Here is a 144,179-nt window from a genome sequence, read left to right as displayed (position 1 = left end):
TTTGGAATTACTGGCCAAACAGCATTCTCAAATGAGGGCGTTTGTGTATCAAAATTGGTTGGCCTTCGATTACTTATTAGCAGAAGAAGGGGGAATATGTGGGAAATTCAATGAATCAGAATGTTGTATTGAAATTGATGATTATGGAGAAACAATAAGAGGATTGGCAGCTGAAATTAAAAAGGTAGCCCATGTGCCTGTCCAGAAATGGAATTCTATACTTCAGGCCTCATAGTGGGACCAGCTGTTTGGGCAAGGTATCTGGTAGAAAAAGGTAGTAATTTTTATCTTATGCTCAATAACCTGAATCATATTTCTACCTGTTAGGATAGGGTTAATAATTTCGGTTACCAGAGAAGCTGGGAATAGAGTCTCCGCTTCACTGCAACCAGGTGTTGCTTTCATTGTTTTAACCAAATCAAGTATAACTCTGCTTGGGTAATCGGGATGGGGGGAGAAGGAGAAGATTGGGACGACTTGTATTTGGAAACTAGGTCGGGTGAAACTGTACCTAATCATCATAACACAGATGATCGAATTGTAATGATTTTTGGTAGCTGAACATGATTATTATTTCAAACTAGAATTGTAAAAGAAGATATTTACAAAATTCATGCTTGGATGTATACAATAGAACAATGTAGGTTTAATGATTAACATGGAGTTATGTAACGGAGGGGTATAATATTGGGGCCTTCTTGGACCCTCGTTGGAGTTGGATTTGGGTTTGTACCCCGACTCCCAGAGCTCTTCAATAAAGCACCTCATAATCATTCCGGTGGTTATGCGTTTTCCTCGCTAACATACCTTGTCTCATCCCCTGTTTCATTCGGCTGATTCACTCAGTGGTACAAGGCATGCAAATTGCGGCTTTACCCACTGACCCTGAACTAGCTAAAGGAAAAACTGGACAACTTTCCAAAGCATCTAAGTTAATGAAATTAAAAGAGAGAAACAGAGCAGCAGAAGCCTTGGAAAATATTTAAAAATAAAGTCAAGGAAGAAAATTCATCCTTCCAGAAATACTGTAAGATAACATAGGATGAATGGGACGAATATGAGGTATCCAAGGATAACTGATAAATAGAAAACTAAGATTTGTAAAACATGAATTTATTGGGTAAATAAAAAGGTGGGGGACTGTGACAAATGTAATAGATAAATTCGTGTATATAATATTGTATCAAAAGTTTGGTCTATTAAAAAGCTACTCCAAGGCGTCTCCGAGATTCCAAGTCCTATTGTGCAAGCTGTGAAACCACAACATTTGCAACAGAAATTACACTGTCGGACTGGAGATGGCCCACTCATCAATGATGGGCCTCCACTTCACAGCTGCTCGACATCTGATATCAATCTTGGTGGAAGATCCGGAGGATGATCAAATCAGCACCCCAAAGGAGAAATCTGGGAAGACTATCAAATCATCTTTTCATACTTCTGGGAACCCCTTTCAAAACCTCTCTTGGAAATAGAGATACATGAATATTTGGACTTTCAATGGACTTAGCCTCAGGATAAATAAACTGTATAAAAACTGTACGCCAAGACCCAAGTGTGTGTGGTCGAGGTTGGATGGTACCGTTGTTACTGTCACTCTGCCCACCCAGCATTCGATCGATGTTGTCTGAATTTATTGTGGCTTTTAATTGGATTTTGGAAAATTGCTAAATAAATTCTTTTATTTTGAATTGGCTTCGAATAATTTATAGCAGTTTTTATAATCATTGTGGAATTAATTCGTTCTTTCTAGATAAATATCCTGTATAAAACATACACTGTATCAAATGACTCTGCATCCTTGAAATAAAAGTATGGTGCAACTATGAGTTGTTTCCAGGAATAGGATAACCACATCTGCAAAATAAAAGAAGGAGTCTCCTGGAGGAGATGGGCCTTCTCCTGAGATGGGATTGCTAACGACCCGGTGATCATCGCCTGATTGGAACCTTATCTACAATCAGACCAGTGGGCGTGTGTATGCCAAGTTCCCGAAAATCTAATCAGAAGTATCAGCTCTGCCCGGAATATCATTCATCAGACCAGCAGAGGGAAAGAAAAGAAATATGAATTTGAAACACTCACAGAGTAGACAATGGGGTGAGGCACCTTTTGCCTTGAGCAAGAAAAACTGTATAAATAACTGTATAAAAATTGGACTGTGTGAGGGCAGGATTTGTGAACAGGGAAGGATATGGCTCGCAGTCGCATCTGAGGTTCACTCAGCATCGATCCCGGGGTCCATGCTGTCTGATTGATTTTGGCTTTTTCCATAAAATTTTATTTCACAAAATTTTATCAATAGATTGGCATTCTTTTATGAAATTAGACTCCTTATATATAACAGTAGTGGAAGTGGAACTGTTCATACCCCCTTTTGCATTCTGTGTTCCCCCCACAATGCTGAAGAGACCCTCCCTCAGCCTCTGCACTTGTGATTTTGCCCATTCTTATCCCTCCACTGAGACTGTCCTGTTCCCAGGGATGTCTGCAAGTCCCCAGGTCTCACTCACCCAGTGGCCCCTAAACGACCCCTGGTGGTAGGTGCTGCCTGCAGGACACTCTCCTGGTACACCATAGCCTCCAGTGACCAAGGTCATGTGGGCAGAGATAAGTGACCAATTGACTGAAAGTGGTAGGTATCACCTCTATCAGAGATTCCCAACAAGGACTCTGGAAGCACCATGTTTGACATGACCTCTGGCCCCATGGAACTGTATTTTGGGGAGAGGAGGAACAGCTCTGGCTATACCCCACATCCCTGACATCACAGGTGTATTGGTTTTGCATGGCCTGGTTTTTGGTAGTGGGGGGTGGCTTCTGTGAGAAGCTGCTAGAAGCTTCCACCATGTCTGGCAGAGCCAATCCCTGATGGGTCCAAAGATGTACATGCCGCTGGCCAAGGCTGAGCCAGTTACAAATGGTGGTAATGTCTCTGTGATAATGATACCTTGGAGTGGCTACCTAAAACAAAGGCTAGACAAGATTGAGGGAATAAAGTGGGTATTTATTAAAGGCCTTCAATAGGTATACCTTGGGCAGTCAAAAGCCTCCCAGAGGCTACACCCAAGACAGATGACAGTCACGAGTTTTTCAGACAATTATAAGTTTGGTCCATTTACATATCAGGGGTTAATCCTCCAGTGGTAGCTTCAGGTAATGAAGTCATATGCCCCCAGTTTGCTCCTTTCCAACTCACTTTTGTTTATACTTTTCAGGGCCTGAGGCAGTAGTGTCCTTGAGTTACAGGCCTAGAGGGATTGTTTCGTCTGAATAAAACAGGAAAACAGCAGCTGACAAGCTATGGAGTTTTAGAGTTATTCACTAAAGCAGTACAGGATTTGAAAAATACAAAAGCTAAAATCCTAATGCATCAATAACATATTTAAGAAGAAATCAAAACAAAGGTTGTGTCCTGGTTTAGGTAAAATTTGGGAGGAAACCTCTAAATGGGGTTCCTCTGGGGAGCAAACCCAAATGGCCCCACAATCCAGCCGGTCCGGGAAAAAAAAGTTCCTCAGAGAAAAGTGGAAAAAACTATTTATTTAACAAACAAAATGCCCACGAGCATGAGGAATGGAAAAAATTAAACAACAAAACCTCTCGCTGCTCCGAAGAGGGATGGCAAACAGGAGGTTCTCGCCAGAAGTTAGTTTCAGTCTTTCTGGTGCTGGAAAATGCCAAGGTCCAGGCCCCGGTGGGCCACGGATGTCGGATCCCAGAGACTTCTCTGAGTTTTCAGTCCAGAGCAGACTTAAACAGTCCCAAGAAAAAGAGAGAAAAACAGTCCAGGAAGCTTCTTTGCCTCAGCTAGCTAAACTAACTAAAAAGAAAAAAAAAAAAAACCTCTCCCGCGTATCCGACAAACACATCGTCCCGAGGAAAAAAAAAAAGGAATGTGGAGGAGTGAACACTTTTCAAAAACAAACTGCGCGTGTCTTCTTCCCTGCTCACCCTCAGAACCACTCTTAAAGGTACAGAACACAACCTACAGCACACACAGAACAGACGATTGGGGATACAGAGGCATCATAGTCCACCCAGGACAGGTTGTTATGCAGTTTTAATTGCACCCAGAGAAGAGCAGGGTGAGCATATGGGAGATAAACAGCTATGCATACACCAAGGTCTGTGAAGAAGGAGGGGGAGGAGGTTCTTCAGGTGTCAGAGCTGAGATTCCTCTGCAGTCTCTGGTGAGGACTATGGTGAAGCAGGCTGTGCCCCTGCAGCTCATGGAGGACCATGGGGATGCAGAGATCCACCTGCAGCCCATGGAGGAGAGCCACGCTGGAGTGGGTGGATGAATGGAGGAGACTGTGATCCTGTGGGACAACTGTGGAGAGAGGGGCCCTGCTCCCAGGCTGGAGCTGCCTGTCTTTGGAGAACTGCACCCCATGGAACAGTGACCCATGTTGCAACAGTTTGAGGGGTACTGTCGCAGTTGAGATGGACACGACACAACATTCCAAGGTTCATGCAGCAATAGAGAACTTTGTTGTTCACAACTCACATTTATAAGATTTCCAAAAATCGCACATTTGATCCCAATTGGCTAGTAACTTGTTACCACCCAGTTCACTGTCCAATAGCTGCCTGTGTACGTGCTCACCAAATATTGGTCAACATCCATTCCTTGCAGTTAAGTCCTTCCACTTTCCAGTGCCTTCTTCCTTAAAGATGTTTACTTCTTTTCTTTCACGGGTATAGGCTGATGAAATTAAGGTCAGGGTTACTTGTGTCTGTGAGGCCTTGAGGAGAGCTGTTAGCTGTCACAGTTCCCCCTTTTTGTTTTTCGACTACAAAGGTGGTTTTTATTATACCCTCCAGGGCCCTTTGCAGACAGGAAAACAAACACTTATCATTTTTGGTAACAAGGTCCCGTACCAATACCTTAGGCTTGGGCAACAGAATGTCACTAGAGCACTGCAAGGACAAAAATTGATTTAAAATAACAGGGTTTTGGGAATTTAGCAATACCGTGAGATGATTCAGCATGTACAGAGCTTTGGCCAACCTACTCTGCAGGGTTTGACCACACATTCCCCCTTTTTGTTTTGTGAGGATGCACTTCAAAGTGCCATGGGAACATACAACAATGGTTTGACCCATAGGGGAATGAGGAATACCAGTGAGGTGCAACACACCCCAGAGCTGCAGAAACTGTCGAGTGTTCTGTGAGATATATGCAAGGCCATTATCAGTTTTTACAGTATGGGGAATGCCTAGGACAGCAAAGGCTAGTCGCCAATGTGCGATAGTATCACAGCTTTTTTCTCCAGCATGAACTGTGTAGGGGAGCATCCAAGGACAGCAGGGACAAGGAATTCTGCTGACCTGAGATATTCTAGAACACATGGTTTTATTGCAAGGGTCGTTGGTAAAAGGGCCTTGCCTTCAGCCACCAGCCTCGGCTGAAGAGAAGTCCCAAAGAGAGAGGGAGAAAGAACAGGAGGGTATGAGCTAAGAGAGAAGGGAGCGAGAGAGCAAGGTGGCAGGGGTCAGAGCACAGGGGGAAGAGAGCAGGGATAAGAGAGCGAGAGAGAGCAAGAGCAGAGGGAAGAGGAGCAGTAAGAGCGGTAAGATGTAAGAGAAGTAAGAGGTAAGATAGGTAAGAGCTGGGGGAAAAGTACAGGGGTAAGAGCAGAGCAGTAAGAGAGCGCGGTCCTTGTTACAATACATTATATCTCCTTTTGTGATGAATATTCTAATTTACAGTGACCAACCAATACATAACACAAAATCCTATAGAATCTACATACAGCCTATAAGAACTACTACATTACCATACTGTGTTACATTTTAAACTCTAAAAACTACTCTTTAGACTTTTCTGTTTTGCTACATAGACCTTTGGATCCCTTAGCCAGCAGAAAGGGATTGTTCAATCAAAGGGATTCTCCTTCAGCTAGCTAGACTATTGTTTTCAGGTTATATAGTAAGTAAGTCTTGGTATCCTACAACGCAAAGTAAGCTTTCATTTCTACTTCGATTATAGGTTTCATATTTTCAGATTCTTTTGCAAAGCAATCATATTTATAAGGTTTCCCTGATTCATCTTCCCCAACAAACTGAGGCCCATATAGCACATGAAAAGGTGTCTACTGAAACATGTGCATACTTTAAATGACCAAATTCAGAAATGTGTGTAACATCTGTCTGCCAAACTTGTAAGGCGAGCAGACCATGGGGGTCTTCAGTGGTGCAGCGTGGCCTTGACAATCAGAACAAGTATTAACAATATTGCATGCCATGGTATTTGTTAACAAAAATTGTCATTGTAGGACTCGAACACCTTGGTGAAAAAAGGCATGTGATGCTTTCGCTTTGTGCCAGCATGTCTGCCTGTGGCACTGTCCAGGCAGGGCTGGCTAATCAATCAGCTTGGACATTACCTTCTGCTATAAAGCCAGGCAAACTTGTATGACTCCAAACATGCAACCTATAATAGGGACAAGTTCTGGCTTGGATTGTATGCCACAAAGTTTTCAACAGTTCAAATAGTGCATCATGATTGATTTCTTTTACCAATTCTCGGTCCAATTGTGTGATGCCTGCAACATAAGCAGAATCAGTTACCATATTTAAGGGAACATGAGGGAAACGTGGCCATGGCTACAGCACATAATTCAACTAGCTGAGGTGATCCGCTATCGTGACCCTCTAATGTTTGTCATCCGTGGTCATCTTTCCAGGTCATGATGGCTTTTCCTGCATTCCCAGACCCATCAGTAAAACCAGTGAGACCTTTCAAAGGTGTGAGATTGTTTAGTGGTTTCAAAGACAGTGCAGTGGTCCTGCTCAATTGCAACAGTTTGTGACTGGGTAGGTGATCAGTAATTTGCCCCGTAAAGTTTTGTAAGGCACTTTGTAGCACTGTGCTATTTGCAAAGCAGCATTCAAAATATTCTTGTTGTACCAGAATGATAATTTTAAAACTTAAGGCATCATCGGCACCCCCCTTTTTTTTTTGTTTTAACAACTCTAATATGAACATATTTCAGGCTATTAAATTCAGGAAAATATGTAACATAACATGTACTTGACTTATTACAAACAGTTAAACAATGCATCTAATAAAACAACAAGCATACACAGAGCAAAAATAAGCAAGGCAATATCTTCAATTACCTAAATACTTTACTGTCACCCAGAGTCTGCAATCGCTGGGGAGTCCCATTTCACAGTGAGGACTTGGAGAACCTTTTCTGAACAAGGTTTCCAAGTTTACCTTAAAAGGAGGTCCAGCTTTTGTATGACCAAATCAACAAGTCAAAATTACTTGATTACACTTGTAATGCAGAACCACCTGGGTCTGATGGTATACTTCCCTAACCAGCCAGGACCAGGGCTTGGCCAGGGCCCAAGCCTTGACTAGGAGGGTTTCCCTAAAATACCTACAAGCAAAGCTTTATTAATGTAACATCAAATAATTATCTTACAGTCAAATTCTTCTATAAAAACTATGTATTAATGCTATCTTTATCCAGAAATACACTACAATTACACAGCTAGCCTTAATTTTCTCTAATAAACAGTCATGTCAAAATCTATGGCTTAGTGAAAATATAAAGTTAGTTGTAACAAGAGCAAAAAATGACTTAACAATACCTAAATTTGCCAATTTTCCTTCACAGAAGTTATATAAACCCAGGCCTGGAACATTACAATTATATTAACTCCTTAACTGGTTTCAAAAGATAACAAGCCTTGTGTCAGAAGTTGTTGCAGGATGAGAGGGTTACAGTTTTTTATTCCACTCTCACAGAGGGAACATGCTATCGGAAAGGGCTCCTCCAGCTCCAGCCACTCACCGCAACACGGCTTGAGCTGATGCTGCATGGCATGGGGTGGCGCGAGCTCTTCTGTGATACCGTCAGGGTCCCCTCCAGGATCAAATGGGTCGGGGGACCAGGGGTCATCTTCTGGTTCTCCTCCCACAGCCCTGATAGATTCATGGTCGTTCTCTGGTGGTGCAGGAGGGGTCGGCATGGCTTCCGTGATGGCGCAAGTGTCTTTCTCTGTCCGGCCTGCAGGTGCCGCATGCGCCGTAAGCGCCTCGCACACAGTCCTCTAGGACACAAATGCTCTATCAGTGCTGCCCTGCATCGCCTCACGTAACTCGGAGAGAACTTGCCATTTAAAGGGGACATGTATATTTGGCACAGTCTCACTGCTTCGCAGCACTGGGAATGCTCCAATCATCTCACCCACAGGCTCCTGGCCACCCGAGGACAGTGGGGGCATAGGTACAGAAATTCGTTCAGTGCCTTTGAGATCCCTACTCGCAATTTCCATTAATTTCATATGTTTCCAAAAGTTAACCGTGTTATAAATGAGAAGAAGCCAAGTAAAAATAACAGAATTTATTTAACAAATTAAAAAGACAATTAAAAAAACAATAAAAAAAATTAAAAAGCCACAATAAAACTGGACAACATCGATCGAATGTTGAGTGGGCAGAGTGACAGTAACAACGGTACCATCCAACCTCAACTACACACCCTATGTCCTGGTGTAAGGGTTTTTATACGGTTTATTTGTCCTGAGGCTAAGTCCATTGAAAGTCCAAATATTGATGTATCTCTTTATTTCCAAGTGAGGTCTTGTCAGAGGTTCCCGTTAAGTGTGAGAAGACTTGATAGTCTTCCCGGATCTCTCGTCTTTGGGGTGCTGATTTGGTCATCCTCCAGGATCCTCTATCAAGATTGGCATCAGATGTCAAGCAGCTGTTAAGTGGAGGCCCATCCCTGATGAATGGGCCATCTCCTGAAGCACTCCCCCGCAGCCCCCCGGGGCTAGCTCTGTTTCTTGGGAGGCTTTGGGGGAAATGCTTCGAGGGGACCAGGGCAAAAGATTCCAAAAGAGGCTCTTACCCCCAGGGTTGATCCAGGACGTTTATTCCATACGGGGAGGCGAAGGCAGGAGGGCCAAGAGGCAAGGGCCCAGAGGGTAGGAGGCAGGGGCCCCAGGAGGCAAGAGAAGGCCCCAGGAGGTAAGAGGGGACCCCAGGAAGTAAGAGAACGAGAAGAGGAAGAGCAGGACCTTATCAAGGCTCCTGCCAGGGGGATGGCTGGAACTCAGCTAATTAGGTCCAGAAAGGAAGGAAGGGTCAAACTATAGGGTTGCAAGCTCCAGGGGCTCTGGGGAAAAAACCATTCCCCAGAGAAATACAACAATCTCCAGTCCGGCCATGTCATTTCTGTTGCAAATTTTGTGGTTTCGCAGCTTGCATCACAGGTCTTGGAATCTCAGAGATGCCGTGGAGTAGCTTTTAATAAACCAAATCTTTGATACACGAATTTATACATTACATTTACCACAACCGGATCATATGCTGAGATAGTGACTGATACCAGTTGCATAGTGAAAACGTCCTCTTGAGGGCCAGAAAAAGGGTGATAACTTGGGTCCCCCCGTTACGATCTCGTAAATTTATTAATGGAGGGCATCTCTTGGGCTTTTTAGGCTTTGGTTGTGGCTGTGGTGGGATGCGGCATCCCACCTTGGGTGCTGGCAGCTCCCTGCCATAACTCTCAGTGCTGAACGCCGCTTGGTTTCTGGCTCCTATTTGCATGCCGAGGCTGTGAATGGGCATATCAAGTTGTGGCTGGGCTGTCAGCATAAGTTCAACATTATTCCAATCATCCATAGTCAGAGGAGGATAGAACGCGTTTGTGGAAATGAGGTGTAGAACAAAATGCACATGGCACAGGCATGCCCAGCACCAGAGGTGGAAGGGTTCCGGATGCGCAGCAGGGAGGTGTTGCAGGGGTAAGGAGCTTGGATGACAGTTCCTCCCCTGCTGGTTTCTCTCCCATCCTTTCTGCTTGTGAATTTGATGCGGTACCTATTCCCCCAACCACTCCCCCCTGCACTCCACCATCACTGGATGTTTTGGCTGGTGGCTCCCTCAGTGCCTCGGCTGCCACTTTTTCATTCTGCTCAGCTTTTATCAGTTTCAAGGTATCCAGCACCAGCCTCCAGGTAGTCATAATATTTTTAGCAGTCTTATTGCCTCGAGAGGCCGACTCAAAAATCAATTCACCAGCCCATTCCCAGTTTTTAATACTAAATGCAGCTTCTGTTGTGGCATCTAATCCTTGGCTCTTACACCATAGCAATAAAGTCTGCAGAGTCTATTCACTGTATTTTATCCCTCGTTTGCCCAACACAAGGGTCCATACACTCACTATAGCTTTTTCTCCAGTTGAGACTTGCGATCACATGTCCCCAGTAGCTCACCTTCTTATTTACACATCCGGACTTTTGCAGCTCTCCAGGCTGCCTGCAGCTCTTCAGGCTGCTGTTCTCCACTGGGGTCCATCTCCACCACTCTCCACGCAGCCAGCTATTACCTATCATGTTGGGGCCATCATATGTTGCAGTTGAGACAGACACTATACGACACTCCAAGGTTCATGCAGCAATAGAGGACTTTATTGTTCACAACTCACATTTATATGGTTTTCAAAAATCATGCATTTGATCCCAATTGGTTAGCAACTTGTTGCCACCCGGTTCACTGTCCAATAGCTGCCTGTGTACGTGCTCACCAAATATTGGTTGGCATCCGTTCCTTACAGTTAAGTCCTTCTGCTTTTCAGTGCCTTCTTCCTTAAAGATGTTTCCTTCTTTTTTTTCATGGGTATAGGCTGATGAAATTAAAGTCAGGGTTACTTGTGTCTGTGAGGCCTTCAGGCCAGCTGCTAGCCATCACATGGTACTGTTTCCCATGGGATGGACTCACATTGCAGCAGTTTTGGGAGGACTGCTGCTGCTGAGATGGAGCCATGTCAGAGATGTTTACAGAGAACTGTCTTCCGTGGGAGGGACCCCACAGTACAGTGTTGTGGTGCATTTTGGGTTTTACCAAGTTTCTGCATGCTTTTGTTCTTAATTTTATAATGGTTTGTTCCATGTACCCCATGTTTTACCCCATTATGGTTTACCCCAGCTATTGTTATTAATTAATCATCGTTTATGTGACATCTGGGTCCTGCCTGCCACTTTGAAGCCTCCCCCTGATCTCTAGAAAGTTCTGGTGAGGACATCGAGTGGTTGGTGGGGTCCAAGATCCCCTTCCCCTTTTGTCCCTTGATTTTTCCTATAAGTTGTCATTTATGTTCGAAGTCACTCCTTTCCCATTCTGGATTGGTTCCAAGTTGTAACCTCCCCACTCCCCCATCCCCATATTTAAGGTAAAAACCCATGAGTTTAGTCGGCTTTGGCGGGCTGACTCCTGGGTGAAAGGGAATTGTGAGAATTTAATAAAACCCAGTCGAAGTCCCCCACCGGAGTTCCATCCCTTTATTTCTCGCATTGTTCACACTTCTGCTGAGGCAAGAACCTACAGGATCAGAACTGTATTCCAGAATACAGGACCGTACCTTTTTGGGACGCCAGTGCAAGAGCTAGCCAGGAAAAGAGGGCAAAAGCCCCGAGAGAAGCACTGCACCATCGCAGTACACCAGGAGAAGGACTTCTCTTCCTGAGCAGGGAAAGAAGCTATGGGTGATGAACTGACCATAACCCCATTCCCTGTCTCCTTGCGCCACTGGGGTAGGTAGTAGGGCTGGGAAAGATTGAGGGGTGGGGGCAAGGTATTTTTAAGGTTTTATTTTACTTCTCATTATCCTGCTCTGATTTTGTTACAATACATTCACTTTAGATCTCTAATTTGAGCCTCTTTTGCCCTTGATAGTATTTAGTGAGCGATTGTCTTGGTTTGAAAGACAGGTGTCTGCCTTGGAAGGCAAGAACCTCTCTTGGAATGGAAAAATTATCCTATTGTGGGCACACAGTTTGTGGTGATTGGGAATGGGGCTGTGGCTGAGCCTCATCCCTAATGGACTACAACTGTGTAGGACAGGTGAACAGTACTGAAGGCAAAGAAACATGGAATGCTGAGGTGTACCTAACCAATCACAGAAGGGCAGAAAGCGGCACACAGGTGTAATGCATGTAAGGTGAAGGGTATAAAAGTTTGTACTGAAGAACAATAAAATGCTGATGCTTGAAGCCTTCTTTGGTGTCAGTCATACCTCTTCTGTCATCTGGTGATGCCGACATGATCCTGGAGTGATTCGGGCAGACGACCGCCGACCTAAGAGCAGTGAGATGGTGTCAGGGTCCGCAAACATATGCAGGAAACCTGATGGTTCATTTCAAGGATCTCAGAGCTCAAAAGACAACTCAGTTTACTCAATCAAAAATGCACCTTTATTTAGTGCCAACAAATGTGATAGTGGAGAGAGAAATAAAGAATAGTAAGAGAAAAGAGAGAAAGAGGGGAAGGGGATTATAGCTACCAACATGGAGGGACGAGTCCTCGAGGCTGAGATGCCTATAGACGTGATCTTCTCCAGTGGGGTGATCACAAAAGTGAATGGGGCTCTCCAGAGTTTTTATAGGATGGTCAAGGTAGGAACCAAAGCGAGGGGCACAGAGCCACAGCAGGAGCCACCTGTGTTGAGGTTGGGTGCTCAGGAACAAGCTGCACACCGTACTTCTGGTACAGACAGACCAGTTTGGACAAGCAGCCTTGGCTCAGTCCACTGTGACCAGTTCCATTGTTCTTGCACTCCATTCTCATGGAGATGCATACCAGTCCTCTGAGACTTGGCAAACATTCCACCTCAGCCAGGCCAGGGGCTCCTTTCAGAGTCTGGGGTTTCAGTCCTCAATCATTGCAGACAGTCGTGAGGCATATCACATCCTTGGACAGACTCTGACAGATGGTGGAACCCAGCCGGATGAAGCCGGGCTGACCAAAAGCCTGAAGACAAAGCCAGGCGGACAGAAAGCCTGAAGAAACAAATGCACCAACCCCAGGTGCATGGCTGGGTACATAGAGATGGGGGCTCAGATATCAGCAGAGGAGGAATACATATTGGACACTCTGCTGTGAATTCTACAAAGGAAAGGTAAAACATGTGAGAAGCGGGCACTATGCATTTTGTTTGTTTGGTGTGGATGAAATGGCGTGAGAATGAACGCACAGACTGCTGCCTTTGTTGAAACATGGGAAGAAGCAGGGCAGGGTATGCCCTGTGGAACACAACTACATTGGGAGATGAGACAGTTGCAGGGTTGCTTACGACATGGTGTTTAGTTTGGGACGCTTTATTACAAATACAAGGCGATAGAGAAACGGCAGTTGCCGCTGTCACCACCGTTCTCCCCATTCCAGTCGCAGTCGCCACTCCAGCAGCTGACTCCCCTGCTACAGCTGTGTCCCCTTTGTCTCCTCCTCCCTCCACGACTGCTCCTTCTGGGAAGGGTCCTATTCTACTGATAGCACCTGAGAATTGCCCTCTCCCTCCAGACACTGATGACGACATCCCAATGTCTCAGGGGTAAGTGCTGGCCAGGTCTGGCCTTGGCGGAGCTGCCATGGCACTTTTTGCCTGCGTGGGTTGCTGAGAAAGGGTTACCGGCTGCTGCGGCTTCCCTTGGCAAGCAGCTGCCTCTGCCACTACACAGGCTGCGCAGAGCTAACCAGGAGCCGCTTCTGGTGTGCTGCTGCCACAGACGGAGCGGGAGCTGCTGAGCCCCGAGGAGAGTTGGCAGGGCTGTACCACTAACATCAAATGGCTCCTGTCTGTGCCCTACAGCCAGTAAACCTCTGTGGCGGAGGCTGTGCAAAGGCTGTAGACAGGAAAGCACAGTCCCCACAGGCAAAAGCCAATGGCGCATCCTGTTCACAACCAGAGCATGTTTTGATAGATTAATTTGGGCCAGCAGAGTTAAAGGAGGCGAGATGTCTGCCAACCACCCCTCCACTGCAAGATATACTTACACCAGAACCAGTGGCCATTCTGGTAATAGGGGCAGATCCAAAAAGATTTTGGGCAAAATTATATGGGCAAGCATGGGAGGCAGGGGAGTTAGACTTGACAAATCAGATTCTAGCCTGTCCCGTGATCTGAAATAATGGTGACAGCCCAGATGAGTGGGAGCCTTTTCATCGGAGTGTAATGAAAGACTTAAGAAACACAGTGATGCAGCATGGGTTTACTTCTCATTTCGCTCAGTCTATGCTGCAAGGTATCTTTACTAATGAGTTAACCCCCTTTGATTGTCAGCAGATAGCACAGATTTGCCTCTCCCCGACTCAGATGTTGGTTTTTGAGTGACAGTGGAGACAGTTAGTGAATGAAGTCGCCTTAAGTAATTTAGAACATTCTCAGGATGACCCTCGCTTTGGAGCGGGTCCACCCTCACTCATGGAGTCCCTCCGACTAACACCCCACAGCTCCAAGCCAGACTGCTTAGGGCTACAGCAAGGGAAAGAGCTCACATTTCTCATGATGCAGCATGTACTGGATATAGGGGCTCCTCATCAATCATGGACGACAATTAAGCAGATCTGGTTGTGAGATAGCAGGTAATCTACTGTCTTGGGTTGCAATCCAAGATGTAACCAAAAGTATGTATTCTGTTACCATCTGTTGAAACTGGTTGGGGAGGTATTTTTCTCTTCTATGACCCATTCCTTGTGCCTCCTGGGGGGAGGAGGCGAGTGTCTTCTGTTAATGGGCCAGCTGTTAAAACCAGGTGGGGCAGTGTTCTTTATCTCTTTCAAGACCCATCCTCCCTCCCGGGGATATCTTCTGTTAATGGGCCATTAAGGCTCACTGCATGACTGATAACATTACATCATCCCATTGTGAGATGCTCCACCCAGTGGGAGAAGCCAAGCATTCCTACCTGGATAAAACCTGAGATTCAGAACACTAGGACAGCCTGTTTCCACTGGATTCCTAGAGGAAGACCAAACCCATCTCACCACCACTGGACCTTCAGAGGAAAACTACACCCTTCTACAGGATCATCTCTGCTCCAACAGAAACACATCTGTCACTCCCGGAGGACTTAATTGGACTGCTACCAACACCCTGACCAACAGGGTGTCATGTTGTATTCTGATTCTGGCAGTGTTTTCTTTTTTTGTTTGTTTGCTTTTTTTGTACTACTACATTTGTATTTTTAATATTCCTAGTAAAGAACTGCTATTCCTATTCCCATATCTTTGCCTGAAAGCCCCTTAATTTCAAAATTATAATAATTTGGAGGGAGGGGGTTTACATTCTCTATTCCAAGGGAAGCTCCAGCTTTCCCTGGCAGACACCTGTATTTTCCAAACCAAGACATTTACTTTCTCTCGTGCTTCCCAGGAATTTTCTGCAGTGTCAGGCTTTGCTGTTTCCTTTCATGGAACTTTGCTCATCCTTGCCTTCCCAGCTTGCTACTCCGAGGTTTCCCTGCTACAGTTCCTTTTGTTGTCCAGAGGAGGCACCGGGATTGGTTGCCCCTGAAGATTTGTAAAAGAAGCTGTTTCCATCCCTTCTGCCAACACCATCCGCCATTGTTCATGTGAGGAAAAGATGGCTGAAACTAGCGCCACAGGGGGAGTCATTGCATCTGCCCTGCCTGGCTGGGAGCCTACCATCACCCCTGCTGGTTGCGACAGTAACTACACCAAAAGGGAAATTGTCTGTAGTTGAGAAGGCTGCTACTGTGTTTGTGGTTTTGGTTGTTGTTATTACCATTGCTGTGGTTTGTTTGCCTTGTTATACATATGCACACTAGTAAAGAATTCTTATTCCTTTTCTCCTATCTTTGCCTGAAAGCCCTCTTAAGTTCAAAATTATAGTAATTCAGAGGCAAAGGAGACATATTTTCCATTCCAAGGGAGGCCCTGCCTTCCTTAGCAGACACCTATCTTTCAAACCGAGACAAAGGGCTTGCAGGCAAAGATATGGCAAAAGGACTAACAGTTCTTTGCTGGAATATATATCTCTAACAAGACAGACAAACAACAACAACAACAAAATCTGCAATATCAGACTTTTCCCACCGGTTAAACAATTTCCCCTTTGGTGTAGTTACGAACACAACCATTAGGGGGCACTGGTGGCACCTGGCAAGGCAGAAGGACTGTAGTGACTCCCCCATAGCTTCAGGGGGCACTGTTGGCTCAGGTGAAGCAGAGATGCTGAACTGATCTCCTGCAGCTTCAGAGGGTGCTCCAAAGTGAGCCCTAAGCCTCACCAGGGGTTAATAGTGACCTTGGAAAAAGAGAAGGTGGGGAGTCTGTTTTGCCTGGATGCTCGTGTACAGTGCAGATATCCTGGCGATGGCGGCCGCCAAGGTTCCACTCAATCAGCAGCTGGGACCCTCTCTCTGGAGAGAGGGAGGAGGCGGGGGGCCCAGTTTCCCCAAAACATCCGCACAGATGGTGAGGGTCTCCTGACAATGGCGGGTGCTAAAAAGTCCCAGGGAACCAGCAGCTCCTGCAAGCAGCAGGCTTACCAATGGGCAGCATGGAGAATTCCGCAGCAACACCAAGCCCCTGAGCATTGGAAGTCCAGCACCCAAAACCAGAAGCCTGTCCCCTCCAAGCAGGAGAAAAACTGCCTACTGCCAACTAAGAAATGCCAAAGTTCCGTCCTCCCCCCCCGCCCCCCCCCATTTCAGCAGTATGTTAAGGTAATTGGCTACTCCTTTTGTCTCTTAATCGCTGTCTATTCACCTAGAAAGCTGCCCCCAGCATCTACTGGACAACAAATGTGAAGAAATTCCCTGAGAAACCTAACCCAGAACATATTGTTATTTTAGATTTTAGTTGTTACTGTTTTGCTTTTTATTACACTGTTAGTTTTTCACTTATATCTTCTCGTATTCATCTCTCCTTATTGGTGAAAAGGGAGTGGTTAAAAATAAAGAGGAGGTAGCTCATTTTGGATTCTCCACCCTGCATAATTGTCTTAAACGAAGACATCAACTAGCTGTTTATTCTGTTTGTGGTAAATGTAATGGATAAATTCGTGTATCAAAGATTTGGTCTATTAAAAAGCTACTCCAGGGCATCTCTGAGATTTCAGAATTCAGCACGAGACCCACCACCAAAAAAGGTAAGAAAGGTGTTTAATATAATGGGGCAAGGCAAAAGCAAACACCAAAAAGCCTTGTGTGTAAGGTAAAACTTTTACCCCAAATGCATACAAATCCAGGCTCTGCCCCCGCTCCGAAACCCCCACTCCAAACGTGGCGGGTGAACCCGCCCCACCACCACCACCACCCCCACCTTCCCTCCAGCTTCAGTGTCTCTGCAGCTGCAGCTCCCCTGGGAGGAGCGGTGTGCCCATGCTCCTCCCCAGCCCCGGGGAGTCCTGTCCCCACCCAGCCCCTGGAACCTAACCCTCTCTGGCGGGGTCCCTGCCGCTGCCAACACAGACGTCCCCCCAGAGCAGGGGGGCGTCCCTTCCCGGTCCCGGCCCCGTATCAGTCCCGGATGGGGAGGTTGAAAATTGAACCAATTTCAAATAAAAGTTTCCCCGTGGTAGCCAATCCCTATTCTAAACAGGATCCCTCCGGAGAATGTGATACAGTGTGATAGGTCAAAAAGATACCTTTTAGACTTGCACTCTGGAAAATATTAGTGGAGTCTCCTAACCCTTTTGGTCTGGCCCTTTAAACAATTATTGAGTCAATTCGTGCCAGCAGAAGGAATTAAGTTACTACAATATATTGATAATTTGTTAAAAGCTGGCCCAAGGGAGGAGCAAATGAGAATATGTACAATCTCCTTGTTGAATTTTATGAAACTTAAAAGTTTCAAAATCAAAGCTACAATTTGCTGAATTAAAGATAAAGTAACTAAGACACTAGATGTTGTGGTTTGAAAACAAACCAAGTGAGAGGCTCTAAGTCAGAAATAAAATTTAATGAGAAGAAAAGGAAAATAAAATAAAATAAAATAAAATAAAATAAAATAAAATAAATGCAACAATACAAAAAGAAAAAAAAAAAAAAACCCACTGACAGAGTCAGAATACAACCTGATGAGGGTGATGGAAGCAGTCCAGAAAAGGTGGTCCTCCTGAAGCCGTGATGTCATAGAAAGGTCTGTTAGATCCGGTCCTCTTGGAATCCAGTGGGTGAGGGCTGCCTCCCAAATCCCAGCTTATATCCAGGTGAGAATGCTTGGTTCTTCCTCGTGGGCGGAGCATCTCACAATGGGATGATGAGTCATAGAGGAGGGCCTTGATGGCCCATTAAAGAGAGATAACTCCCTCCAGGAGTTATCTCCGGGTCATGCACAAGGCATTGATGGGCCATTAACTGAAGATGGTGATAGAATACATCCTAGACCACAACCCAGGACAATCCACCCCTTATTCTATTACCATCTACAACATGCCCAAATCAATGCATTCTTACAGAGGTATGAATATATACATACAGAATGAAACCTTACACACTGCTCTCACTTAAAATTAGGTCTCCCTGTGGTACACAACGGGTTTCTCCATCTTTCTGCATTACCCACCAAGTGTAACCAGGTCCTTGAGCAAAGACAATCTCATGGATGGGTTTGCCTTTGCCTGAAGTGGGATTAATCCAAACATTCTTTCCTAAAATGCCCTTCATGTGTACCACAGGTACTTTGTCTCCATCCACTGTGTGTAAGGGTTCAGACTGGGCAGGACCACCTCGATTGATAGACCCTTGGGTGTTAACCATCCATGTGGCTTTGGTTAAGTTTAGTTCCCAGTTCTTGAAGGTCCCCCCACCAAGTGCCTTCAGGGCAGTCTTTAGTAGTCTGTTGCACCGTTTAACTTTCCCGGCAGCTGGTGCATGATAAGGAATGTGGTATATCCATTCAATACTGTGTTCTTTAGCCCAAGTGTTTATAAGGCTGTTCTTGAAATGGGTTTCATTGTCCGACTCAATTCTCTTAAGGGTGCCGTGTCTCCACAGGATTTGTTTTTCAAGGCCCAGGATGGTGTTTTGGGCAGTGGCATGAGGCACAGGGTGGGTTTCCAGCCATCCAGTGGTGACTTCCACCATGGTTAGCATGTATTGCTTTTTTTGGCGTGTTTGGGGAAGGGTGATGTAGTCAATTTGCCAGGCTTCCCCATACCTGTACTTCAGCCATCGTCCACCATACCACAGAGGCTTCACTCGCTTGGCCTGTTTGATTGCAGCACAGGTTTCATAGCTGTGGATGACCTGTGAGATGCTGTCCATAGTGAGGTCCACCCCTCGGTCACGGGCCCATCGATATGTTGCATCTCTTCCCTGATGACCAGAGGCATCATGGGCCCAACGAGCTAGGAATAATACTCCCTTGTGCTGCCAATCTAGATCCACTTGTGATACTTTCACCTTGGCAGCTTTGTCTACCTGCTCGTTGTTGCGATGCTCCTCATTAGCCTGGCTTTTGGGTATATGCGCATCCACATGTCAAACCTTCACGGTCAGCCTCTCTACTCGGGCGGCGACGTCTTGCCAAATGTCAGCGGCCCAGATGGGTTTTCCTCTGTGCTGCCAATCGGCCTTTTTCCAGCGATTCAGCCATTCCCACAGAGCACTAGCTACCATCAATGAGTCAGTGTAGAGATAGAGCCTTGGCCACTTTTCTCGTTCAGCAATTTCTAAAGCCAGATGGACAGCTTTAAGCTCTGCAACTTGACTCGATCCACCTTGTCCCTCGGTAGCTTGTGCAACTTGTCGTGTGGGGCTCCATGCTGCAGCTTTCCATTTCCGGTTAGCTCTTACAATTCGGCAGGAGCCATCAGTGAACAGAGCATATCGTCTTTCAGTCTCCGGTAGCTCATTATATGGTGGGGCTTCCTCAGCACGTGTTACTTGCTTTTCTCCTTCTTCTTCTTCAGATGATAATCCAAAAGTTTCACCTTCCGGCCAGTTCATTATAACTTCCAGAATCCCAGGGCGATTTGGGTTTCCAATGCGGGCGCGCTGTGTAATGAGGGCAATCCATTTGCTCCATGTGGTATCGGTGGCATGATGTGTGGAAGGAACCTTTCCCTTGAACATCCACCCCAGCACTGGTAGTCGGGGTGCCAAAAGCAGCTGTGTTTCAGTGCCAATCACTTCTGAGGTGGCTTGAACTCCTTCATAGGCAGCCAAGATCTCCTTCTCTGTGGGAGTGTAGTTGGCCTCGGAGCCTCTGTAACTTCGGCTCCAGAATCCCAATGGTCGGCCTCGAGTCTCCCCAGGCACTTTCTGCCCAAGGCTCCAAAAAAAACCATTGTTTCCAGCTGCAGAGTAAAGCACATTCCTCACATCTGGTCCCGTCCTGACTGGGCCCAGGGCTACTGCATGAGCAATCTCTTGCTTGATCTGAACAAAAGCTTGTTGCTGTTCAGGCCCCCAGTTGAAATCGTTCTTCTTGCGGGTCACCAAGTAGAGAGGGCTCACGATCTGACTATACTCAGGAATGTGCATCCTCCAAAAGCCTATGGCACATAGGAAAGCTTGTGTTTCCTTTTTGTTGGTAGGTGCAGACATGGCAGTGATCTTGTTGATTATCTCTGTGGGGATTTGGCGACGACCATCTTGCCATTTGACCCCCAAGAACTGGATTTCTTGAGCTGGTCCCTTAACCTTGCTTCTTTTAATGGCAAAATCAGCTTTCAGCAGAATTTGGATAATTTCCTCTCCTTTCTTGAAGACCTCCTCTGGTGTATTCCCCCATATGATGATGTCATCAATGTACTGCAGATGCTCTGGAGCCTCACCCTTTTCCAGTGCAGCCTGGATCAGTCCATGGCAGATGGTGGGGCTGTGTTTCCACCCCTGGGGCAGTCGGTTCCAGATGTACTGCACGCCCCTCCAGGTGAAGGCAAACTGAGGTCTGCACTCCGCTGCCAAAGGAATGGAGAAGAAGGCATTGGCGATATCAATGGTTGCATACCACTTTGCTGCTTTGGACTCCAGCTCATACTGAAGCTCTAACATGTCTGGCACAGCAGCGCTCAGTGGTGGCGTGACTTCATTCAGACCTCGGTAATCCACCGTCAGTCTCCATTCTCCACTGGACTTACGCACCGGCCAAATTGGGCTGTTGAAAGGTGAACGGGCCTTACTGACCACCCCTTGGCTTTCCAGTTTACGGATCATCTCATGTATGGGAATCACAGAGTCTCTGTCTGTGCGGTATTGCCGACGGTGTACTGTTGCTGTGGCAATTGGTACTTGTTGTTCTTCAACTTTCAGCAGTCCCACAGCAGAGGGGTCATCTGAGAGACCAGGCAAAGTATTCAACTGTCTGATGTCTTCTTTCACTACTGCGGCTATCCCAAAAGCCCAACGATATCCTTTTGGATCTTTGAAATATCCATTCCTGAGATAGTCTATGCCGAGGATGCATGGGGCCTCTGGGCCAGTTGCGATAGGGTGTTTTTGCCACTCGTTCCCAGTTAAACTCACTTCGGCCTCTAATACAGTCAGTTCCTGGGACCCTCCTGTTACCCCTGTAATAGAAATGGATTCTGTTCCTACATACCTTGATGGCATCATGGTACATTGGGCCCCAGTGTCAACCAATGCCGTATATTTTTGTGGGTCAGATGTGCCAGGCCATCGGATCCACACAGTCCAGTAGATCCAATTGTCCCTTTCCTCTTCCTGGCTAGAGGCAGGGCCCCCCTATTCCTGGTCATTGCATACATTGTTCTCTTCCTGTAAATATGTTGCTGAGGTCCCTTCAAGAGGATCAGTCATATCATCATTCCTGTACCGGCTGGAGTTCTGTGCACGAGAGACCGGAGCAACACTGATTCTAGATGAGCTTTTTGTGGTAGGCATTTCTCTTTTCAGTTCACGTACCTGGGCTGCTAAGGAGGAGGTGGGTTTTCCATCCCACTTCTTCATATCTTCTCCATGCTCCCGAAGAAAAGACCAAAGGTTACCTCGGGGTGTGTATCCTCTCTCCCTGGCTGGGGGACGCCTGCTCCTAATCGCAGAGACTCTCGTCGGCTCTGGTGAGATATCATAAATTTCTTCCTTAAGTTCTTTTTTCAGTTTCTGATGGCCTTCTTCAATTAAGTTCCTGACTTGCTCAGCCAGTCTTGTTTCCACAGATGAGACATGGGCACGAACTGGGGCGGTGACAGTGTCTTCTTAAATCCTTAGTTTGTTAGTCAGGACACCCACCTTGTCCTCACCTTCTCTCCATTGCAGTGTTGCCAGGTAACATGAGTACATTTCTGGTCCAAGCCGTGCAAATCTCAACCACATCCGTGATGTGCACTGGACATCATCTGAGCTCTTAGGAAATCTCTCATCTTCTGCAAAAATGATCTCCAGCACAGCCAATTCCCTTAGGCATCGGATACCTTGTTCTATTGTGTTCCATTTTCCTTGGTGCACTAGGAGGTCTTCTTTACAAAGGTATCTGTCTTTCACACTTGTTAGCAGTTGCTGCCAGAGGCTGAGAGTTTCTTGGGTTTTTCCAATTCCCTGGTCAATGACCACATCCCGGGACAGTGATCCCAGTTGCCTGGCCTCAGTTCCATCCAGAATGGTGTCATTGGCTGCAGCGTCCCAGATGCGGAGCAGCCAGATGAGGATGGACTCGCTGGTCTGGTGGGTGAATTCCCTTCGCAGGTCACGCAGCTCACCCAGAGATAGAGAGCAAGTGATGATCTCTGTCTCTGTCTCTTCAGCTAAGTGCGAAGGTCCTGCTCCATCCTCGTCAGTCGCTATGCGGACTGATTTGCTCCTTGATTTCTTCTTCTGAGTGGTGGCAACTGCTACTGGTTTAGGCTGTTCCGGTTCAGTGATGGTTTGTGTGGAGATGCTGACAGCACTTTTGGTTCCTTTTTCCTCTGTGACAGTCTGTGTAGTCGTCGATGTTATTGCTTTGCTTCTTTTTACCTCTTCTACTTCTTTAAGAACATGCTCCAACACACCATGTAGTGTTTTGATTCTAAGCATGGTGCTTAGAAAACAAAGAAAACAGAGAAAACAAAGCAGGACTAACAAGAACATCAAGCTGTCCTTGGCATCCAGAGGGTACTCAATATTTTCAAAAACTGCTGCATCATTCCTGAAAAGCTGGAAAAAATCATTCTTTACTCCTCCCCACAGGGGCTGGGTGAGATTGTTGAGGCTCCAGACGTAGCATCCTAGACTAGAACAAGAATACAAAACTGGGTATATATTCTGAATGATGTTCATTGCCTCAGATTTTATCAAGCAATGGACATAATAGACCAGTAAAGCAATTTTAGTACCATATCCTGGTCTACGCAGGAGTATTAAGGCTGGCAGATAGTGCCCCACGTTCGGAAAAATATAGAGAGATAGGTATAAGACACATGTAAGCATGTTGGGCATCATAGCAGACAGGTGTCTTCTTCAATAAAATTGTAATTTCTGACTTTTCTTATTGCCTATGCCGCACGTTGGGTACCAAAAAATATGTTGTGGTTTGAAAACAAACCAAGTAAGAGGCTATAAGTCAGGAATAAAATTTAATGAGAAGAAAAGGAAAATAAAATAGAATAAAATAAAATAAATACAAAAAGAAAAACCACTGACAGAGTCAGAATACAACCTGATCAGGGTGATGGAAACAGTCCAGACAAGGTGGTCTTCCTGAAACAGAAATCTTGTAGAAAGGTCTGGTAGCTCCGGTCCTCTGGGAATCCAGTGGGTAAGGGCTGCTTCTACTGTCCCAAATCCCAGCTTATATCCAGGTGAGAATGCTTGGCTCTTCCCCATGGGCGGAGCATCTCACAATGGGATGATGAGTCATGGAAGAGAGCCTTAATGGCCCATTAAAGAGTCATGCAAAAGGCATTGATGGGCCATTAACTGAAGATGGAGATAGAATACATCCTAAACTACAACCCAGGACAAAAGGAAAGGTAAGGCCAACCTTTGCTCTCTATTGGATAAGGGAGGGAACTTAGTAACTGTAGATGAGGAGAAGGCAGAAGTGCTTAATGCCTTTTTTGCCTCAGTCTTCAGTGGGAAAACAACTTGCCTTCAGGACAACTGTCCTCCTGGGTTTGTTGATGGTGTCAGGGAACAGAATGGTCCCCCCCTTATCCAAGAGGAGGCAGTCAGAGAACTGCTGAGATCCTTGGATACTCATAAATCTATGGGCCCAGGTGGGATCCATCCCAGGGTGATGAGAGAGCTGGCAGATGAGCTTGCAAAGCCACTCTCCATCATTTACAATCAGTCCTGGCTCACTGGTGAGGTTCTGGACGACTGGAAACTGGACTATGTGACACCTATTCCCAAAAAGGGTGGGAAGAAGGATCCCAGTGATTATAGACCAGTCAGTCTGACCTCAGTACCTGGAAAGATAATGGAACAATTTATACTGAGTGTCATCACGTAGCACTTACAGGATGGCCAAGGTCTCAGGCCCAGCCAGCACAGGTTTAGGAGATGTAGGTCATGTTTGACCAACCTGATCTCCTTTTATGACCAGGTGACCCGCCTGGTGGATGCAGGAAGGGCTGTGGATGTTGTCTGTTTGGACTTCAGCAAGGCTTTTGACACTGTCTCCCACAGCATACTCCTGGATAAGCTGACAGCCCGGGGTTTGGACAGGAGCACTCTGCTGGGTTAGGAACTGGCTGGATGGCCGGGCCCAGAGTGGTGTTGAACATTCCTGCATCCAGCTGGCGGCCAGGCACCAGTGGTGTTCCTCAGAGGTCTGTGCTGGGGCCAGATATTGACTCTGTTCAATATTTTCCCTGATGATTTGGATGAGGCTATTGAATCTTTCATAAGTAAGTTTGTGGATGACACTAAGCTGGGAGCATGTGTTGACCTGTTGGAAGATAGGATGGCTCTGCAGAGAGATCTGGAACGGTTGGATGGATGGGCAGAGTCTAACAAGATGAAGTTTAATGAGTCCAAGTGTTGAGTCCTGTATTTTGGCCACAATAACCCCCTGCAGCGTTATAGGCTGGGGACGGTGTGGCTGGACAGTGCCCAGGAGGAAAGGGACCTGGGGGTTCTGGTCAGCAGCCGGCTGAACATGAGCCAGCAGTGTGCCCTGGTGGCCAAGAGGGCCAAGGGCATCCTGGCCTGTATCAGGAATGGTGTGGCCAGAAGGAGCAGGGAGGTCATTCTTCCCCTGTACTCAGCACTGGTGAGACCTCACCTTGAGTATTGTGTCCAGTTCTGGGCCCCTCAGTTTAGGAAGGACATTGAGATGCTTGAACGCGTCCAGAGGAGGGAGACAAAGCTGGTGAAGGGCTTGGAAAACAAGCCACATGAGGAATGACTGAGGGAGCTGGGGTTGTTCATCCTGGAGAAAAGGAGACTCAGAGGTGACCTTATCACTCTCTAAAACTTCCTGAAAGGTGGTTGTAGTCAGGTGGGGGTTGGTCTCTTTTTCCAGACAGCAACTGACAGAATGAGAGGACACAGTCTCAGGCTGCGTTAAGGGAAATATAGGTTGGATATTAGGAAGAAGTTTTTCACTGAAAGAGTGATTAAATACTGGAATAGTCTGCCCGGGGAGGTGGTGGAGTCACCGTCCCTGGATGTGTTTAAAAAGAGACTAGATGTGGCTCATTTTTCTGCACATGAGGACAGCCTGCTCCTGCATCTTTAGGATTTCCTTCTTGAAAAATATCCAGGCTTCCTGAACTCCTCTGCCCTATATACTTATCAGAGGAATTTTTAGAAAATTGTGAAAATATTCAAAATGTTTGCAGATTTGGGGTCTTTTCCAACAGCTAAACCCCACACTGCCACTCACTCAACCCAATCCCCACCCAAACAGGACGGGTAAGAGAATAAGAAGACCAAAAAGCGTGGGTCAGGATAAAGATACTTCTATAAGGAAAAGAAAGAAGAAAATTAAAGAAAACAAAAACACAACTGATGCAAAGACAATCGTTCACCACCTCCTACAAACAGATTGATGCCCACCCAGTCTATGAGCAGTGGCTATGTCCTCCAACCCCCTCTCTTCTGCCCAGTTTTTATTGCTGAACATTACACCGTATGGCACAGAATATTCCTTTGGCCAAATCAGGTCACCTGTCCAGGTTGTTTTCCCTCCCAGCCTTCATGCCCACCCCCCAACTACTTGCAGAGTGGGAAAAGGAGAAAGCCTGGATCCTGTGGAACCATTCTTCAGCAATAACCAAAGTACTGGTGTGTTTTTAACAGTTTTAGTTGCAAATCCAAAATACAGTGCCATGTGGGCTGCTACAAAGAAAATTAACTCCATCTCAATTATACCCAGTACACGTTGGGAAAGTGTCTCAGTGTTGATTATCTTAACCTACATTAAATTTTTAAATCTGAATTTAATTTAAAGCACTTTCATTCTGACATTTTTGGGTTTAAATTCCATTGATTTTGTGCTGTCGTTGTCTATCACACTCCCTTAAGCTGACTTAAGCAAATTTAAGTGCCTCAGGAAAGAACATAATTTAATACAGCTTTTTTGTGGACTTTTGTATTGGGTTTGCATGGCCAGATTTTGGTAGCAGGGGGGCTACAGGGGTGGGTTATGTGAAAAGCTGCTGGAAGCTTCCATTTCCAGTAGAGACAATGCTAGCTGGCTCCAAGACAGACATGCTGCTGACTGTAGTGATTTCACATTCACCGAATTCTGTTTTGCCAAATTTAATGTAGTGGTTTGAGTGTCTGCTCTTTTTTACCTCTGGGAGATAGGATTTTGGAGAAAAAGGCAAAATAAGCCCCAACTTAAGGTAAACAGATAGTTTATTAACACACACCAAGGAAAAAGAAGAAAAGGAGAGGGAATGAAAAAAATGAAACCTTCAAAACCCCCCTAGAAGTGTTCACTTTTCTACAAACAACATAGAGACAAAACCTGTGATTTTCAGTCAGTTTCACCATTTCAATAGTCTTTCATCAATTCTTTAGGAGAGGAACCTCTTAATTTACCATGGAATCTTCCCCACTGACAACCTAGAACAGTTCTCCTGTGGGTCTGAACTCTCACAGAAACAGCCGCCCAGGGAAACCTGCTTCCATGTGGTCTCCTCCCATTAGCAGTTTCCCAAGCTGCTTATGGGGCATAGGATCTCAGGCATTTGGGGTGTCACCTTTTAAAAATGAGCAACTTCAAAGGGAAAAAAATTCTTCATCTCAAGAAACAGAGATGTCTTCTCACTTCTTTCACTGGTGCAGGAGCTTCTCTTCTTTCTCTCTCTGTTCAGGCATCTCATGGGACCACAAGAATCACAGATTTTAATGCAATATTACTCATCCATCACAAACACCTTTGCTCAAAAATCCACAAAATCCTCTCCCCAAATGCATATTTTTCCCATGATTTAAAGGACAATCTACCTATAGAGCTCATTTCCATAGCTCAAATAAGAAGTCCAGCCAGCAGGCAACTCCTCCATCCTTCCTCTAAATAATCTTTTACTCACTCTCTCCATCTGACTGGTATGCTGAGTCTTCTCTATGTTTGCTCCGTCTTTTTCTCTCTCTCTGGGAAGAGCTAAGTTTTAAAAGTCTCAATCTGTGCCAGGAGAGTTAACATTCTTGCAGATGGGTCACGTGATCTCTGCTGGGCAGTAGCCTCAGGATTTTCAAAAGCTACAGGGATGGGGGAAGAAAACCCAGGCCGACAGGTTTCAGAGCAGCCGGGCTGATGGATGCCTCCTGCCCCCACCCCTCGGTCTCATCCAGGATGGCTCAGCTTGGAGCGGCTGCAGGCTCTTCTCCCCCTGCTTGGGGAAAGCGCCCAGGCCCACGGCCAGGCCTTGGGCCAGCTTCCCCCCCATAGGGGGAGCGGCAGAGTGTTTTACAGCTGCTAAAAAATCGATCCGGGATGGGGCATATGCTCATCCCCGGCCCAGGAGTCACCGGGAGTCCCAGCCCTTCCCCTCACAAGGAGAGAGCCAAGTCTGCTTTCTTACCTCCTGTGAGGGAGAAAGGAAGAGGAAGTCCCAGGCTTCCTTCTGACTTTTTAAGGCTGTGTGACCCAGAGGTATATACCTGCACCAAATTGGCTATTCTGGTTTTCAGTTCAAAGGAAATCACCAATTGGTCCTCACCATCTATGCTAAACCAGCACACTGGCCAAGGCTGGGCCAATTAGAAATGGTGGTAATGTGTCTTACAATGTAAGATGTAACCAAAAGAATGCATTCTATTACCATCTGTTGAAACCAGGTGGGGCAGTGTTCTTTATCTCTTCTGTGACCCATCCTCCCTCCAGGGGGGATATCTTCTGTTAATGGGCCATTGAGTCTCACTGCATGACTCATAAAATTCCATCCTCCCATTGTGACATGATCCACCCAGGAGGAATAGCCAAGCATTCCTACGTGGATATAATCTGAGAATTAGAACACCACACGCAGCCTTTTTCCACTGAATTCCCAGAGGAAGACCAGACCCTTCTACACCACCACTGGACCTTCAAAGAAAAATCACACCCTTCTATAGGATCACTGCTTCAACAGAACTGCATCTATCACTCCAAGAGGACTGCAGCCACCATTTAATCAGACTGCTACCAACACCTTGACTGGCAGGGTTCATGTTGTATTCTGACTCTGTCAGTGTTTTTGTACTATTGCATTTATTTCAATTTTCCTATTAAATTGTAGTTCTGACTTGGAGCCTCTCACTAGTTTACTTTCAAACTAGTACATAATGCTTCTGTGATAATATATTTACAAAGAAGAAAAAATTATTGCGCAGATGTAATTGCAGCCAGGAGAAGATTGGGATGAGAACTTGTTAGAGGAACAACTCTGAAGACACCAAGGTTAGTGGAGGAGAGGGAGGAGGTCCTCTGGGTTCTGGAGCTGGGATTCCTCTATAGCCAAGAGTGAAGACCATGGTGAAGCAGCTGTGCCCCTCCAGCCCATGGAGGAGACCCACACCAGAGCAGGTGGATGCCTGAAAGAAGACTGTGAACCCATGGGAGGCCTGTGCTAGAACAGGCTCTTGGCAGGGACCTGTGGACCTGTGGAGAGAGTAGCCCACACTGGAGCAGGTTTCCTGGTAGGACTTATGACCCCATGGGGAACTTTGGAGCAATCTGTGCCTGAAGAACTGCACTCCATGGATGAGTGACCCACTTTGCAACAGTTCATGGACAGCTGTTGCCCATGGGCTAGACTCACATTAGAGCAGTTCATGAACTATCTCACATGGGAGGAACCGCATGTTGGAGCAGGGGAAAGACTCTTCTCCCTGAGCAGAGGCAGAAAAGTGATGAACTGACCATAACCCCCATTCCCTGTCTCCCTGCACAGCTGGGGGAAAGGAGGGAAATCTGAGAAGGAGGGAGGGTTGGGGGGAAGGATTATTTCAGGTCTTATTTTACTTCTCATTATCCTGATTGACTTCTGTCTTGGGTTTTGTAGCCAAAAAAAAAATGTTTATTCTATTCCATCTGTTGAAACTCGGTTGGGGAGGTGTTTTTTCTTTATCTTTTGTAACTCCAGAAGGGAGGGGGTGACTGCTTTTTCTGATAACAAGCCAACTGTTAAAACCGGATGGGGCATTGTTTCTTATCTCTGTTCAGTCTTCCACTACCTCCATGGGGATATCTTCTGTTAATGGGCCATTAAAGCTCACCAATGACATGACACATTACATCATCCCATTGTGAGATGCTCTACCCAGGGAGGAGGAGCCAAACCATTTCCACCTAGATTAAAGGGAGCCACAAGTGTCACCAGTCATGCAGCATTCCCATAGGACTCCCAAGGGAAGACTGAACCCATCTCTGGACGCTTTTTCTCTACAGGACCATCTCTGCTTCCAACAGGACCACATCTGCCACAGCAGGAGGGCTTACTTTTAGACTGTTTCCAGTACCCTGATCAAGAGGGTGTCAGGTTGTATTCTGACTCTGAAAGTGGTCTTTTGTATCATTGCATTTATTTTATTTTACTTCTTTTTTTTCCTCTTCTTATTAAATTGTATTTCTGACTTGGAGTGTCGCACTCACTGCTTTTGCTTTCAAACCACTACAGCTTCTCATCTGATTTTGTAAGTGAATAAATTCAATTCATATCTCTAATTTCAGTCTATTTTACCTGGGACAATATTTGTTGAGTGATCTCTTGTGGTCCTGCTTTGGTTTGGATAGACAGGTATCTGCCAGGGAAGATTGGAGTCTCCCTTGGAATGTAATTATTATGAATTTGCAATTAAAATACTGTCAGGCAAAGAATTTTGGGAATAGGTATAGCAGTCCTTTACTAGGGATATAAAACAAAATACAAATGTAGTACAGAAGAATAAGTAAGCAAACAAACAAACAAGAAATCTTAGAAAATTCTGACAAAGTCAGAAATACAACTTGATGCCCGGTTGGTCAGGGTGTGGGAAGCTGTCCAAAGTAAGCCCTCCTGGAGTGGCAGATGTGGTTTTGTTGGAAGCAGAGATGGTTCCGTAGAAAAAGGGTCCAGTAATGGTGAGATGGGTCTGGTCTTCCTCCAGGAATCCGGTGGAAAACTGAATCACTGATGACACTTGTGACTCCTTTTATCTGAGCGAAGATGGTTTGGCTCCTCCTCCCTGGGTAGAGCATCTTACAATAGTATGATGTAATGTGTCATGTTATTGGTGAGCTTTAATGGTCTATTAACAGAAGATATCCCCATGGGGGTAGTGGAACAATGACCAGAGATAAGCAACACTGACTCATTTGAGCAACACTGAGCCACCCGGTTTTTAACAGCTGGCTTCTTAGCAGAGAAGGCAGTTAACCTCTCCCCAACCGGGTTTCGGCCACGTCTTTGAGTTAAGCACTCTTAAGTATCCAACACTTGATCTCCTTGGTAACTTATGGGGAAAAATTGTTTTGAGTGAAAAAGTGACAAACCTAACCCCCAACAGGTCCTTATCTCAACTCATGAGTCCTTTGTTATATGTTTCCTCCCCTGTCCAGTTGCAGAGGGGAGTGATTGAGAGGCTTTGGTTGGTGCCTGGCATCCAGCCAGCATCAACTGGCTACAGATTTGAAGCTGTTTTCTTGTATAAACATTTTCTTATGCTTTAAAAATATATTTCTAAGGGGGAAAAAGTGTATTGTCTCTGACTCCTGAGATTTTGAGCTATTTTCCTATGATACTTGAGGGATGGACTAGAGGAAGTGCCTCACCTAGCCTCTGCTACCACAATCCAAAAAGGAGATGGAATTCCTGTGTGTAACAGCTGATCCCAACAGCTGGTGAGCTGAAGGAACAGCTGCAGGAAATCCCTGCAGCCCTGCTGAGCAGGTAGCAGGTGCCTTGGCTGCACACCTTGCTCACCCTACAGGGAGCAGTCATGAGATAAACTCTAAGCAAACATCTCTGACTGACTGACTTTGACTCAGATACTGGCTTCTAGCCAACACAAATCTTCAAGTATGAACTGATTTGACAGCTAATGTAGCCACCTTGCTCTGGTATACCCACACAATGATTCTCTTCTTTCAAGCCTTTCCTTCCTTCATGAGCAAACTGTCTATTTATGTTAATTTCAACCTCTTTTATGCTTGCAGAGTGCTGAAGAAAATTCCAAGGATGGTACCATATCCTGGTCAGTAACGATCCGACAATCCTACCTAGCACGATGAAGTGTGATTACATATGTCATGGTTTAACCCCAGATGACACAGATGACACCCCCCCCCCCCCCCCGAATTGTTGGGAAAATATTTATTGTAACAGTGTTAAGTCTTGCTGATGCTGACATCTCAAGAATCAGAAATATTTAACAATTTCTTCACAGTTACAGGGAATGAGAAGGGGGTTATGAAACAAGGTCCTGTCTAATTCTTGCAAAATGTGGAATATGTAAAAATCTCTTTAAGAAAAGATGTTCTTTGATGTTTGAGCTTTGTAAACTTTGAAGCCTAATCAACAAGATGGGAGATTTAACCTGTGAAACAGAGCACCTTACAACCTCTAAGTGATGTCCAGGTGTTATAAAAACAAATTAAAGTGTAGGGCTTGAGATGCTTCAGTTGATTTATTAAAAAATATGGATATTGATCTAATACCGATATGCAACTATGATGGACAAAGACTCTCTAACAGTCTGAAGTTAGAAAGTGCATGTTTATTACGACGCCGGGCAGCGTGCGGGATAGCTCCCAAATACACACGCGCAATTTACAGATGATCACAGGGTCTTTTTATGTACAAGAGTATACCCAAAACACAAATGCATATTCATAACTCTGGTCCGTCCCACTCCCTGCTTCGTATGGCAATTAGCCAAAAAGCAATTAAGCATGCGTGTTTTGTTCTTTGAAATGAGTCGGTGGTCCTTCTTATGGGGTGGGGTCTCAAAATGATGAAGTAAGATGGGTCTTCCTCGCTTTTACTTTTTAACCTTTTAGTGTTGGTGACACCTGGATCCTGTTTTCTCAAGACTATCTGATTTATGATCACATTGTGTTCTTGGAGTTTATTGATTAAGTTGACAGGCCTCCTGATTTATCAGTTCCTTAAATCCGGCTTACGTTAAAAAAGGGAAGTTTACCTCAACAATGTCTAGTTAGTAAAAGGGAAGTCTACCTCAGCAATATCTAGTTTAACTAGTCCTTAATTCTTCAAAATTAATGTCTCACAGTGATCTCAGATGTAGGGGGGAGGCTAACAAAGACTGGGAAGAAATGCAGAATTTATGGGCTACAAAGACCTTTTGCAGAACTCCCAAGATAAAGAAGAAACTAATAAAGTCAACTCAGCAACTGTGCCAAAATCAGCTCAAACTGAGTAAAAGATAATTCCAGCAGGGGGAGATCACAACCAGCAACCCACAGGCCACCAACCCAAAAGAAGAGAGAAACTGAGCATGTGGATTAATTAGCATGAGAAGCTAGAGAATTATTAACCAGTAGAAGATAGAATGCTAATTAGTAAGAGAACTATGCAACTTATAGGAAATAAACACTAATTCTTTTTTTGCTAAAATGTATAAATAATTAAAAGTTTTGATAGTTGGTGTGTGTATGTGTTAGGAGTGATTCCCCCACACACCCAGCACTGAAATAAAGTAATGCCTGCTCTCTGATACTGAAATTACAGTTTTAGAGAGTTTTATTTTCCTGATATTTTCAGTGATAGGTTGGGGGAGAGAACTGGAAAAAATGAGAAAACTCATAGGTTGAGCTAAAGACAGTTTAATATGTAAAGCAAAAGTAGTGCACACAAGCAAAGCAAAACAAGGAATTCATTCAGTGGCAGGCAGGTGTTCATCCATCTCCAGGAAAGCAGGGCCCCATCACATGTAATGGTTACTTGGGGAAGATAGATGCCATAACTTTGAACATCCTCCCCTTCCTTCCTCCCTCAGCTTTATATACCGAACATGATGTCATATGGTCTGGAATATCCTTTTGGTCAGTTGGGGTCACCTGTCCCAGCTGTGTCTCCTCCCAACTTGTTGTGTACCCCCAGCCTACTCCCTGGTGGGGTGGTGTGAGAAGCAGAAAAGGCCTTGGCTGTGTGTAAGCACTGCTCAGCAATTAAAAAAAAAAAAAAAAATCCCTGAATTCTAAACACTATTTTCAGAACAAATGCAAAACATAGCTTCATACTAGCTACTATGAAGAAAATTACCCCAGCCAAAACCAGCACAATATGCAGGATTCCAAAGAGGACAAAGCAGGTAAATTACTTCCTCTTTCCAGCACTCTGTAATTGTGCTGTTCAGAGCCGTCTTTTACTCAGCAGCCACTGCTTTTCTTTTGCTACTCTGGGAACAAGTAGACTCTAGCAGTAGGACTCTAATTTTTTTTCCTTTTTGAACATGAGCCACCTTAAACAAACAGCTTTCTCATCAATCACTTCAAAACAACTCGAGTTAGATATCAAGAGAAAGAGTGTTCTGCCTTCAGCTGGGGGATGCTTTCCTCATGGAAGCAAGTGTTCTCTGTACAGCTGTATGCCAAGCCTTCCTAAATATGCCCTAATTCCAACTGTAACTGCATAGGAAGACTAAGAAACGCATGTGTTTGTTAGGAGGCTCTCATTTTAGACAGGAAAAACCTGAAACAAACAAAAAAATCCCGCACCGCGCTAAACAGTAACGTGCGGCTTAGGCCAGGTTCCCTGCTACATTGGGTGGGTCATGGGCGCCCCTCAGGCCAGGCTGCCCCGCGCCCTGCCCCCTCACACAGGAGCTGCAAGCGGGCACCCAGGAGCAGCACTGACCCCAGCGCCCGTTCGCTGCTGCGGCGTGCAGGCGAGCTCCTACTGCCTCCGGCCCCTGCAGTATGCAACGCAGCTGGGAAGCCGCTTGAGTTCCGCCATGCTCTCCAAGTGGCCCTTCCTGCCGCTATGTCCCGGCGGCGCTGTCCCCTCCCGGCTGTTGCTCCTCCTCCTCCCCGCTCTGTCCCAGGGCGCAGGACTGACATCACGCCCAGGGTTTCCATCCAATTAAGGGAGGAGGAGGTTGAGCGGAGTGGTAGCGTGATGGCGGTAGTCGAGAGGACGTAGGAAACAGCGACGGAGCAACAGAGCACTTATCAAGGTTCTCCTTGCCCGGTTTGGGGCCCTATTGTTCAAGCCAGTGGGGGCTGCAGGCGAGCCCACTGCGTGGGGCTGTAAGAGCCGGCAGCTCAGGCCTTGTGGTGGCCGCAGGAGCAGCTTTCGACCCTAGGTTGCAGCACAGATCTCTTTGTGAAGCGTAGCGCCGTCTCGGATCAGGGCAGACCTAGGAAAGTCAGGCCGAATGCAGACACGCAGGTAGGCAGAGGCCCGCCATGGCTCTTTTCTCTTTCCCTGGTCCGGAGTTGCGTGGTGGTTGTCGCTTTCAAAGATAGATGGAGAGGGGACTGGCGCTGAGAAGGAGTTGGATGCCTGGCGTGCCGCTGGGTCCCTGGAGTTCGTCGCTGTTTTCCGAAGAGGGAGGGAGCTGTGAGAACTGAGGTGGGCAGTCGGGGTTGAGTCTCTTTAGCTGGGTCTAGCGGGGTCTGTGACGAACTGGCTGGGAGGCCTTCGCTCTTCTCTGGCCATGGGGGGCGCTGGAAGAAGCGAACACAGAGGACAGCAGCCGCCTTGGCAATACTTCCCGGGAGCCTTGACCAGGAGCAGCGCCTGTGCAGGTCGCGCCACCAGCAGAGGGCCATTTTCGGGGGCGGGAGGTGGAACTCGCGAGAGGTAGGGAGGAAGCCCTGGCCTGGGCTCTCCTCGGGAGCTGTCGGTCACGGAAGGCCGCGACAGCGGGGTGCGGGTGGTCGGGGAGGATCGTCGCAGAGCAGGGAGTGGCCGACAAGGAGAGTTTCATGGCTATTAAAGATCTTTCCTGGGGCCCAGGGAGTACCGGTCCCAGAGGAGGCAGAGTGTTCGTAGCCTGGGTGTGGGAGGGCAGCCAGCGGCCTATTTGCGAGGAACCACCAATCTGCTTGGCTCGCCGCCGCGGGGGCCCCAGCCTAGCTTCGCGGCTTCTCTGGGGTCACAGGACTCTTTCCTATCACTTTTTTTTTTTCCGTCATTGCTTTTGTTTGCTGCCTAGAGTGGCCCTGGTGTCTGAGATACTGCCTGAGCGCAGGGTTTTTACCATCCCGGTACGAGGCGGCCTCCGCCTCCATCATGAGCTGGAGCTTGTATTAGAGAGCATCTCAAGGCAGGCAACCTGCAGGTGGGCCCCTAATCGCTTTCACTTCACTACATCTGTGAGAGGTGCTGCTCTTTAACTTATTACCAGTGATTTTATATTTGCACTCCATTTAATATAAACCTAAACTTTTTCTAGGTGCGTCTGACACGGTAGAGATCTGATTGAAGATGTTTGAAATAGTGATCACTCCATCTGTGGCATCTTGTTAGCTTGATGTAGTTGAGCCATTTTTAAAAATAGGACAGTCTATTTTCTTGACTCTACCCCCAAGAGAATGTAAACTTTGTGTTTAGATCTGCTTATGGATATGTTTGGTGCATGAAATAATTTTGCTAGTCAAATCTTAGAGCATTAATAATTATAATTTTTATTTTTGTGTTTGGGGAGGCGGTTTTCCTTTAAAAGTAACATCGAGTTCTTCTTAAGACAGGACTATGGCATACCAAAAGCTATTTTTCAGTTAAAAAGAAGATTCCAGATGTGATAGATACTCCCTTTTGGTGGTGTTATTACAAGATAAGTTATTTTCAGTATCTTTCAGTTGCAATCATCAAATATTTCAAATTATGTCAACATTTTTCTTTACTACTCTAGGCAATTTTGGAAAAATCTTGCAGAGAACAGTTGAGTCATCTGGAAAACAGAGTACCAAGAAGTAATTTCTTGGCATCTGCCTTCTAACCTGAGTGGACTTCTATTTATCTTTTAAACTTCTTAATATTTACAATGAATGGGCACAGTGATGAAGATGTAAGAAACAGTAGTGGAGAGTCAAGGTAAGCACTTTCAGTCCTTGATTACATATTCTCCTGTATTTTGTTTTTTAGAACTGGTTTACATTTTAACTTTGTGCTAAAGTTTCCTGGTGAGCAAGTGGACTGACCATGCATTTTTACAGATGCTTAATCTGCTTGTTAAAATCAGATCATATTTAATTTGATGACTGTAACAATCGTGCATATACCTTACATAATACAATTTTAATTCTATTTAAGCTCTATCAGCATTACTCTTTTTTCCTCAAAAGTTGTCTGAAGTGTCAAAAGCTGAAACAGATTAGATTGAAATGATAATGTAAAACTCTTGTCTATCTATAGAGTGCATGGCATGCATGCATAAAACATGCTGTATAAACCTTAAACTATGCTATCTCTAAAGTTGGAACAGTGGACTGTTAATTCCAGTGGAGCTTCCTTTTTATTGAGTTGTCAAAGCTGCATGACAGAAAGTGTTAACTTCATGTTTGTTTTCCTAAGTGAAAGTACAATTTTCCCAGCTGTTATCTTAATTAAAAAAAAAAAAAAATCCACTCCTCTGATGTTGATGCTGGTGTTCTAGGATGTGTAGAGGGTTCACTTTGTTTGGAAAAGCCTGGTTAGAACTTTCCTGCTGCAAGATAACAGTGAACTTGTAGGCGTGGAATTGAATTCTTGTTCAACTTAGAAGTATTCTAGAATAAATATCTATTGCACTGGGAAGTTAAGATTTCTAAAACTGGGAATATGAGGAATGCTTCAGATTTAAGATGGCAAGGTAAATTTACAAATAGAAGCTGTTGTGATCATGCTGTCAGTCTACCCATTTGTCTTGTCTGTCTCCTCTTTCTGATCACAGCCTGTTGAACCTGTAAGTTGATTTCATGAGTCAAAGGTCATAAAGAAAACTTGAGTTCTGTGGGCTTTATGAAAACAGCCAGTTGGGTAAAGGGGGCAGATCTAAATTATTGCCTCAAGTGAAAAAAATCCAAGAACATAATGGCCAGCTGATCATTCAGCACATGCTGGCCATTAGGCTTGCATGTAGCATAGTGTGAATAATGGGGTGGGAAGAAGGGGGAAGAGAAGTGTTTAGGTGATATTAGGTGTGAAACCTCAGAGTGTCCGAGCCCAAATGATTAGACCCGTTTGAGTTTCTTTGGGACTTAGCCCTGTGGCGACTTGATGGAGAGAGAGACAGCTTCGGTCCAGTTATCCAGAAAGCAATTTTAATAATACGAAAATAACAAACAATAAGGTGTCCACTATATTCGACTGAACTGGACCAAGGTAGTAACAAGGGGCAAAAGGCAAAGGGCGTGGTCTTGGGTCAGACAGGGGTACTTATGCACCTCAGTGTGAGTGGGGAGTTAAGGTGGGGTCTGAGGGAAGGGTCTAATAGGAGAGAACAATTAGGAATATTAAAATTCCTGTAGTAAAAATCAACTTATAGTAACACAAAGAACTAAGAACTTTCTAGTAACCATTTGCATAGAGAGTACGTGAATAAGCCTTTTGCTTATGGCACTGGAAATGAGGTTTCTCAAGGCATTTTTCCAGGGTTTTCTTCTTCCCTGGGGAAACTACCCTCTATATTTCCCCCCTTTTGTCTTTCTAAAGAGAAAATGTTTTTTTCCCTAAGGTTTTGAACATGAGTTTTAACATACAACAGGAAACAATCATTACTACTAAGAAAATTAACAGTCCAGTTTTAGCTATGGAGAGTACATATAGGTTATAGCCTTTAAAAAGTTCATTAAGCCAGTCTTTGTTGTCCATTTCGATTTTTCAAGTCTTTCTTATAGTACTTTAATTTTAAGGAACATTTTCTTGGAGTCTTTAGGCCAGAAGATGCAGCTTATTTGGTGACTGTGGCTTGGCATTAATTTAGCTTGGATTTGTGCTTCATTTATCTTTGCTGCTTTTTCTCTGTTATAACGAACTCACATTACAAGTTAGATTGTTTCAAGACTCACATGAGATGTTATATGGGTAAAGGTAAACAGGACACATACAAGGAATTAATTTTGACATATATAAGGGGTAAAAGATATAGGTAAGAAAGTAAGTTTAATGTAGCAATTAATATAACACTTAATTGAAACTTTTTCTTTCATTTCTTTGCTCTCAACCCAATACCTTTTATTCTTAGTAAACCACTTGTTTTCTTCTTCAGTCTTTCTCTCACTCTCTTCTCTTTTCCTTTTTCTCCTCCTTTCTCTACTATCACTCTTCATCATCAAATACCTTACATGCACTTTTTCTTCACTTGCTTTTTCATTCTTATTAAATTTCACCTTTTCTCTTAACAAAAACTGTAGTTTAACGTGAGGCATAAAAGAAAGACACTTCACTGTTAAGAACAGAAAAGTAAAACTTATAATTTGTAAAAAGGCTTTTTAAACTAGTGAAAAATCCAACCAGACTTATTATACCTTCATCAGACTTATTATACCTTCATACTCGCCCCCTTTATTACTTAATTGTTTGTAGGGGTGAGAAATATTTATGATGTTACTAAACCAATAAACCTAATCTTTCTAGCTATTGGTGTTTCCCATCAAGTTTTTTACTATCATGTTTAGGAGCTATCAAAGGTATAATGTTACTGGGTGGCTTGCTGCAGACTAATTACTTAAAACTTATAAGTTGCAACTTGAACATTATAAACAAACTAACTTAAAAACTATTAGAGGTAACATTTAAAACTGTCAGAGGTAGCATTTTCCTTTAGCTAGTATATGTCCTTTCAAGTGTCCAACTCTTGAGGTCCAGGTGAAGTTACAGGTGAGTTGTCATTCGAAAGGTCTCAGATTTCTATCGAGCTGGTGCAGATGGTTGTTATCCATCGAATACCAGCAGCTGTGGAAATATATGTATATCTGTGTCCCCAAGTGACAAAGTCTCACAGAATCACAGAATGTGTAGGTTGGAAGGGACCTTCAAGATCATCGAGTCCAACCGAACCCGAACACCTCAACTAGATCATGGCACCGAGTGCCACGTCTAGTCTCTTTTTAAACACATCCAGGGATGGTGACTCCACCACCTCCCCGGGCAGACTATTCCAGTATTTAATCACTCTTTCAGTGAAAAACTTCTTCCTAATATCCAACCTATATTTCCCTTGACGCAGCCTGAGACTGTGTCCTCTCATTCTGTCAGTTGCTGTCTGGAAAAAGAGACCAACCCCCACCTGACTACAACCACCTTTCAGGAAGTTTTAGAGAGTGATAAGGTCACCTCTGAGTCTCCTTTTCTCCAGGATGAACAACCCCAGCTCCCTCAGTCATTCCTCATGTGGCTTGTTTTCCAAGCCCTTCACCAGCTTTGTCTCCCTCCTCTGGACGCGTTCAAGCATCTCAACGTCCTTCCTAAACTGAGGGGCCCAGAACTGGACACAATACTCAAGGTGAGGTCTCACCAGTGCTGAGTACAGGGGAAGAATGACCTCCCTGCTCCTTCTGGCCACACCATTCCTGATACAGGCCAGGATGCCCTTGGCCCTCTTGGCCACCAGGGCACACTGCTGGCTCATGTTCAGCCGGCTGCTGACCAGAACCCCCAGGTCCCTTTCCTCCTGGGCACTGTCCAGCCACACCGTCCCCAGCCTATAACGCTGCAGGGGGTTATTGTGGCCAAAATACAGGACTCAACACTTGGACTCATTAAACTTCATCTTGTTAGACTCTGCCCATCCATCCAACCGTTCCAGATCTCTCTGCAGAGCCATCCTATCTTCCAACAGGTCAACACATGCTCCCAGCTTAGTGTCATCCACAAACTTACTTATGAAAGATTCAATAGCCTCATCCAAATCATCAGGGAAAATATTGAACAGAGTCAATATCTGGCCCCAGCACAGACCTCTGAGGAACACCACTGGTGCCTGGCCGCCAGCTGGATGCAGGAATGTTCAACACCACTCTGGGCCCGGCCATCCAGCCAGTTCCTAACCCAGCAGAGTGCTCCTGTCCAAACCCCGGGCTGTCAGCTTATCCAGGAGTATGCTGTGGGAGACAGTGTCAAAAGCCTTGCTGAAGTCCAAACAGACAACATCCACAGCCCTTCCTGCATCCACCAGGCGGGTCACCTGGTCATAAAAGGAGATCAGGTTGGTCAAACATGACCTACATCTCCTAAACCTGTGCTGGCTGGGCCTGAGACCTTGGCCATCCTGTAAGTGCTACGTGATGACACTCAGTATAAATTGTTCCATTATCTTTCCAGGTACTGAGGTCAGACTGACTGGTCTATAATCACTGGGATCCTTCTTCCCACCCTTTTTGGGAATAGGTGTCACATAGTCCAGTTTCCAGTCGTCCAGAACCTCACCAGTGAGCCAGGACTGATTGTAAATGATGGAGAGTGGCTTTGCAAGCTCATCTGCCAGCTCTCTCATCACCCTGGGATGGATCCCACCTGGGCCCATAGATTTATGAGTATCCAAGGATCTCAGCAGTTCTCTGACTGCCTCCTCTTGGATAAGGGGGGGACCATTCTGTTCCCTGACACCATCAACAAACCCAGGAGGACAGTTGTCCTGAAGGCAAGTTGTTTTCCCACTGAAGACTGAGGCAAAAAAGGCATTAAGCACTTCTGCCTTCTCCTCATCTACAGTTACTAAGTTCCCTCCCTTATCCAATAGAGAGCAAAGGTTGGCCTTACCTTTCCTTTTATCATTAATATATTTGTAGAAACATTTTTTATTATCCTTTACAGAAGTCGCCATTTTAAGTTCAAACTGAGCTTTGGCCTCCCTAATTATTTTCCTACATGCTCTAGCAGCCCCCTTAAATACTTCCTGAGATACCTGACCCTCCTTCCAAAAACGATACATTCTCTTTATTCCTGAGTTCCTCCAAACCCTCCTTGCTTATCCAGGCTGGGCGTTTGCTTCGTCGACTCCTCTTTTGGCACACAGGGACAGTCTGTTCCTGTGCCCTCAAAATCTCTGTTTTGAAGCACACCCAGTTTTCCTGAACTCCTTTGTTTTTAAGGGCTTCTTCCCAAGGAATTCTCTGAATAAGTCTCCTAAATTCGCCAAAGTCTGCTCTCCGGAAGTCCAGTGTAAGAGTCTTATTGAATCTCGTACCAATACCTTAGGTTTAGGTAACTGGATGTCACTAGAGGACTGTAATGACAAAAGATCATTTAAGATGACAGGGTTTTGAGAGTTTTGCAATGTTGTTCAACTGCACAGGGCTTTGGCTACCCTAGTCTGTGGGGTTTCTCCAACATCTCCCCTCTCTGTTTTTCAAAGGCATGCTTTACCTGTGTTAGCATGTCTGGTTGTTGTGAGTTGGTGATGGTAGCCTACTATTTTGTAAATAGGTTGTGCTGCTGACGTTAATACATGTGACTTCAGAGTAAAATTTTGCTACTTTGCCTTACTGATAAAAATTCAGTGGGTTATATAGTATCATGGTCAATTCTTTAAGAAGCCTTAAGTTTACAAGTGTTGGGTGCCAGGTTGGAGTGCAATGGTGCTTTAAACAGGCTCATTTAAAAGATTTTAATGTTTGTGCAGGCTTTGACCTGGTGAGCACTGGTAAATCACCATGCATATTTAATATGTACTTATCCTATTATGAACAGAAAGACAATACATTTAATCAAAGTAATAAGCACTACTAAACAAAAATACTTATAACTGCTTAAATGCTTAGGACAGAAACACCTGGGTTTGATGGCATTTTTTCCTGCCAGCCAGGGCCATGGCTTGGCCAGAGCTAGGATCCTGGTCAGGAGGGCTTCCCTAATATATCTTAAAAACAAACTTTTATTAATATTTACTGAAAGAGTTCCCTAACATAAACAGCTTATGAATAATCAAAGGAATACACACAAGTAACATCAAATAATGTCTTATGGCTGGATCCTTGTTTGTGCCAGGCATGGAGTTTGAAGCTTAGTAAAAATAAACACTTAAGAGACAAGGTCACATTTAGATTTTGATTCCAATTTTGTAATATGTTACTAATTTTTGCAAATGTATTATCAGTATATTTAACAACATCCCTCTCTGGAAACTGTAGCTGATATGATCTCACACTAATTCCAAAAAGGCACCTTTAAAAACCTTTAGCTTAATTTTCAGTGGGTAAATATTAAAACTAATTGAAGCATACTTTCATTAGGAAAATTTCAGTCGTAACAATACTAACAAATGCATTCTGAAACTTACTGGAAGGTAAAGATATCTTATGAGAACTTGAAATTAATACTGTTAAGTTAAAATTGATTTTTTTAAAAATAAAATACTGTATAGAAATAGAGCTAAGGTTGTTTTTAACGTAATATAAGATTCATTTAAACTCAAGGTAGTCTAAATATGACTGAAAATATCTTCACCAGGAGGGAGGGGGATACCAGGAAGGGTTAGGTTTAACACAGAGAATTTGCACAATTATATTAATTTGTTGTTTTGAACAGGCTTGGTAACAACGACAATGGTTTTTCTTTCTTCGCCGGCGGCGCTTGGCAGCTTTAGATCTAGGGGAAGTCCGAGTGGTAAGGCTGTATTTAAAGGGTGCACTCTTGGCGTGAGCGGTGTTATAAATGGGCCAGGAGACCTGCTCCTTTGAAAAGCCTTTATTAGTCAGCTCTTTAAAGGGGGAACTCGAGGGGTCGCCTGCGCCGCCGCTGCTCCTGTCGCCGCCCTCGCTCCTGTCGCCGCTGAGGATCAGGTGTCAGGCGAATCTGCTGCTCTCGCCGCAGCAGAGTCGGGGGTTCCGGTCTCGCGGGAATCCCCGGCAACCCAACTGGGCTCGTGTGGTCTAGGGGCGTCACTTCTTCCCAGTCTCTTTGTGGTTATGGCGAGGCAGCAGAAGCAGAATTCAGTCCTTAGGTAGCTGAGGGTCTTCTCGGTGTTGTAGTGTCTCCCTTTTATCTGGATTTTGTGCTGGGTCCCAGCTTTTGGGTCCGCTTGCCGGCAACTGCACTTCGGTTTGGAGCGATGCACCATGGAAGTCCTTGGATTTTCCTATTAGGCGGGGCTGGCAGTTCGAGGAGCTGGTGGGGAATGGGGACAGCCTAGCCCGACGGAAGGGGAAGGGAACCCGGGGTTTTAGAGGGGGTATACAACTTGGAATAAGGTTTTGAGGGTACAAATTTTGGTACAAACAGCATAACTTTCTTAACAGACAGGTTACAACTGGCATAACATTTTAAACAGCATAACTTTCTTAACAAATGACAGACTGTGTCAAAAAAGGGAATTTCTTACATTTCATTCATTTCAATCCCCCCTCTATTTCTTTGATCGGGCCTTTGCCCGCATCAATTGGCAGTTTTTGATTCATGGGAATATCTTTTATTTAGTTTTTTTTTAGTTTGAGGTTCTAACTAAAGTAAAACTATTCTCTTATAGGGCACTTTCCAGTTAGGCGCTGCTTAAATGTTGCAGCATTTCATGCAATCTAATACTGCTTTATATCAAAACACGTGGGATTTACATGAGTGTGAACTCTTATAAGGGACTGCAGGTTCTCCCCGTCATAGATGGGATGGTGTGTAGTTCTCCCAAGAGTCCAGTATGAACCATTGTCTCGATCTCACCTGGTCTTGCCTCTTGGGTTGGGGAAGGTATTTAGCTGGCCTTATGGAGTTCCTTTCAGTGTATTCCCACTTCTTTTTCAGTTTTTGATTAGCCCTTCTGTGGTGTGCCCTATGAGAGATCTGTAATGATATTATCACAACTTTTTTTTTTTTTAAACAGCTTAACACTTCATGATATTTTAGAACAACTTACAGAGAACATTTTTAAATGACAGCTTTTGATAACAACTTGGAAAGATTTTGAACAACGGGTTTTTTTGTTGGTTTTTTTCTTGTTTGTTTGTTTCTAATTGGCCTTTGGTTGTCTTTTGAAGGTTATTTTAAGTGTGTCTGGGTATCAGAGTCACTGGGAAGTGGCAATGGTTTTTTTATTCGGGATAGTTGTGTATGGTGAAGCCCCTATGTCTGACCTTGGTCGAACTCAGATTTTCAAGAGTGCTAGGGGCAAACATTTTAGCCAATTCATTCCAGTTTTTGTTATTAATTTAGTTAATACATTTTTGAAGGTTTTATTTATTCTCTCAATTCTTGAGCTTTGAGGATGCCTGGGTGTATGTAACTGCCATTTTATTTCTAAGGCTTTAATAATATCATGCAGGACTTGTGCTACAAAGTGGGGGCCTCTGTCTGAAACGATGTTATTTATCAGTCTATATCGGGGGATGATGTGTTCTAGTAGTATCTTTATTACTACTTGTGCTGTTTCCCTTTTTGTAGGGAAGGCTTCCACCCAATGCGTTAAGTGATCAACTATAACCAAAAGATGCTTATGTCCTTGTACTGGAGGCATTTCTGTGAAGTTTGTTTGTATATTTTGAAAGGGTCTTAATGCTATTTGTCTTCCCCCTGGTGTGGGCTTTCTTATTATTTTTTTGATTTACTTTTTGACAAATTAGGCATCTTTCGGTAACTGCTCTAGTCAGGTTATAGATTCCAACACATAGGTGTTCTCTCAGAAAATCATTACACAACTCTTGGGTGCCCCAGTGAGTTAAGTTGTGTATTTCTGCCAGTATTTTTCGAGCTATTGCTTTATTTAGGAATTTCTTTCTATCTGGGGTCAGCCATTCCCCTTGCTTCCTTTGGTGTAAACCTAACTTTTTTATTTTTTGTAATTTATTTTTATTATACATTGGTTTATTAATTTTGTCAGCTGGTATATCATTCAATGTAAGAATTTTTATTGGTTCTCCCAGCTTTTGAGCTGCTAGTTTGGCTGCTTGATCAGCTACTTGGTTGCCCCTTCCTTCAAATGTTTCCTTTTTCATATCCTTTGACATGTAAAATTGCTATTTCTTGGGGCTTCGTAAGAGATTCTAATATTAATTTAATTAATTCTTTATGTATCAGATCTTTCCCTTTTGAATTTAGGTAGCTTCTTTTTTTCCAGATCTTTCCAAATGTGTGTACTATTTTAAATACATATCGCAAGTTTGTGTAGATTGCACCTCGGTCTTGTTCTAATAAATCTAATCTCCTTTTGAGAGCATAGATTTCACAACACTGGGCAGACCAGTTTGGGGGTAGTTTTTCTTTTTTTGTAACTTTTAAATTGTCTCTTTTTCTACCTTTGACTATTGCATAGCCTGATATCCTTTTTTCTTCAGTCAGCCTAGATGATCCATCAATAAATGGCACCCTCTCATATGGTAGAGGTATATCTTCAAGATCCTCTCTTGCTTTTGTTTGTAAATCTATGATTTCCAGGCAATTGTGCTCTAAGTTTGGTGTGGGTTCCCCTGAGAGGAACTGGGCAGGATTTAGACTTTTTGATGTAGTTAGCTCTAAATCACTGGTGCCGGTTAAAATCACTTCATATTTTAAAATTCTAGAGTCAGTCAGCCATTGTTGAGCTTTTTGGCTCAACACTGTCCTGAGATCATGGGGTGTGTGTGCAATGATTTTTCTTTGCAGTGTCAGCTTTTGTGCTTCCTCTACAAGAACAGCTGTGGCTGCTACAGCCTGGAGGCAAGCCGGCCACCCTCTTGCAACTGGATCCAAAAGTTTGGAAAGATATGCGACAGGCTTTTTGTGTCCTCCCCATTCTTGGGTTAATACTCCATAAGCTATTCCCCCTTCAGAGTTAATGAATAGGTCAAACTTTTTCTTAAGGTCTGGGAGACTCAGGACAGGGGCTGAAGACAATTTTGTCTTTAGGTCTTTCAATTGTTCTTCATCCTTATCTGTCCATTTTACAGGTTCAGGTTGGACTAACTTCTCATAGAGAAATTTAACACTTTGGGAATATTTTTCTATCCACAGCTTGCAATAACCAAATAGTCCTAATAATTTTCTTATATCTCTTTTTGTGGTTGGAGCTGGGATTGAGAGTATACCTGAGATTCTCTCAGGGCTTAATTTCTTACACCCTTCCCCAATGAGGTGTCTGAAGCAGGTGACCCACGATTCTATAAACTGTAGTCTGTTCTTTGACACTTTGATGCCTTTTTCCCCCAGAAAATTCAGTAGATTAATACTGGTTCCCTTCACTTCATCCTGCTTTTTCCCCAACATTAGGAGGTCATCTACATACTGCAGGATTTGCACACCGTTTTTAGGGATAAACTGTCTCAGTAACTCTTCTAGGGCTTGCCCGAAGAGGTTTGGGCTTTCAGTGGACCCCCAAGGAAGACGAGTCCATCTCAGTTGCTGCCCTCTCTTACTTTCAGGGCACTCCCACTCAAAAGCAAACCAATCTCGGCCCCCCTCTGCCAAAGGACAGGTCCAAAAAGCATTCCTTAGATTTATTACAGTAAACCAGGACTGCTCTCCAGGAATCCTGCTCAGGAGCGGGTAGGGGTTTTGTACTACCGGGTGCCTGGTAATTGTCTTTTTGTTCACTTCTCTTAGGTTTTGCACTGCCTTTTTTACAGCCAGAATAGGAGTGTTGTGGGGTGACATACAAGGTTTTAATATTCTTTCTGTGAGTAGATGGGTTATAATTGGGGTTAGTCCTTTTTTCCCTTCTAGAGAAATAGGATATTGCCTGACCCTTATAGGAGGTGTCTTTTCTTGTATTTTTATTTCTATAGGTGGGATATCTAAATATCCATATTTTCTCTCCTCAGCCCAGACCTCTGGCCTGACTTCCCCTAAGTCTCTAACAGTCAGCCTCATGATTTGTAGCACCATTCTTCCTTTTCTAGGAAGAATCCTTACTCTTAACTGAACTTGCAGGTCCTTTCCCAGCAGGTTACTGTCTACTTTGGGTAGATATATCGAATTAGTGACACATCTTTTGGAATTTTCTTTAATTTCTACATTTTTTATAACTGAAGCCTTGAAAGGCTCCCCTTCTGCTCCTAGGACTTCACATGTCTTTCTTCTAATCGCAATTTTAACTGGAAGTCGGTTAATACATGATTTATCTGCACCAGTATTCACTAAAAACTCAAACTCTTCATGTTGGGGACCTACTTCAAAATTTACTATGGGCCCTTCTTGATGTTTCATGGGGTCCCCTAACGCATAGAGCCCATGACACCCCCAATCCTCCTTGACCTCCTTCCTCAATAATTTTTCTAATGCCTCTTGTTCCCTCATGACAGTCTCATCAAATGACATTTTTTTGCAATGTTTCTTAAAGTGTCCTATTTCTCCACAATAAAAACAGGCTCGGGTCTCTCCTGGTCTCTGAAGAGTATCCCAAGGTGGTGGGTTCCTTTCTCTTACCTTTCCTGGTAAAGATTTTGTGTTTCTTTCACTCTTAGTATCCTTTCTGAGATCCTTTACACTTTCCCTGGCCACGGCTACCATAATCCTGGTTTTTGCCTTTGTTTTTTCTTCTTCTCTCCTAAGGTATACTCTTAGGGCTTCCCTTAATAATTCATTTATTTCTCGGTCTTGCCAGTCTTTCATCTTTTCAAGTTTTCTTTTGATATCTGGCCAGGATTTTGTGACAAACTGTAACTTTAATAATATCTGTCCCTCTGGGCTATCTGGATCCAAATTAGAATATTGCTGGAAATTCCATCTGAGCCTGCTCAGCCAGGCTGCTGGGGTTTCATCTTTCTCTTGGGTCCTGTTAAAAGCTAATTTGGTGTTGCTACTCCGAGGAACTGATTCTTTAATACCTCTTATCATTAGGTTTCTATAATCTTCCATATTTCTCCTCCCTTCTCCTCTGTTTGGGTCCCACCCTGGGTCAGCTATTGGTAACTTCTGGTCACCGGGGGGGCCCATTCGGTTTTCTCTTTCCCAGATGCGCATTCCTGCTGCCCTAACCAGCCGAACCTCGTCTGGATTGAATAGTATATTTAAGATGGAGTTTAGTTCTCCCCATGTATAAATATTTGGGCCCAAAAACTGGTCAATCTGGTTGGCAATTCTCACTGGGTTTTCAACTAGATTCCCCAGCTTTTTCTTAAAACTTCTGACGCTGTTAAAGGTGTATTGACAAACCCTATTCCTCCAACTGCCCCACCCAATGGGACCTCCCTTAGGGGAAAGAGTTTTGTTTCTGACCTGGTGTTACTGTAAGGGTAACTTTCTGGGTTTTTTATTGCCTGACAGGATGCATTGTTAGGTGCCAGACCTAGCTCCCAGCTGTGAGGGGATGCAGGGATTGTGGATGGTGAAGGAGAGGAGGTTAGACCAGTGTTAGGGAATGGCAGAGGGTAAGAGGGGTTATAAATTGGAGGGGGGTAAGCTGGGGAAGGAACAGGGATTACAGTTTGGGAAGGTATGATTTTTAGGTGAGGTTGGAGGATTACTTCGGGATAAACTGTAGGAGGAGGCAAATGTTCTAAGGGGTCCCAATTATGGCTAGCTTCTTTTTGGTTCTTCTGCTTTTCATTCCTTTGTTTCCCTTGCTGTAACTTACATATTTTTGTTGTTTTATTTTTGACTACTTGTTTTTGCCAACAGATAGCATAGAGTATCTGTTCAATACTTGAATCTCCTCGAGATTTCAAGTATTGAGTTAATTGTGAACACATCCAGGGGTCTCTAGTTCCACACCATGGCCATTTTGCAGGTAAATTTAGGTTAGGCCAAGCTTCTATGCAATAATGGATCATCTTGATTCTGTCTAAGCTTTTAGTGGCCTCATCAACCTCCCATAGTTCTAACATTTGTCCTAGTGGACTGTCAGGTGGAATATTTCTTATCTTTTTCTCTCTTTTCTCCTCAACTGGCTCCACTCTACTTATGTATGCCCCCATTTTCACTGGGTTTCAAATAAAAACTACGGTGCTCTTACCCTGACAGAAACTTTACTTCAGGGCAATACAAAGCAAAATTATCTGACCTTGTTTTAACTAAACTTCTTTAAGGTGCCCCTACACACACATAAGTTTAAAGGCGGGCAACCCAAATTTTAACTCTCACTCACTCTGTGAACACTCGTAAGTAGCCCCAGGGACCCTCTCTTAGGGTTTGGGCACTAGCCCTGCCAGTGCTCGGAATGCTCCACAGGTAGCCTGGTGAACCGCCCTTAGGGCCTCAGCCACTACCCCTTAGCAAGCACTCCTTTACTCCCCTGCACCCGGACAGCGTACCTCTTCTCTGGGTACCCCCGACCAATGCAGACTCTTTTATCCCAGCACCCCGACAGCTACCCCAGCCAGTCTCCAAAGCACCCCGAAAGCAGCCTATCTTTGCTACCCCAGCCGGTACTCAGAGGCTCTAGGTCGTAGCCTCAGCCAGTGCTCTCTTTCTCTCCCCACACCCCAGTAGTTACCCCAGCCAGTGCCAACTCACAAGCCTTGAAAGTAGACTGGGCAACCCGCCCTTAGGGTTCCAGCCGCTACCCCAGCCAGCGCTAGCCTCCTGTGACACCCCGGGCTATAACCTCAGCCAGTGTGGTGCGTGCTTTACACTGCTTGAGCCCTTTTTCACGCTTGAAATTGGCCCCAGTCTTTTCTGTCACTTACTTCTTTGACGTGCCACTTACTCTCTAAATTCCTCCGCACGTCCAGAGGGGGGCGCCTATGCCCCTGGAGACGCCTCAGTCTCTCTCAGTTCACTCGCTTCCTGCTTTGGGGGTCCGAGCTGCCGGCCCCCCCCCATTCACTCCACATTCGCTCGTCTCCACTCCCGCCACCGGTTGTTCTTACCGATGCTCCTCAGTGGCGTCCCATGAGGCTGGCGAGAGTCGTCCTCTGGTCCAGGATGTCCAGCTGTCCAGGAGGTCCGAGGTCGGGCTGCGCCTTCCCGTCCTGGTCCTCTTCTGGGCGTGGCTTAGATCCCGGCGAGCCCCCAAATTGTTATAAACGGGCCAGGAGACCTGCTCCTTTGAAAAGCCTTTATTAGTCAGCTCTTTCAAGGGGGAACTCGAGGGGTCGCCTGCGCCGCCGCTGCTCCTGTCGCCGCCCTCGCTCCTGTCGCCGCTGAGGATCAGGTGTCAGGCGAATCTGCTGCTCTCGCCGCAGCAGAGTCGGGGGTTCCGGTCTCGCGGGAATCCCCGGCAACCCAACTGGGCTCGTGTGGTCTAGGGGCGTCACTTCTTCCCAGTCTCTTTGTGGTTATGGCGAGGCGGCAGAAGCAGAATTCAGTCCTTAGGTAGCTGAGGGTCTTCTCGGTGTTCTAGTATCTCCCTTTTATCTGGATTTTGTGCTGGGTCCCGGCTTTTGGGTCCGCTTGCCGGCAACTGCACTTCGGTTTGGAGCGATGCACCATGGAAGTCCTTGGATTTTCCTATTAGGCGGGGCTGGCAGTTCGAGGAGCTGGTGGGGAATGGGGACAGCCTAGCCCGACGGAAGGGGAAGGGAACCCGGGGTTTTAGAGGGGGTATACAACTTGGAATAAGGTTTTGAGGGTACAAATTTTGGTACAAACAGCATAACTTTCTTAACAGACAGGTTACAACTGGCATAACATTTTAAACAGCATAACTTTCTTAACAAATGACAGACTGTGTCAAAAAAGGGAATTTCTTACATTTCATTCATTTCAAGCGGGGTGGCTGGAGTGGAGTGAAGCAGGTGGGCGGAGCTGTCGCCGCCGCCGCCGCAGCACCGCGGGCGTGGGACCGGCCGGGGCCGCTGCCACCGCTGGGAGCGGGCGAAACTTGCATGGCGCCGTAGTTTTTTTCCCTCCCTCGCATCCCTCCTCCCGCGCCAGGCGGGGAAGTGACCGCGCACCTGCCTGGGCAGAGCGGGATCGGGCGCTGCGCCATGGGCGGGGCGCCGTGTTGTGTCTGGGGCAGCCCCGGGCACTGGTCGGCCGCTGAAAGCAGCGGAGCTGCTGGCCAGAAGTGGCGTTCGGAGCAGCACTAAGCACAGAGGAGGTGGGAGCGGGGCTTCTGGTTACAACCCCGAGAGAATAGTCCCCTCCACTAACTCCCCCACAGGGGGCCAGCAGCACAGTCACCATTCATTGCATGTTATCGGGTGTAATAAATCAAATGCTAGACTTGCCAATGTATCAAGCAATATAGCAAATTTATTAATTTGTTCGATAAAAGAGAGCAATTACAGCGCCAGGTGCGCGGGGGTCATCGCCCCAAGCAACACATGAATTCAGCTCTCGAGCGGTGGTCTTATATCATTCTTGGCACTTCACTTCCCCAAGTTTTTAGTTGTTTTCTACTTGCTTTTCTTCATAATCAGCAGTTGCGGTTTTCGAAAATCTGTTGGGGATGTGGTCTGAGATGGTCTTTTGATGTCTCTCCACCCCCCCCATCCTTCTTTTAAAATATCTTTTCCCACTAACATTATTTTGGTTATTTAGTTTGCTTAACAAGCATATATATTTTGTTAGTCAGCATACATTTTGCAAACCTCCTTTCAGTCATTACACAACCCAAAGCTAGCAAGGCCCTAACACCTGTCTGCATGAGGCCCCTCTCTCAGTTACAAAACCTCAAAATCAGCATGTTTCAAAATATCTCTGTAAAGCCTCTCAGTTTATGTTAGTCCCAGTTCCCTTTTAAATAATTACAAATTTTTGTATACTTTTACAAAGGACAGCTAAAAGCCTACTGTTATATAATTGCCCTGTTAAACCCCACTTCCATGCCTTACTTAGCTGATTCAAAATTGTGAAAAATGAGTTCCACTCTTTTTAAAAAAATTTATAAGTTTAATAAAAAATAAGAAAATAGACAAATTAGGAGACAAAATAAGCAAAGCCTCTCGGCCGAGGGGGCTTGGCACAAGGTCTGCCCGTAGCTCACCTCACCCTTTTAGGACTTGTATCTTTAAGGAGTGCTGTGTTGAATATTCAATAGATGTGTGAAAAACGGGATTCACTTTTTATGTAAATTTTAAGAAATAGGTTTAATAAAAGACAAGACAGGAGATAAAAAAAAAAAAGGCAAAATACAGCTGGGTGACTTGGCATTTAGCCAAGTCCACACCCTGCTATTTCAGAGACTTTCTTTAAATACCCTTTCTATTGTATCAATCTGTTGAATATTCATATTTTTCCATAAACTAGTTTCCATATTCCAGGGACTGTTTTGCATGGCCCCTCCCTGGGTCCGCCTTTTTAGAGCATGCGTGTTTCTTGTCTGTGTATTCATTATCACCTCCAGATTGGGCCTTGGTCCATGCTTTCTTCAGATGGGAGATGCTGATAGTTGGTGTATCAATAGCAGAGTCTTCTTTACATGTTCACTGGATGTTATCCCGGCCAAACAGACAGTTTAAGCATACTATATCACTACTACCACTATGCCTAATTTTCTTTACTAACAGCAGAAATAAAAACTTATATCCTTACCACAAAGTTATTAATTCTGTAGCACACATCTTGCAAAAAGCCAACTTTATAATAGGCATTTATAAGAGATGTTAAGCAAACATTCTTCTTTTGATCAGTTTTAAGTATTCCTGATCATCTTATCTAATAGATTTATTTTGTGCGTGGCTTCACTCAGTGTGGTTACATGGGTGTAAATTTTCTTCTGAGGTTTTCTGATTCTTTTCATTTGGATAAGAAAACAGGAAGTTAACAGTTTTTTTATGAAGGGTCACAAGGTGACAGAAGAGATAAAAAAAACCAAAAACCAGTCTTAACCCTCTGATATAATCAGAAAATAGACATTCATTACCCTTCGAAACTCTTATTAATAAAATATAATACAGTGTAATTATACATATAGTAGTCATGTTAATATTTGCAAAAAGCCAACTATATAATAGGCATTTTAAACAAAATTTTTCTTTGTAATAATCCCATGGTCTCTGTCCACATTGCCCACAGACACACATGCTATTTTGATTGACATGATTGACCTGATTTCTCACAGGGTGTTAGGACACGCGAGGAAAAGGTGGCTGGCACCAAGCTGGAAAAGTACAGCGAGTCTTTCTTGTGGTCTCATACAGCTTCATTAGACTCTGGCTCTTCTGGGTGATGGGCATGCTGCGAAGGAGTGCAGGCAGGGTGTGTGAGGGGGTTGCAGCGGCGGTCCAGCTGCGGCGGCAGTATGGGAGCTGTGTGGGGTCGGGCGGCACCGCTCGGGATTCCCAGGGCACGGGCGGCGACGCTTTTGGAGCGGCTGGTTGCGGGCTGGCCCTGCCCTGCTCCCGGAACTTCCCGCGACGGGGCAGGCAGGGACGGCGGAGAGATGAGGCGACCCAGGGAGTGGCCCACCGCCTCTGGGGAGTAGCGGGGGGAGGTGGCTGGGCTGTGTGATGTTAGGTAGGAGGGCTGAGGAGAACACGAGGTAACTGGCAGGACATAGCGGGGGTGGTCCCCAATGGCTTGCGCATTGCCACTGGGGATCCCGGGTAAAGGTTCTGGTGCCGACAGACACAGGACGGCGGGGTCACCAACAATGTTGCATTGCTCCCTGGGCCAGACACGGGCACAGGCTTTTGCTGTCTTGGTCTCGTATCTGTCAGCTGGAATGTTCCATGTGTTATAAATGCTCAGAGACCAGCTCCTTGATGATTTCAGCTTTATTAGGAACAGTCTGGGAAAGGGGGTCCATAAGGTGTGCACACACCACCGCTGCTCCCGATACGGCGTGGAGGAGAAGGATTTCAGCTCTGTCGCCTGGCAGATCTGGGTATCCCTTCCTCTCAGGAGTCCTCAAGAAGACGCCTGCTGCTTTCAGGTTCAGGGTCCCCATGTCACTCCTGACTCACTTTGGTTAGGGTGATGAAGGCAAGGAGTACTGACTAGAGCTTTGATGTCGTCCGATGTCCCTTCTGGTTAGAAGTGTCACTTCAGCTCTTTATCTGCACGGGGGGTTGTGGCTCGTTGTTTTTAGGGGTCTCCACTAGATGGATTCCCTCTCCTCTAAGTCCCATGGGAATCCAACATTTGAATACCAGGTGATGTCATCCTCCTCCTCATGGTCTCGAGTGGTTCACTGTCTCGGAGGAGAGGGAAGCAGCTGGGGCCATACCCGATGGTAAGGGAATTTACACAACTCACCCAATCAACAACCCACCATCCTCATTAACTCATAACATAACTTTGTACCAACTTTCTAACAATTTATTCTCTACAGATGGAAAAACTCTTAAGGAGGACCGGGGGGGGGGGGGGGTTGGCATTTCCGAGTTTTTCCAAGTCGCTGGGTTTTTTAATGTCCAAAGAATTTTTAAACACCCACAAAATTAATTCTAGGAGCTCTTTTTTTGTCAAATTTCTTCCCCCAGTTAGCCATCTTCAACTCAAAAATCTTGTTAATCCCTCTCTCTCATCTACAGACATCCGTACTCCCATTGTTAGACGGATGTTGCCCTTCTTCCTACCTTCTTCTTCCAAAGGTTGTTGCTAGAGCAGCCTCCTCCTGGCTCTCTAGCCTCGAAGAGCTCCTCTTCGACCCAGTGCTGGCACATCATGAGAAGGGTTCCTACGCTCAGCTCCCAGAGGAAGGGGCTGAGTCCTGAAAGGTCTCCTGGATGCCAGGAGTCCCACTTCAGGCACCAGATGAAACTCCAGGGGAGTCTGAGCCCAGACGGTCAGACCCCTTTGAGTTTCCTTGGAACTCAGCCCCGTGGCAACTTAATGGAGAGAGGCACTCTCGATCCAGTTGTCTGAAATGCAATTTTAATAATACGAAAACAACAAACAATAAGGCGTCCATTATATTCGACTGAACTGGACCAAGGCAGTAACAAGGGGCAAAAGGCAAAGGGCGTGGTCTTGGGTCAGACAGGGGTACTTATGCACCTCAGTGTGGGTGGGGAGTTAAGGTGGGGTCTGAGGGAAGGGTCTAATAGGAGAGAACGATTAGGAATATTAAAATTCCTGTAGTAAAAAGCAACTTATAGTAACACAAAGAACTAAGAACTTTCTAGTAACCATTTGCATAGAGAGTACGTGAATAAGCCTTTTGCTTATGGCACTGGAAATGAGGTTTCTCAAGGCATTTTTCCAGGGTTTTCTTCTTTCCGGGGAAACTACCCTCTGCATAGGTGTATATCTGTAAGAAACCTTTGAACAGTAAAACTAAAGAAACTTAAAAAAATACACAAAAGTTGTTAATGTCAAGCTTTGATGTTATACCTAGAAATATTCTAAAAAGTCATTAAACTTTAAATCTTGTGAATAATTTGTAAACTTTTTTTTGTTGTGATTTCTACTCCTAGTAAAGATTGTACTTTTTTATTTAGTAAACAAATTTTGTGTTTCTTCTAGTAAGTGGCAAAATCTTCCTGATTAGTTACATTTAAAAAGAAACAAAAAAACCCAAAGCCAAACACCCCCCCCCCCCCCCCCCCCCCCCGCCAAACCCAACAATAACTTTTGTCAGTAGGAACATGAACAAAATAAAAGTGTGACCAAAGCTAGACTTCTGAACTTTTAGAGAGTTAGAACTAAGACCTCCAATAAACATTAACTTACTGGGGACAACCCTGATGACTTTGTGTTTAGGAAGTTTTTTACTACTTTAAATGAGCCACCTAGCTAATGTTTGGATAATACTGCATATCAAACTATGACCACTTGTAAATAAGAGTATAACAAAATTACTCACAAGCTGTAGCAATTATCATAAGACTAAACCAACTAAATATCAAAAAAGTATTCAGGCAACTTTATTATAAGCAAATATCAGGAAGATGCAAATTACTTAAAACAAGACTGTTTTGCATCTTAAATTTGCTGCTGAGCACAATTTAAAGCTTTAAAAACGTTTGAAAACGTTAAATAATTTTTTCCTTATGCTTGTATCAGTCAGTAACTGTTGGGAAATATGAGACAGGAAGGGCTTATGGATATGATTGTCTGGTAAGAAATACTGGAGATGTAAAACCTGTGAGTGAAATAGAAATGAAGGCCAGCTTTGAGATGTAGGCATGGCAGGCAGGCAGGAAGACGGTGATTAACTGGAGATAAGTTGAAGGACAGAAAACAAAAGGACCCAAGAATGCAGCCCCTCTCCACCCTGCCAAGGCATCAAGGAAAAAGTAGATAAGAAAAGTAGTCTTTAGAGTCTAGAATACAGGATGATATCGTAATATAGTAGTTCTCATAGGTTGCATGCAAAGTTTGTAGGTTTTGTATCTTGTGCCGGTTTGAGATATTAATTTTGAAGAATAAAGGACTTTAGTTAAACTAGACATTGCTGACGTAGACTTCCCTTTTACTAACTAGACATTGTTGAGGTAAACTTCCCTTTTTTTAACATAAGCCAGATTTAAGGAACCGATAAATCAGGAGACCTGTCAACTTAATCAATAGACTCCAAGAAAACAATGTGATCATAAATCAGATAGTCTTGAGAAAACAGGATCCAGGTGTCACCAACACTAAAAGGTTAAAAAGGCAAAGCGAGGAAGATGCATCTTACTTCATCATTTTGAGACCCCACCCCATAAAAAGGACCACCGACCCATTTCAAAGAACAAACTACGCATGCTTAATTGCTTTTTGGCTAATTACCATACGAAGCGGGGAATGGGATGGACCAGAGTTATGAATATGCATTTGTGTTTTGGGTATTCAACACTTTTGGACATAAAAAGACCCTGTGACCATCTGTAAATTGCGCGTGTGTATTTGGGAGCTATCCCGCACGCTGCCTGGCGTCGTAATAAACATACACTTTCTAACTTCAGACTGTTAGAGAGTCTTTGTCCGTCATAGTTGGATATTGGTATTAGATCAATATCCATATTTTTTTACCAAATCAGGTTGGTCACTGTAAATTAGAATATTCAACACAAAAGGAGATATAATGTATTGTAACAAGGTCCTTGCTCTTCTTCTACCTCGCTCTCTCTTACCGCTCTGACCCCTGCACTCTTCTTACCTCTCTTATCCCTCTTAGCTTTTTTACCTCCCTTACTTCATATCCCCTCACTCTCTCCCTCTCTCTTTGGGGCTTCGCTTCAGCCAAGGCTGGTGGCTGAAAGCAGGCCCTCTTTACCCACGACTCTTGCAATAAAACCACGTGTTTCTAGAATATCTCAGGTCTGCAAAGTTTCTCCTCCCTGCCGTCCATGGATGCCCCTACAAGTAACCCTGTAGCCTAATTCACAGACAGATCTTGGAAAACCTATTTCTGTGCTTGCCATTTGCTATCAAGAAACTCTTGAACAGACCTTACTTCTCTGTAGGTAAAAAAAGAGTGTGCTCAGTAAAGCTTATATGGAAAGTAGCTGGCTGGGGTGCAATTGTACTTCCTTTTTCCAGTAAGCAGAAAGTGGATTCTTGCATCAAGGTCCCTTACCATTGTTTATGTTCTTGAAAGCTGATGGTAATGCAAGATGCTAATTTCTGTGGATTGAATTTGCTTTGTTGATTCAATAGTTTATGGACCACAAAACATGGTTAAGTAAAGCCAGCTCTGTCAGCAAGCTTGAATTTTCTGTATAAACTTGTACCTTCCACAGAAGATTAAAAACGTAAGTTGAAAGCCAGTATTCTAAGTTCCTGCTTTCAAGAAACCTAAGTGGGAGTTAAAAACAAAGATTCTACAAGCATAATTAGGGAAGTATTTTAATCTATTGGTTTCTTTCTGGTAAAAGTATGTAATACAAATTAGGGAAAAAAAACCAAAAGTGCATATGTATGGAGAGTTGTGTTGGGTTTATGTGGTGAGGTTTTGGTAGTGACGAGACTGCAGGGGCAGCTTTCATCAGAAGAGACATGGGGCTTCTGCTGTGCTGGACAAAGCCAGTTCCAACTGGCTCCAAAATAGATCTGCCACTGGCCAAACATGAGCCAGTCAGTGAAGCTGGGGCACCTCTGATAACATTTAAGAAATGCTGTGCAGTAGTGTGTGTATGTGAGAAGAGAGGGAGGTATGAGGGAGAAAAATGCAAGAGAAACAGCTCTGCAGACACTTAGGTCAGTGAAGGAGGGGTAGGAGGTATTCCAGGTGTCAGAGCAGAGATTTCCTTACAGGCTGTGGAGAAGACCAGAGCAGATAACCATCCTGCAGCTCATGGGGGGGCCTCATGGCAGAGCAGGTGAATATGTCCTGGAGGAAGCTGCAGCCTCTAGAGCCCTCACTTTTGGAGAGGAGGAAGTTTTCTGTCATGAATTGCAGTCCCTGGGGGACCCACACTGGAGCAGTGCATTCCTGAAGGACTGTACCCCATGGAGAGGACCCATGCTGGAGCAGTTAGTGAAGGACTGTCCTGTGGGAGATATCTTATGTTGGAGCAGGGGAAAAGTGTGAAGAAGAAGGAGTGACTGATAAGCTCTTAAGAACTGACTGCAACTTCCCATCCCACAGGGGGAGTTGGAACTTCAAGATCTCTAAGGTCCCTCCCCACCAAAACCATTCTATGATTCTCTCCCCATCCTTGAAGTTGGGGGGAAGAGGTAGAAAGTTGGAAATGAAGGAGTGAAAGTGAGCCTGGGAAGAAGATGGTTGGAGGAGGAAGGTGTTTTAGTTTTGTCTTTGTGTCTCAGCATCCTACTTTATTTTTAATTGGCAAGAAATTAATTTGAATTGTCAGTCTAAGTCAGGGAAAAGAGTTCGTGTTTCAGAATAGATGAGGGCAGGAAATAACAGTTCTTAGTAGCCTAAACTTAATACTCTTTGTTCCCTTTGCTTTATATTAGTGGTGATGAATAAGATGAATGACTTTTACACACATAAATCAGATTGAGTAGTTCTGGTTTTTTGATAAAGCAAAAGCCCAGTTGAATTGTATTTGCCTAAATAAACTTACTTGCAAACTTTCAATTTTAAGAGCATGGCATTTAGTGTCTGTTACTTCTATTCATTCTGGAAGGGACTCTTCAAATACATGACATTCCTTGGACTTCTTGTTTATTAAGATAGGGTGGACTGTCATCTCAGATGCTTTTCAAAGACCTTGCAGGAATTAATCTTTTCTGCTTTTAATGGGTTAAACTTTTATTTTGCTCAAAATAGTATTCTGTTTCCCGTTGGTTTTTAATCGGGGGATTGTTAAGGCAGTTTAATGTAATGAATGCCCTCTAAATCAGCAGTGATAAATTATCCTCTCTTTGGTCCTTTATCAACATAGACTTTATACAGGGGTCTAAATGCTCTAACAGTGCTTTTGCAGCATGGCTTGCTTGTATAACTGTCTGTCATGAAGTTTCTCTTCCTAGTGCCTTGTTTAAATTAGCTGACTGTTCCTAATTGTATGTTCTGATCAGGGGGACCTTTTTTTAAGAGGTAAGCTAGTGAAGCTAAACCTAAGACTGCTGAAAAGAACTAGTGACTCTGTGACAGAACATTTGTTTTTAATGTTTGCCAGTCATGTTTTTCTTGAAATCTGTCTCTCCTGTCATCTCCCCAAAGCATACTCAGATTTTATTCCATAGACATTTGTCACAAATGAGTGTGTTAGGTCACTCAAAGAATCACTGGCAAAGACAGCAGGTTTAATATAAAAAGCAAAAGCACAACAAAGTTCATTGGCAGGGTTGACTACTACTTACTAGGTGGTTAAAGCACACTGAGAGAAATTGGACTAAAATCTAAAATAAATCAATCTAAAACTAAAATCAACAAAAAATTATGTATATGGAGGATAAAAAGGAATGAGGGAGAGCCTCCAATTGAGTCACAAGGTTCAGAGTGTACCCCCTTGCTAAACTTAGCCCTGGACTTGACCAACAGTTTAGGCCTAAAGGTTTAACAGCAGTTAATTGATAGCCTAATTTAAACAAATTAACAAGAGATTCTATAGAATTTACTATAAGCACAACAGTAACTCACTTATAAGCCTAACTTACAAATCTAACGTGCTTAAGAATCTAGGAGAGCAGCATTCCTGCTACATTTGCTATAGCATATTCATACTCACATGCACACAGATATAAAGAGTCTGTACAAGCTACCTGTGAAAAATTCTCCTTGAATTCAGTGAAGTACTCACTTTAGATGCACTTGCATCTTCTCAAAGGGCAAAGGGTTGAGCCTCGAGGAGTGGGGTTATCAGCCCAGGATCCATCATCATTCAGTGGCCCTCCGAGTATGGCAAACTTGAGAGCTCACTGGCTCTGAGAGGCCCCACTCAAGAGGGAGGTTGCTGGTCACAGCCCACTGTGATCCAGGAGAGCTCAAAGGGTCTCATTTTGGACTGGTGTTTATAGGGCCGCAAGAGAGTGGGCTTTAGTCATAATGATTTTCCATCCTGGCTGAAATTTGAGTCAGTAACTTTCTTTGAAAGTTTGAGAACAAAAATGTTATTCCATTTGGGTTGTTATTCAGGCAAGAAAACTAAGTTTCCAAGGCTTTTAAAAAACAGGAGCTTATTAGACAGCACAGGTTCCTGGGAGCAGACAGTGTTTCTGATAAGCTCAAGAGGAGCTTAGTCTGGGTGCTGTTCATCAAGGCCAAGGCCTAACCAGCATTTCTCAGATCATAGTGTGGCCTGGGGGGGAAGCACCGCCACAATTGGGATTTGAAAAATTAGCAGGTGCAAACAATTATTTCTTGGTACTCTCAATAAGCTATCTTGCTTTTCTTGTAAAATAGCTTGAAAATAAATATTGCTTTTGTGGATCTCTTAAATTGCTCTTAAATATAATGAGAATATCCAGAGACAGTATCAAACTTTCATACCAAGTCAGATTTCCATATGCTGCTGTACAGATGCAACTATTTGACTTGAGGGCTAGGGGATGTGAGAAGTTTATTTACTACATATCCTGGAAGATGCTCTCTGTAGGCTTTACATTGGTTTGCCAACATACATAAAATGATACTTTTTCATGTAGAATTCCCATCCTGAGAGCATGCTATTCACTCAGTATATATTCCTGCATGCCTACTACAGTAGGTTAGCACTGTCAACTTCAGCATCATTGCAGTAATTAGTTTGCATAGTTGAGAAGTAGCTGCACTTTAATAGGATTGAAGAGGTCATTCCTGCATTATCCATCACTTTTGCTTCTTCTTGGTTTTTTTTTTTTCATGGTCCCGTGATGGTCCTGTAACTGTTTTGTACAATCTCATGCATTCCTGTCTTTGTTTAGTGTTGTTGGTTTTGGGTTTGGTGGTTGTTTTGTTTGTGGTTTTTCCCTAATTGAGCAAAGTACAGTGTATGTAATGTATGGCTTCTTATTTCAAGAATATATTTTATCAAATAATGCTGTTTCGGTTTTACTGTGTTTTGTATATATAATGTATAAAAATTGTTTGAAGCATGGAGAAGGAAGGCTTATATGACATGTTTGAAAGAGGGACTTACAAATGCAGGAATTCTGTTTTGGCTAACAGAATTAAGTATTTAAGAGAGCAGAAATGCTCTTCAACAGCAAATACTGAATATTCCCTTTCTGTATACATGATATTAACAGCATCTTTATTCAGTAGCTTAATTCGCCTTGCCCTATTGTTTTAGATCTAGAGTTCTTCCAATTCTCGTCTTGATAGCATTTATAATTTCTGTTGATGTTTGGTCTCTTGGAAGCACATTGATCAATGAAGAAGGAGGAGAAGCGAATTACACCACAGCATAGAGTTGGTTGGAAGAGGGCAGCAACGCAAGAGCAAAGGGAAGACATAATATGAAAAGGTGGGATAGGATAAATTGACAAACACAGGTGAATAGATAAATGAAAATTAAGTCTTGTACATTGTCTCTTTCTCTCATTATATATAAGGTTGGCTCACTTTCCCCTGGAATGGGGGGGGTTCAATTAGAAGGGTAAAAGTGAGAAAACCCATCAGTTGAGATAAAGACAGTTTAATAGGGAAAGAAAAGCCATGTACACAAGTAAAGCAAAACAAGGAATTCATTCACCATTTCCCACGGGCAGGCAAGTGTTCAGCTATCCCCAGGAAAGCAGGACTCCATGTGCAATGGTGACTTGGGAATACAGAATACCATCCTTCTGAACGTCCCCCCTTCCTCCTTCTTCCCCCAGCTTTATCTGCTGAGCATGACATCATACGGTATGGTATATCCCTTTGGTCAGCTGGGGTCAGCTGTCCTGGCTGTGTCCCCTCCCAACTTCTTGTGCACTCCCACTGGCAGGGTGGTACTAGAAGCAGAAAAGGCCTTGACTCTGTGTGAGCACTACTCATCAGTAACAAATATATCCCTGAATTATCAACACTGTTTTGATCACAAATCCAAAACATAGCTTCATACTAGCTACTATGAAGAAAATTAACTACCCCAGCCAAAACCAACACAGGTCCCTAGCTGGACAGCATCAGATAATATTTAAAGCTCTTCAGTTAGAGGAGGAATTGCTTGTATGCTACACCACAGATAATGTAGGGAGAATCAAAGAAGCCCATAGGCAAAGGAGGAAAAGAAAATGTGACAAGGATGTTAAAATACGGCTACCTCAGTTATTGTTTCCATGAATTTACCTTTTAAATGGCAGTGCTGTTTTAACTGTTGGACTTGATGATTTTGTATGTTTTTTCCTACAAGCTTTAAAAGCACAAACAGATTTTTAAAGCTATGGCAAATGAGTTCTCTGAACTTAGAGTGATGCTGAGATATTGCAGTGTAATGGGTTCTAGAGTAGTTTTGGGTTTTTTTGGTTTGGTGGTTGTTTGGGTTTGGTTGTTTTTGTTTTTGTTTTTGTTTTTTGTTTTTGTTTGTTTTCTTTTGTTTTGTTTTGTTTTGTTTTTTTGTTGTTGCTGTTGTTATGTCAGTAATCTTCCTTGAAGAAAGGGGAAAAGGTATTAGACTGCATAACATTTTAAGCACTTGGAAAAGCAACTGAAATCTGTCATGATGCAATGTGGAATGTGTGGAATGTTTATGCATGTACTAAAATGGAAAAAAAGAAAATCAACCAACAAAACCACTTTGTGCTTGAAATGTATTTCTTTATTTTCCCTGAATTCTGTATTGTTTCGAACAGGTTTATACTTTGTTTCAGGACAGCAGTCTTAAGAAATATTGTCCTGTTCAGTTGTGCTCACTTGTTGCACTGTCGTGTGGTGTCTGCAAGTTGGTAGGATGTTTTTTAAAAGCTGAATCTGTTTCTTCTACAGACTGCACTGACAGCACTAAGGGGGTTCTGTGTTGGGGGAAGGTTGGAGAGGGCATTAATAGCAATGTCAAAACAAGTTGTTCTTGTGGAGCATCACTCACCAGCAGGCAAATATATTGTTTGAGGACCAAGACACTGTTTTCAAAGTGCTTGGCTTCAGCTGTGATAGCTCATACTGCTGCTTTGTACCATTTTTTGAATTGTGTAAAAAACCAAAGAATTTCAAAATGAACGTAGTAGCATTTAAAGTGAATTTTTGAAATTGCTGCTTCTTTAGTTCCTCCTCTATTTGTAAGGAAATAATAGCTGTAAGGGTTTTTTATAAACACATGCATGTGCGTAACCGTGTACCTTTTCTTAAATAATTCCCTCCTTCCTCCTAGGGTTAGCACCTGAATTACTGCTCATGTGGTAGAGGTTCTTAAGTAATCCCCTGACAGGGATTGGAGATATATATTCATTTATAATAACTAAGGGTTGCTTAATGTATCTGTGTTAGGGAGAAAAGAAGGCTGCTCTCCGTTACTGTTTTTTACCCCTTAGTGTGCCAGTAATTTTGTGTTTGTGGTAAAATGTGGGGAGGCTGGAGGAGGAGAATTCTGTTTTTCTTTCATGAATACATTAGCTAAAATACTGTAGCCAAAAAAAAAAAAAAAAAAAAATGCCTACAATCAAGTCCTGAGACAGGGGAATCTGGGCCCTGCTTAGGTGATACTAAGAGGTAATGACTGTTGGATTGTTACTAGGTCAGCACTAAACAAGTGAAACAAAAATAAAAAGCCAATTACATATATATCCCAGTGAAGTTATAGCTGCATAAGCAAACTGCTAGAAAGAGATGCTCTGGTGGTGAATTGACATGGTGTAGCTGATTGTTCTCATTGTGAAAAATTTTCCTCTTGTATCCAATCAGAATCTCCCCAGGAGTAACTTGTACCCATTACCTTCCCCCCTCCTCTTTTCCATGTAAAAAGGGAGTCTCTGTTTTCTTTGTCACCATCCTTTAAATACTAGAACATGGTGATAAGGTCTCCCCCTAAGCCTTCTTCCCTCAAAACCCAGTTCTCTCAGCCTTTCCTAATATGGCAGGGTTCACAGTTCTTTGATGATCTTTGTGGCCCTTCTGTAGACCCTCTTGAACCTGTCCACATCTTTTTCATATAGCAAGGACCAAAACTGAACACAGTATTCCAGGTGAGGCCTGACAAGGCACCAAGTGGGATAATGACTTCTTTATCTCTGCTGGTGATGCCCTTGTTTATGCAGCCCAGCATCCTGTTGACTCTCTGCCACAGCAGTTCATTCATATTGAGCTCATTGTCCACCAGGACCCTCAGGTCCCTTTCCCAGCCTGTGCTGCACTCCTGGATTATGTTTTCACAGGTGCAAGACCTTACATTCGTCTTTGTTGAACTTCATAAGGTTCTTGTTAGTCCACTCTTCTGGTCTATCCAGGTCTTCCTGCAGGATGGTTCTCCCTTCCCAAGTGTCCACTTCCCCACTCAATTTGGTATCATTGGCACACTTCATCCCATCCTCCAGATCACTCATGAAGGTATTAAACAGCAATTGGCCCAATATCAATCCCTAGGGGACCCCACTTGTGACAGATTGCCAGTTTGAAAAGGAACTATTTACCACCACCCTCTGGGTGTAGCCTGTCAGCCAGTTCCCCATCCACCACACAGACCACTTGTCTAGACCATAACACATCAGTTTCTCTAGGAGGAGACTAGGAAAACGTATCGAAAGCCTTGGGGAAATGCAGGTAGACAGTGTTCATTGCTTGCCTCACATCAACCAAGCAGGTTACTTTGTCATAGAAGGCTATCAGGTTTGTCAAGGACAACTTGCCCTTGTGCTGGCTTTTCCCAATCACATGTTTCATCTGACTTGTGATAGGCCCCTGGAGAATTTGTTCCATAACTTTCCCAGGAACAGAAGTAAGACTGATGGACTTATAACTTACTGGATCCTCCTTTAAGCCCTTCTTGTAGATGGGGGTGATATTAGCCTTCTTCAGATTCCCCAGTCTTCACAACTTCTCAAAGATCATGGAGAGTGGCCTTGCAACAATGTCAGCCAGCTCTTAACACCTTCAGGTGGATATTGTCAGGGCCCAAAAATTGTCGGGGTCAAGCTCCTGTAATAGTTCACATACCTACTCTTCCTTCACTGCCAGTGAGTCCGTGTTTGCATCCACCTGGATTCTTGTTCCCAAGTCCTGGGGCCCATCAGTGCTGGTAAAGACAGAGGTGAAGAAAGTGTTGAGAACCTTTGTCTTTTCAGTGTTGTTGGTGACTAATCTCTCCTGTTTAACAATGGACCAACATTTTCCTTCTGTTTCTGCTTGTTGCTTACATACCTTAAGAACCCCTCCTTGTAGCTTTTGATGTATCTGGTCAGTTTCAATTCAAGCTGAGCTTTTGCTTTTCTAACTGAATCTCTGCGCACCCTGGCAATACCCTTGTAGCTCTCAAGGTGTATTCACCGGCTTTTCCATCTCTGGTATGTTTCTCTTTTGGTTCTGAGCAGACTCAGAAGCTCCCAGTTGAGCCAAGGAGGTCTTTTGCTTCACCTACTTCCCTTACCTTTAAAAGGGATGAACTGCTTTTGTGCTTCCATTTAAGTTTTCTTGAAAAGCTCCCAGCACTTGCTAGGTCCTTTATCCTCCATGGAAGCTTCCCATGGAATCCCTCACAACTGAGCTCTAAGCAAGCTGAAATTTGCTCTTCTAAAATCTAAAACCTTTTTCTTGGTACTAATCTTCAGTGTGCACAGCTGGGTCCCAAACACCACAATATTGTGATTACTGCAGCCAAGGCTATCACTAACCAAGTGTAAGGCCTCAAAAACTTGCTCAATGAGCCTTTTAAAAGGGCTTATGTTTTTCTATGTACCCTGAGTTAGATGCACGGGAGAAATACTGACAGTATAGTCTCAAGAGGTGAAAACAACAAAAAGACTTTACTGGCAACTTCAGAAAAATCAGAGAACTTTGGCAAAAGTTTAGAGCAGCATTCAATCAATGTGAAACATTTCACGAAGCATTAATTTTGCCCATTCAGCTTAGCAAACTCTAAGCCCATCCAATTTTAAGTTACTCAAAACTCTAAGAAGAGAAAATTAGAAGAAGGAGAAGAAAGAAAGAAAAGATATAGAACAGAATGAGTACAGCTACCACTCTTGGTTCCAGCAGTGATATAAAATCCAAGGAAAGGTAGGGTCAAGACGTGCTTGCCTCATGCTTTGGTTTAAGTACCCTTTGGCTTTCCTGGGCCCTTCCCCCAGGTGAGAATTCCGGTTATCTGGCCACTTAGGAGCTGGGTTAGGGGCTCCAGAGGTGGGGTGTAGAGCATTGCCTCCAGTGTGCCAGTGATTGGCAGCCACTCTGGGGCTGGGATACAGGTCTGAGGGGTGTGTGTGTGGGTGTGTATGTGCAGAGCAGGGCATTGCCTCACCAGAGCAAGGCCAGACCTGCCCCTTCCCCCCACACATGCACCCAAAATGTTTCAAGCCAGCAATCCTTCCAGTCCCTCATACCACCCCATGGCTCAAAACATTGACCGGGACCACAGTAATGGTACCTTTCCTCTCGTGGCAGCAGTGGGATCCTAATCTAGCAGACAGAGGTGAAAGGAGAGGAAAGTATACAGGAAATCATATAACGGACAATTGCTATTTCAATAATCAAAAGCATAAGTCTAGTCAATTTAAAAATTTCCTTCTATGCAAGTCATCGCTCCCAATCCCCTGAGTCTCTAAAATTGTAGGCAATTTTGTGTGGTGCAAACCGGCATCCAGGGAGAGAGTTCATTAAACCAATCTTTTGGCTACAATGACCGAAGTGTCCAGCAGATTGGTTGGTAATTTCCTTCGTGTTTCTTGATACTGTATTCTTTGGTGAGGTCTAGTCTTTTACATATTCCTTGCTCATTAATAACATATCAAGCATTAGACAATTTCATAAAGCCATTTTTGGTACTAGCTGGACTTGTAAGCTGAGCTCCAAAACAGCATGGTGTAAGGCCCCAAACAACTCGCTGGAAGGGGCTTACAGAGGTTCCTGTACTCTGGGTTAGAAGCATGGGAGAAATAATGACTAGATATTCTGAAGAGGTCAAAGTTACTTTACTGGCAAAATATAGAAAATCAAGGAATTTTGTCAAAAGTTTTAGTACAACATCCAATCAACATAAAACACCTCTCACAGCACTATTTTGGCCCATTCAACTAAGCAAGCTTTAAACATAAACCTGTTCAATGTTAAGTTACCCAAAATATTCCAAGAAGAGGGAATTAGAGGAAGAAAAGAGAGAAAGAAATAACAAAGAAAAAACACACATACAGCAACCAAGTGCTGGGTTAAGGTGGTGTCCAGATAGAAACTCCAAGAGTGGGGTAGGGCCACGACATATGCTTGCCTCATGCACAGCCTTAAATACCTCTAGGCCTTTGTGGGCCCCTCCCTCCAGGTGGGACTTCCGGTCATTTGGCCACTCAGGAGCTGCATTAGGCAGAGTGGAGCACTGCCTCTGGTGTGGCCAATGATTGACAGACACTGTGGGTCTGGGAAGCTCTAGGGCTGGGGAGTGTGGGGCAGGACACTGTCTTGACAGAGCAAGGCCTGACCTGCCCTCTCCCACACACTCAGGCATCCCAAAATGTCTCAAGACATCAATTTTTTCCAGTCTCTGACACATGGCAAGTTCAGTTTAAGATTCTTTATTGCTTATTGATAGTGTTTTATGCCTTGTCAAAAAATACAAACTTGAAAGATATGCCAATTTTCCAAAGTTAGGCTGCCTTGCCTTTGGATTTCGTAATTTTACAGGTCCAGGTATTTTTCTAACCCAAACAGATATACATGTTCCAGATAAGTACCGTTATCCTTCTCACCAACCAGGTTTCAGGGCGATCCCTGGGACTCATACCCAGGGAAAGAGGTAAAAGTCAGTGTGCATCATGGGAAAATTACACTCAGTAAAAATTCTACTACATAATAGTCTGGATTGCTTCAGGGGTGAGGGTCAAAGATATAACAAAATTCAAGTAATTCCAACCTCCTCAGCATATCATTTCAGTCAGGGTCCTGGGTTTGGACCAAATAAATACCTTTCCAACTGTACCAAACCCTTCATTGGTTTTCCCACTGAGAATCTTGCTGCTTCTCTTTTGTCAGCTTAACCACTTATGCCTTCTTCATTTACAGCTGGAGAGAACTTTCCAGATGTCACTTCAGCTCCTCAGTTAACCCCTTTTCTCCCTCCTTCCAGGGGTCACCAACAGTTAGACATCCCCTTCTTCTGCATAATCATGCTTTACACATTGCTTACCGTTACTACATGCGCTTCCCTTGGTATAGTAATTTTATGCTTTGCTCTGAGGAGATAGGAAGAGGTATACAAATTTGATTCCATAATCAAATGAAAACCTAAGGTAAATTTAGGGAGGAATCTTCTCTATCCACTGTGGCAACCAGAGAGAAAACACATCTTAAAACATTGCTTGCAGCTAACTTTTATAAAACATGTACAAACATAAATATCTTTAAACTATCAAGATCAAATCATGTAAACAATCAATGCAGCAAAGAACAGCAACTCTTTTTTCCTGTTGTCACTTCACCCACTCATGAAGCACCTCTATTTTTTGAATACCTGTAAGAGAACAGAAAAAGAAAACTCGATCCCACTTGGACCGGTCTTAAAAAGAAAGGACCATCCATCTGTTGGTATTTTGTGTTTTCTACCATAGGCATCTGTGGCCTTTAATCCGCAATGACTTAGTCAATTCTGTTCATTGTCTCTAGTGACAAACAAGGCTCTATACTCACTACCACCAGAAGGTGGCAGTGTAGGACCATGTTGCAAAGATTCATTGACAATACAGGAAAACTGAATTTCCATTTATTTTCAGGGAGCCTTTTAGGATATTTGGATTTGCCACCCTCTCCCAGCTCACTTATTGAGGGCAACACCGAGAATTTGTATCGGCGATTGATGGAGAGACAGGAAGACTGATTCATGATCAGAATTCGATTTTACTGAGGTTTTCCAAGTCTTATATACCATTTCAGAGAGGTTAATAATTTCTACTACAATAATTAGGTTAGAAGATCATACAAGCAACTCATGCATTATACAACATCTTTATCGTAGGGGGTTGATTGAATCTTTTCCCTTAAAGAGGTTTTAATCCCATCTTCTCATAAGCTCAAAGTTCTGTTTGTCCTTGCCATGGCATCCTAGTCACCAGACTAGTTATGCTAATTAAGTCTGTCTTACTCTCAGACTTGTGTATTCCCACATCTCCCCCTTCTGTATTAACCAAAAACACTCCTTAAACAGCCTTATCGATCAGTCTCTGCACACATTGAAGCAAACAAGGTATCATAACTAACACAACTACTATTAAAATCATAACATGCATTCCTATTCTAAGAAAATCTTTTAGCCAAGGTGTCAAACCCTAGCCACTAAACAAATTATCTAGCCAAGAACTAGATTCTACTTTTAGTTTAAACACAGTATCCTTCAGCATCTGAATGCTTAAATGGATATATTTTGAGTGATCAGAAAGAGTCATAAATAAGCATAGCATCTGATTCAGTCCCATGGTTTTTTGCTTGTTTGTTTTGATCTATATTATAGAGAGAAAAAGATTCCTTTTAGCGTATTTCCTTTTAAAAAGATCAGTCAAATATAAGGCACTAACTTAATTGTTTTGTCTGCATTTCAGTTTGCAAATATGGCTATTTTTGGATTTCCTCAATACTTGCCTCCTGAGAGTAGGGAGGTGAGGACTATCTTTTTCTTGTGCCCTGCTATAATTAAAATTTCAATGGCTGTTTGCCTGAATTACACCAAAAGGACTCCGTAATATCTCTAGTTTTCACACCTTTTATACTGACACAAAACTCAAAGTTCACAGTTTCCTAGACTGGACAAAAGAACATCAGCTGCAGTCCGGGTGAGGTTCCTCCTCTTCCTGTTCTCCTGTGGACTCGGTGGTGTCAGCTGCCGGTAGAGGTTCTCGGAAAGGCTTCACGTTCTTTGCAGGAATCCAGCGAGGTCCTCTTTCTGAGGAGATACAAGCAAAGCCCCTTCCCCAAGTGATCAAGGGGTAAGGGCCCAGGATTTTACTAGATTCTGGGTCACGGATTAATACTGGTGGTTTTTCCTTGCAGGAAAGAGATGTGGATGATGCAAAATGCCTAGTCATGGGAGGATTCAAGTTTGTTACTGAACAGTTTAAGAAATTAAAAACGTATAGAGCTTTGCATAGCCTTTCAGCGGGGGTGTCTCCAGCTCCCCCCTTTTGTTGTACCAGAAGGCGTTTGAGACCTTCAGTGAGATAACCTGGGAGGTTGGAATGTGAACTAATATGCATAACAAAGTAAGGAGCCGTCCTCTTGTCTAACAGAGTAACCAGCAGTTTCAACCAGGAAAAAAGAGTGCCATTTTTAACATTTTTCAAGACAGAATTCTCTGCTCTTTGAACAATACCTGAAACATATGTGGAGTCAGTAACCAAATTAAAAGGTGTACTGAACTTCTGAAACACTCTGACCACAGCGGCTAATTCCACTATTTGTGGAGACCCTTCAACAACAGCAATATCAGATTGCCAGGTTCCAGTTTCAGAATCTTTCCATACAATCACTGATTTATGGGCTTTCCCAGAAACATCTGTGAATATTGTCATAGCTCGCAAAGGAGTCTCACTTCTCTTTGGCTTAGGGAGTAAGTTAAAATAAGAATTTACCAGTTTGTGTTTAGGTGGATGGATAGATATCTGTCCTGGGTAATCTGCTAAAGCAATTTGCAGTTTTTCAGACATCTGTAGCAACCAATTCAAATAAAACATAGTGAGAGGCAGAAAGATACAATCAAAATCTTTCCCAGCCAAGGAGGTCAGCCTTTGACGAGCCTTGATAATTAACATGGCCATAAGTTCATCCTGCATGGAAATAGTCTTGGGCATGTTATTAGGCAAAAAGACCCATTCGATGATTAGTAAAGGGTCTGCTTTTTCTGAGTCCCACTGAAATATTAAAGCACGGGGTTGCTTGCTGGGGTTCAGAACGATTAACCACAATGGTAATTCAGGAGCCCATGGAGCTGATTGTCTCTGAGAGATAGCATCAGACACTTTCTGAAGCGCAGTCTGTGCTTCTTTGTTTAAATGCCTAGGTGATAAAAGGTCGGGCTCTCCCCTCAAGAGGGCAAACAATGGCTCTAAATCTGCATTTGAAATCCCAAGCAGGGGACGAACCCAATTGATCGTTCCCAGCAGTTTCTGTGCATCATGTTCAGTTGAAATTTGCAAGGATTGTGCGGAAATAGAATGCACGCTTATTCGCCAGCCCAAATATTTCCAGGGGGATGTCTTTTGAACCTTCTCAGGAGCAATGGTCAGGCCCACGGATGTAACAGCCTGGCAGACCGCTCGCATTGCTTCCTCCACACGAACCACAATTTCTGCAGAGATGAGGATATCATCCATATAATGATACAACAGAACATCAGGCATTTTTTCCCGTACTGGACTCAGAATTTTTTGCCACATACCACTGGCATATGGTCGGGCTGTCTCGCAATCCTTGAGGCAGTACTAACCAATGATATAGATCAAGTGGTGCCTGCATATTAATGCTTGGCACAGTGTTATAAGCGAAATAGCCGAATTATTTTATATAAAGAAATTTATTAAAGTCAATTTGGTTACAAAGAAATAAAAAGCCCACCACCAAAAATACAATTGTTTGTTGAAGATGTCGAGTCCCGGGACTCGGCACCTGGTGAGACAAGGTTGGACTAACGGTCTATCTGGCAAAACAGTCCATCTCTTGTTCACGAGAAACTGCTGCTGGATCTTAATTTTTATACAGTTTTTGTGCCCTCAGGCTAGATCCAGGATGTAAATATCAGTCGTCCCGATATGGTGTTATCTCTTGCATTGCATAGTTGTTTACTGAAGTCTTTTCGTCTCTTCCCTCTGGCCCTACGGGGGTCCAGGTGGCGACGGGGGTCCAGGTGACGTGGGTGCCAGGTGGCTTGGGTGTGGTAGTCAGATGATGATCGCTCCTTGTCTCGTTTCAAGAAAATGTTATTTCACCCTGTGCCTTCAAGTGCAAATGAAGTCTACCACCTTGGTTCTGAACTTTGCTCTGTGCCTTCGAATGCAAATGAAGTCTCTCCCTGAGTTTGCAGTCTGAATTTTACAAAAGGGGTGCTTCATATAACTTTCAGCACTTTATATAAAATATCATTATAGGCATGAATTAATTCTCAGCCTCCCTCATAACAGAATCCCCCACCTTGTATTTTTTAGAAATTTAATTCATGCTCTACTTAAGAATCTCTCTCTCTTTTAAAATTCCTCCTTGTAGTCATCCCAGGCTTCCTGTGGAGGGATGTAATTCCCCTCATAGGAAGTTTTCTTTACCTGGTTTGCAACTTCACTTTCTTCTGTCTGTTCTTTTAGTTTCGTGATTTTTGATATTTTGTTGCTTTTGCCTGTGGCCAATTCGGGGTCCGTAGGCATTGCTGCAATTTGCATGCCTTGAACCACAGAGTGTATTAGACGGATGAAACATGGGATGAGACAAGGCAAGAACATGATACCTGCTAGAGAACAAAGTATGAAGAAAATCAGTTTTTTCCACCATGCCCCATTAAACAAATTGTCCCACCAAGAAGTCTGGAGGATTGAATTCCATCTCTGTACCGGTACATGAGCTACCCTTTTTATTTCTGATGCCAGGTTTTTGATTGTTTCTCCGTAATCATCTATCTCCACGCAACATTCAGAGTCATTGAACTTTCCACACACCCCTCCCTCTTCAGCCAGTAAGTAATCCAATGCTATTCAGTTTTGGTACACAAAGTCTCTCATTTGGGAGTGTTGCTTGGCTAACAGCTCCAATGCATCAGAGGTGTGATTAGGCACAACCTTTACCACTGCTTGCAGTCTGATTAGCCTGTTTAGCAAGTAAATTGGGGTCCTATAGCCCCAACTCCCATCTTGTGCCCGGGTTGCCAGGCCATAATATGCTATTATACGCTCTGCTGGCCACTCCTCCTCTCCCCATTTATGATTTCCTCCTGCCATTGGGAGGCCCGAATTTACTTCTCTTTTTTCTCGACTTAAAGTCTCATATAATGGGGCCCCGAGCATATTAGCCTCGGCCCTGGGGAGTGTGAAGAAGGAAGGGCGGATGTGCATGAACCTAGAGTGCATGAACCTTTCCATTTCCCCGGTAGTTCACTGTATGCTTTTTTCCCACAGATCCAATATATCCCACTGGGAGATCTCCAGGTCTCATGTGTCATTTCTGGCGTTTCCCAGTAATGAGCTATGTTTTCTACGGACTGGAAAGGGTTAGCTCCAGAATATTTGTGCCAACATAAACCAATTTTCTCAGACCAATTGCAGCAATCAGTTTTTTCTTGTCCCAGTATCCCATTGGAGGTTCAGGTTGCCATTTTCTTTCCTGTTTCTCTGAATTTACAGCTAATGTGGATATACACGGGGTATATCCTACAACCTCATTGAATTCCCTCCCCTCCATGCCGATACAAAGAGTTCCAATTATCTGGTGGTCAATTTCCACCCTTCAGGTCGCAATATGTTTTTTGAAATCTCTGATTTATTCCACTTCAATAATTGCTCTGGAGATAAATTTTCACCTTTCCAGGGCCACATTTCAGCAGAATTCAATCCCCCACAAATCCAACAATTAGTTAGACCTAATTCAGAGGCAATCTCTTGCATAAGATCTAAAAACAAATTCCTGTTAGAAATGAGTGATCCCGAATCCCCATATTGTCTTTCCAGTTGCTCATATTGTTCACTTAATGACTTAAGTCTATCCTGTTCTATTCCCTTTTTCTAGTTTCTGCCTCCTGCCTTTTTAGTTCTTGAGAGATTTCATGAATTTTTACTTCAGGCTCTATACCTTCCCTGTTTCGTGAAAAGCAAAATGTTTTATCTAATTGTGAGCCATCTTGTTCATTATTGAATATTATTTGATTATCCCTCTGTACCGATTTCCCATCATATTTTAGATTCTTGCCCACCCAATATGTCTTTTCTCTTATTTTACACATTCCCAATTGTTCACTCTTGTAACACAAGTGGTTCACAGTAAAATATGCTATGAAAATCGATTATTTTTTTTTTTTTCCTATCCAAAGAGTGTGGTTACATTGATCACTTAGAGGTATACTTGATATCTCTCCTGTTTACCATTTGTGAATTCTGTGTGCTTTTGACTGCCTGTTCTTTTAGTAATTGCCTTTGGGTCATGGCATACCACCCCTTTTTCTGATTCACAAATTTCATATTGAGTACCATCAAAGAAACAATATCCCTTTCTCCTATCCCCTGGACAATCATAATGTGGTTGATACTTCAGGTTTTTTTGTTTGTATCTTTTGTGTACCTTCCAGGCATGTTTCACACTCCTTCATGAGGGTCAGCCTCTGAGGGTCCTCGGGGTGGGATCCCCCTACTTCGCTCAGGACTAGGCTCAGGATTACAAGGACTCGCCAGTACAACACTCCTCTGCCTTTCCCTTCACCCACGGGGTAGCAGTCCGCGGCAGGGTAACCCATCTTCTTGGCAGCAGGCGTATGTTTTTTGGGGTCCTGTTGGTCCGAGTCACAAACCTCCTTTTAAAGACCCTCCACTGGGACCACCTGACTGTATCTGAGTAGCAAGGTACTTTGATTGTCCTTTGGCACTCAACATCGAGCACTTTGGCCTCTGCATTCAATTGTCCTTTTTATATATTTGATACCACTCTGGAGAATCTAACTCCAGTAGACCCAAGCTAGTGGCAATTACTAAAAAGCGGCTAGTCTCTTTTGCTCTTCTCCCAAACAATTAGTACACAATTCACTTGGTTTACACCCCCCTTCACAATGGGTAACTTAAATATGCTTACAGTATACACACTTAAAGTAAACAAAGAGAAAACAATCACAGTTTGGTTTTATACAACTTATCTGATCCCCTCTGTTCATTTGTGGTGGCGTTGAAATCTGATTTTCAAGTCTCCAGGAGATGAAGACACTGTCCACTTTGGGGCAGTGCCTTGAGACTCCACCTTCCTTATTCTTGAAGTGTGCGTCCACCCTTTTCTGCAGTCCTGATTGCTGTATCTGTCAAAACTTCATCACCAGGATTTATTTTGTGAATAGCAAACCCCAAAGGGGCACTTTGAGGAATGAGCCCCTTTCTCTGTAGGTCCTGTAAATTTCTGTTTGTGGTAATTAGATATGGCTGAATCTAGGTATCCTCTATTTGAGGATGCCCAACCAGTACTCTGTGTCTGTAAGGCATTCCATAAACCATTTCAAATGGTGACAATCTTGTTTCTGAATGAGATATAGTTGTTATGTTTAAGAGAGCTGGAGGAAGGCATTTTACCCAACACATTTCAAATTATCTCAAAAAAATGTTCTGTTAGAGCCTGTGCTCCCCAATGTGTTTGCCGATTCAATTTTTTCAGAATTTTCCTGGTATATTCTTTTGATTCTACTCTCCTTTCCATCAGGTAATTTCCAGCTTCCTTCCTCTATCTTACCCCCTTATTTCTTCATATTTTTCAATCTCCTTCTTGAGAATGGTAAGGGGGATATTCCAGGGTCTCCCTTCCTGAACCTCGGGGATATTTATTACTATCAGCGCTGATCTTTTTGCCTCAGTATCTGCTAGATTGTTTCCCCTGACTCTGAACTGCATACCTGTTCGGTGTCCCTTCACATAGACGACAGCTATCTCTGTTGGTCCTCTCACAGTTTCCAATATTTGTTTGATTAATTACTCATGGACTAGGTTTCATCCTTTCATACTAATCAAGCCTCTCTCTTCCCAAATCTTCCCAAAAGTGTGCACCACACCATAAGCATATTGAGAATCAGTGAAAATCGTTCCTTCCTTACCCTTCAATCTTTTCAGAGCCCTTAAAACCGCATACAGTTCACATGCCTGTGCAGACCATCCAGCACTTAAAGGGCCAGACTCCACTACTTCCTTTGAGTTCCCATCCACTATAGCATATCCCGACTTTCTCTTTCCATCTATCACTCTTGCTGATCCATCCACAAACCACCTTTCTCTACCTTCTAATTCCTCTTCCTCCAAATCTGACCTTATCTTTGTTTGCAGTTCCACCATTTCAACACAATCATGGGAGGTTTCCTCCAGTACCTCTTCAAACAGAAACTGGGCTGGGTTCTGAGCAGCTGTTGTCTTAAGTTTTAAACAATGTAAATGCACCAAAATAGTCTTATACTTCAGGAATCTGGCATCTGTGAGCCATTTATCTGCCTTTTGCTGCAGAATGCCCCTCACATTGTGTGGTGAGTATACTACTGGGGAAGCCCCAAATGTTACCTTTTTAGCTCCTTCCACCAGCAGAGTTACTGCCACAATAGTTTGCAAGCAAGTGGGCCATCTTCTGGTCACTGGATCTAAAAGCTTAGAGACATATCCCACAGGTGTTTTTGGTTCCTGCCCAATTCTGAGTTAAAACACTAACCCACAAACAACTGAAACCACCTATTTACATCTGACAAATTCAACACAGGAGCAGTTGTTAGTGACACCTTTAACCTCTTAAATTCTAATCCATCTTGTTCAGTCCATTTCACTTTATTTGTATTTTAGTCTCTCCTAAAGAAACCTTACCTTTTACTATATTCTTCAATCTATTGTCTGCAGTATCCTAATAGTTCCAATAATTGCCTGATTTCCCTCTTTGTCCAAGGAGAGGGGGCAGGGCTATAATTCCAGCCACCCTTTCAGGATCTAATTTGTTTTTACCTTTTGATATCCAGTGTCTTAGGTACTTTACCTTTGATTCAGCGAATTGTAGCTTTGATTTTGAAACTTTTAAGTTTCAGAAAATTCAACAATGAGATTGTACATATTCTCATTTGTTCCTCCCTTGGGCCAGCTATTAACAAATCATCAATATATTGTAAGAACTTCATTCCTTCTTCTGGCAGAAATTCACTTAGTAATTTTTAGTGCATCCGGCCGGCAATTTTTGAAAAGTACTTCTTTCTGCCCCAGAATTAATTAAAAAAACCCAAAGTTTTCTTTTTTTTTTTTTTTTTTTTTTTTTTTTTTTTTTTTTTTTTTTTTTTTCTGTCCCACTTGAATCACATTCTCCGGAAGGATCCTGTTTAGAATAGGGATTGGCTACTACGGGGAAACTTTTAATTGAAATTGGTTCTGATTTGTTAAAAAAATATGGATATTGATCTAATACCAATATCCAACTATGACGGACAAAGACTCTCTAACAGTCTGAAGTTAGAAAGTGTATGTTTATTACGACACCGGGCAGCGTGAGGGATAGCTCCCAAATACACACGCGCAATTTACAGATGATCACAGGGTCTTTTTATGTACAAAAGTGTTGAATACCCAAAACACAAATGCATATTCATGACTCTGGTCCATCCCATTCCCCGCTTCGTATGGTAATTAGCCAAAAAGCAATTAAGCATGCGTAGTTTGTTCTTTGAAATGGGTCGGTGGTCCTTTTTAGGGGGTGGGGTCTCAAAATGATGAAGTAAGATGCGTCTTCCTCGCTTTGCCTTTTTAACCTTTTAGTGTTGGTGACACCAGGATCTTGCTTTCTCAAGACTATCTGATTTATGATCACATTGTGTTCTTGGAGTCTATTGATTAAGTTGACAGGTCTCCTGATTTATCGGTTCCTTAAATCCGGCTTATGTTAAAAAAAGGAAGTTTCAATGTAAAAGGGGAGTCTACGTCAGCAATGTCTAGTTTAACTAAAGTCCTTTATTCTTCAAAATGTAAAGGGAAGTCTACGTCAGCAAGTCCACGTCTACTTTAACTAAAGTCCTTAATTCTTTAAAATTAATATCTCAGTTCAATTTTCAACCTCCCCACCCGAGACTGACACTGGGCCGGGGCTGGGAAGGGACGACCCCCTGCTCTGGGGGCTGCTGTGTCGGCAGTGGCACCGGCCCGCCGGAGAAAGAGTCACGTTACAGGGGCCGGGGGGGGGATAGGACTGCCCGGGCTGGGGGGGAGCATGCGCACACCGCGCTCCTGCCGGGGGAGCCGCAGAGACACTGAAGCTGGAGGGAAGTGGGGGGGGGGGTTGCCCGCCAGGTTTGGGGCGGGGGTTTCGGAGCGGGGGAGAGCCTGGGTTTGTATGCGTTTGCGGTAAAAGTTTTACCTTACACACAAGGCTCTTTGGTGTTTGCTGTTCCCTTGCCCCGTTATATTAAAAACTTTCTTACCTTTTTTTTTGGTGGTGGGTCTCGCGCTGAATTCTTTCTTAGCTTCTGCTAAGAGCTGAGATCCTTTTCCAAAACTGTCACAAACCGGATTCCGCTTTTTGAACTACTTACCCGTTCCGGCGAGCTGAGCTTGTGACTTTGTTCGTCCAGTGAAAAAACTTCGGGTTGCGTCCTGGGCTTCTCACCAAGCCCGTAGCTAAAAGGCTTACCGAACTCAAGAGGAACGTCTCCTTTCCTTTTAGCTTCTTCCTAGGGTTCTCTTCCCAGTGCTGTAACATTAGCCCCTATTGGACTATCTGGGGAATCTCCGGGATTCCCTTGTTCAACTCTCTATTAGATTTCTTTTGCATTTTGCTTTTCCTTTGTCCCATTTTACCAATACTTACGCGTATGTGGAGTTGGAAATATTACAGGTACCTCAAATTTTAATAATTTTACCAAAGTACTCACCCACCGCCAGGAACCGTCTGAGGGGGCTTTCTATTGGCACTCGGCTCTCCTTTTATTCTTTTTTTTTTTTTTTTTTTACGAATACTTGTCCTGACGGAACCCCGTCCCGGCACCGAAGGTTTACCAGTTCCCGAACTCAAAAGAACGTCTCCTTCCCTTCGGCCCAATTGTGACCACAACAAAAACCCCGCGCACTCTGAGGTTTTCTCCACAATCACTTCCCTTTGGCCCGACCCAGTCCCTCTCGGGATCAGGGAACTGCAGTCCTCAGGTCCCTTTCGCTTCGTGATAAATCACGTCTCATTCACACATACACACACACGCTCGGTCACACCGCTCAACCACAAAGTACTTACGGTTCCTTTTCCTCCGTGGATTCTTTGTGCACTCAGATTTTTATGAGCAAATTCTTGCCGCGGCAACCTGAAGAGACCCCTATCCTGGGTTCTTCGTGAGTTCCCTGAGAGCCTTTTTGCTAGCTAGCTTTTCCTTTTTTTTGGTAGTGGCTTTTTGTCGGAATTTGCTCGATTTCCAACTGGTTCCCGGAGATGCCTCTCGTATCGTTTTGGGCCGCTTGAAAAGCAGCGGGGCGCCCCCCAAAACGCCGAGAGAATTCCGGTTCCAAGACTGGAAATCACGTCGGGAAAGTCACCAATTCTGTTATAAGCGAAATAGCCGAATTATTTTATATAAAGAAATACAATTGTATTTTTGGTGGTGGGCTTTTTATTTATTTGTAACCAAATTGACTTTAATAAATTTCTTTATATAAAATAATTCGGCTATTTCGCTTAAAACACACAGCAAAGCTAAATTTGGGTGCATCATCTGGATGCAGCGGTATATCAAAAAAGCAATCCTTTAAATCAATCACTATTAGATGCCAATTTCTAGGGATCATAGAAGGAGAAGGGAGCCCCGGTTGTAGGGGCCCCATTCCCTCAATTGCCTCATTTATTTTCCTCAAGTCATACAACAGCCTCCACCCCCCAGACTGCTTTTTAATTATGAACACGGGCGAATTCCAGGGACTATTAGATGGGATTATATGTCCTTTTTTAGCTGTTCTTGTACAAGTTTCTGTAATATGCGCAGTTTTTCTAATGACATGGGCCATTGATCCACCCAAACGGGAATGGAGGTTTTCCTGGTTAGTTTGGGGGTGTCGCGCACACCAATGACCCTTATACAAAATTTGACTGCATGAAAATTCCCCACTGTGATAAAACATCTCTCCCCCACAAGATTAGGGGAGCTGAAACCACAAAGGGTCTGACAGTAGCTACCCTCCTGTCAGGCCCTGTAATTTGCACCAAGTATTGGCTCTGATAGCTTTGACTGTTCCCACCCACCCCTGAAAGGACTTGGGGGACTGGCATTAGTGGCCAATCATTAGGCCATTGACTTCGAGAGATAAGACTAATGTCTGCGCTGGTATCAATAAGTCCGGTTAAAATTAACTCCTTGCCTTTCAGAGACACTTTGCATTGGCATGTGGGATGCTGAGAAGTGATACGTTGTGTCCAGAAAATCTGTGGCACCCCTGTGGAACCAAACTCGCCTCCCCTCTGTGTAGCTATCAGGGGTGCGGACAAAGGGGCTGTCGGAAAAAGTATAAGCTGAGCAATTTTGCTGCCTGCGGGGATCACGCAGGGGGGCTGTGGCGTCCAAGCCATAATTTTTATTTCCCCAACTGCATCAGAGTCAATGACTCCTGGCAAAACAAATAGTCCTGTTACTGAGGTAGAAGATCTACCTAAGAGCAAAGCATGGTAGCCCTGCGGCAAAGGACCACAGATCCCTGTGGGGAGACAAAATACAGAGCATTTGGTTAACGTTACTGTGTTACTGGTTGATATGTCCAACCCGGCGCTTCCTGCAGTGGCTGCCCGTAGTTCTGCGATGGTCCAGGTGACAGGGGCTGGGCTGGCTGGAAGCTGAAGGTCGGTTCTGGCAGCTGTGCCTGGGGAGGCTGTGGAACTTGTGTCTTCACGCACTGCAAGATGAGTTTCCCTGCAAAGGCTGGCAATTTTTGTGAAATTTAGAGCGACAGGAATTAGCAAAGTGAAGACCCTTCTGGCAGTGAGGGCATACATTCGACGTTTTTGCTTTTTGCGCCTTTCGGCAGTGTTTTTTAATGTGCCCGGGCTCCCCGCAGCCAGAAGAAACCGACTGCTTTCCAGGCAATATTTTTAAAGCGGCAAAGGCATCAGCTATACCTTGCCCCATGGCTTGGTAAGTAACTGCTGTTGTGTGCTGCAATGTCCCCAGGCGATTGCAAGCCTCAGTCATTTGTAGCAATGTGGGCTCTGGTTCTGGAGGCAAAGTTTTTAAAAGACGTTTGCAATCCTCATTAGCATTTTCAACAGAAAGTTTCAGTAGTACAACTTCCCTGGCTTGATCATTATCAATTTGTCTTTCCAGAGCTCATTTCAGTCTGTCCACAAACTGCATATAGGGTTCTTGTGGAGCTTGCTTAATATTTATGAAGGATTGTTGCGGGGTTTTGGCATCAGGCACTTTGAGAAATGCATACCTAGCTGCCTCAGTGATTCCCTCCAGGGCTTCCCTCGGTAAGGCAGCCCGGCCATTAGGATCAGTATGCGCTCCGTCCCCCGCTAAGTGGTCGTTAGTTCAGGCAGCCAGGGCTTGTGTTGCGTGTCCTGCATAAGTTATTATCAGGTTCTCCAGTATTTTTTTCCATTGTGCCCTGAATATTGCATATTGTGTTGGGGTGAGCAAAAGGTTTGCCAAGAATTTAACGTCATGAGGAGTCATGAGGTAAATAGTGAAAGTTGCTCTTAGTAAATTACTGAAGTAAGGGGATTCCAAACCATATTCTGCCGCAGTACTGCGCAGTTCCTAAAAATTCTGAGTGGCCTAAGGGCTCCCATTACGGATTCCCCCCCTTCAGGCGGAGTCGCACGGGGGCTACAAAGATTTCTGCTGCAGTATCAAAGTCTCTGCCCTTAAGGGCTTTATTTTTTATCCGTAACCAATTGTTATGCATATTTGGAGGGAATAGGTCCAGATCTTTTTTGGGGCCGGGGTTGAAAGGCTCTCCGTCACTACTAGAGTCTGTGTCCGCATAATCAATTAACGTTTGGCGGCTCTGCGGTCACTGGTGGGATAGCGGCAAGGCTACAGGTGGCGTCTGTGCTCTATCCCTGGCTTTTGTCGGGGAGGGGGTGCGGACGGAGGATGGGGAGCAGGACCTGGGCAGATCCGGGTTTAGCACAGCTGCAGAGGCTGTCTCCGCTGTTGCCTCACATGTTGCCTCACTTCCCCCCTCTTTTTTAATCACGTCCATGACCGCCCTCCAAGCCGGGAGCAGGCGAAGCTCTGGCTCATGGCCAGGCAGCGTAGCCAGGTCGTAGAGTTTTACACCGACCTTGTCTCAGTAGAGGAGAGTAAAAATAGAAGAAGGGGAGGTATCGGGGAATATGTGTGACACCCATCATAGGAGCAACTTACGGTCCTGCTTAAGGATGGTGGATCCATGCTTGCTTAGGAGGCGTAGCATGGTTTCATAGACGTCTCTCTCGGTGGACATTCCCTGTCCCATATTTTTAGTTCCCCTGGCTCACCTGTCACGTTGCAGCGTACAGGGATTGAAAGAACCAAACACGGTTCTTTCACCGTCATGATCAGTTCCAGAGGCATCGTCAATTGCCATCAGCTAGCCGGTAATTCTCCGTTCACACAAAGCACCAATTATTGATGATTGATGGAGAGATGGGAAGACTGATTCAGTGATCAGTATTTGATTTTACTCAAGTTTTCCAAAGGCTTTTATACCGTTTCAGGAAGGTTAATAATTTCCACTACAATAATTAGGTTAAAAGACCATACAAACAACTTATGCCTTTTATAACATCTTTCTTGGTGGAGGCTAATTGAATCTCTCCTCTTTCCATAAGCAGGTTTAATTCCATCTGTAATCTTCAGAGCTCTGTTCCTGCCATGGCATCCTGGTTATCAAACCAGCCATGCTAATTAAGTCTGTCTTTCTGTCTTGTGTATTCCCACATGTTAAGTATTGTGTGAAATAGATGTACAGATGGAATAATCCAGTGGCTCAAGAGTATGCTCAGGTCACTAATTATGTATGACTTTGTACAAGTCATAATTAATGACAAATTCAGAGTTTTTCTGTGGGAATTTTACTGCTGTTATTTTAACAGTATGAGATGGTCTGCATGGATTTATATTATGTGTGTCAACACACCTTTGGTTTTCCAGCTACTTTTAAAAACATTTTATTTAATCAAGTGTTTGGTTGTATTTTGTATATAAATGGTCCAAATCACAGCATTAAACGTAGCTTGCAAGCACTTTCTTATGGATACTTTTCCCACCTATTCTTTTAATGAAAAAAAAAAAAAAAAAAAGTAGGAGAACAAAATAGAGTTTATATTTGCTTTGTAGAAATCCATGGTCAAAATAAAAAATTGAGAGGTGACACACTGCTGATCTAAAAAGACTTAAAACAATTTGGTGTATGTATATACAGAAAAATATGTTGTGTTTGTTAAAGTTAACTAAGGATTTAGGTGGGTGAGAAATAGTTGTTTTTTACTCTTCCAAATTAATGATAAATGTTCTTTCTCCTCTCTCCCTCCCTTGCCACTTCCTCTTTCTGCCCCAATGCCCAATGCTTCTTTTAAGGTTTAATGAAAGGTATCTGATTAAACTGAATTCTCATTCCTGATTTATTTAATCCAGCGCATTCATTTGTATGCTATCCATGTGTCTGGGCTAAGCTAACAACTAATTTATAGGTGAAGGTAAAGGTTTTTTTATGTGATTTTTTAAAAAATCCTATTTAATTAGCCATTGTGTAATATCCTGTTAACTTCTACTTGCAGCCAGTCAGATGATGATTCTGGGTCAGCATCAGCTTCTGGATCTGGTTCAAGCTCTGGAAGCAGTAGTGATGGAAGTAGCAGTCAATCAGGTAGCAGTGACTCTGAGTCTGGTTCAGAGTCTGACACATCTAGAGAGAAGAAACAAGTTCAAGCTAAACTACCACCAAAACTTGATGGATCTGAGGTAAACACAAAACAAATTAACCCTTTGTGGGGGGAAAAATACTCTGTGCAGAATAGTTGCTAAAGTAGTTTTGATTTAAACAAACAAAACCTCCATAATTTTTTACTTAGAATGTTAAGTTGTTTGGGTTAATGAATTTGCATACTTAGCTCTCACAACAAACCGGGCTGCTAAGTTCTCATTTCTGTAAATACCTACAGTTAGATAATTACCTAAATTTTATAATGCAGAAGATCTATTAAAATATTGTATATTTTTGACGAAAAAGCCACACATAATGTTCCTATTTCTAAAATTTTTAAAACTTGTCTCTCTAATGCTGAGTTTCTTCATATCAATAAATGTACAACAATTTCAGGGTTAGGTACATCTTGTCTTCTGTATGGGGAAAAAGTCTGCCAAATTTAGAAAAAAAAATGGTGTCTAGAAATCTCTTCAATGCAATGGATGTGTTACCTCAGTTCTCATCTGTTTCTCTATGTAATATGGTCTTAATTTGGATGATATGATATACATGAAGGGTAGTAAAATATTTCCTACTGTAAGATTCAGAGGCTGTTAAGGATGCTTTGTTTGTGTTTGTGTTTTGGGTTTTTAAATTCATATTCATATTCATATTCATGGATTTGGTACTGTCTCTCACAGTATCCTTCTGGATAAAATGTCCAGCATACAGCTAGACAAGTCCATAAAATGATGGGTGAATAATTGGCTGATGGGTTGGACTCACAGCTGTAGTAACTGGAGTTGCATCAGGCTGGTGACCAGTCATTAGTAGGGTTCTTCAGGGCTCAATATTAGAGTCCTTTCTCTTCAAAGTTTTTATAAATGATCTTGACATAGGAATTGAATGTACATTAAGTAAGTTTGCCAACAATACTAAACCAGGAGGAGCTGTTGACTCCCTCAGGGGTAGAGAGGCCTTATAAAGAGATCTGGATAGACTAGAAAACTGGGCAATCACCAGCTGTGTGAAATTTAATCAGACCAAATGCCAGATTCTGCACCTGGGACAGAGTAATCCTGGGTATATGTGCAAATTGGGGAACAAGCAGCTGGAGAACAGTGCTGTAGAAAGAGATCTGGGGATTTGGGTTGATGGCAAGTTGAATATGAGTCAACAGTATGCCCTAGGAGCAAAAAGGGCCAACTGAGCCCTGGGGTGCATTGCTAGCCAGTCAAGAGAGGTGATTGTCCTGCCATGCACTGCACTGGTATGCCCCCACCTCGAGTAATGTGTGCAGTTTTGGGCACCTCAATATATGAAGGACATCAAACTATTAGAATCACAGAATATTACAAGTTGGAAGGGACCCACAAGGATCATCGAGTCCAGTTCTTGAGAATGGCCCATACAGGGATTGAACCTTGGGGTTATTAGCACCATGCTCTAACCAACTGAGTGTCCAAAGATTGATGAACAAGATAGTGAAAGGTCTTGAGGGCAAGGCTTACAAGGAGTGGCTGAAGTCACTTGGCTTGTTCAGCTTGGAGAAGTGAAGGTTGAGGGGTGACTTCATGGCAGTCTACAACTTCCTCACGAGGGGGCATGGAGGGGGAGGTGCTGATGTCCTCTCTCTGGTGACAAGGTCAAGAAAATAGAATGAAGCTGCATCAGGGGAAGTTCAGATTGGACATTAGGAAAAAGTTCTTCACTGAGAGGATGATTGGTCATGGGAACAGGCTCTCCAGGGAAGTGGTCACTGCACCAAACCTGTCAGAGTTCAAGGAGTATCTGGATGACACTCTTATTCATATGATTTAGTTTTAGGTAGTCCTGCAAGGAGCAGTGATACAATTTAACATGCGGCCAGAGTTTTATGAGCTGCATGAAAATGTATCAGTCTCTGAAGGTGTCCTGCACTTTCAGATTGGCTTAAAATAATTAGCAAGACTGCTCTTCAGGTGTGTTTTGCAAAAGTAAAAGGTTTAATAAATGAAAAATAATGAACATTACAGAAACAAAAGAGAAAGCTGAGCACAGATGTCAGAGAAGCCCCTGACACCCTGCTAAGACACCCTACAAAGCCTCTGAGTTCCTTTGTGCCTTTTCTTAAATACTTAATGTTTTAGGTGGGCTGTTTGGCACCCTGCCCAATGAAATTGGCAACAGGCTTTGAAGTACATTTTTAAAACCCAACCAGTTCTCCTGTGTTGGCACTGAGACAATATAAATTAAAAGGGCACAGAACTTTCTAGTTTGGTTTCCTTATATGTTTAGGTAAGCTGAAACTTTTCCCTTATATAGGAACACCTGCTCGGTATGGGAAATGCATTTTTACAGAGCAGGGAGTTGGACTCAGTCTGTATGGGTCCCTTCCAACTCGAGTAATTCTATGATTGTGTCTACTTCAGTATTGCCATATGAAGCAAAAATAGATCAGCAAAGTGGCTTGAAAAGACGTATCTAGGTCAGTTTAAAATTTTAGTTAAAAAAAAAAAAAGGAGTTATTTTAACAATAGATGCCTGCACAACTGTTGTTATACTTAGTGTACAAATTGTGCCAACAATTCTTGTATAACATTCCTTTATACAGAAGTCTCACTATTTTAAAATGCTATCCAGTATTATTAATGCATGCGGTATTTTGTATTGAGTTTTTTATTAATAAAATAATTGAGATTCGTCTTAGTAGTGATGCTGCTCAGCTTAAGAAAAGTAAGTATGTGGTAAACTTGAAAGTTTCAGTAGGTCTAAATGACTCTTGTATCTGAATTCCAATTCAGCTTTGGAAGTCCAGTCCAAGTATACTTGCTGTACAGAGATCAGCAGTGCTCAAGAAGCAACAACAGCAGAAGGCAGCCTCATCAGACAGTGGTTCAGAAGAGGTGAATAACATATAAATTAGTAAATAAAATGTAAAAATGCATTTCTCATTACCCTATATGTTAGAATAAAATTATGTAGAGCCAAGTTCTGTTCTATTTTTAAGTCTGGTTTTAGTCTATAAAAGTAATGTTCGAATAACTGACATACTTATGAAGAACCGTGGGGGGAATATTTAGTTGCATGTTTTCAGGTGAGTTGTGTCAAAAGGATAGCAGTTTAGATTGATATCTTTAGCTAGATATTCTGTGATGTATGGACAAATTTTTCAAGTCACATTGTATTAAATTTCATTGTATTTCTTCCTTCTGAGTTCCATAAAGACAGTTAAAAATACTAAAAAATTTTCCACTATTGTTTCTATATAACAGTAGCTGCTGAAGTTTTCAAAACCACTATGGAGTAAAAAGCTAGATTTTTGCAACTTTTGTAACACTTATAAAAAAATTCTTGTCTTTTAAGAACCATACTTCAATTTTAGAGATTTTTAAAACCTAAACCATAGGCTCAACAAAAGTTGACTCTGTGCAGTATGAATATCTTTTAAGGGCACTAATGACTGTGAATTAGAATTTATTTGAAAGCAGACTTTCATATTTCCTTCATTATTAAAGAAAAAAGGCATTGTTATCGCAAATCATCATTACTCTGTGTGCCTCTTTTAGTCAGATCTAGCTGCTCATCATTAAAACTGAACACAGGAGTTAATTATATATAGTTAAAATATTAGTTTGCAGCTCTCGCTAAATAATACTCTTTTCTTGAAGACTTTTTCAGGGCAAAAATTATTTAAATTTAATCTCTATGAAATTGTTTTTAGGAAAATAATTTTAAGAGAGTTCATTGATTTATTTATTATTTTTTGTTTAGGAGTGGAGAGAGAAGAAACATATATGCTATTCTAACAATTTTCTTAGTGGTATTTAAATGTGAGAGTATAGGAAAGGTGAGACAGCTCTCAAAGGGCAAGAGGTTTTATTAGGCTTTTGATAGAACCTTTCGTCTTGATTTATTAACTTGTAGCAGTCTAAACTGACTGTATGTAGGCACAATTATTATATTTTCAAAAAGTTTTTTGTAGTGGTTTCTAGAGTTCTACTGACATGGTATGTTTTAGATGGAGAAATATAAAGTCAGTAGTAATCCTGATCTTATTCAATATCAGTGGGTACACTGAGGGGGGTGAAGAGAATAAGACATGAAGAATAGGATTTCAGTTTTAAAGTGGGAGCTGAATTATCTTTTTAATACTAAAAATACTTCATTCTTTTTCTGGTGATGAATTCTGTATATTCTTTTCTTCATCTGCAGAATTCATCAAACAGTGAAAATTCTGCAGATGACTCTTCCAGTGAAGCCAAGAAGAAAAAACATAGAGAGTAAGATGTTTTTCATAAATAATATAATTTTTTGTTATGGCGACATAATGCTTATAATTAGCCAGTCTTAATTTCTCTGCACTTGAAATACAGTCTTGCGCTTCTCAATTTCGATTAAGATTTTGAAATATTTTGAAAGAATTACTCTGAAAGCAATATATATAGATATTTTAATGGTCTTTTCCAACATAAATTATTCTATAATTCTATGATATCACTATTCATTTCTGAGCAAAAGAGACTGTATTGCCTACAGTATTATTGAAAAACATTCATCACCACTTTTTATTTTTAAAATAGTCTTATTTGTGGCATGTTATTGAGCTGAAGGTCCTCTCTGAAAATTATTGAAGGAATAGGAAATTACTTAATTAGGTTGTCTCAGATAAAATTTTAATTGGAATCCCATAGGTAGTGACAAATTTTTAAACACTTTAGAGGCAACCTTCCCCCTCCAATTATTAGGGATTTGACAGTAATAAAACATCTTGGTTAGTCAATAAATTTAAGTTGAAATTGAACTGGTTTTAAGCTATAAATGAAATAGTTTGTGAAAAAGGTTGTACCTTCTCATTGGTAGTGACCTCTTGTGTGTGGGAGGGGTGTTTTTGTTTTGTTTGTAATTTTGTGGGGTTCGTTTTGTTGTTTTTGTGTTGTTTTGTATTTTTTTTAATGAACAGTTTATTGAAATGGAATTGTTTTCTCATTCCTCTTCTCCAGTTAATTGAATCATCTCAGTATTCAGGGTTGTCAATATAATATCTTCGGGAAAGGAGGGGGGGGGCAAAAAGAGCCTGTTATGTAAAATAGTACTTCTCAAGTGAGTGTCATTCTGTCTTTTATTACTTAAGAATGTGATTAAACCTAATAACATAATCTATTATGGGAAAGATAGTTTAGAAAATAGTAACCAAATAATCCCCTATATCCAGTGCTTCAATTTTGATTTATACCTATTTTGAACAAGTATGTTTGCAGCTGTTATCTGACATGCAGAGATCATTTCTATATATAAACTTAGTACAGGATCCAAGCTGTACAGCGTGTGGTGTTCTATATGTTGTCTATATCTCCAAATAAATACAAGTTGTGTATTTGCATAGGGGTGGGGGAGTTGGTTGGTTTGGGATGGGGTTTTTTTTCTGTTTTTATTGGAGAGAGTGGTTGTTGTTTGGGTGTTTTTTAATTTACAGGTTACAGAAAAAAAACCCAAAAAAACTTTTAAGGAGACAGATAATTCTGTAGTATTTCCAAGACACACAGATGTATTGACCACAATGAAAATGTAATTTGAGGATCACTGCATATTTAATTGAAAGAAATGTCAAAGCCCTGATTCTTAGGTTTACTCATCTGAAATGGAACAAAAAGGTCTTTGAGTAATATTTTACTTTTGAAGGACATTAGTACTATTTGATCATCTTCGTCAAAGTCCCTCCTAAGACTGGTAATAGATAGTAGTATAAAGATTTAGCAACCTTTCAAAAATGCATGCCAGACTTTTCTTCCACCCCCACCCAAGCAATTAAGATTAAATTTCTCTGTACAGAGTCTGATGTAAGATACTGTTAATCAATGGGTACATCTTTCCTCTTGCAAAGTAGAATATCTCAGCTAAGCAAGAGAAGAGAGATATGGCCACTGGGAGTCACAAGTGGCTTACTCATAATATCTTGCATGAGTGTTAAGCACTGAATTGGAAGCTCAGTTGGGGCTTTTAGGAGCCAGTGCCTCTGATTGCCATGGTTGAAGTCTTTCTGTGTGTTTCTCAGTCTGATTCTGTATTATTTTTTGTTCCTGTGTTTAAGTTGCTAATTATTCACATGAGGCACAGGGGATATAGCTATTAGAGAATTTTGGAAAAAAATATAATGGTATGGTTTTTATGACGAGCATAGGTAAGTTCCAGTAAATATGTATCTTTCCAACTAAGTTATTAAGGATGTTGGGTTTATTAATGTCAAAATAACTCAATTATTAAAGCTGTATTTTATACAGAAATCCATATTTTTGGTCTGATTTGTTCTTTCCATCTGTCTCTTGATAACAGAATTCAATTCCCTTTGAACCTACTTGGTATTTTTACCTGTTATCCATCCATGATAATTTTCTGTCATTCCAGCTGAAATGACTATTAAAACATTTTTATTTCTGTGAAGAATGTTGAAATTAAAGCAGCAAGCCTGTGGTGAATGCTTGATTTAAAAACAAAACAACCCCCTCAAAAAACTAATACAAGTTACTATTTTGTTTCTCAATATGTACAGTGAAGACTGGCAAATGTCTGGGTCAGGGTCAGTATCAGGAACTAGTTCTGATTCTGAATCAGAGGAAGATAGAGAGAAAAGCAGTTGTGAAGATAGTGAATCTGACTATGAGCCAGAAAACAAAGTCAAAAGCCGGAAACCTCCAAGCAGGTAAGAAGGTCTTGCATTTTAGGTACTCTGGTACTATTTCTATTTTGTAATCAAGTACTGTACTACTATACAGGCAAATGAAAACGTTAATGTTTATTACAGAACTTGAAGATATTTTTTAGTCTACAAAAGATGTTATCATACCAGTGGTTTGTGTTGAATACCTCTTTTCTGTCTGCTCCAATTGAAATTGGTGTAACTGAGCAGTCATGAAAAATATGTATTCAGAAACATATACAGAAGGCTTATAATTGTCCATGTTGAAACTCCACTATTGTGTTGTATCTTATTGCCTTCAAGAATTGAGCCAAAAAGTGGCAAAAAGATTGCAGGACAGAAAAAGAGGCAGCTTGATTCATCAGATGATGATGACTATGACAAGAGAGGATCTCGTCGCCAGGCAACAGTCAATGTTAGTTACAAAGAGGCTGAAGAAACCAAGACAGATTCTGATGACTTGTTGGAAGTTTGTGGAGAAGATGTCCCACAGCCTGAAGAAGATGAATTTGAAACTATAGAGAAGTTTATGGATAGTCGAATTGGCCGAAAAGGAGGTAATTTTGTTATCAGTGTCCTTAAGATGCTGCACTGCATTGTGGTGCGATGTCAACAGCAATTATTCTCAGCTGTAGGTAACCTGTGATGTTTGTAAAGAAGTTTTAAAATACCAGAACGTAATCTTATTTTGTTTTTCATACTCATAGGATGTTTCTTTTGTAAGCCTTATAAAATAAAACATAGAGCAACTTAAATAAGTAGAGAAGTGGTCATAGGACCAAGCCTGACAGAGCTCAAGAAGTGTTTGGACAATACTCTCAGGCACGTGGTGTGACTCTTGGGGATGGGCCAGGAGTTGGACTCGATGATCCTTGTGGGTCCCTTCCAGCTCACCATATTCTGTGATTCTGTGAAAGAGAAAAAATGAAGTGGAATATCACTCAAATGCATAGCATACTGTTACATAACTATTTGTACCGTTTACTGATATTTGATAGGTATAAACTCTATACAGGAGGGTGAAGAGAAAATGGAATGAATACGAGAGGTAACCAATAGCCTGAATGATGAAGGATGATATTAGGAAGGCTGAACCATTGAGTCCCAATACATAGTCCCAATACAGTGCAATGGATGGTGGAATATAAAATTTCAGTGGTGTGCTTGCATGTGTGTTTCTAGAACTAATTTTATGGATGATGGTAGGGGTTTCATATTTCTAGCAGCTGATGAGATGCAGTGTCCTGCTTGTGTGTTGCTTCTTTTTTTCCCAGTGTATTCTTACTCTAGCCCCGTACTCTAATGCATCATGTCACCACAGTATTAAAAGCCTTTTGGACTAGGCTTCTTATATTTTACATGCCTTTTACTATTGCAATGCTCTGTTTCTATATCTGTCCCCTGCATCTGTTTAGGTCCACTTCCTTATTTGGCTCTCCTCACAGAAATGAGCCTGTTTCTTGCTGCTAGCATGCTTCAGCTGTAATACTGACTTTATTTAATTAAAAATTACCCCACATAAGGTTCTGAAGATGGGGAAGAGTAGTAAAACGAGTTTAAGGAGAAATAGTTCAAGAGCAGCCCATCCCAAAGATCAGGAAGTCAGGCAAAATTGCCAGTAGGCCTGCATAGATAAGCAAGGAGCTCTCGACAAAACTCAGAACCAAAGAGGAGGTATAGAAAAGGTGGAATACAGAGACACTATGGAAGCATGCAGAGACACAGTTAGGAAAGCCAAAGTCCGCTTGGAATTGAATCTGGAAAGGGTTGTCAAAGACAGCAACAAAGGCCTCTATAGGTGACAAAAAGAAGACTATAGAAAATATGGGCATACTACTGAATGACAGGATTACACAGGACATGGAAAAGGCTGAGGTACCGAATGCTTTATTCATCTCAGTCGTTACTATCAAGACCAGTCTTCAGGAATCCCTGGTCCCAAATATCGGGAAATCTGGAGCAAGGAATATGTGCCTTTGGTGGAAGATGATCAGGCCAGAGAATACTTAGGCAAACTGGACATACATAAGTCCATGGGCCCTGATGGAATGCACCCATGAGTAGTGAGGGAGCTGGCAGATGTCACTGCAAGGCCACTCTCAATAATTTTTGATCATGGCAACTGGGAGAAGTGCCTGAGGACTAGAGGAAAGCAAATGTCATAGAATCATAGAACGGTTTAGATTGGAAAAGACCTTCAAAGTTCATCTACTCCAACCCCCCTGCAATGTGCAGGGACATCTTCAACTAGATAAGGTTGCTCAGAGCCCTGTTCAACCTGACCTTGTTTCCAGGGATGGGGTATCCACCACCTCTTTGGGCAACCCATGCCAGTGTTTCACCACCCTTGTCATAAAATAATTCTTCCTTATATCTAGTCGAAACTTCCCTTCTTTTATTTTAAAAAAATTACCCCTTGTCCTATGGCAACAAGCCCTATGCAACTAAACCCCACACAGCTGCTCACTCACTTTCCCCTGTGGGATGGGGGAGAGTATCAGAAAAATAAAAAATGTGAGAAAATTCATGGGTTGAGATAAAGGCAGTTTAATAAGGAAAGCAAAAACTGCACACATAAGCAAAGCAAAACAAGCAATTCATTCACTGCTTTCCATTGGCAGGCAGGTGTTCAACCATAGCCAGGAAAGCAGGGGCCCATCATACATAATGGTTACTTGGGAAGACAAACCACCTCTCCCAACTTCTTGTGCACCCACAGCCTACTCCCTGGTGGTGTGGTGTGAGAAACAGCAAAGGCTTTGACTCTGTAAGCCCTGCTCAGCAATAACTAAAACATCTCTGATATATCAACACTGTTTCTATCACAAATTCAAAACATAGCCCCATACTGGCTACTATAAAAAAAATTAATTCTATCCCAGCCAAAGCAGAATGGCCTAATAAAAAGTTTGTCCCTGTCTTTTTTAGGAGTCCCCTTTAAATATTGAAAGACCACAATAAGGTGGAGTCTAATCCATGCTGAACAACTCCAACTCTCTCAGCCTGTCATCATAGGAGAGGTGCTCCAGCACTGATCATTTTCATGACCCTTTTCTGGGCATGCTCCAACAGGTCCATGTTTTTCTCGTTTTGAGGACCCCAGAACTGAATGCAGTACTCCAGGTGGGGTATCACCAGCAGGGAGTAGAGGGGAAGAATCACTTCCCTCGACCTGTTGGCCACACTTCTTTTGATGAAGCCCAGGATATGGTTGGCTTTTTGGGTTCTGATGGCACATTGCTGGCTCATGTCCAGCCTTTTATCTACCAGTATTCCCAAGTCCTTCTCCACAAGGCTGCTCTCAATCCCTTCATCCCCCCAGCCTGTATTGATACCAGGGATTGCCTCAACCCAGGTGCCAGACCTTGCAGTTGGCCTTGTTGAACCTCGTGAGGTTCCCATGGGCCCACTTCTTGAGCTTGTCCAGGTCCCTCTGGATGGCATCCCATCCTTCAGGTGTGTCAACAGCATCACTCAGCTTGGTGTTGTCTGGCAAACTTGCTGAGGGTGCACTCAATCACTTAATCTATGTCATTGATGAAGATATTAAATAACATTGGTCTCAATATGGACCCGAGGGACACCACTCGTCAATGATATCCATCCAGACATGGAGCAAATTCCTTATCCATGAAATAGTCCACCAATTTAGAGAGAAGGATGTTGCAGGGGACTGTGTCAAAGGCTGTACAGAAGTCCAGATAAATTACATCTGTAGCCCTTCCCTTGTCCCCTGATGGAGTCACTCCATCATAGAAGGCCACTAGATTTGTCAGGCAGGACTTGCTTTTTGTGAAGCCATGCTGGCTGTCCCAAATCACGTCCCTGTCCTCCATGTGCCTTAGCACAGCTTCTAGGAGGATTTGTTCCATGGTCTTCCGGAGCAGAGGTGAGGCTGACAGGTTGGTAGTTCCCAGGGTCCTCCTTTCTACCCTTTTTAAAGATGGGTGCAATGTTTTCCTTTTTCCAGTTACTTGGGACTTTACTTGACTGCCATGATTTTTTGAGTATCATGGAGAGTAGCTTGGCAACTACATCAGCCAATTCCCTCAGGACTCTGGGGTATATCTCATCAGGTCCCAAAGACTTCTTTATGTTCAGATTCCTCAGGTGGTCTCAAACCTGATCTTCCCTTACAATAGGAGAGACTTTGCCTCGTCAGTTCCTGCCTTGACTGTGGAAAAAAAGTTATTGATTACTTCATCCTTCTACTCATCTGGTGTTGCCAGTTTGCATGTTGGAGTTGTACAGAGAGGTGGTGGAGTTTCCCTCCTTGGAGATATTCAGAAGCTATCTGGACATGGTCTTGGGCAACTGGTTCTAGGTGACCTTGTTCAAGCATAGAGGTTGGACCAATGACCTGCAGAAGTCCCATCCGACCTCAACCATTCTTTGATTCTGTAAATTTTATTTATGGCATCCATAGTAATAATTGAATAGTAGGCTATTGAAGTCTCAAGGCTGATTAAGCACAATTCCCAATATCTGTTATATCCTCAGAGATGAGAAGGACATAGCGAAGATGACAGCAAGCATTGTTAGTGGAGCATTCTCTCAGAATCATTACAAAGACTAGGAATATTAAGAAAACTCTCATGAAAAGAGATACTATAGGTTAGATGCAGTGTTTTTTGGTTGATTTATTTGAATCTTGTTGGTATACTTGTGCATGTGTTAATATAGCTACATCATAACTCTTCAAATAAGAAGACTGACATAAGCATTGTAGATATAATTAATCAAGTTGCATCTTCATATAAGAGCATCACAAATTGCTTTCTGCAGTGTGTTTTTTTACTGGTTAATTTATGGCAGTGCATCGAGCCTTATGGTGTGGTTTCTTTATTAGCCACTGGTGCTGCAACCACCATCTATGCAGTTGAGGCAGATGGTGACCCAAATACTGGGTTTGAAAAGTCAAAGGAGTCAGGCGAAATACAGTATCTTATTAAATGGAAAGGCTGGTCACACATCCATAATACATGGGAAACTGAGGAAACACTGAAGCAACAAAATGTTAAAGGAATGAAGAAACTGGACAACTACAAGAAAAAGGATCAAGAAACAAAACGGTGGTGAGTATTTTTATAACGATTTCCATATTGCATATTTTTGTAACAATATAGATTTTTTAAGTGTCTGTACAACAGGAAGACAAAGGCTCTAAAGTTGAAGCTTTCCTAACACCTTATGTTCCTGTAAGATTCTGAGCACACCAACTTTACTTGAGCAAGTGACAATATTCACACATCTTGTAAAATCAGGGCTTTAAGGAAGCAGCTTCTGTACCTAGATTTTAATGTCTCTTATAATCAAGTTTTAACAAGATGAGTGGTGGGTTTTCTGGTTTTGTTTTAAATATTAACTTTTACTAATTTTGTCATTGATTGTATTTCGATCAGAGTTCTTTGGGAATTGCTGCAGAGATTTAAAAAATCAGAAATGGCTTAAGCACTCAAAACATTACAGCATTTAGTTTTCTTTGCTCAAACTTCTGTCAAAGCCTCAGAACCAAGAAATGAAAAAATTACTTACATTTTAGTGCTATGTTATGGTATTCCAGTTTATTAGTATGTTTAATATAATCTATGAACAGTGGTGGAATTTTTAGTGACTTATAAGATAGATTCTTATAGTGAGCTATCCGTGCTGTTCTGTGAAAATGCTGTGTGAAGTACACTAACTGTATTGAGAACAGATATTGTAAATTATCTGCATGACTAGTATAAGATGTAGCTAATAGTAATTTCGCTTTATAAGCTTCCTCAGTCATCAATGATAACGTACCTAGGCCAGATGCAGCACTTATAGCAGGAATTCCGGAGTTGTAGCTTCTCCAAAGAAACTCTCTAAGCAGCATTCCTATGGTGCTTACATTCAGAGATTTAAAATTGCCAGATTTTCTTAGTTTTAGAACTGCACAATGTAGTAAGTGCTGCAAATGAATTCCCATTTCAGGCTGAAAAATGCTTCTCCAGAAGATGTGGAATATTATAACTGCCAGCAGGAACTTACAGATGATCTACATAAACAGTATCAAGTAGTGGAGAGGATAATTGGTATGTGACAAACTTCCAGATAGAAAACAGTGTTGAGAATATTATAAGTTTATTGCTTGCATGTTGAATTTATAGTTAAGAAATTTAGGTTATTAATATCCCTAGAAGCTTAAGGCAAAACCAAATCAGTGATGAAATGTTATCATACTGTCTTTGATGTGAAACTAGTTCATGTTGTCTTATCACCTAAAATGAGTGCTTTCTTGAAATACAGAAAGAAAATACTGATCTGGTATCTCTGATGTATTTCTGCAGCTCATTCAAATCAGAAATCAGCAGCTGGTTATCCAGATTACTATTGCAAATGGCAAGGTCTGCCTTACTCAGAATGTAGCTGGGAAGACGGTGCTCTCATTGCCAAAAAATTTCAGACGTGTATTGATGAGTATTTTAGCAGAAACCAATCCAAGACTACTCCATTTAAGGACTGCAAGGTGAGTATGTAATTTCAATAGATTTATACAGTTGCAATATTTTTTTTAAAACCTGATCTATTTTATGTATCCAAAAAATGCATATTATAAAATATCTTTGAATGCTGTCTAGAACGGTAATAGTGATAGCTATATTTATATATGTAGGAAGTATTGCTATTAAGAATAGACTTTGGTGTCCCTGCCCATGGCAGGGGGGTTGGAACTAAATATTCTTTAAGGTCCCTTCCAACCCAACCCATTCTATGATTCTATATTTGCTTCCACTTATTTTATTGCCATCCAAAGATAGAATTGTTTATTACTTTAATTTGTTTTAAAAGTAACCTTTGTGAATGAGTTCTTGTCACTTCCGTTGTGGAATTTAGATCAGCAAACTAATTTTAGCTTGCAAATGGGTAAATATTATTATATGGCCTAGATGTTTGTCATTAATAAAGACTATGCTTGGTGACCAAACAGAATCCTACTGCTACTTTGTTTCTATAAGAAGATATTTTGGTAACTTCACTTAGTAGTAGGTAGGACTGATGCTCAATTTGCTTTTGACAGATTCTAAAACAGAGGCCGAGGTTTGTTGCACTCAAGAAGCAACCATCTTATATTGGAGGACATGAAGGTTTAGAGTTAAGAGATTATCAGTTAAATGGACTGAACTGGCTTGCCCACTCATGGTGCAAGTAAGTAGTCTTCAATTAGTCTTGCTGGTTTTAACTTGAAAGCATTTATAAATTTTGTTTGTTTGTTTGTTTCTTTGTTTGTTTGTTTTAGAGGGAATAGTTGTATTCTTGCAGATGAAATGGGTCTGGGTAAAACAATACAAACTATTTCTTTTCTGAACTACCTGTTTCACGAACATCAACTGTATGGGCCTTTCTTGCTAGTCGTGCCACTTTCTACCTTGACATCTTGGCAAAGAGAGATTCAAACTTGGGCTCCTCAGATGAATGCTGTGGTTTACTTAGGCGATATAACTAGCAGAAATATGGTGAGTATCTCTTTGTATCATTGGAAATATTAGTGGTAAATAAGAGTCACTTCATGTTCTTGTCTTATGCTCATCTGCAATATTTTGATTCAGAATGAGCAAATAATTATTTGAAACATTGCATGTGGTTAAAATGCAAATTAAAATACATTTTCATCTGATATGAATGAATGTGAAAAATTTCATTCTTGGTTAATAATAACCTTGCATTTGAAAATAAATTGTCTTTTGTCATGGGATTATTTAGGTGCATAAAATATATATTTAAGCCAAACAGACATAATCTTAATTTGTTTCCTGAAAGGAAGAATATAAGGAACCCTATCCATTAACGTTTAAAAACAAACAAAAAAACCCAAACAAAAAACCCAAAACACACAAAGAAATCAGCAAAGAACCCCAACTGAACAAAAGCTAACAAACACCCCCCCACACCACTGTTTAATAACTTTACGGAAAAGAGCTTAATATGTTATGTTTCTTGTTCATGATCAGATTCTTGTATGTCACTTAATGTCTATATTGCTATAGTATCTGAAGTCATCCTGATCAATAAGACCATTTTTCTATAGCTCATAGTTTGCTTGATTCTTCTTGTAGATAAGAACTCATGAATGGATGCATCCACAGACCAAGCGATTAAAATTTAATATACTTCTAACAACTTATGAAATTTTGCTGAAGGATAAGGTAATGGCACTACTTCAGGGAGATACAAATCATTTGTACAATGTAAAATTCCCTTAGAGTTTGCACATACTTGGGTTCTGGCCTGTTAAATGGATGGGGGAGTATGACAGCTTTACTCTTGGAACTATGAAGGCTGTTTTCTTTAAACACTTTTAGATTTTATGTATGTGTGGTTAGACTTTCTGCCCCCTCCCTTAACCCACATATCAAGTGGCTAAAACTTATTTTTCTTCAGTTTGCTTGTGCTTCACATTGTTACCAAAAATCCATAAAAATTAAACTCCTTAACACCAATGTAGCATGAAGAAGCAGAAATTCTTTATTTGGCTGAATGTATGAAGGAATATCTCCTCTGAAATACATGCTAAGTATAGGAAACTTCCTGTTTATATGCTATATTTTACATACATATTTCATAGGTTTTCCCAGAAGAAACATACATATTATAATAATTTCCCCGAAGTCATTAACATATCTTCCCTCCCTTTTATGCATGTGTTCTGTTCTGGGGCTCTCTGTCATACCTGACCACCTGGTGAACTAGTAAAAGTTGGCACAACTGGGTTGGTTGCTTTCCAGTTCTTCTTCCTACAGAATAAGCAGTGTGGTTCCATAGGCCAGTGTTTTTTGAAGAATAAGCATTGTATTAATCCACCAGCTGCAAACAATTCTTCATCTGGCAACAACATTGCTGTAGTAATTTCTTTGCATCTCAAAATCTCTCCTGTTAGACAGTCATCCAGGAACTGAAAAAACAAACCAGTCCATAGCTCCAAACACTTGTGATTCAAAACTCTGAAATCTCATGTTTTTTCTTTGTATTTGTGTGTGCAGTATTACATATATTTATATTACTACTCTCTTAATGATGGTAGCATATAAAGTTATTGTTAATCCTAACAGCATATGATAACTATAATAAAAAAGTTCTGCTTGCTGACTTTCTATTTCATTTGTTTGTACATGCTGAAAAGAAGAGAGTCAATAGTGGATTTTTGTTGGGGGTTTTTTGTCAATTGAAAATGTATAGATCAGCTTTTTGTCTTCTTCCTCCCCCTAAGTATAAACTTGGTTTATACTTTCTTTTTAATCTTGGGATACCTGCATAGCCTTTTGCTGAATCTAGCAAACATAAACCCCCTAATTAATACTAAAAACATATAGGTGTCCTTTTTTATTAAAATAAAAGGAGTGATGGTATATATATAACCTCATGTAAAAATGTCAGACATTGCATAATATATTAACTTGTATAATGTCTTCCCCTCCCCCCAATTTCTTGAAGTCATTCCTTGGTGGTCTGAATTGGGTATTTATAGGAGTTGATGAAGCTCATCGTTTAAAAAATGATGATTCCCTTCTGTACAAGACTTTAATAGACTTTAAGTCTAATCATCGTCTTCTTATTACTGGAACCCCTCTGCAAAACTCCCTTAAAGAGCTTTGGTCTTTGCTGCACTTCATCATGCCAGAAAAGTAAGGAATGTGATGGGTTTTTTTTTGTTTGTTTGTTTGTTGGAATTTTTTTTGTGGTCAAGTTTCTTATGGTCAAGTATTGTAGTGATTGGAGAACAATAAAGAATTGCATTGTGAAATAGTTTTAATATTTTTTATAAAATAGATGCACATATTTTTCATGCTGCTCTGGATAAATTGCTTTGGTAGCAACTGTCACTTTTTCTGTTTTGGCAGTTCAAAAAAAGGATGGATTGATGTATGGGTCAGAACCTTGAAAACATGCTTCATCTTAATTTAAAAGGAAAATCATATGGATTTGCTGTAGGGAAATAGAATGGGGCTGAGGATGTCATCTTTCCTGTGTTAGTACCATGAATGAAAACCACAATGCCCAATATCCAGTGATTCATTCAGGCACATGGTGTGATTCTTGGGGTAGTCCTGTGCAAGGCCAGGAGTTGGACTTTGATGATCTTTGTGGGTCTCTTCCAACTCAGGACATTCCATGATTCTATGATTCAGGCAATTTGTCCTTAAAATTTGCATAGAATAGGTTTACTATGTTGACATTATTCTATACTGACCTCTGTTTATATTTGGAATAAATAAGAGCCCATCTTCCTTTCAAATATTGTGTAAATACAAAGCATTGTAGCTCAAATTAATTTTGATGCTATGCATTGCATTGACTTCTTCAGAACGTTACAAACAAAGCCACTAAGTTTGTTGTCTGGCACCTATTCTTCATTTGATCACAAATGCATTCTCCTAGTCCATTAGCACATACCAGAGGATAATCACATTTCAGCTAGTCCATACAAACTGCAAAAGGTATGTGGTCTATTCTCTTGCACTTCCTCCAGCTATAAAACTACTTTTTCATACTGCTCTTGAGAAATATAATTGAATTTCTATATCTAACCTGTGTTTCCATGCAGAAAAATAAGATGTTGTGTTTTCACTGAAGAAATTAAAATTCAGGAGTTTATTTTGAATTTTTATTCTGCAAAAGTTTGTTAATTTCCATTCTCCTATTTGCAGACCAAATATTTGGAATTTCTTGTGAGATGCAAATTCAGAAATGTATTTAATAAAACAGAGGGGAGTAGTGAAGAAGTCCATTTGTGTTTGTGCACATGGTATATTTATGGTCTTTGTGTGTCTGTGTTCATGGTATGTCATTATTTTACCTTTATTCTTTCTATGTTGAAGATTTTCTTCCTGGGAAGATTTTGAAGAGGAGCATGGCAAAGGGAGAGAGTTCGGTTATGCAAGTCTTCACAAAGAACTTGAACCATTTTTACTCAGAAGAGTTAAAAAAGATGTAGAAAAGTCTTTACCTGCTAAGGTTGAACAAATTTTGAGGATGGAAATGAGTGCATTGCAGAAGCAATATTACAAGTAAGTAATGACACTTTTTAATTCCTGCTATTTTAATGATATCTCTATAAAAATTACTGAAGTGTAAGTTTTCATAATGAAACTTTAACTGATATTTTGAGAGCTTACATCCTTCATATTTCCACAAATAGTTAGAAATTACTTCCATTGTGCACATTCTGTATCATAGGTGGATTTTAACCAGGAATTATAAAGCCCTGAGTAAAGGTTCAAAAGGTAGTACCTCGGGCTTTTTGAACATTATGATGGAACTCAAGAAGTGCTGTAACCATTGCTACCTCATTAAACCACCAGACGATAATGAATTCTATAATAAACAGGAAGCCTTACAGGTAATACCTTTTTAAAAACAAGTTAAGTGATTTTACATCTCTAATATGCATGCAATAATTTTATACTGTTCTGTCAATTTATTTCTTCTTGTTAAATTATCTTAAGAAAGACTGAGTTCTCTATCAAATGTGCATCCTGGGTTTTACAGGTAAGTGAATTGTTTACCTTTCTGTTTGTTTCTTAAGTGGAACTGAATAATAGAGACATCAATACTTAATAAAATATCCTTGGCTTGAATTATGACTTAAAAAAAAAGGAAATAGTTTGAAATAGTCTGCATTTTCAGACTAAATAAACTGAAGACCTATTTTAAAGCCAGAATAAAATAAAGCGGTTGAATAAACAGATAAATTGAATATAAATGCAAATGTATGTGACTGGCAGTGGTACACCAACAATCCATGTGATAGCAGAAAGTAATCTGCCGAATTTCTTTAGGCTTAGTCTAGTTGTTTTTTTGTTATAAATGAAAGCAATTATAGCATCCCTACCAAAGATGATCTGTGATTGTGTTGTGGGTTTACGGTTTGGGTGTTTTGTAAAGGTTAACTGATCTTTGTACTAAAGCTGTTGAGAACCACAGTGACAAATAAAAGGACTGTTATAATTGATGCCATTTATAACACCATAAATGTTTCAAAAGATCAAGGGGTTTTTTTCTGCAAACTTTGAAGTTTATAATGTAGAAACTTTCCCAAAACTACTTGATTGAAATCACAGGTTGTCACTGCACAAGCTATTCTATATTATAAAATGCTCATCAAAGCTAAAGGATGTTTGCAACTTGGCATACTCTAACTACTTAAATTTATAATTAATCTCATCAGAACCATTCAGCCATTATTGCTAATAATTACATACTTGTAGCAATTATTTCCTTGGCTCATCTGAATAAGGTTTGTTAGTTCTAATTATGAATGATACATCCTTCTCATTTCTGGCATAAAGAATAAAAGCACCTAACTCCCAATTTTTTATTCCCCAAAATTCTATCCTGAGCCTCTTCAGCTAGAGGCCTAATGATTTCAACATAAAATTCAGCATGCCACCTGAGTTTCTGTTCTAATTGTTTTGACTGGAGCTGAGAAGGTTAAACATTGTAACCCAGCTGAAGCATGTTGACTTCTATTAACAGAATTCCTCTCACTTTTATCTTGCCAGAAAAACTTGACTGATTAGGCATTGTTTAAAAATACTTAGAGGATCAAGTAGCAATGCTTAGGTCTGTTCAAAAGACAGAAAGCGAGGAGCAAGTAGTGCTAAGGTAATCAGGTAATCTCACTGTTGTTTATTTGGTGGAAGAGAATTTGAGTCTACACTGTAACTGCTCTAACTCATAGCACAGTATATTTGCTTAACCTTTTAATGAAATGTTAAGATGCTGTTTTATGAGCCAGAGCTGAGAAATGCATTTATTTGAAAAACATGCTAGTTGGTACCCCTGTTGATTTCAGTTAGAGCACTTAAAGCTTCTATAATGAGATTTTACAAGATCAGGATTGACTAAATGCTTATACAACTTTCATGTTCAGTTAATGAATGTCTAACCATCTGCAGTGTATGTTAGTGTTGAGGTGAACTTACTTTGCAATACATACTTTCTTGTCTTGTAGCATTTAATACGTAGCAGTGGAAAACTAATCCTTCTTGACAAGCTACTAATTCGTCTACGAGAACGTGGCAACAGAGTACTGATTTTCTCTCAGATGGTGAGGATGCTAGACATCCTAGCAGAGTATTTGAAGTATCGTCAGTTTCCCTTTCAGGTAAGAATTTTGCTGATAGTAGTCAAGAAACCTTGATTTTTACCATTTTATCTTTAAAAAAGTGTCCTTTTTGTAGAAACATTTATGAAAGTTTAATTTTTCTGTACAGTAAAAGACTAGCAATTACTATATGCCTAATAGTATTTTGAAATTAAACTGATTAATTGGAAGTGTTACATTATTTTTATTCCTCCCCTCTTCCCCCCAGTTGGTTTGGCAATTGAGAATTCAAGTTTCTCCAGATAGACTAGTAGGAGTTCCTTTTTAACTGTATCATTCAATCTCTTTAGAGACTTGATGGATCAATAAAAGGAGAGTTGAGGAAACAAGCCTTGGATCATTTTAATGCAGAAGGCTCAGAGGTATGGTATAAGTGGGTGGTTGTTTTCTTAATCTACTCAGCTTTATTTTTCTTTCTTCTAGGAAATATAACAAATGTTGCACAGAAACTGAAGATAGAATAAAGTGAGGGATGTATTAGGTTGAAATTTCATTGCTGTTGCAGAGACAATAAGGTTTACAACCCATGCAACAACAACAAAAAAAATCCCTAAAACCAGCCAACCAAAAAAAACTTTAAAAAGCTAAGAGGAGGTTCAATAGGAAACACAGAATTTATTAAAATGGTGTTTATAACTAACATAACTACATATTTATATTTTTAGATTTTTGTCAGTGCTCTTTAACAAAATAATTTAAGTGCTGTTTAGAAACTGAAGAATTTAACTGGCTGTGTAGGACTTAGCCCTTCAGTTTTTATCAGAGCACTGCACTTTAACACAAGTTTTTTTACATCAAATACCTACTTAAGCAATGGCAGAATTAAGTTGTGTATATCCTTGCATAAAGAAAAATGTCTTGAATAGCTTTAAATCTGGCTTCTGTTATCTTCATTTTTTTGCCTCTTATTTTCTTGCCGTGGAAGAAACTAAAGAACTCATTTCTAACCATTGTGTACCACTTAAAATTCCTGGTTTATTTAGGTTCCCTATTATGGAAGCCATTCCATACCTTTGATAATCTTAGGTCTTTTGCCCTATACTGACAGGGCTTTTCCATAATAGAAGCATAACATTTGTCAGTTGCTGCTGAACTTATGTTTCTGCTATGGTTGAGGAGGAAGGACTTCATTTCATAACATAAACTTTAGATATTTTTTTAAATACAGAAGTTAGTTCTGTTTTGAATTTCTAGTACAGACATATTTGCCTTTTTCTGGAATCCTTGTAGTTGTACTGTACAGTTTTTAAGATGAAGGGGGGCCCAAATTTCACATGGTATTCAAGAATGAAGACAAACTATGGAGTTGTGCAGCAATAACATTGTTACCTGTTTTAGTCTTTATTTCTTTCCTAATAATAAATTTCATGTTTCTTTTTTTTTGTTTTTGTTTTTTTTGTTTTTTTTTGTTTTTTTTTTTTTTTGCTAATACTAAGCTAAAGTATTCATAGAAATATTTACAACTCCAAGGACTCATTCCTTAGCAGTAATGGCCTCTATTCTTTGACTGTACTTAAAACTCAAATTTATTTCCTATTAATCTTTAGTTTCATATGGTTTTATTGTAGTTGACCCTGAATAACTCCATATCATCTGCAACCTTTGTCACCTCATTACTCATCTTATTTTCATATTCTTTACAAATATGTCAAAGAGCATTGACCCCAGCAGAGCACTTTCGTTTTCTTTACAAAAAAACAGATGGACTTGGGCACACATGAGGCTTTAACAATAAGGGGTGGTGGTGTATTTTTTTGGCAGTGTTTTACTTGGTATTTTTCTCCCCAAGTGGCTTTTGTTAATCTTCTAGAGTGCTGCTTCCTTTAAACCATGGAGAAGCCGATAACTGCAAGAGAAGTTGATATCAGTTTGCTTTATACTTATACAAGGTCTGACTGGACTGGAGTTAATTGTCTTCATAGCAGCTCATATGGTGCTATGTTGTAGATTTGTGATGAAAACAGTGCTAATAACACAACAGTGTGTTAACTGTTGCTGGACATTGTTTACATAGTATCAAGGCCGCCTCTGTTTCTCACTCTGCTCTTCCAGTGAATAGATTGGGTGATGCACAAGAGGTTGGGAGGGGACATAACCAGGCAGATGGCCTGAACTAACTATAGAGATATTCCATGCCATATAACATCATGCTCAGCAATAAAAAAAAGTAGAGGAAGAGGTTTAGGGAGATTAGCCATCTTTTGCTTGGGAATTGTCTGGGCATCAGTCCGGCCTATGGGAAGATGGCAAGAGATTACATTTGCATCACTTGTTCTGTTTTATTTTCTTTCTCTCTTTTTCCACTTCTCCTTTGCTTTTTAAACAATTTTTATCTTGACCCCCAAGTTTCCCTGCTTTCAGTCTTTTTTTCTTCTTCCCCTGTCCCACTGGGGGTGAGGGCAAGAAGTGATTGTGTGGCTGCATGGTGCTTAACTGCCTATAAAAAATACTAGCTGGTCTAAAGAAAACAGTGGACTGATACTTGTTGAAGATGAAGGTGATCACCTGAATAATAGAGATGAAGAAAAAGTGGAGGCATTCAATGTGTTTTTAGCCTCAGTCTTTAATAATACTTATAGACCTTAGGCTGCCTGGTCCCCTGAGTCAGAGGACCATGAGTGTGGAAACAGTGACTTTCCATTTGTGGACACTGAAATTGCAAGGGACCAGCTGTATCAGCTGAATGTTCATCAGTCCACGGGGCCTGATGGGATTCATCCCAGAGTACTAAATGAGCTAGAGGATGTTAAAGCAGGACCTCTCTTGATCATCTACCAAATGTCTTGGGAGTCTGGGGAGGCCCTTGCTGACTGGAAGCTAAACAATGCTGCTACAATTTACAAAAACAGCATGAGAGAAGACCCAGGGAACTACAGATGTGTTGTTAGTCTAGCCTCAGTACCTGGAAAAAATAAGAAATTTGAAGCGTAGAATAAGGATTTTACAATTAGAAATTGTAAAACGGTATGTTTTATTTCCAGCTGGGACACATGGGGGATATCTCCTCCAAACCGTGTGTACCTGGTCAAGACAAGGTCCAAGTTTAAATAAACACTGATCCCACAAACCCACACCTCCTCACCCGCCCATTCCCTGCCTTCTCTCACTTCGTATTCTAATTAGCTGTCGCCTCCTGGTGGTCATGAGTTGGAGTCTTGGGAGGAAGGCAGACTTCCTCAGGTTGATCTTCGCTTCTGGGCAGGTGCGGTGGAGGTTTGGCTATTTTTCAGGTCACTTTGCTCTTGCCAAAGATGAGGAGCTTGATTTTTCTGGATTCAAGCCATAAAGTTCTGCTTTATCGATTTTTGACAAATACCTAGGACCTGCTTTGCTGAGTTTCAACATTATACATCTTACTTAGATGACTTCTACTTAGTAACTACCTAACAACTAAGCTTAATAGCTAATCTTCTATGTGTTCTTAAAGCTGCTTCTAAAATCCTGTATTTTTATATTTATAAACATCCTCCATATCAGATTATACTTGGGTGCTATTGAAAGGCATTTAAAGAACAGTGCAATCATCAAGCACAGTCAATGTAGGTTCACAAAGGGAAAGTCCTGTTTAACTAATTTGATATGTTTCTATGATAAATGTCACTTGCCTAGTGGATGAAAGGAAGGAAGTGAATGTAGTTTTTATCAATTTTAGTAAGGCGATTGATATTGTCCCTCACAGTGTCCTTCTGGACAAGTTGTCCAACTGTGGGATGAGCAGGTTCACGATGTGCTGGGTGAAGAATTGATGGAAGGGCAGAGCTCAAATGTTTGTACTGAATGGAGCTACATCTGCCTGGTGACTATTCACTGTCGGTATTCCTCAGGGTTCAATTCTAAAGCCAGTCAGTCCTGTTCAATATTTTTATCAATGATCTGGATGCAGGAGTTGAATGCACCATTAGCAAGTTTGCTGATGATACCAAACTGAGAGGGGCTGTTGGCTCCCTTGAGGGACAATAGGCCTTGCAGAGGGATCTAGATAGGTTGGATCACCAGGCAACCATCAGTGGCATGAAATTTAACAAGTGCAAGTGCCAGATCCTGTAACTGGGACAGAGTCATGCTGGGCACAAGTACAGATTGGGAGAGGAGTGTCTGGAGAGCAGGCCTGCAGAAAGGGATCTGGGGGTGCTGGTCAGCAGCAGGCTCAGTATAAGTCAGCAGTGAGCCCTGGCAGCCAAGAGGGCAAACCCCATCCTGGGGGGCATCAAACACAGTAGAACCAGTTGGTCAAAAGAGGCGATGATCCTGCTGTATTCAGTGCTGGTGTGGCCTCACCTTGAGTACTGTGTGCAGTTGTGGGCCCCACAACTTAAGAAGGATGTGAAAGTCCTTGAATGCATCCAGAGAAGGGCAACCAGGCTGGTGAAAGGGCTGGAAGGAATGTCCTGTGAGGAGCAGCTGAGGACATTGGGTTTGACTAGTTTGGAGAAAAGGAAGGGAGATAAGGAAGCTGAGAGGTGACCTCATGGCTCTGTACAGCTTCCTGTGGAGAAGTGGAGAGGGAGGTGCTGAGCTCTTCTCCCTGGGATCCAGTGACAGGATGCATGGGAATGGTTCAAAGCTGGGGCAGGGGAGGTTCAGACTTGACAGTAGGAAGCATTTCTTTACTGAGAGGGTGGTCAGACACTGGAACAGGCTTCCTAGAGAGGTGGTCGATGCCCCAAGCCTGTCAGTGTTCAAGAGGCATTTGGACAATGCCCTTAATAACATGCTTTAACTTTTGGTCAGCCCTGAAGTGGTCAGGCAGTTGGACTGGATCATCGTTGTCAGTCTCTTCCAACTGAAATAGTCTAGTCTATTCTATTCAAATAGCAATCTACTGGCTTTAGACATGGCAAACAACTTCTTGTATTACAGGTCTAACAAATGTTTATGATATACTTAAAGAAATATATGAGTTCATAGTCTGCTCCACAGAGCATATAAAGAAGTGTCATATTGGTTTTTGAGGGATATTATCACTTCCGGATAAAATCACTTCTGTGCTGGTTTAGCACAGAAGTGATTTTTTCCAAGAGAGTTATAGCAAAAACCAATTCGTGACTGGCTTTGAAGTTGACAGCTTGATTAACCAATCAGAGAATTAGATACACCTCTGGGCTACACAGGTTAAAAATCAGAGGAATTCCAGGAAAACTCCTTTTCCTCCCAGCCCCAGAACAGGTAACAAGGGCTCCCTGCTCTGCTGCATGGCCCCCAGGGCCTGGCAGGCCAGCTGGGCCCTGCTGCTGCAGCCATCTTGGCCAGGGTGGGCTCGATGACTCCTGGGCAGAGGGAGGGGAGGAGAATATGCCCTGTCTCGGTGGAGCCCAGGCCCAAGTGGCTGCTAACATCTGCCACTATGCCACACTTGCATCTCGGCCCAGGCCGAGCCCCCCCCTCCTCCAGTGGCTGCCAGGCAGAGGAAGGGGGGGGAGGAAGCCCAGCCATGCAAGAGATCCTGCCTCCAGCCCTGGCATGGCTTGAATCTACCACCTTCGGCCATCTCCCAGGGAAGAACCACCATGCCCTCTAAAGACCTGAGAGAATGTTAACTCTTTCCTTTCACAGATGAAAGGTACAAAGCACTAACCTTTCTCTGAGTGAGAGAACAGCCAGAGTAGGAGACATGTAAAGAGACAATATGAAGATATCAGAGTCAGTTAAAGAAAAAGTGGCGTCTTAGATGAGGAGATGGAGAAGATGCCTTGGATTTTGGGCTGAAAGTCTTTTGTGAGCCATGGTAACAGACTGTAATATGCTAGAATATCCCTTTAAACTGTGGAAAATATGGATTGAGGAGATAATGAGAGTATTCAGATTGTAGATTTGAGCAAAGGTATTTGTGATGGACTAAGTAAATATTGAAATAGCTGTGAACTAATGGAGAAGTTTGAACAGAGGAAGATAGAAAGATATGGAGCCCTCTGCCCTCAGGGAAAAAGAAGACCTGTTTCTTGAGATGGAGATGATTTTAGAGATAGTGAAGAAAACATGTTGCTTTTGGAACCATTCATCTTTAAAAATGATACCTCAATGAATTTCATGGCCCATATGCAACCACAGGAAAGGCTGCATGATATAGGAAGGATTTCACAACTTCAGATTTCCCCAGGCGTATGCTTTTGTGAGAGTTACGAGCCACAAGCCAACTGTTCTTTCTTGTGGAAAGTTACCATAACAGACCAAAAAAGACTTCTCTCTCTAAATGGACTGATGAAAGACTATTTTATAAGTGGTACTGACCTAGAGTTCTGAGTTTTGTCTTTATATGTTGTCTGTGAGAAAGAAAAGAAGCTGTTGGGGGAAGAGGAAAAGTGTTTTGAAAGTTTTATTCTGATCCTTATTAATTTTTTTCTCTCTTATAGTTTTGTTAATAAACCTGTCTTTATATCTTTTAAGTTTGAGCCTGCTTTGTTTTTCTCGTAATCCTATCTCACAGCAGAAAAAGGGTAAATGATTCTGGTAGACACTCAAACCACTACACTAATTCTGAGAAACAGGAATTGGTGAATGTGAAACCACTACAAGTTAATATATATATAAAGCTATTTTTTCTTTTATAATTCCAGGACTTCTGCTTTTTGCTGTCCACCAGAGCTGGAGGATTAGGTATAAACTTAGCATCTGCTGACACTGTAGTTATATTTGATTCTGATTGGAATCCACAGAATGATCTGCAGGCGCAGGCTAGAGCTCATAGGATTGGACAGAAGAAACAGGTACATGCACTTGTCTTTTAAGTACCAAACCTGAAGGAGGAATTCATTATGTTAGCCATAAGCTGTCTGTCTGGCCCATCATAGTCCTCATGTATTCTGAGAATAGCTAATACTTGCTAAAAATATCTAAAACTGTTAATATTCATGATTTTCCTTTTAATTTTATTTTTTTTTAATTTCCCTATACAGAGAGATAGCACAGTAGCTGTAGTAAATGGATGGGTAGGAGAAGTGTTGAGGACTTGTCCCATGTGCATTGGCATTGTATCATTCTAGAAAGTAACTGCTGTACTTCAGGCACATCCATTTTGCTTTGTTTAATACTTCATAGTTCTCTTTCGATTTCTTTCTTGCAGAATACTTCAAGTAGTAATCAGACAATATATTTCCTTGTGGCCATGCTTGTTCTTAATCATAGAAGTTTAAAGAGGAGAGGTCCAAGAATTTATTTTTTTAAATGTAATTTCTATAGAGACTGTGATAACATGATTGACTGGTTTCATATATGCAATACTAGTTCCACAAGATTGAGAAGATTTGTAATCATGGCTAATATTTCTCCCTGTTGTTGCTCAAGGGTTTTTTGTTAACTTCATGTGAGTATTTTTTCATGGGTAATTTGTAAGCAGGTAAATAAAACCTTTTTTGTAATATACATAGGTTAATATTTATCGACTAGTCACAAAGGCATCAGTAGAAGAAGATATTCTTGAAAGAGCCAAGAAAAAGATGGTGTTAGATCACTTAGTAATTCAGAGAATGGACACTACGGGGAAAACTGTACTACATACAGGCTCTACTCCCTCCAGGTATATTTGCTTATTCTTTCATATTACCTTATGCTTAAGTATACCTGACTATTTGAGTAAAAATGCAAGTCATTTCACTTGGTGAATAAAAGACAAAAAATATGTGGTAAGGAGTTATGTAAGTAAAGACTGCAAAGTATATTGTCCATGTCATTTATTTTTTTTACATATTAAAACTAGTTTTTATTTAAGATAAAAGGAAATTTGACTCATGGTTATAGTAAATTGAAACAATTCACTAAGATAAAGTGTTTATCTGAAACTTTCTGTATTTCAGCTCAACACCTTTTAATAAGGAAGAGTTATCAGCAATTTTGAAGTTTGGTGCTGAGGAACTTTTTAAAGAACCTGAAGGGGAAGAAGAAGAGCCTCAGGTAAATGGAACAGTGCATCTACACTTGATGGACAGAGAAAGATATGAATTGTTTTGTTGTAAAGAGAAACTTCTGTTTCAGGAAATGGATATAGATGAAATCCTGAAGAGGGCTGAAACTCGAGAAAATGAGCCAGGTCCACTGACTGTAGGAGATGAGTTGCTTTCACAGTTCAAGGTATTGCTCTGTTCCCTCCCTCTTTCCTTAATTAATGCTATTTTTTGTTCTTTTTCACCTATTTATCTTTTCTTCATTCTTACATCATTCACACATCATGTGATGGGTGAGCAACTGGCTCATGGGTTGGGCAAAAAGGGTTATAGTGAATGAGGTGACATCAGACTGGCAACCTGTCACTAGTGGGGTTCCACAAGGCTCTGTCTCAGGCCCTGTGCTCTTCAACATCTTCATAAATGACTTGAATACAGGACTTGAAGGGATACTAAGTAAATTTGCAGATGATACAAAATTGGGAGATATTGACCACCTCAGAGGCAGAGACCTCAAGAAATTAGAGAAATGGGAAATCACCAACTATATGAACTTGAACAAGGGCAAGTGCCAGATTCTGCACTTGGAATGGAGCAACCCTGGATGTATGGACAGACTGGGTGGGGAATGAGAGGCTGAAAAGCAGCACCATGGAAAGGGACCTGGGTGTCCTGGTTGATGGCAAGTTGAATATGAGTCAGCAGTGCCCTGGCAGCCAGGAGAGCCAACCATGTCCTGGAGGGAATCAGGCCCAGCATCGCCAGCCAGGCAAGGGAGGTGATTGTCCGGCTCTGCTCTGCACTGCTGCAGCCTCACCTTGAGTATTGCATGCAGTTTTGGGTGCCATGATATAAAAAAGACATTAAGCTATTAAAGAGCATCCAAAGGAGGGCCACAAGGATGGTAAAAGGCCTTGAGGGGAAGCCTTATGAGGAGCAGCTGAGGTCACTTGGCTTGTTCAGCCTGGAGAAAAGGAGACTGAGGGGGGAACCTCATTGCAGTCTTCAACATCCTCATGAAGGGACATGGAGGGGCAGGCACTGATCTCTTCTTCCTGGTGACCAGTGACAGGACTTGAGGAAACAGCATGGAGCTAAGTCAGAGGAGGTTTAGGTTAGGTATAAGAAAAAGGTTCTTTGCCCAGGGGGTGGTTGGGCACTGGAACTGGCTCCTCAGGAAAGTGGTCACGGCACCAAGCCTGACAGAGTCAAGAAGTGTTTGGACAATGCTCTCAGGCACATGGTGTGACTCTTGGGGTGTTTTGTGCAGAGCCAGGAGTTGGACTTTGGTCCCTGTGGGTCCTTTCTAACTCAGAATATTCTGTGATTCTGTGAAATGTGTGAAACAGTAAGTTAGCTCTTTGGCATGCAATGTCTATTCACCTATACAAGTGTCGTGGTTTGACACTGGCCCAATGCTAGGCACCCACGAGAGTTGCTCACTCACCCTTCCCTGCCACAGCTGGGTAGAGGAGAGAAAAAAAATTAACAAAAGAATAATGAGTTGAGATAAGGACCAGGAGAAAACACTTCCAAGGGCAAAACAGGCTCAACTTAAGGTTGCAAAGCAAATTTATTACTAACAGAATCACAGGAGGATAATGAGAAGTAAAATAAGTCTTTAAAACACCTTTTTTCCCCCCAGCTCCTCACTCCTTCCCACCAACAGCACAGGGAGACAGGGCATGGGGCTTTTGGTCAGTTCGTCACCTGAAATTTTCTTCCGCTACTCTGGGAGAGGAGTCCTTCCCCTGTGAGACCATGGGGTCCCTCTCATGGGAGACAGTTCTCCATGAACTTCTCCAGCATGGGTCCACTTTGATGAGCAGCAGTCCTACCACACCTGCTGCAACATGAATTCCCCCCACGGGCAAACAGTCCTCCCAAAACTGCTGTGACATGGGTCTCTCTTTCCACGGGGTGCAGTCCTCCAAGGACAGGATGCTCCAGCCTGGAAGCAAGGGCCCTCTCTCTCCACTGGGTCTTCCACTGGATCACAGCTTCCTCCAGGCATCTACCTGCTCTGGTATGGGCACCATCCCCACAGGCTGTGGGAGGATCTCTGCATCCCCCCATGGATCCCCATGCGCTGCAGGGGGACAGCCTGCTTCACCATGGTCTTCACCACAGCCTACAGAGGGATCTCAGCTTCAGTGCCTGGAGTACCTCCTCCCCCTCCTTCTCTACTGACTTTGGTGTTGCCATGTTGTTTTCCCTCACATGTTCTCACCTCCTGCTCTTCTCTGACAAGGCAGAAAAACTGTGTGCCCTTTGTTTTGATTTTCTTCTTAAATATGTTATCACAGAGGCATTACCAACCTCTCTAATTGGCCCAGCTTTGGCCAGCAGCATGTCCATCTTCAGAGCCATCAGGGATTGGCTCTGCTGGGCATGGTGGAAGCTTCCAGCAGCAGCTTCTCACAGAAGCCACCTCTGTGCCCCCCCCCCTCCAAAAAAAAAAACAGGCCACACAAAAACAATACAACAGGGCAATTACTGCCAGTGCAAGCATGTAAAATACATAATATATTTTGCTAACAAAATAAGAAAGATATTTGCAAATACATTAGTCCTTGATTTAATTGTTAGCACACTGGGGAGAGCTGTTTTTAATTTAATGCTTTATGCTGTTAAGCACCTGTAGTACTTCTTAAAACAAAGATTGAAATTTGGATTTCTTAATTGATGACTTGTAGAAAATGTTTTCAGCCCCCATGGGTAAAATGGAGTACTTCTCTAACTCTACCAGGTCTTTTCAAGGGCAATCCGTCCAATTATGAAATACCACCTAAATTATTTTTACTTTAGGCCCAATAATTAACTACTTAAAGTCTGCAATGTGGACTCCATCAACCAATTACAGAAAACCACCCAAACCCAGGAAGAAGGAAGAAGAAGGTGAAGGACTCAGACAATGCCCAAAGGTCCTCCATCTTAACTCACATGTGTTGCTATATACTAAAATCTTAGATCTAAGTTTTTCACCCTGTGAGATCACACAATACTATTCAAACTACACACCCACAACCTCAGTGCTGTCACTCCATCTCAGAACCCTGTTCCAAGGCCTCAAGTCAAATGTGTTGCTTGCTTGAGGGTCAGCACATTTAGCACAGAAAGCCTGAAATTTTCAGCCTCCAGGGTTCCAACACCCATGTAAACATGAATGCCAGATACACTTAACTGGGTAATACTTGAAATATTGAGTGAATCCAATTGTGAATGGTGAGGTATTTTTGTTGGTTGTGGCGTTTTTTCTTTGGTTTTTTGGATCTTTTTGTTGTTTAAGTTTGGTGTGGTTTTGTTTGGTTTTGTTTAAGTCAGGGCAGGACTTCTTTAGATCAGTAGAGTAGTAAAAAATTTTTATGCTAATCATTAATTTGAAATATACTGTGATTTCTACAGTTTATTAATGTTTAGTTAGTTCTACATTATTATACTTCCATATTAACTCTGACATTTAGTTAGACTTGCTCTCTGTTTTCTCTGTTTTGAAGGAATTTAAACAACAATCACAGATATCCAGTATGCATTTCATAGTGGTTTTTTAGTACTCAACTTGTAAAAGAAGAAAAATATTCTTATCTTTATATTCAGCCATGTTGTATGCAGTGTGTTTCATTTTTGAAAATATTTTCATTAGAGACAGTCCTTCATGAAGCATTTTATATGTGTACATTTTGTGTATATCCAAATAAATAAAATGTGTCATTCTGAACTAAGTTTTCTTAATATATTAATAACTGGCTCTTAGAATAAGTAAAAGCATGTATTGATTTGGTGAAAATACTTATCTTCCAATATCTAAGGTGGCTAACTTTTCAAATATGGATGAAGATGACATTGAGTTGGAACCAGAACAAAATTTAAGAAACTGGGAAGAAATCATTCCAGAAGTCCAGCGGCGACGAATAGAAGAGGAAGAAAGACAAAAAGAGCTTGAAGAAATATATATGCTGCCAAGGATGAGAAACTGTGCAAAACAGGTATCTCTGGGTTTTGACTGACTAACTGATTTTGTTGTTGTTATTATTTGGGTTTTTTACTGCGGTTCTTTTGGCTTGTACTTTTGGGTTGGGTGGTTTTCATGTGTGGCACCCACACACCCTCCCCCTCATTTTTGACAGGCTAGATAACATATTAATAAAATGTTTAGTCATGAGCTTTGAACTACTTAATCTGAAATTCCAGATCAGCTTTAATGGGAGCGAAGGGAAACGCAGTAGGAAAAGATATTCTGGATCTGATAGTGACTCAGTCTCAGAAAGAAAACGACCAAAAAAACGTGGAAGACCGCGAACTATTCCTCGAGAAAATATTAAAGGATTTAGTGATGCAGAGATTAGGCGGTAAGATGGGGGGGACATGCATGTTTAAAGGGACAAAACTTCTTTTTTTCATTTTAGAGTTTGAAAATATGGAAACTAGTCTATTTTGCATTTATTTAGGTAAAATTTTTTATTCTAGGCATTTAAGGCTTTACTCTTGAGTAGTTTGGGGTGCTGACATAAGGAACTGTTATGTGCAGAATTTGAACCTATTTTGGTGAGGAATAATTTGAGTTCAAAAAATGTTCTACAAAAAGGTTCAGTGAGTTTTGTTTTTTTTTTTAATTTCTTGCCATTGTAATTGTGTTAATGCTATATGATGCATTTTAAAACTAAAAAAAAAAATAAAAATTTGATAAGTTTTTGTGGTTTAACGTCAGTAGGCAGCTAAGCACCACGCAGCTGCTTGCTCAGTCTCCTCCAGAGGGATTGGGGAGAGAATCAGAAGAGTAAAAATTAGAAAACTTATAGGTTGAGATAAAGACAGTTTAATGGGGAAAGCAAAAGCCAAATGCACAAGAAAAGCAAAACAAGAAATTCATTCACCACTTCCCACTAGCAAGCATTTATCCGTTTCCTGGAAAGCGGGGCTTTACCATGTGTAACAGTTACTTGGGAAGACAGATACCATAACACCAAACATCTCTTCTCCCTCCTACACAGTTTTTATTGCCAAGCATGATATCATATGGTCTGGAATAACCCTTTGGTTAGTTGGGATCAGCTGTCCCAGCTGTGTCCCCTCTCAACTTCTTGTGCACTCCCAGTCTACTCACTGGTGGGGTGGTGTGAGAAGCAGCAAAGGCCTTGATGATGTGAAAACACTGTTAAGCAAGAGCTGAAACATTAGCATGTTATCAACACTGCTTTGGTCACAAATCCAAAACATACTAGCAGATATGGTGCTCTGAAGAAAATGAACTTTATCTCAGCAATACCCAGTACATAAGTTGAATCTGTACAGCTGGTCCCACAATATTTGATGCAAAAAATACTTCTTTGGGAGACGTAGTAAAAATTGTTTTGCTTTACTTTGGTTTGTGAAATGCTACTTTGCCTCTGTAATTTAATTATTCATTTTTCTCTAAAATACTGTACAGCTTATAAAATATTTTTGATTATATAAATAACCTTTATTAGCCATGTTTCCTTTTCATTTTATCTAATATATAATGGTTTGCCGCTTTCATCAAGGGTGTTCTTGTGCTTGCATTTCTTTATCTTTCATGTTATGTTTTCCTAAGTCTTAAAATCGCCTTAAAATTGCAGCTAGCTTCTCTTTATTATGAGATCTAACATATCTGAATTCTCAATTTACTATAAATCCACATTTGATTTTTATGATTAGACACATCACATTGCTGAATTCTTTGTCTTGTGAAACTAAATAGTAAAGTAACTTTTGAAATAAATTGTATCTTCTGTTGTTTTATTTATATCATTAAAACAAATAGAACTCTGGTTTTAAATGTGGGTTGTCTTCATATAGAAAGCCATCCTAGTCTCTCCAGTTCTCATTTTCTTTGCCTTGTCCACATAGCCTTGTACTAAGACTACATAAACATTTTTAAAACCAGTGTAGTTAAGCATACATTTTTTTAACTGCAAAATTATTTTCTGTTATTAGGTTTATAAAGAGTTACAAGAAATTTGGTGGCCCACTTGAAAGGTAAACTAATTTGCTTATATTTGTATAGCAATTTGGTACCTTGTTTCCATTAAAATTAAACAGTACACCAAGATACCTTAGGTTGAAAAGGAAATAGTGTGCCTAATCTTTTGCCTGTACTATGACATGAATTTAAATTATTTTTTTCCTTTCATCATATATGGTATGTATGTAGACAGCCAGTTTGACAAATCTTTGCATTTTGCAAGACTGCTTGCTTTTCTTTATACTTAACCTACTATTCTGTTAATTCTGCATTAGTGACAGTTGTTCAATTATTTTGATTGATAAGTGAATAAAAACATATGCTTATAATAGTTCCTTTTCTATTTAAAAGAATGTGTTGGAATGTAACTCAAAACTGCATAGATAGGATCCTTTATATTTCCCGTTGTATAGTCCTTTATGTAAAATACCCTTTTTTATAGTTTCTGTATTTTTTTCTTCAGCTGCTTTTAACTGCATGGATTAAATTTTTATGCAGTATAACAAGTGTGGATGAATGATAACTTACAGGATCACATATCTAGTTTTAAAATCTGAAGGAGTCATTCATAATACTAAAGTTTTAGAGCTGTAAAAACATATTTGTTTTCTTCCAGGTTAGATGCTATAGCTAGAGATGCTGAGCTAGTTGATAAATCTGAGATAGACCTTAGACGTCTGGGAGAACTTGTACATAATGGATGCATTAAGGCTTTAAAGGACAATTCCTTTGGCCAAGAAAGAGCAGGTAAAGTGTGTTTGGGGGTGGGGGAGAGGAATAAAAAGTGTCAAAGAGATATTAATGATTCTTGCACTCTGATTACAACAAAACAATTGTGTTAGGGGAAAGCATTAACAAAATGTTAGCATGCTAGGTGATTTAGAAAAAAGGATTTTAGTAAGAAGACTTTTTAGTTTTGTTTTTCTTCCCCCTTTCCCTGAGTGAGTTGTCATAGCAGAATGCAATATGTTTTTGCTTTACCATGAAATTTAAAATTAATCTACTACTATTAACTGGAAGACCTTGAGGTTCTGGAGTTTAATTAAAGTATTTGGTTAAGAAAAATTATTTTCCTATAATTGAATGTCTGCTGCTATAGCATCAAGCTTTCTTTTTTCTCTATGTTTGTCTATAATATACACATAAAAGCAAAATATTTTAATAATTTGTTCCTTTATTTTAAGGAGGTAGATTTGGGAAAGTTAAAGGCCCAACATTCCGAATATCAGGAGTGCAGGTGAATGCAAAGCTAGTTATTTCTCATGAAGAAGAGTTGGCACCGTTGCACAAATCCATTCCTGCAGATCCAGAAGAAAGGAAAAGGTATTTTTTTTCTTCCTGAAGGAACTCAATGTAGAAAGTTATTCAAGACTTTTATGAATATATTTAAGCAATCCAGACTGAGTATACTGGGACACCCATGCCACTTCTTACCTCTAAGAACTGGCAGCAGAAATCTGCTCCACATCCTTTCTTTATTCTTTCTTCCCTCTCCTTAGAAGCCAGTATTTGCTTTGGCTTCTGAACTGTATTTATTGGGGACTGGGTTCGGTTACTCTTAATTATTCCAGGCTAGAAATAAGACTTGTTGAGGAACTGCTTTGTGCCACCTCTGCCTGAGAGAATGCAATATTTGTCAAAATGATGCAGATGATAATTGTTGGTAGTTGTTTAGACCTATGAACTTTTTAGTGTACTACCTTGTGTATCATAGTCCCTAGACTATCTGCTTATTCAGTTAGCAGTTACACCTGAGTAATATTTTAGGCTTATCTTCATGGTTAGCCATTTCTGACTCAGTCCATGGCCACAGACAGATGACTGGTTTTTTATATCTTAATCTTGATCACCTTTAAAACATGTTTTGGTACTGATTTGAATAAATATTTTACAGAAATTGTAAGAAAGCCTGATAGTTATGCGGATTACTTACTAAATATACCAGGATCTCAGTGATATCCCTTACTAAGTTTGAGAAGTTTGTTTGTTTATATTTCTAATTTATTTCTACTAGATATGTCATCCCATGCCACACCAAGGCAGCTCATTTTGATATAGATTGGGGTAAGGAAGATGATTCCAATCTGTTAATAGGTATCTACGAATATGGCTATGGCAGCTGGGAAATGATAAAAATGGATCCTGATCTCAGTTTGACACAGAAGGTATGTCATCTGCAAAATTTCATGAAGGAGTTTTTTTGTTTAGGTAATAATGTTAATAAGAACAGTTACTGAAAGTGTTTATTTTATGATAACTGAAATTGCCCAGAAGTTAGGTCAATTGTACTCCTTTGTATCCTTTTGGTAAATTATTAGATTTTAAGATTTTGTGTATTCAGTTGAAGTATACCTTCTTAGAGTCTGCTATGTTTCTGTATTTCTATGTATTTGTGTCACTTGAATTCTTTCTTCCATCTTTTGCTTCCCTAGTTTAAATGCTCTAGCTGTGTTAATTTTAATTAATTCCAGATTTTTGGAAGAAGGGGCAGGCAAATCAGGAAGAGTACAAGGATGTTGTTAGGCCATTTAGAGAGAAAATTAGAAAGGCGAAAGCTCAGCTAGAATTCTACCTGGCCACTGCTGTGAAAGATAATAAAAAATGTTTTTACAAATACATTAACAACAAAAGAAGGGCCAGGAAGAATCTCCATTTCTTACTGGATGCAGGGGGGAACATTGTCACCAAGGATGAGGAAAAGGCAGAGGTAGTTAATGTCTTCTTTGCCTCAGTCTTACAGTAAGACCAGTTATCTATCCTCAGAACAACTGACCCCCTGAGCTGATAGACAAGGATGAGGAGCAGAATAGCGCCCCTGTAATCCAGGAGGAATTAGGTAGTGAGCTGCTCTGCCACTTAGACACTCACAAGTCTATGGGGCCAGATGGGATTCATCCAAGGGTACTGAAGGAGCTGGCAGAAGAGCTCACTAAGATGCTCTTCATCATTTGTCACCAGTTCTGGCTAACTGGGGAGGTCCCAGATGACTGGAGGTTGACCAATGTGATGCCCATCTAGAGGAAAGTCTGGAAGGAGCATCTGGGGAAGTACAGGCCTGTCTGCCTGACCTCAGTATCCAGCAAGCTTATGCAGCAGATCATCCTGAGTGTGATCACATGGCACATACTGGACAACCAAGGAATCAGGCCTAGCCACCATGGGTTTAGGAAATGTAGGTCCTGCCTAACCTGCCTGATGGCCTTTTATGACAAGGCAACCCATCTAGTAGATGGAGAAAATGCTATGGATGTTTCTGCTTGGACTTAAGCAAAGCCTTTGATACTGTCTCCCACAGCTTGGATAGGTGCACTCTTTGATGGGTTAAGAACTGGCTGGATGGCCATGCCCAGGGATCAGTATTGGGCCCAGTCCTGTTTAATATCTTTATTGATGATCTGGATGAGGGGATTGAGGGCACCCTCAGTAAGTTTGCAGATGACACTAAGTTGGGTAGAAATGTTGATCGGCTGGAGGGTAGGAAGTTTCTGCAGAGGGATTTGAACAGGCTGGATTGATGGGCCAAGACCAATGGTATTCAGTTCAACAAGGCCAAGTGCTGGGTCCTGCACTTTGATCACAACAACCCCCTGCAGTGCTACAGGCTTGGGGAAGAGTGGCTGGAAAGTTGTTTGGCAGAAAAGACCCTGGGACTGCTGGTTGGCGGCCAGCTGAAGTCAGCCAGCATGTGCCCAGGTGGCCAAGAAGGCCAATGGCATCCTGGCTTGTGTCAGAAATAGTGTAGGAAGCAGAACCAGGGCAGTGATTGCCCCCCTATACTCGGCACTGGTGAGGCCACACCTGGAATCCTGTGTTCAGTTTTGGGTCTCTCACTTCAAGACAGACATTGAAGTGCTGGAGCGAGTACAGAGAAGGGCAATGGAGCTGCTGAAGGGTCTAGAAAGTAAGTCATATGAGGAGCAGCTGAGGGAGCTGGGGTTGTTTAACCTGGAGAAAAAGAAGCTCAGGACAGACCTTATTACTCTCTACAACTATCTGAAAGGAGGTTGTAGCATGGTGAGGGTCAGCCTCTTTTCCCAGGCAACTTATAACAGGACAGGAGGACATGGCCTCAAGCTGTGTCAGGGGAGATTATAGTTGGACATCAGGAAAAATTTCTTCATGGAAAGGGTGGTTAAACGTTGAAATGGACTGCCCAGAGAAGTGTTGAAGTCACCATACCTGGAGGTGTGCAAGAAATGACTGGATGTGGCACTTAGTGCCATGGTCTAGTTGACAAGGTGATGATTGGTCAAAGGTTGGACTCCATGATCTCAGAGGGCTTTTCCAACCTAAATAATTCTATGAATTCTGTAATTTTATTCTTGATCTTTTGTAGGGAAGTTGGTTTGGGAATTTTGGTTTGGTTTCCCTATCACTGTTTTCTTTGCTTGAAGCTGACTTTCATTTGCAACATGAGAATTGCTGTGTTTGTCAGATTAGTAGTGCACTGGCTGCTTAGAAGTAGTGAGAAACATTTAGGAAAATACTAGAGAGAAGCAAACACAATGGTACTGCCAACCTGTAGCTTTGGGATTTGAGGAGCCAGGGTTGTATATAAATCTGTTTAATGATATCCTGCCCCTGCCTTCCATTAATTTTTTGTTTTATGAAACCACTCTTTTTTTTTTTTTTTCTTCTACATATCCTGTGGTAATGAGTTAATGCATTTAGAAGCACACAGCAGAACTATGAGATCTGTGGATGACAGTAGTACAGGAGCTCTGAATTTTTTAGATAAACTATGAGAGTGGAAACAGAAATCTGAGACTGGTTTCTTGAGTTGACTGTAAATTTTGTGAGAATATTTTCAAGACTACATTAGTTGTGTGTTTGAGGAAAAATGTTTAAGTTGTCCATTCCTTGAAGCTGCCTGCATATTGGTCAGGTATAGTTGGAGTGGATTGGTTTTTAACCTATTTTTTTAATTCAGCTTTTTCTGTTCCCAGTGCTCCACACTAGCAGCTTCCTAATTTGATAATGTGCACTTGTAGTTGATGCTACCATTGCTCTCCTCAGATTTTACCTGATGACCCAGATAAGAAACCGCAGGCAAAGCAGTTGCAGACCCGTGCAGATTACCTCATTAAATTACTGAATAAAGACCTTGCAAGAAAAGAAGTGCAAAGACTTACTGGTGCAGTAAGTTAAGCTTAATATTCAGTAGCGAGATAACATAATATACCTAATGGGAATGTCAGCAGATACTTGTTTTATTCTTAATTCCACTCTTCTTTGTGTCATTTTTCTCTGTATTGGTAATTGCATTATATGAGACTAACTCAAGGAATGTATTGCAAGTTTAATTTTGGGTTTTTTTCTCCCTTATTTGTAAATATTCTCTACTATTGCATTAGGCTCTGTCTCCAGTCCTGAGAAAAGTGGTGGTCATTAGTGGCAATAAATAAATTGAATGCTTTCTTTAACATAAAAACCAAAATCTTTTTCTGCATCTGTGATGCAGACACTTATCAGTTGACATAATAAAGGTGCTAATTTGCATTCAGGGCAATTCAAAGAGGAAGAAAGCAAGAATTAAGAAGAATAGAGCAACGAAGGCTGCAAAAATTAAAGAAGAAATTAAAAGTGACTCATCACCACCCTCAGAAAAATCTGATGATGAGTATAATGAGGTAAACATAATTCATATAAAGACTTGATCATTTTATCTTCTCAAAATGCAATTATAAAATCTAAATATAAAACTAATATTTTTGACTAATCCATTTTTACTACTGATTATGATTCTTCAGGTAGCAACTTTTGTTCAGGCTCAGGAAAAAAGATCAAGATTGTTTAGAAAGTACAGCATAAATAAACAGTGTTTTGAGACATGCAAGTGATTGCTTCTGTGTATGCCAGGGCTTTCATTATCACAGAATGGGTCAGATTGGAAGGGACCACTGGAGGTCATCTAGTCCAACCTCCCTGCTCAAGCCAGGTCCCCTAGAGTATGTTACTCAGGATTGTGTCCAGATAATTCTTGAATATCTCTAGAGAAGGAGACTACACACCTTCTCTGGATAATCTGTTCCACTGCTCAGTCACCCTCACAGTAAAGTTCTTCCTCATGTTCAGGTGGAACTTCCTGTGTTCCAGTTTCTGCCCATTGCCTCTTGTCCTATTGTGACGGAGGGTCACACGTGCAGCTGCTGTTAGGAGCACGACAGGACGACGCAGGCCAGCAGGAGGTCAAGCAGGAAAGCTTTTACTTTATTTTTCTGACGCCATATATATACAAATTTACAGACAGGCCAAGATTGGCTACACAGGTAGCCACTTCGACCTCGTTGGTGACCATCACCATCAATCATCATTCTCCTCTTAGAGAGGAAGAATGTAAACAATTCTAATAATATACATAGTTTACTTGAAGCTGCGTGAGAACAAAATGCAAACAGTGAAAAGCAGGCAAACTTGAGGCAACATCCTATTGCTTGGCACCACCAAGAAGAGCCTGGCTCCATCCTCTGACATCCTCCCTTCAGATAAGGGGATACCGATAAGGTCTCCTCTCAGATCTCTCCCCTCCAGGCTGAAGAGACCCAGCTCCCTCAACTTTTTTTCCCAAGTGAGATGTTCCAGTCCCCTAATAAACTTTGTAGCCTTCTGCTGGATTTGCTTCAGGAGTTCCATGTTTCTCTCATACTGAGGAGCCCAGAACTGGACACAGTGCTCCAGATGCGCCTCACTAGGGCTGAATAGAGGGGCAGGATCACCTCCATTGACCTGCTGGCAATGCTCTTCCTAATGCAACCCAGGATACCATTTGCCTTCTTTGCCACAAAGGTACTGCTGACTCATGGACAGCTTGTTGTCCATCAGGTCCCCCAGGTCCTTTTCCACAGAGCTGCTTTCCAGCAGGTCACCCCCAGCTTGTACTGGTGCCTGGGGTTATTACCCAGGTATAGGACCCTGCATTTGCCCTTGTTGAATTTCAGAAGGTTCCTCCCTGCCAATCTCTCCAACCTGTCGAGGTCCTTCTGAAGGGCTGCACAGCCCTCTGAGGTATAAGCCACTCCTCCCAGCTTTGTATCATCAGTGAACTTGCTGAGGAGGCATCTATTCCTTCTTCCAAGTCATTGATGAACAAGTTAAACAGTACAGAGCCCAGCATTGAATCTTTGGGGACACCACTAGTGACAGGCCTCCAACTAGACTGCAACTGATCACAACACTGAGCTGCCTTTCAGCCAGTTCTCAATCTGCCTCACTGTCCACTATGATATGAGGATGTCACAGGAGAGAGTGTTGAAAGCCTTGCTGAAGTCCAGGTGGGCAATATCCACTCTTCTCATCTATCTAGCCAGTTGTCCCATTGTAGAAGGCAGTCAGGTTGGGCAAGCAGGATTTCCCTTTGGTGAATCCATGCTGACTACTCCTGATCACCTTCTTGTCATCCATGAGGATAGATATGGCCTCCAGAGTGAGGTGCTCCATCACCTTTCCAAGGACTGAGGTGAAGCTGAGTGGCCTGTAGTTCTCTGGGTCCTCCTTCAAAGATGATATTGAGTGGCCTAGCAGTGATGTTTGCTAGTTCCTTCAGCACACATGGGTGCATCCCATCAGGGCCCATGGACTTGTCGATGTTGGCTATTCTACAATAAATATTGTTCTAGTAGGCTACCTAACTGTTATGTCGCGGTCGCAGGAGAATTGCCACGAACCGATATGGTTTAACGGCAAAACTCAGTTTATTAGAAGCATTTACAGAATATATAGCATACCTAATAAGCTCATGCATAAAACTAAAAGCAAGCATAGCATTGGTCAGTGAAGGGGTGAGAAAGTAACACCCAGCTCTGCATTCCTAAGGCTTCTGCTACACCTTTGACAGTAGCCAGAGGTTACCTCCCTGGGAGCCCAGAGACACCAGGCCTCTGCCTTAAGGAAGAGGGCTGCAGTAAAGATAAGGCTGCTATAAACATAAGGGTTGGTTATGTGTCTTGAAGTTATCCTGCTGCAGAGTGTTTATATGACCCTTCTTAGATAACCATTCCTCTACATATCCCCCTTTTTTCTGTTGGGCAAGCATAACATGGTTAAATGATTGTTTAACAATTTTCATAAGCATATTTTGTAAGCATGACATCAAGCAAGGCAATACAAGCAATATAAGGCAAATTATAAGTAAAATGACCAATCCCATCTGTAATATCCCCTTCAGCCAACCGGTTATTCCCCATTGACCAAATTTTATTCCAAAAAACCCATCATCTTGTTTCAAAAGCTGCACATGTTTTAGGTCCTGCAGCTTCCGGTGAATGGATTCCGATTGGGTCTGAAGATCCATACAGCACATTCCCTCAAAATCCTCACAGCCATGGCCATTTGCTAAAAGAAGAAAATCTATAGCGGCTCTGTTTTGAAGCGTAGCATGTCTAATAGTATCTACATCTGCGGCTAACATACCTAATATTTCCGAAGTTGCATTAGCCTGCTTCCCTACCCAGCATTGCAACTTCTCTAAATTGAACAAAGCGTGGCTGGCTGCTAAGCCTGGCATAAATAGGGATGCCACCACTTGCTCTGCTCAATTAAACAGCTTGACTTCATCATTACAGTTACTGTCAATCACACTTTGCTTTTGCCGGACAGTAAGAGTAACATTCTGCTTGGCCGTCGCCATTCCCACCTGTGTGGGTAGAGCTATTGTCAAGCGCCCAAAGGTACATGGTCCCCTGACAGGTCTTTGAGGAATCCCTGTAAAGGCACGATCCCCACATATAAGAAATACCCCTAGTGGTAATTTACGAGCAATCGTTGTGCCTGGGGCAGGGTGAGATATGTTCCACCCTAGGTGGTGACACCAATTCGTGTCATTTCGCCAGAACTCATTCTCAGGTGTTATGTTTGTGGCCATGGTCAAGTTGCACCATGCACCCTTCCCCTCATTGCAATTGCCTGTTGCATTGATATACAGACATGACTGGGCATGCAATGACCCTAGTATTTCTAGTGTCTGTGGTCTCTTCCCATATGGTAACTTGTCATCCCACAAGTCATAGTTCAGGGTGCAATTCTCCATACTCCGAGTTCTGGATCTCCCACAGCGCTGTAGCTGACTCCTGATTTCAGTAGTAATAATGCCCACCTCAGTGTCATTAAAAGGCACACCAATCAAACACGTATGAAAGGGCGACTCTGGTTGAGCCAGAGATACACAAAAGTTAGTCTGGTTTAGTTTCTTAGCTAGGGAGACCCAAACATTGCCTCTCAGGGAAAAGTGCTCAGGTCCCATTGTTTGCTGTTTTTGAGCATCGCTTTGAGACCCGCAGCTTACTAAAATGACAGCAAAGAGTATCCCAATCTTGGGTTTTATTGCTTCTGATTTGTTCCTTTAGGACTCTGTTTTTGTTGGTTCATTTATTTAAATTTATCACACAGCAGAAATCACTAGAGAAGAAAAAAAACCCAACAGATTAAGTTTAGGGGCCATGTTGCACCTAATTTTGTGACTTTGAAGGTAGCTGAAAAGCACTAGATTCCTCAGAACATCTCTGAAAAAGCAAAAGTTGGAACTCTGTTCCCTTCTCCTGTGACTGTGACTGTTTAATTTGGGGGTCACACAAAAGTTACTGCAACAAAATTAACCAGAACAGAAGTCTTTTATCATCACCATACCCCAAAAAATCAGCTCAGTCTTGTGATGTCTACTTCCTTATTGCTTTTAGCTCTTTGCAGCTTAACTACTTTTTACAGGTGCAGATTCCTTTGGTAATACAAAAGTTAAATGGATTTAATCTCTCACACACGCCCATTACCCCTGCCCAATCAATACTTGTTTTGTGTCACATCAAGGAAATGAGTAAGTAGTCATCTTGTTTTGCAAATGCATCCAGCTCCATTTGATAGGTGTTAAACCTAAATCTAAATAAATCACGCACAGAAAAAAAGTACATTTTAATCTGATGATTGCAAAACTTGTATAGTTAGAAACTCCATTTGATGTGACATATATGCTTGTGTATTTCAGGATGAGATTGTTTCAGTCAAATGTCCACATAAAAAAATAAAAGCAGAAGAAAATGAAGAAAATCCTGAGCCAGATATTGGTATAAACATGGAAGCTCTAGAAAAAAGAGAGACGAGAGAAAAAGAAAATAAGAGGCATTTAAAAAGAGAAAAAAAAGAAAAAGAGGATAAGAAAGAATTAAAAAATATTAAAGAAAAGAGAGAAAACAAACTAAAAGAATCCACACAGAAAGAAAAAGAAGTAAAGGAAGAAAAGGTAACTAGGTTTATCTTTTTCTTATATAGCACTAGAAAAAGCCACTAGGTTTTTGTGGATGATTTTGAGTTGAAAAGATATTTTGGATCATTGTCGTTTCATTGAAATCTTTTGCATCATGTGAAGTTTTATTTTTGCCACTTGTAAGTACAAGGATGGGCAAATGAAATGGGAAATTACCTTTTAAACATCTATAGCTTAGTGGGACTGAGAGTGCAAGTGGTGTAAGAAACTTATCCATTCTTCTTCTCCATCCCTCAGAGAGAGAAAATAAAAGGTACTATCACTGCATGACAGATTTTTTTCCCTTTTTGTTATTATTGAAGAGAATGCAGTGATTGCCTAATTACAGCATCATTTCAGCCCTAAAATAAGGTTTGCTTATCAGATAAATTTTCATGTTTTGTTCTTAGGCAAATGAACTCAAATCTGAAAATAAAGAAAAAAATAAAAAAGTTTCATTATTGGATATTCCAGTTCATATTACTGCAACTAGTGAAACAGTTCCAATATCAGAAGAATCTGAAGAACTGGATCAGAGGACATTTGGTGTGGTAAGTCCCTTGTTGATAACTTAGTGTTTACACTTGATATTATAAATGAGCACAATTTCTGATGGTTTTGATTCTGCTATTAGGTATTATAATACAGATATCTATTGCCAGTAAAATCTTAGATCAGTGAAGGCTTATTGACACTATACTAAATTCAGTTTTGTTTTCAGGTCAGCAGTTTTGTTTTATTGCATTTATGCATTATAGCGAAGAGTATTTGTCTAATTGTCTGTGTGCTGGATAGTTTTAAAATACAGACTGTGAAGATCCATCCTCAAGAATAATTTATGGATACTGCTTCTTAAAGGACAGAAATTAATGAATTTTAATGCAGCTGCTGTGGTTTCTGACTTGGCCTTATCAAATACCCCTTTGTTCTTTGTAAGCTAACAAGAGAAAGTTGCTCTCAAAGTATTACAGACTTCCTGTATTAGACAGAGGAAGGAACAAATCCTAAAGTCCTTAGAAATATCTTGATTGAGTAATATCTCTGATACCAAAAGAATTTCAGTTATATCACTACTTTTGACCACAACAGAAACAATATTGGAAGAACAAAAGAGAGGTAAGTAACATTTATAGGTTGATTGGGGCCTTTGGAAGGATGCTAAGAAGTTACTTTGAGCAGCTACTTTTCTGCTGTACAAGTTCTATCATTCCACTTTTAACAGTTGCCTGTTACTGCTAGACAGGTTTACTGGGTCTACTGTGGTGCTGGCTGTAAGAACCAAATTATCTTGTTTTCCCATCAGTATGGCACTGACTAGTTTACCTATGTGGGGATTGTTGTTTTGAATTTTGTTTTTTTATCTAAATGATGTTATAAGTGACTCATCTATCATTTCCAGGATATCTTGTGAGTGGCTAGGTGACTAAAAATCACACAATTCCCATGTACAATTGTGCTCCTCTGTTGACCTCTACACTTAACTTAAGCAGTGTACTTTGTAAACTGTCTTTTTAAAGGTTGCTTAAGCTGTGGTTAGTGCAATAGGTAATGTAGCTGCTTAATTACTTAATGGCATGATCTGGTAATGGAACAGCTTCACTGATTTTTGAGTTGTCCCTTGATGTTGACACAGTGATGGCGATGTTCTCCAAAATCCCTCATATTTTTGCTTCTGGATATACAGACTTGTCTTCCTTCCTTAGTGGGAGAAATTATAGGTTGGGTTTGCATATAGAACATTTTTCTGGCCAGGCCCTCTGTTCTGAAAGGTATATTTATCATTACGCCATGATCAGACACAATCTAATTAGCATGTTTATCTTTTCAAATGGAAATTACTGCTGTAGGGTTTTGAGGCTAACTCATTTGACTTCTTGTCCATCTTGTGACAGGTAAAAATATGCATTTCATCTACTTTGCCATTGTGATTGAATGGTATTTCCAAGCAAAGGTCTATAATTTAAAACATGCTAACTGGTTTATCTGTATTTACTATTAACATGTTTAAATTAGTGTGAAAATTCAAACATACGCATATGAAATATGTCTATGAGTACATGTGTTGTCATCATTTTTACTAATTTAGGCACACCTAAACTAGCTTTATCCTAGTATCTGCATAGAACTCAGGCTTAAAAGCTGTTCAGAGAAGGAATGCTGATCCTCTGTTGAATGCCAAGTTTAATTGTTGCAGAGAGTATCTACTTAAAATATATTAAACATTCTCATACCTGATCTTGGCACTGAGTTTGTAGAGCTTTCAATGCTCTAAAAAGTAAAATAACTCTTTTCCTATATACTTGTGCTGAAAGATAAACCCATGATTGTAAAACCTAGTAATTCCCTTCCCTCAGAAAATCTTTTATATTAATTTAGTGCTTTCTTAAATCTTTAATATGTGTTACATACAATTTAATGCTTTCATGTAGGAGTAAATTTTCAACTGGATTTAAACAGCTGCTTTTTCCTAATGAAATCTTATAGTAAAACTAAAAGACCTGTGAGCAAAGACTTCTTTTTCATTTGGCTTACAACAGTACTCTCTTTGCCTGTGTAAGGGTGAGTCATGTTTTACAATTTTTATCTTTTCAATTTTGAATTAATGTATTCCTTTTAAAAAAATTTTACAGTGCAAAGAAAGAATGAGGCCTGTTAAAGCAGCATTGAAACAATTGGATAGACCAGAGAAAGGCCTTTCCGAAAGGGAACAGCTGGAGCATACTAGACAGTGCCTAATCAAAATTGGGGACCACATTACTGAATGTCTAAAGGAGTACACAGATCCTGAACAAATTAAACAGTGGAGAAAGTAAGTTATTCTGCATGTTTTTTCTTGAAAAAGGGAAATCCATAATAGCTTATATTAAGCAGAATAGTTTTTAATTATTTCTCATTTCTTATTTTCCATTTATTTTATTTTTCTGCTGTATTAAATAAGGACTTATAAAAATATGGCTATAAATCGTTACAGCTTTTATTGGTTTCACTATTTTTTACTTGCATAGCAATGCATTTTGTCCAGTAGCTGGAGTCCTCCTACTTTTTAAATCCAAACGCAAAGAGAAAATAACTGTGTTTAGAGTATATTTAATGTTTAGTGGAAAAGAGTATCCTTATGATTCAGGATGGCTCATGTAATGACATGTAGAACTCCTATTTCTTCAGAAGGCTTATAGCAAAGTTTATTGAAACAGATTCTTTTATACAATGTTTCGGTACAATGAATAGGATTGGTCCTTTAGGGCACCACCATTTTGTAAACATTTCTAGCAGTAAACAAGTTGGAAAAACACCAGGTGTCAGGAGGAGGCTATCTACAGGGATTGTTTATAGGGATTGTTTTGGGTTCCTCCTCATGATTTCCCAGTCTAGACTGAGAGAGTTTTGTCCTTGGCTTTCTCACAGGCTTCAAGGCACTGCCTGGAGCCTAAGAATCCATGTTCTGACCACTGTCCCCACAAGAGAGTTCTTATCATTAAAGAATCTGCCTTTTTCAACACTGAAGTGTGGTTTTGGTTTTTATTCATGCTAAAAACAGGCCATTATAAATGTATGTGTTGAACTTTGAATGATTTTGAGTTGCATAATCCTTTATTCTTTTTTAAAATATACTCTAAAATTAAATCATATATTAACTGACTTGATAAAAAAATTATCATACTCAAAAATGTATTTCAAAATTAAATAAGAGTTTTAAGTGTTCCTATGCATCCATGAGGTGGTAACTTTGGAAAAAATAAGAAAAATGTTGGTTTATAAACTTGCTGTATTTTGTTGTTAAGTTCTTAATGCAGTTAGAGTTAGTTTTATCATAATGTACACTTTAATCCTTTATGGTTGCAAATATGGTTGCACCTCCATATACGAAACTCAGTCGAGTGTTTCATTTTCTTGCAGAATGTTGTTAACAGAGTATTTCTGCTGTTTGTACTTGCTTTATTTTAAAATACTGGGGTGAAGTGAAATACAAAATCAGTATCCGTGTCTTAAAGACACTTTGGTAAACATTATGTTTCTTTAAGTGGAAATTCATAGTAGGATCATAGAATCATAGAATTGTTAAGGTTGGAAAAGACCTCTAAGATCATTGAGTCCAACTGTTAGCCCAACACTATCACTATGTTCACCACTAAACCATGTCTCCAAGTGCCACACCCATACGATTTTTGAACAGTTCCAGGGATGGTGATTCCACCACTTTCCTGAACAGCCTGTTTCAATGCCTGACTACCCTTTCAGTGAAGGATGAGTATAGAGAATGAGTATAGTAGAACTACTATAATATTAATTCATAGTAATGCTACAGTACCATGCATAGTTTATTAAAATATGTTTTATCTATCTTTAATAAAATGTAGAATTTAGTAAAGATATTCATGCTATATTTCTTATACAGATGTCATTGAGCACACCATTTGCTGGTTTTGTCTAGTTTTGCAAACCTCTAGGCCAAAACTATAATATTTAAATCATCACAGTGAAAGAGTAGATAGATTCTTCTTGAGCCTACACACTTGAAATGTTTCTGAACTAAACACTAGTTAGAACGGTAATATTCTGTAGTCTTTTAAGCATTCCACCTGTAAACTTTGCTAAAAGAATTCTAGACTTTAGATCTGGTGTCTGCAATCATAAAAGCAAATCTTGTCTTTATGGTTTTGGCTTCTTGACACCAAAAGTGTTGTTTTGTTTTGCTTCTTTCATAGCATAGATTAGGATCAAAGATTTTGGCATGCTGCTTCCATCCTCTTTCAGATTTCTCATTTGGTTTCAAAAGCTTTGACCAGGCTTTGGAATTTTGTGGGAAAATCCCGTCCCTGATATCTGTAGGAAATTTGGCACGTAGGTAAAATTTCTTATACTGGAAGAGATTTAAAGTTCAGAAGAATCGTTACTGAGTAGCAAATACTCCAGTTTTCTGATGTATTTCAAATAATCTTTCAGAAAAATTGCACAACAAATTGAAAACTACATTTTTATACAATTGCCAAATCATTCTATTAACAAAATTCCATTAATCCTATTTTTCATGCACTTTGCATTCTTCAGTCATTGTGATAAATATTACAAAATGACAAATTATTTAAGTCATTAATTTCTGAAAAGTTTGAAACACAGCTAAGTAAGGTTTGCTGTGCAGCTAGGTAATATTCTGTGTAACAGACTTTACAATTAATTCACTTTACTGAAGTACTGTTGAAATTATTTCATTTAAGTCCATGTTCTGTTGTACGACACGATAAAAACTAATATATGGAAGAATTATAACCTCTTTCTTTTTCCTCAGAAACTTGTGGATTTTTGTCTCTAAGTTTACAGAATTTGATGCCAGAAAGCTGCACAAGCTGTATAAACATGCAATCAAAAAACGCCAAGAATCTCAGGTAATGCTTTCAGACTCTCTAAATGTACAAAAATATATTCTAAGTTTTTTAATTGTGATTATAAAGTATCAATTGTTTTCACTCAATACACTTTAAATGTATTTTACTGTTCATAGTAAACTAGTTTATTTTCTTAGGATATTTTCTGAAAAATTCAGATGCAACTTTGAGATTTATCAATGACAATTTTTGTGCTTGTCTCTTTTAGCAGCACGGTGACCAGAATATTAGCAACAACATGAATACACATGTAATTAGAAATCCAGGTAAGAATTCTGGACCATATTATTGTGCTGGATATCTTAAGTGATGGTATGTAAAATAAAATAAACTTAAAACTGTCTCCTAGAACTCCCATACTGATGGATATCATAGGGATAGGCTGACTTAGCATAACTTCACTAGTTTGCTGATGAAATTCAACTGAGCATGGACTGAATTTGGCACTTAGAGATTTTAGTAGCAAGTTATTTGGCCATTCTCTTAAAGTAAGTAAATTAATTTTTAAAACCCACACTTTTTTATATTTAATTTTGAGAGGGGACAGAGGCCAACTCAACACTTGTAAACTTCTTGGAGTCTCTATACCTGTTTGTAGCAGTTGTAATGTCACCATATCATAATAAAGATATTCCCTGAAGTCATGGTTAGCAATCAGTTATATGGGATGTCTTTTACTATTGAAAATAATACTGTTTTTCTATGCTCCCACAGTTGCCTTCTTGTAATACTTTCTTTTATAACATGTTATATAAAACCTAGAGTACTTTATCATGGGTTTAAAATTAGTATAATGTATTTTAGGAATACCACTAGAAACCTTTCATTAAGAAGATGTACCTCTAAAACTAGTGTTCTCACTAGGGCTGTCTCCTTGGAGAGGAACTTCCTACCATTCTGTTTCAAATTGCTCTACTAAAGGCACCTGGTTTCTACTCCCTGCTCAATTAGACCACATTGATCTTCTCCATTGAGTCTGTAAGGTTGAAAAACTTAGTTTCTCAGTCTTACATATCTACATTTCTAGCTTGCTTGCCTCTATTTACTTCTGAGGTCTCTCAGTTTGCTCACATTACTGCATTTATCTTTCAATTATTTAGATATTGTTTCTGTCAAACTAAGATGCCACTTTCACATTGCTTTAAATCTGACGGAAGTGCTGTTTGAATGGGTGAAGAAAAGAATTAATACTGTATGAGGCTTCCTTCTAACCTCTGCTTTATTAAACAGATGTTGAAAGACTGAAGGAGAATACAAACCATGATGACAGTAGCAGGGACAGTTCTGATAGACATTTGTGTCAGTACTATGATCATCATAAGGACAGGCATCAGGAAGATGCTTATAATAAAAATGACTCAAGGAAAAGGTCCTATTCAGCCTTCAGCAATGGAAAAGACCATAGAGACTGGGATCACTATAAACAAGACAGCAGGTAAATTGCTCTGTTAAAAATTCCTTTCCTGATTTTTCAGTATGCTTGTAGTAAACACCAATGCATCTTTTCTAAATAATGCAAAATTGCAAAGACATTTCTCTTATGCAGTTCTGTTGAATTGACATAATTGTAGTCCTTACTATGCGTTCAGTAATAAGTAAATTTTTTCAGATACTATAGTGATGGTAAACGTAGAAAGCTGGATGACCACAGGAGCAGAGATCACAGGTCAAACCTGGAAGCAAGTTTAAAAGACAGTCGGCCTCATTCAAATCACCGTTCCCATTCAGACCACAGGATACATTCAGATCACCGTTCCACTTCAGAGTATATCCGTCATAAATCTTCCAGAGATTATAGGTACCATTCAGACTGGCAAATAGACCACAGAGCTTCTGGTAGTGGCCCACGGTCACCATTAGATCAGAGGTCTCCTTATGGGTCAAGATCTCCTATAGGACACAGATCTCCATTTGAACACTTATCAGATCACAAAAGTACACCTGAACATACATGGAGCAGCCAGAAAACATAACAAAGACTGACATTTTCTGGACCATTTTTTAGCCATATACAGTAAACTAACACAATAATTGCCTTATGTGACTTGAAAGATATGGACTGGATATTGTTAGTCGCAGTGTTGTTACTTCTCTTCCAGGATGCAAGGTCTATTATCCCAACAATAGAAAAATATTTTTGTATTTAAAATTTCTGCTGCACTGTGCTGCAAATGTTGTGGCAGGTGTTTTTTGGTTTGTTTTTTTTTCCCTCTTTAAGAAATGGAAAATGTTTACTTTTACAGGGACCTCAACACTGCCCCATTCAGACTGAATCTCATAAAACTGGTTTTAGGGTGAATACAGTTGAAATTATGTTTGCAAAGGAGTTTTTAAACACAGACCTGTGATCATGTTTCAAGGACAAAAAAGGAGGGTTTTTTTTTTTGTTTGTTTTCTTAGTAGTTCTTTACTAAGGACATTTGTTCACTTTTCAAAGCTATTTATTTACATTGTATACTGCAATCACCTTGCCTCTTTGCATCACAAGCTTGAATATTTAAGTTAAGTTCTATACCCATAACTGTAAAATAGCCAGGATTTCTCCTGTTTGTGGTCAGTTGTAATAATGCCGTTTTTCAAAATAAAAGAAATAGTTGAAAATTATTGCAAATTAATTAAATGTGATTTTTTTTTGCTTGTTCCTTTCCCTACCTACTCCATCCTTCTTGACAAAGAGTCAATATACTAACACTTTTTAATAAAAATAATTTTATGAAATCACTGTTCAGAATGCAAAAATGGGAATGGAAACCTTTTAATTCCATTTAGTGTCCCTTTTTTATTGGATGTTTCAGATACATGTTTTGGGTTTGTTTTTCTACTAAACTGACAATATTGTGATTTGTTGTAATGAAATGGGAAATATTCAGCAAAAGTGTGGAAAGTTTTTCAGTCTATAGGTTTTAAAGAAAGTGTGTTCACTATCTGAACACTTTTGAATCCAATTCAGACAAAATTTATTGGCAATTTATTGTTTTTCCTCTTAAAATGGGCAATAATGTCAAATGTGCTATGCAGCCAGTTAATATTTTAAATTTGAATTACTTTCTATTACAAGAATTATTACAATACACACTGATTGTATATAGATAACTTCTGTTTGATAAATTAAATTTAAAATTAAATGTGAGCTCTTGTTTTCTGCTGGTGTTTTTCTACAGCATACATCGTTCTCATGCAACCATAAAAATATTCAGCTCTTAAGTGCTAAACACAAAACATAATTAGGGAAGATAAATGTCTACCTTGGCATCATGTGGTTGGAGTTAATACACTGTTCCAATTTTTCTTCATCTTGCGATGTGTTGACGTCTTGGTTTAAGACAATTTAAGGGGTGGACACCAAAATGAGTTACCTCCCCTTTTAGTTTTAACCACTCACCTTTCACCAATAAGGAGAGGTGAATGTGAGAAGATATAAGTGAAAAAATGACTAAAGAACAAAACAGCAACAAGCAAAAATAACAATAATAATCACTAGATACACAGGTGCTGAATCTCGTGGATTCCCCAGGAACAAAGAAAACAAAATGGTGGAAAAACCCCTCCCACAAGATTGTGCCCTCCATAGACAACATTGAGGTCTGAGAGTTAAAGGTAGAAATGGTGGACAACACCCTCCCCAACCACATGTGAAGAGAGAGAACAAATAGAGAAAAACGGCACAGCAACCGAACCTCCGCAATAGCAAAAACTCCCTCTTCCCCCAAACAACAACTAACAGGGAACAAGGACAAAATTTTAAAAAACCCTAGACTCCAAAAAACAGCCAAGTGCCCCTCTTATCTCTCTGACAGTGGCAGCTCTGTTGACTAAGGCAGCCAAAAACTGGTGACTGGAACTGGATTAGCAGCTGGAACTCATGGAGGGACTATGCCTTCTCAGGAGAAGAAGCAGGTAGCCAGCTAGGACAACTCGGACTCCGTATACTCCTTATTCAACCAGGTGCTGCTGGTGGTCTGGGGCAACCATATGAACCAGGGGCTGTTCTGTTTTTCTTGGCATGGCACCATGACTGGTTGTCCTGAGTGGTTGCAGGCAGCAAAAAAGAAGGAAAAAAATCTCCAAAAACCTGCCTCAGCTTTCATGGTGAAAACGAAAGGGCAAGAAAGCTTCTGCCTGAGCATCCCTGACCTTAAAAGGACCCAGCACCTGCCAGGCCTTCATGGTTCTGTTTCTGGCCACCAGGTGTTGAAGAAAGAGCAACAATTTTGACATATGACCACACAGATAGATATGGAATACAATAACATTTTGGGTTACCCAAGACAGTTGAGCTTTTTATTTTCCAATTAACCAGGCTTACATGAAAGCATTAAAATTGAACCAAAACCGGTTCAGACTGCCTGTGTGTTATAATCTCACTATAGGCACAGCTGCTGCACATTGTAAGTTAATATCATTTAGCCAAGTACATTTAAGCTAATTTAATGTAGGCTGAAACTCAGATAATGCTTCTTCATTTATTAGCTGTCATTTTCCTAGGATTCGGAGAGTTTTGAACTCTGCTTTTGAGCTTAATTACTGAAGCAGTGTTTAGCTGGTGGGGGCTAGTAAGGTTATGCATGTGTGTTATGCATCTTCTAGTGGTGAAAATCTAGAAGTTGGAGCATCCACCTCCACTGCCTGGTTCTTCCAGTTTAAGTAGTGAGCTGGAATCCTGGATCCACTCTAGCACATCAATAGAACAGTCCCACTAAGTCTACTTCGCTATCAGTATAGCTAGACAGAACATAGTTGGTGTCCTTCGTTAGGATCTTTGCTAATTAAGATATTTAGGTTGTGTTAACTTTGATTTTGTTATAGCTATTTAAGACTTAACTGAATGCTGAGGGGAATGAAGTTTGATGGCAGAGGTGTTCTCCATGGCTTATGAAACTGACTGTTATGGGATTCTCCTAATTAGTAATATATGCACCATATCCTCTGCAAATCAACCATTTATCATTCATTTTCCATGCATGCAAATGTGGTGACTGAACCTTGGCTGGATACCAGGTGCCCACCAAAGCCACTCTATCACTCCCCTCCTCAAGTAGACGGGAGAAAATATAACAAAAGGCTCACAGGCCGAGATAAGGTCAAGGAGAGATCACTCACTGATTACTGTTATGGGCAAAACAGACTTGACTTGGGGAAATTAATTGAATTTATTACCAAATCTTAAAAACACTTTTCCCCCCCACTCCTTCATTTTTCCTGATTCTCTACTTCCTTCCCCTAGGGGCTGGGAAATGGGTATTGTGGTCAGTTCATCACATGTTGCCTCTGCCTCTCCTTCCTCCACAGAGGAGAGACTCCTCACACGCTTCCTTTGCTCCGGCATGGGGTCCCTCCCATGGGAGACTGTCCTCCATGGACTTCTCCAATGTGAGTCCTTCCCACAGGCTGCAGCCTTTCATTAACTGCTCCAGTGTGGATCCCTTCCACAAGGTGCAGTCCTTCAGGCACAAACTGCTCCAGCATGGGTCTGCCATGGGGTCACAAGTCCTGCTGGCAAACCTGCTCCAGCATGGGCATGGCGGCCTGGATTGGTAAGCAAAAGGCTCAGGGTGATGTGGGCAAAACACACCTTGACACCAATAAAACAGGGCAGAAGGGGGCTGACTTTAGGTATATATGGACAAATAAGGACATCTTTAGAGGAGAGCATGATCAGGGAAGCTCACACTCTTTCTGCAAACTCAGCATGATGGGCCTCTCTTAAGTGTCTGTACACTAATGTACACAGCACAGGAAAGAAGCAGGAAGAATTCGAGGCCTGTATGCACATGGGGGTGTATAATCTCACTGAGATCAGAGAGAGATGGTTGGATGGCTCACAGGACTGTAGTGCTGCAATGGCTGGATACTAGCTCTTCAGGAAAGACAGGCTGGAAAGGCAAGGAGTGAGAGTTGTGAGGGAGGAACAAGGTTGCCTGGAGCTCTGACTAGGGATAGATGATAAGAGCTTTTGGATCAGGATTAGTGGACGGACCAACATGTGTAACATTGGGATGGGTATTGGCTACAGACTGCCTGATAAGGAAGTAATAGTAGATGAGGTCTTCTTCAGACAAAGGGAAGAAGCCTCATGGTTGCAAGCCTTTGATAACTTGTGGAAGGGCAACTGTCCTGGTTTAAAAGACAGGTATCTGCCAAGGAAGGCAGGAGTAATTTCTTATCGCCTCTTAAAAGAATTTGTCAGCCTTCATTGGGAACAAAAGATTAGTCAAAATTAAGCCAAAAACCTAAATGGTCATTTTCCAACACCTGAAAACAAACACCTTTCTTCCTGGACCTCCTGACAGCTGCCAAACAGTCCAGTTCAATCGCTCACATACTTTGGTAATGATTTAGGAGTGGTTTGTTCACAATTATAGTGAAATAACTTTCATTGGAAAAATTATTTTGCTTCTCTCAATTTTCACGTACAACATTTTGCTTCATGTTTGAAAACACAGCTTAAGAAAGCTATAGATATGATATATTGATTTTGATTTAAAAGTGCCAAGCACACACTGTACAGATCTAATAGACTGTCAAAAGCAAGGACCCTGGTCTGAAAAAGAGCCATATCTGGAGCCAATTGTATCATATATACAGAGAAGTATGCAAGCCTAGGTGCCAGAGACTCATGATTAAACTGGGCAGCATGGTGACCAGTGAGTTCTGTACCAAATATAAAATGTTCTGGAAAAAATTGTTATTTTTTCTCTTTCTCTCTGTCAGGAAAATTAATCCACAAACACCAGAGCTGTATGTCCAAAAAGGAGACAGAGGAGTCCTGTAACTTTATTCAAATAAAGGGAGAGGCCATGGGGCATTTCCCCTGGGGTCTCTCAAATATTTAGGAGATGCAGCCTCCTTTTTATCCTAACTTCCTGGCCACATTTCCCTCTCTCTTCCCCCATTGTTTGAGGTACTTGAGAGGTACAGACTTCCCAAAACACCTAATACCTAAGACCTCTTCTAATGTATACCCCCCTTCCGTTTTTCTTTGTGTCTCTGTTCTTTTTCTCTAAATCCAGGAATTTAGCACAGTCTTGAGTGAGTAACAGTCTGTGTCAATTAGTGGAATTCCTATGGAATTTATTGTTCCCCCCATTGCTTCTTTCACCTACCATATCTGGCCTTACCTACCCTCAGGGCCACAGTTTCTTTGTAAAGACACCTCCTTCTCATTCCTTTCAATCCCTCCTCTTCTTATTTTCTCAATAATTGTCTTTACAAACCTTAGTTATCATTGACTTAACTTTCTGTTCTTGGGTTCTTTTTGGTTTGCAATTATTTGCAGTGACATAATTTTCTGTCTTTTTGTAGTCATTTATGGATTAGTAGGCCTGGCTACTACCTGCATCCCTTTGATCACATGTTGAATAAGTTGCACTAAGCAAGAGATCAAATATGGTAAAAAGATCAGAGTTGCTACAGCACATAAGAGGGAAAAAAGCATTCATTTAACCCTTAGTCCACCAGGTAACCACAAAAACGTGCCCCATTCCCATCCTTTTCACATTTGGACCAGTGCATAGGCTAACTTTCTTATTCCCTTTGTTATTTTTTTATCACTTTTCCATTGTCATCTATTTGCAAACAGCAGTTTCAGTTATTTAATTTTCCACATATTCCCCCTTCTTCTGCTAATAGATAATCTAATAGAATCCAATGTTGAAACATTGCATTCCTCATCTGAGTAGATTGGTCAGCAAGAAGGTCAAGAGCTGTACCTGTCTGCTAGGTTATTATTTCAAAGACAGCTTGTAACGTAATTATCTGATTTAAATTATATATGGATTCTCTGGCACCTGATATTAATTAATTAGAATTCAAGTGGCTGGTCCGTAGTGTTGTATGATTAGCTCAGGTGGCCATTCATCTTTTCCCCATTTTGGGTGCTCCCTCCAGCCAGGGATGTATCAATTGACCACACTTCTCTAATTAGATCATCATATCTCTTGATTCCTAATTGATTTCCCTGAAGCTGTGGTAGTGGAAAGAACAATGGTCAAATATACATTATGTCTTGATTTGGAAAGACGGGTATCTGCCAGGGAAAGCCAGAGCTCCCCTTGGAATGGAGAATGTAAACCCCTCCCTCCAAATTATTATAATTTTGCAATTAAGGGCTTTCAGGCAAAGATATGGGAATAGGAATAACAGGTTTTTACTAGGAATATCAAAAATACAAATGTAGTAGTACAAAAAAACAAGCAAGCAAACAAAAATCCTAGAAATCCCTGACAGAGTCAGAGATACGATCTGACACCCTGTTGTTCAGGGTGTTGGAAGCAGTCCAAATAAATCCTCCTGGAGCAACAGATGTGGTTCTGCTGGAGTAGAAATGATCCTGTAGAAAAGGTTCCAGTGGTGGTGAGATGGGTCCAGTCTTCCTCTGGAATCCAGTGGAAAACTGGCTACCTGGTGTTCCTGGGTGTCAGGTTTTATCTAGGTAGGAACGATTGGCTCCCCCCACTGGGTGGAGCATCTCACAATGAGATGATGTAATATTTTCAGTCATGTGGTGAGCCATAATGGCCCATTAACACAAGATATCCCTCTGGAGGGAGGATGGGTTGTGGAAGAGATAAGGAACATTGTTCCACCTGGTTTTAACAGCTGGTCTATTAACAGAAGACACCCCCGGCCCCTCCCTTCCCCCCCCCCTCCCCCAGAGTGATAAGGAATGCATTATACAAGAGATAAAGAAAACACCTCCCCAGCCAGTTTCAACAGGTGGAAATAGAATACATATTTTTGGTTACATATTGAAAACCCAAGACACCTTACATAACACATCCCTGACCAGTTTGAAGGTAACTTCTGGCATGTTGGCCACCCATGGCCAGTTGTCAGATCTTCCTGGCCCTCCACAGATCCAACAATTGCTAAGGTTAAAAGTTGTTGCTACTTCTCCTAGCACTAAAATAATGATTCTCCCATCTCTGGCCCAAACCTAACTGACAATATAAAGGTAAGACTATTAAGAAAAACATTCTAATGGTGTAATCTAATCTCCTAATCTAATTTTCACGTTGTCTTCTGCACCATCTGTGACGAGTGAAGGCACAAAACCCACTTAAAGAAACAATGACAGTGAGGATTAGCTCCCAATGATGAGATTCTAAAGGAGGGATGCCTATCCAGAATATTTTAGCAGACAGTCTGTGGGTAGGCACATGAGGCTTCCTCCAATACTGGCACCCTGGCTGCTGCTCTGGTACACTCCTGCAGTGTCAGTCACAGCCTCCTGTCCTTTTCCTCCAGCTGGGATATCCAAATCTCTGGGACTTCAGAGTCCTTGACCCAAGAGTGAAGGATACACCTGTGTTCAGCTGTCTTGACAGCTGTTTCTGTGGTCACTAACACTTGAAAAGGTCCATGACACTTTGTCACCAGTGGTGCTTCTTTCCACTCCTTAACTATGACTCAATCTCCTGGCTGGATATTATGAACAGCAAAGTCCAAAGGCAGGGTCTGTGCCAGCTGAGCTTCCTGTTGAGGAAATTTCACAAGAGACAGTATCCTGGCCACATATTGTTTTAAATATACATCACTTATCTCTACCCCACCACTAGGTTGAGAATTACAAGGGTAAGAAATTCCAAACATCAATTCAAAGGGAGATAATTGAATATCTCCTCTGGGTCTGGCCTTTATTCTTGCCAAAGCCACTGGCAAAAGCAGTACTCACGGCATCTTAGTTTTTATCACCAGCTTCAGAAGGTGTTTCTTTATTTCTCCATTCATTCTTTCAACCCGACCCAAGCTCTGGGGGTGCCAGGAGCATGGAGGTTCCATTGTATTCCCAAAGTAGTCATAACCCCTTGAAGGATTTTTCCTGTAAAATGAGTTCCCCTATCTGAGTCTATTGCTTCTACAATCCCATATCTTGGAATTATTTGTTCCAAAAATACTTTAATAACTGATCCTGTAGTTGCTGAAATGGCTGGAAATGCTTCTGGTCACCCTGTTTGCTGAAATACTATTACCAGAAGATATTTAAACTTTGTCACTCAGGGCATTTCAGTAAAATCCACCTGGCATCTTTGGAAGGGACGTACAGCCCAAGGCCTCCCTCCCCTGGCAGTTTTCTTTGTAACCCTGTTACTGGTTTTAGCATAAATCAAACAACTCTCAATAGCTCTCTTTGCCGCAGTAAAAAGATTCACAGTAACTTACATTTTGAGGAAGGCTTCTGCCAGTTCCTGAGAGCCCCAATGACTCCTTTCATGAAGTTGTTTTAATGTCTTTAAGGCCAGAGCTTTTGTATCCACTGTTTACTACTACTTGTAAACCAATTGTCCTGGGGTGACTATGATGCCTCTATATCCCCAATCGTCTGTTCTGTGTGTGCTGTAGGTTGTGTTCTGTACCTTTAAGACTGGTTCTGAGGGTGAGCAGGGAAAGAAAATGCGTGCAGTTTGTTTTGAAAAGTGTTCACTCCTGCACATTCTTCTCTTTTTTTTTTCCTCGGGACTGTGTGTTTGTCAGATACATGGAGAGCGGCCAGGGAGAGGTTTTTTTTTTTTCTTTTAGTTTATCTAGCTGAAGCAAGGAAGCTTCCTATGCTGGGGGGTTTTTTTTGGTTTTTTTTTGTTTTTGTTTTTTTTTTTCTTGGGATTGTTTAAATCTGCTCTGGACTGAAAACCCAGAGAAGGACTGGGATCTGGCATCCGTGGCCCACCGGGGCCTGGACCTCAGCATTTTCCAGCACCGAAGAGACTGGGACTGATAAAGACTGAGAGAGCTGAGCTAACTCCTAGCAAGGAATTCCTCAGTTTTGCCATCTCTCTTCAGAGCAGTGAGAGGTTTTATTGTTTAATTTTTTTAATTCGTCATGCTCGTAAGCATTTTGTTTGTTAACTAAATAGTTTTTTCCACTTTTCTCTGAAGAAAATTTTTCCCGGACCAGCTGGGGAGAGAGGTCGTTTGGGTTTGCTCCCCAGAGGAAGCCTATTCGGAGGTTTCCTCCCAAATTTGCCCTAAACCAGGACAGTATATTTTTATTGGTGCCTAACGTGAGGCTCCACACAGCTACTTTTTACTTGTGTTTCATTCTCACGATGTGACAGGAACTATTAGTGAAAAGAGCGTAGCGTGGTTTTTTTGCTGGCAATCGGTTGTAAGGTGGAGCTTTTTCAGCATCTGTTACTTGTTTTAGTTCTTCTTCAACAGTAAGACTAAAGTTTTCACCTTCAGGTCAATTTGT

General features: G+C 41.5%; 1 protein-coding gene across 6 annotated transcripts; it reads left to right on the top strand.

The window, feature by feature from the left end:
* The first annotated feature begins 34,159 nt into the window (after positions 1–34,159).
* LOC136373453 (chromodomain-helicase-DNA-binding protein 1-like) lies at positions 34,160–136,956 on the top strand. Of its 6 annotated transcripts, none has more exons than XM_066338350.1 (37): positions 34,165–34,481; positions 35,950–36,131; positions 83,581–83,764; positions 86,492–86,593; positions 87,903–87,970; positions 90,238–90,387; positions 90,688–90,941; positions 95,234–95,459; positions 96,343–96,443; positions 96,699–96,877; positions 97,430–97,557; positions 97,649–97,865; positions 98,466–98,555; positions 99,841–100,031; positions 101,226–101,414; positions 101,584–101,746; positions 103,361–103,513; positions 103,804–103,875; positions 110,068–110,217; positions 110,878–111,026; positions 111,304–111,400; positions 111,482–111,577; positions 115,200–115,376; positions 115,582–115,739; positions 117,346–117,387; positions 117,990–118,120; positions 118,558–118,696; positions 119,388–119,538; positions 122,390–122,512; positions 122,878–123,003; positions 127,347–127,601; positions 128,015–128,155; positions 130,235–130,413; positions 132,892–132,988; positions 133,197–133,254; positions 134,219–134,423; positions 136,786–136,956. In XM_066338350.1, the coding sequence occupies exons 2-37, from the start codon at positions 36,082–36,084 to the stop codon at positions 136,802–136,804; spliced, it is 5,010 nt and encodes a 1,669-aa protein (XP_066194447.1). In that variant the 5' UTR covers positions 34,165–34,481; positions 35,950–36,081; the 3' UTR covers positions 136,805–136,956. The 6 variants fall into 6 exon arrangements, with proteins under 6 accessions (XP_066194446.1, XP_066194447.1, XP_066194444.1 ...); XM_066338347.1 differs by lacking the exon at positions 136,786–136,956 and adding an exon at positions 134,598–136,115 and having other exon boundaries at positions 133,200–133,254; XM_066338345.1 differs by lacking the exon at positions 136,786–136,956 and adding an exon at positions 134,598–136,115.
* Positions 136,957–144,179: the final 7,223 nt, after the last annotated feature.

The sequence above is a fragment of the Sylvia atricapilla genome, chromosome W (assembly GCF_009819655.1).
Source record: "Sylvia atricapilla isolate bSylAtr1 chromosome W, bSylAtr1.pri, whole genome shotgun sequence".
Taxonomy (NCBI): domain Eukaryota; kingdom Metazoa; phylum Chordata; class Aves; order Passeriformes; family Sylviidae; genus Sylvia; species Sylvia atricapilla.
This window is presented reverse-complemented; position numbering and strand designations above follow the sequence as displayed.

Coding starts and splice junctions, on each gene's coding strand:
- LOC136373453 (XM_066338345.1), top strand. CDS start 36,082: ATGAATGGGCACAGTGATGAAGATGTAAGAAACAGTAGTGGAGAGTCA. Junction 101,415..101,583: donor TTGCAGAAGCAATATTACAA/GTAAGTAATGAC, acceptor TCTGTATCATAG/GTGGATTTTAACCAGGAATT. Junction 111,401..111,481: donor GGGAAGAAGAAGAGCCTCAG/GTAAATGGAACA, acceptor CTTCTGTTTCAG/GAAATGGATATAGATGAAAT.